The 144,179-nt window shown below is 42.7% G+C and overlaps 1 pseudogene; it reads right to left on the bottom strand.

Annotated features, from left to right (window-relative positions):
- Positions 1 to 101,498: 101,498 nt before the first annotated feature.
- LOC116974721 lies at positions 101,499 to 126,951 on the bottom strand (annotated as a pseudogene).
- Between the last annotated feature and the right edge of the window lie 17,228 nt (positions 126,952 to 144,179).

The following is a 144,179-nucleotide window of genomic DNA, read 5'->3' as shown; positions in this document are numbered from 1 at the left end:
AACTGATAAAGTGCAAATAACAGATAATGGGTTATTAATAATCAGAGTTTTGTCCGAGCTAGGTTTAATAGCCTGATGGCTGTGGGGAAGTAGCCATTCCTGAGCCTGCTTGTTGCAGTCTTCAGGTTCCTGTACCTTCTACCTGAAGGTAGCAGGGAGATGAGTGTGTGGCCAGGATGGTGTTGATCTTTGATGATACTGCCAGCCTTTTTAAGGCAGCGACTGCGATAAATCCCCTCGATGGAAGGAAAGTCAGAACCGATGATGGACTGGGCAGTGTTTACTACTTTTTGTAATCTTTTCCTCTCCAGGACGCTCAAATTGCCAAACCAAGCCACGATGCAACCGGTCAGCATGCTCTCTACTGTGCACCTGTAGAAGTTAGAGAGAGTCTTCCTTGACAAACCGACTCTCCGTAATCTTCTCAGGAAGTAGATGCGCTGATGAGCTTTCTTGATAATTGCATTCGTGTTCTCGGACCAGGAAAGATCTTCAGAGATGTGCACGCCCAGGGATTTGAAGCTCTTGACCCTTTCAACCATCGACCCGTTGATATAAATGGGGCTGTGGGTCCCCCTCCTACTCCTTCCAAAGTCCACAATCAGTTCCTTGGTTTTGCTGGTGTTGAGGGCCAGGTTATTGCGCTGGCACCATATAGACAGTTGCTCGATCTCTCTTCTATACTCTGACCACTGATCTGTTCTGTATTTATTTATGCCTACTCTATTCTGTTGTGCTGAAGCAAAGCAAGAATTTCATTGTCCGGCGGAATCAGCTAACTTAATATCGTACTTATATAATATCATTTTAAACATAGAAATACCCACAACAGACGGAATTAGAAGAGACTGGGAACAAGAATTAGCTATAAAAATTTCAAAAGAGAGCTGGGATAAACATTTACTACAGGTGCATAAATGCTCGATCAATGTACGACATACGCTTATCCAATTCAAAACATTACATAGACTATACTATTCAAAAACTAAATTAAATAAAATCTTTCCTAATGTTTCACCAATCTGTGATAAATGTCTGTGTCAAGAAGCTACCATAGCGCACTCTTTTGTTTTTTGTACAAAAATCCAAAAATTCTGGCATGGAATATTTGATATTTTTTCAAAATTAATTAAAATAAAACTGGTACCAAAACCAGAATGGATCATTTTTGGGATATCGGAAGGTATCCCTGAATTAAACGTGTATCAGAAGAATTTACTCAATTACGGGCTAATAATGGGAAAAAAGCTCATACTTAAATTCTGGAAAAATGCGCCCACACCAACAATAAAAATGTGGATATTAAATATGTTTGAAACATTACATCTGGAAGAGATGAGATTCCTCTTAGCAGATAAAGCAAACCAATTCCAAAAGACGTGGTCGACGTTTATGGACCTTATACAAGCATGAGGTGCAATAGTAATTTAAAAAATAAATAAATAAATAAATGGTATCAGGACCTGGCATTGGGAGATAAAACAACAAAAACAGACTTGGTTGGTAGTCTTTCTGCGGAGTTTAATGTTATAATAGAGCGATTGTCCTTACTTTCTTTTTCTTTCTTTTCTAGGGTCTACTTTCTTACTTTACTTCCTTCTCTAACTTCTTTTCTAAGGGGCTTTCTTTTCCCAACACTCTCCTGCACTTCACAACTCTTGCGCACCTTCTTTACTTTCCTTACTTCTATCTTTTTCTTAAAGCTTTAAAAAAAAAAAAAAATGAAGCGGTACAAAAAATGTATTAAGATATATGTGTTGTGTGTTATTGTAATTTACCGTAAAAAAAAAAAAAAAAAAAAAAGAATTTCATTGTCCTATCTGGGATACATGATAATAAACTCTCATGAATCTTAAATCTTGAATCTTGAATTCATCCTGCCCGCAGGCATTTTTTTTTTTTGCCATAATTATCTGGCCCACAGACTTCCATCATCTCCGATTCCTCCCGGGCCCGAGGTCCCAGTCGTGGTGACGCAAGGACGCAAAGAGGCCCACACTTGCGGCCGCAATGGTGGCATCACCAAGCGCCGAGTGCAGCTGAGCGGCATGCACTGAGCAGCGCCGAGCGAAGAGCGAGCGCCGCTGAGTGTGGCCGAGCGCCGAGCTCTGGCTCTACCGCATCCTGAGCAAAGCCACCGGCACGACCACGCACCTTCTGTCGGGATTGAGTTTGTCAATAGGCTGGTGACGAGTGAGTATGAGTATTCGAGCCACCGCCTTCAGGACAGAGCCAAGTCAATGGTCTGTAGGTACACCATGTTCATGAGCGGCCATAACTTGGAACCAGTGCTCCGGGTGGCATCCTCAAAGGGGCGACATCTATGTGAACACGTAATTTGATGCCTGCCATTCGGGGCGGGATGGGGGCAGGATCCATGTGTACACGTGATAGATGTGGCCCACTATCCGCTCACAGACATGCATCCTGGCCCCTATGCAGAACAAGGTTGCTGACGCCTGCTGTAATGGGACAACTAGAACTGTACACAATGCTCCAAATGCATGCTAAACAAACTCCTATAAAGCTGCATCATGGCTTTCTGACTTTTATACTCAACTAGACCAAGTGCAGACGCGTTAGGTCTGCTCCTCCAATGCAAGATTCCACCACTCACCCATTCCCCCCAATGCTAGCCGGTCCAACAACGCAATATTGGACCACTCACGCATAGCCCCCAACTGCGCAGGCGCGGCACATTTCTCCTCATCCCCCAGCACTCCCTCCTCCTCCTCGTCACCCTCCCTCTTTAATCCCTAGAGAGGGAGAGGTGGTAGAGAGGGAGGGGTGGTAGAGAGGGAGGGGGGATAGAGAAGGAGGGGGTTAGAGGGAGGGGTGTTAGAGAGGGATGGGGAGGGGGTTAGAGAGGGATGGGGAGGGGGTAGAAAGGGACAGGAAGGGGAGGGGAGGGTAGATGGAGTGGTAGGGGGGTAGAGAGGGAGAGGGGCAGAGAGGGAGGGGGTTGAGAGAAAGAGAGGGAGGGGGCTAGAGGGAGAGGGAGGGGTAGAGTGGGGGGAGGGAGGATAGAGAGGGAGAGGGTGAAGGAGTGAGAGGGAGGGAGTAGAGAGGGAAGGGCTAGAGAGAGTGGGAGTGAGGGTAGATAGGGAGGGGGCATCTCCCTGCTCCACCCCTCAACATCTCCCTCCTCCTCCCCCCCCCCCCATCTCCCTCTACCACCCCACTCCCCACCCCATCTCCCTTCTCCTCATTTCCCTCATCCTCCTCCCCTCACTCCCATTCTCTGCTCCAGGACCTACCTAGGTCGTAGAGCATCACCAGGGCCTGGAACTCGGCCTGGTTCTCGTGCTCGGGCCGGCCTTTGCTGTAGACTCCATCCGTCAGCTCGTCCGCCACCTGGGCTCCAGTGGGCTCATCCCTGACCCCGGACCCAGGCATCCTTATTGAATCCTTGGTTCCAGCAACGGCTTCTTTATTCTGCCCCGGTCACGGCCCCATCCCAAGCACTGGGCTCGGACATCACTCCAGCTCCAGCACAGGCTCGGCTCCAGCCCAGGCCTAGTCCCCGGGCTTGACCCGCGGCACCATCCTCCCCACCAGGTAATCGGGCGTCGGGCATCAGGCGCCGGCAGCCGCCGCCACTCCTCGTTCACCACGAATGCTGGAGTGCCCCTCCCTCCCGGAGTGTCCCGTCCTGCCTTGCGAGTGCATTGTGCTGTGAGCGCTGGAGTGCCCCTCCCTCCCGGAGTGTCCCGTCCTGCCTTGCGAGCGCATTGTGACATCACTCGGTTTTTTTTTCCTGAAATGGGTGCATTTTTGGGGCTGTGTTTAAAATTTAAAGGATTAATAACTTCGGAAATATAGGTGGGAATGTGACTGGAAGATGTTTATCGCCATGATGGGGAAAATGTGAGTAGGATATGTGAAAATGGGAAGCCTGTGGCCTAGCGTTTGGAAGAAGATAGAAAAAGCAGATTGACACATCGTGGGCACACACACACAAACAACACCAAGACTTTTAGTTATATAGAGATGCCCAAACCTATGAAAGCAAGCATACCATATGCCATCTACTTGTGTTGCCACTTTCAGTGAGTAATGGACTTGGACCACACAATCCAATTGTACATCAATGCTGTTAGGGGTCATGCTATTAATTGTATATTGTCCTCTTGCATTTGACATCCCAAAGTGTAACACCTCACACTTGCTCAGATTAAACTGCATCTGCCAATTCTCTGCCCATTTCTGTAACTGATCTTTATCCCGCTGTGTACTTTGACAGCCTTCCACACGGTCCGCGATCCCAGCAATCTTGATGTTATCTGCAAACCTACTAAACAAGCCATCTACATTTATGTCCAAGTCTTTATACATATATCACAAACAGTGGCTGTTTCAGCACATATCCCTGTGGAACTCCACTAGTCACAGACCTCCAGTGTGAATATTGTCCATCCACCACGACCCTCTCTCATCTATCAGTAAGCCATATGACCAAGTCACAATTAATTCTGTGCAACTTCATCTTCTGGATCAGCCTTATCATGGGAGATTTTATTAAATCCCTTACCAAAATCCATGTAGACAACATCCACTGCCCTACCCTCATCGATTACATTTGTCACCTTCTAAAAAAATCCGATCAAATTAGTAAATCACGATCTATCATGTCAAAGCCATGTGCATTGTCCCTAATAACCCCATTATCTTCCAAACGGGAGTAAATTTGTCTGTCCTTGTGTTAGATATAGCTCTTAGGGCTATCAAAATCAAGGGATTATAGGGAGGAAACAGGAATGGGATACTGATTTTGGATGATCAGCCATGATCATATTGAATGGTGGTGCTGGTTTAAAGGACTGAATGGCCTACTCCTGCAACTATTTTCTATGTTTCTATGTCTCTAAATCCTATTCCAAAGAATCCGCTCTAATAGTTTCCCCACCACTGACGTGAGTCTCCGCGCGTGTTATTCCCTGGAATTTCTCTATCCCTTCTTGAATAAAGAAACAACATTAGCCACTCTGCAGTCCACCACAACCTCGCCTGTGGCTAGAGAAGATGCAAAGTTATTTGTTAAGGTTTCTGCAATCTCCCCTCTTGCTTCAGATTCCAGAATATGTGGTTTTAGTTGTTTTCAATGAGGATTTGTTATCATTGCAATTCTTCTTCAAAATTAAAGTGCTCTGATATAATTTTATACACCTGAGAAATTTTACCAAGACACCCATGCAATTTACAAGATGAGAAGACTCAATTAACATTCTCATCTTTAAACATAAACAAAAATAATTGAGAGCAGGGTAGTAGGTTGAAATAATTTCAAGCATTTCAGTTAAATGTGCTGAGATTGATTTTATTTTGGTTGTTCTTAACATCCTTGCCCATGTAAGCACTGCAGAACAGTCTTCCATCCAATCACAAAATATTAACATAATTGAAGTTGTGGTACTGAAACATATGTACCATTATGTCCCATTGATATATCCACTGCATATTCATCTAAATTATTCCAGTACAGCAAGGATACAGACCAGCGGTCTTATAGTATGTGCAAAAAACAGAATGAATCTAATCCTTAATGGATTAGATTCATTCTGTTTTTTGCACATACTATAAGACCGCTTAGGATAATCATCTATAAGTTGGTCTGTATCCTTGCTGTACTATTATTATTATTATTATTATTATTATTATTATTATTATTATTATTATTATTATTATTATTATTATTATTATTATTATAATAATTATAAAAATAATCCATCCAATATTATAATATTATTATTATTATTATTATTATTATTATTATTATTATTATTATTATTATTATTATTATTATTATCATTATTATTATTATTATTATTATTATTATTATACATTATACTTATGGGCGCCTTTCAAATGACTCTCAAGGACGCCTTACAACATTTAGTAAGCAAATTACAAAACATATAAGCTGAATGAAACAAAACAAAAAAAATAGTAAGGACATCAACAATACACAATTCAAATTCCTACCACACACCAACTTGTTGATGTTTACCATTGTCCAGAAATGTAACAGGATGAGTCACATTATCACCCTGATTCCATGAGCAGAGCCAAGATATTTTATGATAAGTGACTCAGCTAATGAGCTTTCTAAACTGGCCAGCATTCTACTGTATATAGAAAAAATCAAACATGATTTTGGTTATATGTTCAATACAGTACTAAACCTTGTGGGATGTTGTAAACTTTCCATTCGGCACCACTAATCATAGACTTGGAATTATCTCCTCCATCATAGAATCATACAGCCCAGAAACAGGTTCTTCGGTCCAACTTGTCCAAGCTGACCAAGATGTTCCATCTAAGCTAGACCCATTTACCCACGTTTGGCCCATATCCCTCTAATATTTTGCTATCCGTGTACCTGTGCAGATGTCCTTTTAAGTACCGGCCAAGCTACCCCCTCTGGCAACTTGTTTGATATACTTAGCACTTCTAGTGCAGTCATCATCATTCGAATATTTCCACATACCTAGGCAATTGCAGGATACTTTGACATCATCCGTCCTCCTTCTTAAGAACATTTTCCTATCGTTGAATATAATAGAAACTATGTTAATTTTTAAGTCACATACATTGCTGTCTGAACATGTATCATCATTATTTCACTTGCACTGAATCTAATGTAGAAATCACTCCCATTAAATGAACACTGTCATGAAGATCACAATACTTGAAGGATAAGGCCTACAATCTCTATCAGACAATTAAGAATAGTCAATAAATATGGCTCTGCCAGCACTCTCCCATTTTAAGTATAAACATATTTAAAAAAACATGTTTTGTTGACATCCTTCCTATAATTAGGCGACCAAAATTGTACACCATACTCCAGAATTGGCCTCACCAATGCCTTGTACAATTTTAACATTACATCCCAACTTCTATGCTCAATGCTCTGATTTATAAAGGCCAGCACACCAAAAGCTTTCTTTACCACCCTATCTACATGAGATTCCACCTTCAGGGAACTATGCACAGTTATTTCTAGATCCCTCTGTTCAACTGCATTCCTCAATTCGCTACCATTTACCATGTACGTCCTATTTTGATTTGTCCTGCCAAGATGTAGCACCTCACACTTATCAGCATTAAACTCCATCTGCCATCTTTCAGCCCACTCTTCCAAATGGCCTAAATCTCTCTGTAGACTTTGAAAATCTACTTCATTACCCACAACACCACCTATCTTAGTATCATCTGCATACTTACTAATCCAATTTACCACACCATCATCCAGATCCTTGATGTACATGACAAACATCAGTGGACCCAACACAGATACCAGAGGCACCCCACTAGTCACCGGCCTCCAACCTGACAAACAGCCATACACCATTACTCTCTGGCATCTCCCATTCAGCCACTGTTGAATCCATCTTGCTACTCCACCATTAATACCCAACAATTGAACCTTCTTAACCAACCTTCCATGAGGAACCTTGTCAAAGACCTTATTGAGGTCCATATAGACAACATCCACTGCTTTACCCTCATCAATTTCCCGAGTAACCTCTTCAAAAAATACAAGAAGCTTAGTCAAACATGACCTTCCAGGCACAAAGCCATGTTGACTGTTCCTAATCAGACCCTGTTCATCCAGAGGCTTATATATATTATCTCTAAGTATCCGTTCCATTAATTTGCCCACCACTGACGTCAAACTAACAGGTCTATAATTGCTAGGTTTACTCTTAGAACCCTTTTAAAACAATGGAACAACATGTGCAGTATGCCAATCCTCCGGCACTTTTCCCGTTTCTAATGACATTTGAAATATTTCTGTCATAGCCCCTGCTATTTCTTCACTAACTTCCCTCAATGTCCTAGTGAATATCCTGTCAGGGCCTGGAGACTTATCCACTATTATATTTTTCAAAAGTGTCAGTACTTCCTCTTCTTCGAATCTCATAGTTCCCATAGCTACTCTACTTATTTCCCTTACCTCACATAATTCAATATCCTTTTCCTTGGTGAATACCGAAGAAAATAAATTGTTCAATATCTCCCCCATCTCTTTTGGCTCTGCAGATAGCTGTCCACTCTGACTCTCTAATGGACCAATTTTATCCCTCGTTATCCTTTTGCTATTAATATAGCTGTAGAAGCCCTTTGGATTCACTTTCACCTTACTTGACAAAGCAACCTCATATCTTCTTTTAGCTTTTCTAATTTCTTTCTTAAGATTCTTTTTACATTCTTTATACTCCTCAAGCACCTCATTTACTCCATGCTGCCTATAATTATTGTAGATCTCTCTCTTTTTACGAACCAAGTGTCCAATTTCCCTTGAAAACCATGGTTGATTCCAATTTTTACTATTTCCTTTCAACCGAACAGGGACATAAAGATTCTGTACTCTTAAAATGTCACCTTTAAATGTCCTCCATTTCTCTTCTACATCCTTCCCATAAAACAAAATGTCCCAATTCACTCCTTTTAAATCCTTTCGCATCTCCTCAAAGTTAGCCTTTCTCCAATCAAAAATCTCAACGCTAGGTCCAGTTCTGACCTTCTCCATAATTATATTGAAACTAATGGTATGGTGATCACTGGTCCCGCAGTGCTCCCCAACGCATACCTCCGCCACCTGACCTGTCTCATTTCCTAACAGGAGGTCCAGCAATGCCTCTTCTCTAGTAGGTACGTCTATGTATTGTTGCAAAAAACTATCCTGCACACATTTTACAAACTCCAAACCATCCAGCCCTTTTATAGAATGTGTTTCCCTGTCTATGTGTGGAAAATTGAAATCTCCCACAATCACTACCTTGTGCTTACTGCTAATATCTGCGATCTCCTTACATATTTTCTCTTCCAATTTTCGCTCCCCATTAGGTGTTCTATAATACACCCCTATAAGTGTTGCTACACCTTTCCCATTTCTCAGTTCCACCCAAATAGCCTCCCTAGACGAACCCTCTAATCTATCCTGCCAAAGTCCCACTCGGGTTCAAGTGCAACCCGTCCTTTCTGTACAGGTCACACCTTCCCCAAAAGAGGTCCCGATGATCCAGAAACTTGAATCCCTGCCCTCTGCACCAATCCTTCAGCCACGCATTTATCCTCCACCTCATTCCATTCCTACTCTCACTGTCTCATGGCATAGGCAGTAATCCTGAGATTGTTACTTTTTTGGTCCTTCTCCTTAACTCTCCTCCCAACTCCCAAAATTCTCCCTTCATGGGAGGGCTGGTCCCCCAACGCAATATTCCACCTCTCTACCAATTCCAGCATTGATGGCCGGGGGGGGGGGGGGGGTGCTTTCTGGAGCACTGGTATGAGTGTTGTGGGCTGAAGGGACTGGTTTCCAGAGGGCTAGTATGGCCACATGGATTCTTGGCCTGGCAGCTCAGTCACTCCGGCCTGGTGGGCTGGTTGCTTAGTCACTAGGGCCTGGTGGGCTGGCAGCTCAGTCACTCGGGTCTGGTGGGCTGGCAGATCAGTCACTTGGGCCTGGTGTGCTGGCAGCTCAGTCGCTCGGGTCTGGTGGGCTGGCAGATCAGTCACTTGGGCCTGGTGTGCTGGCAGATCAGTCACTCGGGGCTGGCGGGCTCCGGCCACCCTGGAAGAGACGTTACCTTCATCGTGATGATTGACAGGCAAGAGGACCAATCAGCTGATCTCAAGAGTTTGTAAACACTCATAACTTTTTTATTTTTCATCGATCGGAAAAATCCTCCGGGATGCCTTAATGGAGGAGGACTGTGAGTAACATGGCCATAAATTATAGCGATACATGGTAGCGTTTTTTCAATATATCAATATAAAGTGCAGAGAGGAAGTGGTCAAGATGAGACTTTTAGTTATATAGATAGAGAACTAAAACTCTAATTATGTTATCTGCAGGTTTGCATTGTTTTTCTATTTGCACAAAAAACGGTACACTGCAATTTTTGCCCCACCTTTCTCGCCATTGTGATGTGTGAAACAAGTTTTGTTCAGATCAATGGTATATTTTAAAAGTTATTAAGGTTAAAAACCTTAAACAGCACGCATATGCGTTGGGGGAGAGTTCCCATGCGCGTCTTTACTGGCGCTGCAAAGGGCACCCAACGGGTCCTCAGCCGCGCCTGCGCAATTAGGGCGGAGTTAGGGGATGGGAGGGGACAGGAGTTATGGAGGGAGGGCTGGAGTGACTGAGGTAAGGGAGAGGTGAGGGAGGGATTGGGGAGGAGGAGAGTGGAAATATCCTGGGGAGGTGAGGAGGGAGCATGGGGGGATTGAGTGAGAGGGAGGGGTAGGGAGGGAGAGTTGGGAGGTATGGAATAGAGGGAGAGGAGAGCAGTGGGAGAGGTGAGGAGGGATAGTGGGGGGTGGATAGGGGGAGGTAGGGGGTAGGAGGGGAGAGGAGTGAGGGAGGATGTGACTGAGGGTAGGGGAAAGGAGAGGGAGGGAGAGGTGAGGGAGGGATTGTGTGAGGGGAGGAGGAGAGGGGAACGAATAGGGAGGGTGCTGGGGGATGAGGGGAAATGAGCCGTGCCTGTGCAGTTGGGGGCTATGGGTGAGTGGTGGAATATTGCGTTGGAGGAATGGGTTGCATTGGGGGAACGGGTGAGTGGTGGAATATTGCGTTAGGGGTGCAGACCAAACGGGTCTGTACGTAGTCTAGTATACATACAAAAAGACATTAGCTCCCAGAAATGTGGATGTTTGATTATTTGAAGATTTGTATTATCTCCATTCATTTTACTGTTGACTACTGTTATATAAACATAAAGTCAATTCTACCTTTAGCTTTGTACCTAGCTCTTCTCCAACAAATTAAATGATCCTACTTCTATAATAAATCACAGAACCTTCTTAGAGCACTGTATTAGTTTCCAGTCCTCTGATTTCAACACGGTTTCAGGCACTTCCACATCTAATTCTAATTCTCACCAGCACATCCAGCTCACCTAAATTACTCTTTAAATTTATTTAAACGCTGTTCTGTTTATCCCATTTTTCCAGTTATTCTTAACCCACAACTTGCTCCGCTTTCTCTCTCTCTCTCTGCCACCAAAATGGGTGGGGAAAAATATCTGATGCAGAAGTGCAAAGAAACCATTTGAAGTAGAATTGAATCAAAATATAAAAAGACCAGGTTCATGAAAATGTTGTTGTAATTTGAATTATAGTATTATTTGTATTTAGTATTCAATTTGATTTTATTGAGGGAATAATGAATATATTTTGTTTAATTTTTGAAACGTAAGGAATGAATGAATCTGTATAAAGCAACAAATAAGCCTTAAACCCCTGTCCCACGGTACGAGTTCATTCCAAGAGCTTTCCCAAGTTTGTCCTGATTCGAACTCAGAGATTTACGGTAATGGCCACTCGTTGGTACTCGGGACTCTCGTGGACATTTTTCAACATGTTGAAAAATCTTCACGAGTCTTCCCCTGCTTACCTGCTGTTAGTGAGTCTTCCTGAGTACCTGCCGTTAGCTTTATGAGCCGCTAAGAGACGTCCCCGAGTTCCGACATACCCGCTACGTTCATTCTCCGAGCTTACTCCATTTGATTTTTTTTAAACTCAGGAGAGCTCTTGGAATGAACTCGTACCGTGGGACTGGGCTATTAATAATACTAGTGCTGTTGGCTACGTATAAGTAGTGTAACTAGCTGGGTTGACGATCCTGATTTTTACATTCATACTGAATTGGACTAAACACACTGGATATACATGTCTTTCTCAATAAAACCATTTTACGATTTTTGATAATCTCCGAATTAATTTAATTAATGAAAATAAGTTTCACATCTTTAATGCAGTAAAATCTCACATTCATAGGTTTGCAAAAATGGCAAACGATAATTGAATGGACAGGTAGAAATGTGTAATTTATTAATTAGTGGGACTTGCGCTTCACAGAGCACTTATTTCCTTTCTTTAATTGCTGTTGACATGGGATGCTTTTTATAACCACTTTTTCTTAATTAGCCTCTTGGAACAGGGGATGACATTTCCCCACCAGATTTGTTGGTTCTGAGATGTCCTATGAATTTAGTCAGTTGTGGTGGATGGGGCATGTAGGAGATATTTTGTAAGGTGGTCTGCTCCATCCAAGGCTCTCACAAAGCTCCTCTGTCTTTCTGGCCTCAAAGTTCTCAAGCCATCCTAGATGTTCTTTCTTCATTTTGCGTTATCGTGGGTTAGAGATTCCCAGGAGTTGCAGGAATGTTACATTTCTTCAAGGAGGCTTTAAGGACATTCTTGAACTATTCACTCTATCCAATTGGTAATCTCTTTTCTTGATTGAATTTAGAATTCTGAAGTTTTGTGAGCCTGGTACCGGACATACCAACACACTGGACTCCCTGATTAAGCGTGACTAAAGTTCCAAACCTGAGACATTGGCCTGGATGAGGCCACTTGATGTTTCACTTTAGTTTAGAATTACAGCAAGGAAACAAGCCCTTCATCCCACTGATTCCACGCTGATCATCGATTACCGATACACTACTTGTATGTTATCTTACTTCCGCATCCTACACACGACGGGTATTTTACAGAAGCCAAATAACCTGTTAACCTACATGTCTTTGGAACGTGGGAGGAAACCGCAGCATCCAGAGAAAACCCATGCGATCACAGAGAGAATGTACAAACTCCGCAAAGACAGCAGCCCTAGTCAGGATCGTACCCGGGTCTCTGGTGCTCTGAGGCAGCAGCCCTGCCACTGCTTGGCCTTCCGGTGAATTAGGAGGATTTTGTGGAGACAGCAATGGTGTTTGTTCATGTAGCTATAATGTCTTAGATCACTATAACCTTGCTCTCCATTGTTGTGCCTAAGAGCCAGTCCTGGTGCCACAGGCTTTGCTGCAGCTACTGCTTTCATCCTTCCCAACAGTGTCCAAAAAGGCATAGTTGCTTTCGAGGCAAATGACCACGGGAAATTCCTGCACTCATTTTCTACTCATTTTACCTTTCCTGATAATCACCCAGCTATGTTTTGCCTTCACCTTGCGTGTGACCACCTCATCAAAACTCCCATCTATGATGCTCAGTATCCTGGACGATTCTGAGTATGTCCGGCTCCAACTCCAGTTCGTTCATGCAGTCAGTAAGGATCTGCAGCTGCCCACACTTACCTCAGTTGCAGTCATCAAGGACATTGGAAGATTTCCTAATCTCCCAAATAATAAAACAATATCTTAAAGTTTCTTAAGTTCATGCAAAGAACAGCCACCCAAGGATGATTAGACCTGATCATCACTTAAATTGTCTCCCATTGTTCATCCGGCAGTTGGTGGTTGGAGTTGTAAAGGGAACTATCTTTATGTGAACAGCCCAACAAGAACAAAAAACAAAAAAAAACAGGGGCTGACTAGACATTTATTTGAGACCTAACTAACACTATCGATATATTTTGCCTGAAGTCTGCATAAAAGAGTCTTATTGGACACCTGCTCCGTTTCAACAAGGGAAATGGAGTGATCTCCCCAGGTGTTGTATTTGTCTGAATTAGAAATGAAAGCAGCAAACAAAATTTGGCATGACTATACCAGCTACCACATGCAAATTGGAAAGGAAAGAGAGGGGGAATGGGTAGAACACTAAGCAAGATCTCCCATTCATCCAAAACAGCTGGCTTATATTTTCCTACCCTAATTCCTATACATTAGCACATTATGATTACTGTCAAACAAATTTGGGTGCTTAAGGAAAGAAGACTCATACCACGCAGTGCAGCCAGGACTGTTTTACCTATGGCAATCAAGTTCACAGACAGCCCTTAACTTCTGTGTTACATAAGCCTTCCTTTCTGTCACTGGTGATTTCAGATTTGATCAGTCAGGAAATGTCTGTGTGCTCAGCTGAGGTTTCCAGATCTTTACTGACTTACTTCATGTTTCTCATGTCAGTATCTTCTGTGTCTTCACTCACGGAAGGACACACAGAAAAAAAATGCCAATGAGTTCATTCTCTTTGCCAGAAGTGATCGGAGGGAGAGTAGTCTGATTTGGCAGGATAGTTAGATTCCCTGTGCCTGTAAATGCTTTGCTATCCAGGGACCAACCTCAGCAACATGTCAATGTTAGTAACATTTCCAGTTTGTGTCTCCCACATTGAATCTCATGGGTTTTATTTCTCTGACCTATATATCTTATACAACCTTCTCAAATAGCTTACTAATATCCATGCAGACTACATGAAATGAGCTAACCCTGTAATTTCACTATGTTGCCAAAAAAAATCCAATCAAAATATCCAGAATTGACAATAATATAGCCTGCTAATTGTTGAAGCATTGGGGTGCAATTGATTGGGAATCCACTTTGGGTCACCTCCCACAAGTATTCATGGTCTCCTTCTTATCTATAGATACAAGATATTTTTTGTTCACTGTGCTTCTGAATCAAGACTCCGAGCAAGCTTTGAAAGAATGATGATAACAATTACAGCCCTGCTTCTTCAGCTCACTGCAAACGAACCCATTCCAGATCTTCAGGGAAAGTCCATAGACTGAAGCTACTGGTCTCTGTGTCGTGCCTCCAGGCATATTAAAATCATGACAATGAGTAATTAACCCAACATCAGGAGATACTTCCAAACAGTGAGTGCCTCAAATATTATTACAAGCAAATTATGTCATCAAACAAATGAAAACATCTGTCATACTTTATTGTTTTTGAAATAAAGAAAACATAATATGTAGGAAGGATCTGCAGATGCTGGTTTATATCAAAGATAGACACAAAATGCTGGAGTAACTCAGCAGGTCAGGCAGCATCGCTGGAGAAAAGGAATAAGTGACATTTCAGGTCGGAACCCTCCTTCAATAATAAGGAAACCATAACAGGCTTGTTAGTTTTTATGTAAATAAATAAACTCCAGCCTTTACGTCTTCATGTATTGACTAAAACATTACAATCCTTTAAACCTAGTTAAAACAAAACATGGTCCTCAGATGTATGAATGAAGGCAAGAATAGAAAAATAGGTTCGATGAATGCATGGCTACAGAGCTGGTGCAGGGGACAGGGGTTCAGATTGTTGGATCATTGAGATCCTTTCTGAGACAGAGGTGAACTATACAAGACAGATGGGTTGCACCTGAACTGGAGGGGGACCAATATCCTAGGAACGAGATTTGCTTTATGCTTCTTGGAAGGGTTTAAACTAGATTGGAAGGGGTGAGAGTTGCAGAGCAGAAAGGAGATACATGAGTTGGGGACAAATACTGTAGTTAAAGAGCAAGATGAACAGACATGGCAGCCAGGTGCATGACAAAGAGAGGGGGAAATTGTTGGTTTAAGCTGTATTTATTTCAGTTATCAGAGTCTTACCAGGTCAGACAAAACATCTCAGGGTGTGGATTGACAGAGGACTGCAATATTATAGCTATGACATACACATGGATGAGAGAGGGACAGTCAGCTCAATGTTCCAGAGTAAAAATGCTGCAAGCATTGTAGAGCTGCAGTTAAAAGAGGGGTGGGGTTGACGTTTTGATCAAGGAGGATATAACTACAATGGTTGGGGATGATATTCTTGGTGGATCATCCAGGCTATACGGGTAGAACTTAGTAACATGAAGAGAATGAATTATTTGGTGGGATTGTACTATAACCTTAACAATATTCAGTTGGAATTAGAGGAAAAGATATGCGGGTAAATTGCAGATAGCGTAAAAATAATAGTGGGAGATTTAAACTCCCAAATATCATCTGTGTCTCTCATAGTGTAAAGAGTTTAGACAGGATGTAATTTGTTAAATGTATCCAAGAATGCTACCTTAATCAATATATAGAGGGCACAACACTGCTTTACGAACGAGGTAAGACTTAAGGGCCTGTCCCACAGGCATGCGACCCCATGCGGCAAGCGCGACCTAAAGGGCCGGCCCCACCAGCATGCGCCTGCATGCGGCAAGCGCGACCTAACCAGAAGCGGGGGCCGTGCGGAGGTCGAGTGGGTGACATGAAGTGCGAGAAAAATCTGCGGGAAGTTCACGCGTGTAGTATGGCGTTGAGGCGGCTGTGAGCTGGCGGGCCGTTGCCGCGCGGAAATTTTGAGCACGGTCAGTTTTTCGGAGCCCCGCACGATGTCGGGACCAGGTCCGCACAAGTCCATACGGCTCCGGCGATCAAAGTGGGACCGGCCCCGCAAGGCCGTACGGCTCAAGCGACCACGTTAGGTTGCTCTTGCCGCATGCAGGCGCATGCTGGTGGCACCGGCCCTTTAGGTCGTGCTTGCCGCATGGAGTCGCATGCCCATGGGACAGGCCCTTTATGACCAAACTGTCAGTGGGGCAGCACTTGAGGACCAATGAACATAATTATATTAATTTTAAAGTCGTTATGGTGAATGACAGATCCAGCCCACAGGCAAGGATCCTAATTTGGGGAAAGGCCTATAATTTGTACGGTGCAGCAGAAATAATTCACTTAAATCTGTAGCACCAGCATAATGTTGTACCTGTTGTCTGGAATTTAAATTTAAAAAATTTTTAGCAAGCAAATTATGGAAGCTTGTAGCCTGGTTTCATGTTTGTGCCTTCAATTATTTTGCATTGTTGCTGTAAAATTGAGAAGTTAACAAGATTTAAAGAATGATAATATGTTGTTATTCAAAACAAATATGAAGTGGAAATATTTTTGGTCCAACAATATATTCTTCAACCTTGAATGTTCTTAATGACATGGCACCCATGGCTCTTTGAGTTACGGAATCGCTGAGAAAATAAATTTAACATCTCTCTTTTCAATTAGAAACACTTCATCCCAAGCCCATGCCAGGATTGTCAATTTCCCCCACCAGAACAAACATCTTCAAAATTGCCCTACAAACTTTCAAAGCCAATCTCATATTTTTAACTATGCAGATTATTGACCCAAATTAGATCTCTCTCTCTCTCATATTTGTAACACCACAGAATATTGACCCAATATGTTAAATTTTCCTTATGAAATAGCCTATCATATCTGAAATCGTACATGTCAAATAGGTGAGAGCAATGCTATTAAGACGTTATTTGTTTCTAGTTATTGAACTGAAAAGATGCAGACACATTAATAATGCAAGTATAGAAAAGTGGGTTTTGAAATACTATGTTTAAATTGAAAAGTAAAGTTGTGTCAGCAAATACACCAAACAGATCAGTGATTCACTCGTGTGGCATTATTTGGATAGGTTTATTTATACACTTATTTAGGGCAGAGCAGAGGTAATACACTACAACGAAACAATGTGTTTACATAAATCTATCAAAAACCCTTTTATATAATACCCAAGACTCTTACAAACAGGAAGCATTACCAATATCCCAAAGAAAGAAATTATATTCTAGTTTAGCTTCAGGCTTTTAGGCCTTCTGAAATATTTAAGGTCCATTGATTTTCTGTAAATCAGCTATAACCACTCAGCAGCCAATAAACCTCTAGTGCTTCTGATGAACAATAAGCTATTTTGTTCCACAGTATTAGTTTACATGGGCTCTGCTTTTGGAATGGAAAAGCAAATTAAAATAAAAAACTCTTCCAACTCTGCTGCATGAAAAATCAATTATGACTTTTTCATACATCATTCACAATATAAAACAAATGTACAATAAATTGTTTTGCCTAAATCATGCTCAATACATCTCACCATCCACATATGCTTCCCTGCTTTCCTCATGGCCCAACTTACCTTTATAGTCCCATGCATTGATACATGCTGAAAGTTTGACTGCCATTGGGCCCATTAGTACACTTGTGTCCTATCCCTGTTCCCAGCAATGAGCTCAGTAGTAGAGGGGGCAGTCAGATCTGACAGTATACAACCTTCAACTTCTAAACCCATTCTGTGTTCTAGTTTCAAAAATTAAAATCCGGAGCGAGCTGATCCGCAAACATCAGTTGGCCAGCAATTCTCTACATGATTCATCCCACATTTCCAGAAATATTGTAAATTAGACTGAAAATGCTGTGCATAATTAATCACATATTATCTCAAATGAAATCATTACCATAGGAAAAGACTCTGAATGCATTCACTTCCCATTCTAGTATTCATTAATTAATCTTTGAAAAATTGTATGACACAAGAGCTGAAGATGTAAGTTAAGAGTACAGTAATAGAACAAGTCGGGGAGCAAAAGGTCAACCTGGAAAAGATGTAAAATAAGGAAATAAAATAATTATCGGAAATTAACTGGAAAAAATCTTGTGATTGTTGGAAATCTGACAAATTTGGAAATCCTGATTATTGGTTTATTATTGTCACCTCTATGTAGGAGTGAAAAGTGTTGTTTTGCTGCTATCCAGACAATCATGCTATACACAAGTACCTCAAGTGGTGCATGAGAGAAAATGAACAAGTTGAAGAACATAGCATTACAGCTACATGAAAAATGCAGGTTAAAATAAAACATGTGAGGGCCATAAACATTGGAAGATGTGGGATTCATCCTCTGCATATGAGAGGTATGTTCCAGAGTTTGATAACAGCCGGATTAAGCTGTTCTTCAATCCGGTGATTTGTGCTTTCAAGCTTTATCTTTTACCTAACAGGAGAGGGTAAAAGAGAGCATGACCAAAGTGTGAGTGGTCTGTTGGTTGCTTTCCCTAGGCAGCATGTAGTACAGATGGAATTGATGGTAGGGAATTTGGTTTACGTGGGATTAGGCTGCATTCAGAAATCATTGCAACTTCTTGCAATTAACTAATATTATTGAATATCTTTGAGTCTGGAAGGCTTTAAAATCCTCAGCCTGCAGATGAGGTGTTGTTCCTTGAGCTTCTGCTAAGTTTCATTGCATCGTGTGGGAGGTTTTGAACAGAACAAGGGGTCACAGTTTAAGGATAAGGGGGAAATCTTTTAGGACTGAGATGAGGAAAACATTTTTCACACAGATGGTGTGAATCTCTGGAATTTCACACAATGGTGAATCTCTGGAATTCTCTGCCACAGAAGGTAGTTGAGGCCAGTTCATTGGCTATATTTAAGAGGGAGTTAGGTGTGGCCCTTGTGGCTAAAGGGATCAGGGGGTATGGAGAAAAGGCAGGTACAGGATACTGAGTTGGATGATCAGCCATGATTATATTGAATGGCGGTGCAGGCTCGAAGTGCCGAATGGCCTACCCTTGCACCTATTTTCTATGTTTCTATGGGTAAAAGTATAGGTGAAACAGAGAATTAAAGTGCAGGTAATTGGATACAGTTAAGGTAAGTGTTGTTAACAGAATAGTCACCTTACTATCATTTAATGTCTTCAATGCAAAGGAGGCCACGCTGAAGTAAATTGACAGAAGTTCAAGCAGATCTCTGCTTTAACTGAAAAGATGGTTTGGATCCTAGATGCTGGGAAGGGAGCAGTTAGTAGGTATGTGCTGAATCTGCTGCAGTTGCCCAGGAAGATGATGTGGAAAGGAAAGAGCTGAAACAATATTGTATGGATCAATCTCTTCAGAATAGAGAAAAGACATGGTAGCGCATGTTGGCTTGGTTGTGGTGTCGTGTTGGAGATGTTTGAAATTGCAGAAAATAATCCATTACACCTCGAGCCTGGTGTGATGGAGTAGATACTGGAACATTTTGTCCACATCCTTCAGGAACTTACACATTTAATTTGTCTTTGTTGTTCTTCTAATCTACAACATATACAAACCTAGAATATCAAAAGTTTCTCATAAGATAACCTGCCCATTACTGTAAAAGTGTGATGAACATCTTTACACTGCTTTCCATGCATTAACATCCTTCCTTAACCACGTATTAGACGTGAGGGGAAAAGTTTGGATAAAATATGCGAAAATTTAATTGGTGATGAAATATGCAGCAAAGTTGCTGAAATGGTGTTGTTCAGTGTGTGAAAAGAATCGGCACCAATAGAGAGGTTACAGTACATGACAAAATAGATGACAGAGGGTAGCTGAGTAAAAAAAGAAATAGAGAATATTCCATATATCAAAGAAAGACAATCATAGCTTACACATGTCTGAGTTTCTAGAGCTATACCTTTGATTTGGAAGAAGTGAGTAAAGTCAAAGAAGAAATTGTTCAATTTGTAGATATGTGCAGACAAGTGAAATATTGAGCTAGATGCAGTTTTGTGTTGGAAAATGACGTAAGGCTGTCTCGAAGAGAACGCAAGTCATTCTGCAAGGGGAGGGTGAACAACCAGAGGTTGTGATCCATATCGTTACCAATGACATCGGTAGGGAGAAACAAAATCATCCAAACAGAATTTAGGGATCTGATAATAGGTTAATAAAACAGGGCCTCCAGGGTTGTGATCTCGGATTTCTTGTGATCTCCATATCCGTCGGCAATATGGATGGAGCTCATAAATGAGAAAGGCAACAGTAAACAAAAATACATCTAACCACTCTCTTTTTATGAATAGTTCACATTAGTTCCTCAATGACTTCCAACGTTGGTCAAATATGAATTATCTTTCAGAAAGTCATGCTAAATTTGGTTGCGATTTGGTTGCCGCTGCTCTCTCTTCACACTGTGTTTTTGATTTTCTGTTTTTGGATTGAATTCTGTTTCTAATTTGTGTCATTGTGATGTCTTTAATTACTTGTTTTACTCCGATTATATGTTTTTATTCCGATTACTATGTAAGGTGTCCTTGAGATTTTGTATGAAAGGCGCCCATTAAATATAAAATTTATTATTATTATTATAAATTAGTCTTTGTCATTGTCCAAATTTCTGGATACTCTTTCTACATGAAGCAGCAAATTACTAATAACCCTTTCAATATAATATTCTATCCCCTTTGCACATGTTATGTGATACCTATAAAACCAAGTAGAGCTTGAGATGATGCTTTGTGGAATAATTTGGTTGAGTCAACAAAGTGGCTCAGGATTCATGTTGCCAGTCACTTTAATTCCACTACAGAATTCCAAACAAGCAAAACACTAGATTGTGGAAAATCTACAATGTGGCAAATTCCAGAATTCCAGATTCAAAACAAAGTTCAACAATTTCAGACAAATGGTTTTTCCTGCATTATACTTTAGGTTCCTTCCATTTACGTTTATTTTCCAATGATTATTCTGCTTCACACTTTGCACCTCCAACTGATGAGTTTATTTTCTTGTCGCATTTCGACCAATTTTCCTTCTCATTAACAATGAGTCTTTTCAACCCCATCACAGCTTAATATTCTTTTCTCTTCATTTTAACATCTTCTCCTGGCAAACATTTTTGATGGAAGTTTGTAGAGTTGAAACTCTAATGGGCCTGTCCCACTTAGGCAACTTTTTAGGCAAGTGCAGGAGACTCTGCGCTCGCCACATGTTCGTTGGTGGTCTCTGGTGAGTCTCCTTCATGTATTCATGACACATTCTGAAAAATCGCCTAAGTGGAACAGGCCCAGAACTCTTTCTCTACAGATCCTACCTGACTGTTGAGATTTTTGAACATTTTCTGTTTTTATTTAAAGTTTATAATGTATGTGGTATTATTTTAGTTTAACTAATATTCAGAAGTTCACGGTTTTCAGTTTTTTTTGTAGAATTATCTGCTTTATTGCCCCTCGTGGAAAGAAAAGATTTCCCTTGCACCATGCACAAGGTGATAATGCTCATTTGACATCACCAGAGCTCCAGGATGATAGTTTTAACTCTGATCCATTAGTGTAGTCCACTATATGGCTTTGACTCTTTTTTGAGGGAAACTATAGCCACTGAATTCATTTTTCTTTTATTCCTAAACCTCTTAAAACTGAATTCAGTTCTCAATCCATCAAAATGTTACTTTTCAACGGACTGCTGGCGACTGTCAAGTTGCCAGCAGTCGCCTGAAAAACCAGCAACTGGAACGGCAACTGTCAGAGTGGAACACACACAAACACATCGATTCCTTCACCAGCCCATTATGCAGATGGGAGGCAGGGCAAGGAGGGGGAGCGCTGTCTAAAATAATTCAAATGGTGTAAAGCCAAGGTGAAACAGACACACACCGCGATGAACAGGAATGTTGACGCTGTAAAAAGATGGCTAAAGCACAGTGTATGGTATGTCCTTTAAAAAAGGGGGGTGAAGGGGTGAGAAGGCATGGAGACAACTTTTAAGAAGCCAGGGATACACGGCTGTGAAGCTCGGCGGACATTTCACATTACCGGTCGGTTATCCTATGTTCTGAAAACTACTGCTTACCTTTTTTTCCCAATGAGCCAATGAAATTCACCGGTCAACACCGGCTACAACCTACGAGAACCTCCGAGAACCTTCAACCTCCTGGAAACCCATTCGGACCTCCTAGCAACCCACCTATGGCACGAGAATTCTCACTACTCTCCATGGCGGCTTCATTCTAGTTGCCGCTAATGTTGAAAAATTCACGGCAGCCATAATGAGGACGCGACTAGTTCCCAGAATGTGGGAACTGCTCATGACCATGAAAGCAACTCCCCGGCAACCACCGGCGAACATATGGTGACCATGTGGCGACTGCAGTCGCCTAAAAAGTCACCTAAGTGGGACAGGCCCATCAACATCAGTTTTATTAGTCTGTGATCAGAATCATTAGTCAATGACCAATAATAACACTTCTTGTAATTTGCTTTTTCTATATACTTCAGAAACATGTATGCATTTTATTCCCCCTATGCCTACAGCATTTTGTTGTCCCGATTTGATATACTATAGCATGGTGGAATGACAAAACAATGCAATCTGCTTGCATACACAAACGCAGCTGCATGGGGATTAATTCAAATGTGTTTGTGAGATAGATGATTTTTTAAATCATTATCAAGGAAGAATTAATTGAGAGGATGCAGAAAAAAAATGTTGAAGGAAAGCTTATGTTTGAAAAGGAGAGTAAAACACAAAGATGTTTTTTCATGGTCTATCGTCGGTAAAGGCCAGTTACAATGCTCAGGTTTCAGCATTGAAGTCAATAATTTCAGATAGCTAACCTGCCCATTTTGTCTCGGAACTTACATGTTGTGATGAAAGTCCAGAACAAGGGGTCACAGTTTAAGGATAAGGGGGAAATCTTTTAGGACCGAGATGAGAAAAACATTTTTCACACAGAGGTGAATCTCTGGAATTCTCTGCCACAGAAGGTAGTTGAGGCCAGTTCATTGGCTATATTTAAGAGGGAGTTAGATGTGGCCCTTGTGGCTAAAGGTATCAGAGGGTATGGAGAGAAGGCAGGTACAGGATACTAAGTTGGATGATCAGCCATCATCATATTGAATGGCGGTGCAGGCTCGAAGGGCCGAATGGCCTGCTCCTGCACCTATTTTCTATGTTTCTATGTTTATGTGTCCATACTAGCCCTCTGGAAACCAGTCCCTTTGGCCCACAACACCCATACTAGCACAACAGAAAGCCCCCCACCCACACTGGCCAGCAATATTGGAATTGGTGGAGAGGTGGAATATTGCGTTGGGTGACCAGCCCTCCCGTCTGATGCTGGGACCCAATGGGTCCCACTTAGTCTAGTGTATGTATAAAAGGCTTTCCTTCCAGCTATCCTTTGAGATTAATAAACGCAATTCATCTTCCCATGCTCGCCTAAGCATTTCAGAAGATGGGATGTGTGCAATTAAAAGGGTAGTGTAAATGTTGGATATTAACTTACTTGTTTCCGCCTGTCTATTCATGCATTCGTCTAATATATCTGGGCCCATAAAATGACAGTCTTGTGTATGTGTTTTCACATAGTCTCGGATTTGAAGATATCCAAAAAAATTACTTTCAAATGATATTTCTCCTGTAATTCTTGAAACAAGAGGAAAATCCCCTTCTCGTAGAGATCTCCCAGCTTTTTAATTCCTGAGTTTTTCCATTGTGCAAACGCCTTATCGAAAGTAGATGATTTAAACGAGGGATTGTTAGCGATTGGTAAAAGGAGAGATAAATTTCCCAGTTTGAGGCTTGATTTCAACTGTGTCCAAATTCGTAGGGTGCTATGTATTATCGGATTTTGCTTTATTCAGATGTGTAGGAGAGAGAAGAATCGCGCCTATATTAAAAGGCGAACAATCTTCCCCCTCCATTTTTAACCAGTTTACCTGTTGACATGTATCATCCATCTGGTAGATTAAGTTTTTAATATTAGTCGCCCAGTAATAAAAAAGGAAATTGGGGAGTGCTAATCCTCCATTTCCTTTAGATTTACATAAATGTCGTTTATGTATTCTGTGGGTTTTATAATCCCAAATGTAATTTGTGATAGCAGAGTCTAGTTTTTTTTTTTTTACTTTTAGGGAGATAAATCGGTATTGATTGAAATAGGTATAGGAGTTGTGGAAGGAAAATCATCTTTATGGCATTTACTCTACCTACAAGGGAAATAGGGAGTGTTTTCCAAAATTGAATGAGGGCATTTAATTTCGTAATTAATGGTGTCCAGGGTAGGAGCACGGTCGTGCAAATCTGTGAGGCAGTAAACACATCGCATTGTCACCTCAGCTTTACTCAAATCTCCACAGCTGGCATATATGGTGTAAATTTGCAATTTACGTTGGGTTGTAACTTGCAATAGAAGATAAGCATGCAGACATTCCTTTATTTTGATATATTCCTTAATCGCTACATTTTTAATTAATTCAAACCTGATGAATAAATTTATTTGAAGAAGGACACCGTGAATTGTTTTTTGAAATTTCTAATCATGAGACACATTTTGAAGCAGATCCGATACGTGTGCGGACATAGCGTTGAAGGACGAGAAGCGGAAGCAAAGAAGTGGAAGTCAAATAACCGAACAGAAATGAACCCGAAATGCCAAATAACCAAAAGTGTACAGAGCCGAAACTCGAACTAACCGAAAGGGTAGGACGCCTAAAAGCAAACTGTCTGAAAGGGTGAGATGCCTAAAAGCCAACTAACCGAAAGGGTGGGATGACTAAAAGCAAACTCACTGAAAGGCCACTCTGCTGACACGCCAACTCACCGAAAGGCTGCGTCTCCTACAAGCCAACTCACCGAAAGCCAGCTCTGCCGAAAAGTCAAATAACGGACATGATGTCGCCGGGGGGCGGGACTTGTCAGTGATTGGTCCAGACCCCGCGTCCATCACATCACTGGTCGATGGAGATGGGGGGGGGGGGGTCATTTTCCCACACAAGCCATAGGTGACTGGACACTCTGAACCTGAGCACCAAGTTGTAAGTGGCAGAAGGAGCGCATCCCTTAGGACCGCCCCCCTCTCTCCCATGGCCATGGATGCCCTTGGCCCCATCTCCCCCGTGTGGCTGCACTGTGATGGGCTGTGTGTCGGAAGAGCCGGGTGGAGCAGAGGTGTGGGATAGGCTTGCCCCTCCGTCCACCCAGAGTCACTGACCGTGATGCACCGCCATCGGACCCCAACCACCACACCAGGGTTATTCGCCCCCCGCCCCGACCCCGAGACTGTGACACCCACACTGGGTGATACACCCCCCACCCTGGGGGCACAAATTCCCTGGCGGGCCAATGAAAGGTGTGTATGACAACGAACACATTTATCTCCTCCCACTGTCCTACCCCCCACATCAACAAGAAGCGCATTTTATTTATTACCATCTGGTTGCCTGCGTAACTCACACAACAAGCTCCCACGCAAAAAACACCAGATAATATGTAAATTGTTTTAAATGAAGATGGACACAAAAAGCTGGAGTAACTCAGTGGGACAGGCAGCATCTCTGGAGAGAAGGAATGGGTGACGTCTCGACCCGAAACGCCACCCATTCCGTCTCTCCAGATATGGTGCCTGTCCCACTGAATCACTCTAGTATTTTGCATCTATCTTTGATGTGACAGTTGCCTCATTTCATCGGCGTCATGTATTGTGCGCATGGAAGAGACGCTAGACTATGCATCTATTCATCCAAGTGTGCTCTTAATGAAATCTCACATCTTTGCAAGGGAGGGATGGAATGGATGTAACCACCGGCTAAAGCAAAGGCATAGTTAGGACGGGCAAATAATCCCACCACTTAATTAACCAGGTTCCAGAATGTAAGAACTATTTTTACATGTAACATTTTTGTTTTTAAATCAGTAACTCTTTTTTGAGTTTTAAAGCGGTGCATCGCAGTCAGTGACTCTGGGTGGGTGGAGGGACCAGCCTGTCCCACACCTCTGCTCCACCCGGCGCTGCCAACACACAGCCCAGCACACTGCGGCCGCATGGGGGAGATGAGGCGGAGGGCGGCTGTGGCCGTGGGAGAGTGGGTGATGCGCTCCTTCGGCCAGTGCCCAGTCACCTATGAATTGTGTGGGGAAATGACCCCCACCCTCCCGTCTCCATTGGCCAGTGATGTGATGGATGGGTCTGGACCAATCGCTGACAAGTCCCCCTCCCCCCCAGCGACTTCATGTCTGTTATTTGACTTTTCGGCAGAGCGGCCATTCGGTGAATTGGCTTGTAAGTTGGTGTTTCGGCAGAGAGGCCTTTTGGCGAGTTTGCTTTAAGGAGTCCCACCCTTTCGGTTAGTTGGCTTTTAGGCGTCCCGCCCTTTCAGTTAGTTTGCTTCTAGGCGTCCCACCCTTTCGGTTAGTTGGCGTTTCGGCTTCGTACGCTTTCGGTTAGTTGGCGTTTCGGCTTTGTTTCCATTCGGTTATTTGGCTTCCACTTCTTTGCTTCGGCTTCTCGTCCTTCGATGCCATATCCGGGTACCGTTCCGATAACCTTTATAAGCAGTGACGTGCTAAGAAGGCCTTTGGGGCAGTTCAACCACGAGGCTACAGCACCTATTGCCTGATGCCTATTCGTACTTGATTACAGTGACTAGTTAAGTAAGTATGGGTAAGTGCAGATGTGAGAATAGTACCAGGAAGGAGGTGGCTGAGAGACATGCAGTGTGGGATTAAATGTTCATTTAGTTAAAATGTAATGGTCTGAATGGCTAATTTCGTTTCTGCAACAAAAAAAAACACATAGTCCAATAAATCAACTTCAACATCTTTATTTCTGAAATAAATGAATGTATTTTGATATTTAAAATTGCATTTCCATATCATACAGCATGTCATTTGTGCAGGTAAATGTTGCATTTTCCATAAATATTAACATTCACAAATATAATTAAATTATAAGCATTAATTTCTTCCATGATGATATTTGTGACTATGGTTTATAAATAACAATGCTCTTGCTGTTCTCTTGATGAATTATATTACACCGTGTTAATAATGACGATGTTAGAGTGCTAATATGAAACTTCTTTATCCATCATGTCAATAACAAAATGTTTTAGCCAATTCATTAAAAACTAGCTCACAGGACCTTTCCAACCCATTAAATTCATAGCTTAAAGCAAAATAATCTATTATTGAGCATATTACTTCAAAGTTTGACAAAACAAATTGCCTGGATTTATTAAAAGAAAAGGTTTTGTTTTGTGTCCCTTGAAGATTAAAGTGGTTGATTTTATTCCTAGTCTACTACAGAGGCCTTGCAGTGCAGTGCTTTCAAGGCATGTACACGCATTCCATTGTAAGCAAAAATTTTATGTTGGTACATGTAATGACGTCCACTAGCAATCAGATGGGTTTTTTTACTGCAGATAAATCATGATGTTCCATCCATCTTACCTTATTATTAGCTGTCTGATACTCAATTATGGTTAGTGCGTGAAGAAACTCATAACTAAGTTGACTACTGGCTGCAGAAGGATGATGCTAAGATGAGCAATGAAGAGAATATGGAGCACAAAACAAGTGGGATGTTTATGTAAATGTTTAGTAAATGTTTGTCCATTTTGATTTGGAGAGTCATGTCTTCAGTTTGCTCCATGTTGGTATATCATACAAGGTCTTTTATTCTCATGATAATAAAGGCACCATCTTGAAGTTAATGCTTCTGAGCGTTATAATATTTAATGTGAAAATATAGATTTGCAGTGTTTGTTTTCTTGTTTAAAATATTTGAGGTGGCACAGCAACAGAATTTTGAAGCAGGGCTACTATGAGTGCATAATCCACAGCTACAGGTTGCCTGTGGATGAAGATTGTAATCCTACTGTGCTGTTAATAATATTAATATGAAAAGTTCAGAATTTTTCAGGATGCACAGATACTGGATAATAACTGTCTGCAGCAGCACAATAACCAAATGTCAGTTTATCTGATGGAACATATAACCATATAACAATTACAGCACGGAAACAGGCCATCTCGACCCTTCTAGTCCATGCCGAACACTTACTCTCACCTAGTTCCATCTACCTGCACTCAGACCATAACCCTCCATTCCTTTCCCGTCCATATACCTATCCAATTGATTTTTAAATGATAAAAACAAACCTGCTTCCACCACTTCCACCGGAAGCTCATTCCACGCAGCTACCACCCTCTGAGTAAAGAAGTTCCCCCTCATGTTACCCCTAAACTTCTGTCCCTTAATTCTCAAATCATGTCCTCTTGTTTAAATCTTCCCTACTCTCAATGGAAAAAGCTAATCCACGTCAACTCTGTCTATCCCTCTCATCATTTTAAAGACCTCTATCAAGTCCCCCCTTAACCTTCCGCGCTCCAAAGAATAAAGACCTAACTTGTTCAACCTTTCTCTGTAACTTAGGTGCTGAAACCCAGGCAACATTCTAGTAAATCTCCTCTGTACTCTCTCTATTTTGTTGACATCTTTCCTATAATTTGGCGACCAAAATTGTACACCATACTCCAGAATTGGCCTCACCAATGCCTTGTACAATTTTAACATTACATCCCAACTTCTATACTCAATGCTCTGATTTATAAAGGCCAGCACACCAAAAGCTTTCTTTACCACCCTATCTACATGAGATTCCACCTTCAGGGAGCTATGCACAGTTATTCCTAGATCCCTCTGTTCAACTGCATTCCTCAATTCGCTACCATTTACCATGTACGTCCTATTTTGATTTGTCCTGCCAAGATGTAGCACCTCACACTTATCAGCATTAAACTCCATCTGCCATCTTTCAGCCCACTCTTCCAAATGGCCTAAATCTCTCTGTAGACTTTGAAAATCTACTTCATTATCCACAACACCACCTATCTTAGTATACATGGTGTTGTAGATAATGAAGTAGATTTGCAAAGTCTGTTCAATTTGTTACTTTCTTCCAGAATCTGTAAGGAACTAAATGAATGATTCAAATATCAAAACCAAAATAAACTCTGCAATATAGTTATTCTAGGGAAACAATTACTAAAAAACCTGGAGATATATCAAAATACATTGGAAACCAGCATATTGAGACTTGCACAGAATAATTTAATCAGATGTTAGGATGCTATGAACAACTGTTGAAAATTGGATTAAGAATATTAAATTATGCTTGTAAATTTATTAAAAAGAAACAAATGATGGCACACATTGGATATGCAAAAGAAATGGGAGATTAACATTTGCAACATCAAGCCTTACGGTAACAGTTTTTGAGAGCAAAGTCTGCTAATGTCAAATTAAATATTACATAGGATAATGATTTATGGGAAATAGAACATAGTACAACACAGGAACAAGCCATTCAGCACACAATGCTTGTGCCAAACATTGTGTCGTTAAATTAATCTGCTGCATATGATCCATATCCCTTCATTCCTTTCAAATCCATGTGCATTTCTAAAAGCTTCTTAAATGCCACTATCATGTCTGACTTTATCACCCATAGCAGTACGTTCCAGGTACCCACCACTCTCTGTAAAAATATTGCCCTGCATATCTCCTATGAAGTTTGTCCTTCTCACCTTAAAGCCATGCGCTCTAATCCTTGATATTTTCACTCTCAGTGAAAAGGTTCTGACAGTAAGTGGATCTGACTGAAAAAAAAGGAATAGGTGATGTTTTGGGTCAAGACCCTTCTTTGGATTACCTTTGTGTCTATCTTTGGTTTAAAGCAGCATCTGAAGTTCCTTCCTAGACTTGCTTCCACACCAATTTTCTGGATTTTTTGGTGTCTAGTGAGGCCAACCCCAACATTCATGAATATTGGCTAATGTGCAGGTTATAGAGAAGAAGCTGGATGAATTTAAAGCCAGGTTTATCCATCTTTGGAAAAAATGAGAGACTGCTGTGTGCTCTGTTTTACCCCTGATGTACCTGACTGTGCCATTCAACCCGAGGGCTACTTACCGAGGGATGGACCGCATGACATCTTTGGGAAAGGTTTGAAGTCGAGGTATCTACTTCCTAATCAACAACTCATGGAGCACAGACATGGTGGACCTGGCGAGATTATATTCTCTGGAACTGGAATATATAACAGTGAAGTGCCATCCTTACTACCTGCCACAGAAATTCACCTCATCTATCCTGACAACAGTCTACACCCCCCCCCCCCCCCCCCCATGCTGATGTCATCTTGCTCTGAATGAACTGTACCTCATTACGAATAACTTTGAGACAAAATAACCCGAAGCCCTGGTCATTGTGTCCGGGAACGTCATTCAAGCCAACCTCAAGAGTGTACAACTAAAGTACTATCAGCATGTCTATTGTCCCACCAGTGGCCAGAAACACTCTCGACCATGGCTAAACATCCATAAAAATCTGCTCCATTCCCTGACCACATTTCAGAAAATCTGATCATCTAGCTGTGCTTCTACCTGCCAACAAACAGAAGCTGAAGCAAGAAGTTCCGGTACAAAAAGTTGTTGATTGCATGCTCTGTGGAAATGGATGAATCCCACGCAACTGCTTTGAGTCTGTGATCCATATTCAGGGAATCTGCAGCCAACCTGAATAAGTACACCACTGATGTGGCAATAATGGCGTAGAGGAATGCATGCCAAAAAAGACAATCCAAGTGTTCCCCAACCGGAAACCATGGATGAACCATGGAGGTCCATTTGCAGATGACTACCAAGACCGCAGCGTTCAAGTCAAATGATCCCGAGTGGTACAAGAAATCTTTATACAATCTTCGCAAACACATCAGGAATACCAAGAGGCAATACCGGGACAAACCCGAGTCCCACCATTACCATTTGCACACCCGTCAACTGTGGCAAAGCTTGAATAATATAATGGATTATAATGCAAAGCCAGGCAGCATCACTGCCGATAGTGAGTCCATCCCTGATGAACTTAATGCATTCTATGATCACTTTGAGCAGAAGGAATATTGAGTAATGTGATCCATCCCAACAGTCAAGTGTGCCTGTTCCCACAGTCACTGCTGCAGAAGGAAGACCATCCTTCTTGAGGGTAAACACATGGAAAGTAATTGGCCAGATAGAATTCCTGGCCACGTCATTAGGATCTGCGTGGACCAACTGGCGGTATTATTCATGGACATCTTTAACCTTTCCTTACTCCATTCTGAGATACACATTTGCTTTAAGAAGACCACTATCATCTTGGTGCCAAATAAAAGAAAATCATGCCTGAATGATAACCATTCAGTGGCCTTGACAACCACCATCATCAAGTTATTCGAGAGGCTAATTATGGCACACATTGACACCAGCCCACCAAGCAGCCTGGATCCACAATAGTTCGCCAACCGCCATAGCAGGTCCATGGTTGTTGCCATCTTCCTGGCCCTATACTCATCCCTGGATCACCTAGATAAAAGGACACCTACATCAGACTCTTATTCATCGACTATAGCTTTCCCCGCAAGGATGCATTCTCAGCCCCCTACTATACCCCTTAAACACTCATGACTATGCGAACAAATACCATTCCAACTCAATCTACATGTTTGCATGTGATACCACCGTAGTGGGCCAGATATTGAATACTGATGACTCGGAGTAGAAAAAGGAGATTAAGAACCAAGTAACTTGGTTCCAAGACAAGAATTTCTCACTCAATCTATAATCTCTACCAACTCTAGTTTACAAAGACAAAGGAGATTGTGATTGACTTCAGGAAGCAACACAGTGCACACACGCCATTGATGGTGCCAAAGTAGAGATGGTCTAAAGCTCCAAGTTCTTTGGAATAAATATCACCAGCAACTTAACCATATAACCATATAACAATTACAGCACGGAAACAGGCCATCTCAACCCTTCTAGTCCGTGCCGAACACGTATTCTCCCCTAGTCCCATATACCTGCGCTCAGACCATAACCCTCCATTCCTTTCCCGTCCATATAACTATCCAATTTATTTTTAAATGATAAAAACGAACCTGCCTCCACCACCTTCACTGGAAGCTCATTCCACACAGCCACCACTCTCTGAGTAAAGAAGTTCCCCCTCATGTTACCCCTAAACTTCTGTCCCTTAATTCTCAAGTCATGTCCCCTTGTTTGAAACTTCCCTACTCTCAGTGGGAAAAGCTTATCCACGTCAACTCTGTCTATCCCTCTCATCATTTTAAAGAACTCTATCAAGTCCCCCCTTAACCTTCTGCGCTCCAAAGAATAAAGCCCTAACTTGTTCAACCTTTCTCTGTAACTTAGTTGCTGAAACCCAGGCAACATTCTAATAAATCTCCTCTGTACTCTCTCTATTTTGTTGACATCCTTCCTATAATTAGGCGACCAAAATTGTACCCCATACTCCAGAATTGGCCTCACCAATGCCTTGTACAATTTTAACATTACATCCCAACTTCTATACTCAATGCTCTGATTTATAAAGGCCAGCACACCAAAAGCTTTCTTTACCACCCTATCTACATGAGATTCCACTTTCAGGGAACTGTGCACAGTTATTCCCAGATCCCTCTGTTCACCTGCATTCTTCAATTCCCTACCATTTACCATGTACGTCCTATTTTGATTTGTCCTGCCAAGATGTAGCACCTCACACTTATCAGCATTAAACTCCATCTGCCATCTTTCAGTCCACTCTTCCAACTGGCATAAATCTCTCTGTAGACTTTGAAAATCTACTTCATTATCCACAACCCCACCTATCTTAGTATCATCTGCATACTTACTAATCCAATTTACCACACCATCATCCAGATCATTGATGTACATGACAAACAACAGTGGACCCAACACAGATCCCTGTGGCACCCCACTAGTCACTGGCCTCCAACCTGACAAACAACCATCCACCATTACTCTCTGGCATCTCCCATTCAGCCACTGTTGAATCCATCTTGCTACTCCACCATTAATACCCAACCATTGAACCTTCTTAACCAACCTTCCATGAGGAACCGTGTCAAAGGCCTTACTGAAGTTCATATATACAACATCCACTGCTTTACCCTCATCAATTTCCCGAGTAACCTCTTCAAAAAATTCAAGAAGATTAGTCAAACATGACCTTCCAGGCACAAATCCATGTTGACTGTTCCTAATCAGTCCCTGTTTATCCAGATGCTTATATATATTATCTCTAAGTATCCTTTCCGTTACATTGCCCACCACTGACATCAAACTAACAGGTCTATAATTGCTAGGTTTACTCTTAGACCCCTTTTTAAACAATGGAACAACATGCGCAGTACGCCAATCCTCCGGCACTATTCCCGCTTCTAATGACATTTGAAATATTTCTGTCATAGCCCCTGCTATTTCTACACTAACTTCCCTCAATGTCCTAGGGAATATCCTGTCCAGACCTGGAGACTTATCCACTTTTATATTTCTCAAAAGTGTCAGTACTTCCTCTTCTTTGAATCTCATAGTTTCCATAGCTACTCTACTTGTTTCCCTTACCTCACATAATTCAATATCCTTCTCCTTGGTGAATACCGAAGAAAATAAATTGTTCAATATCTCCCCCATCTCTTTTGGCTCTGCAGATAGCTGTCCACTCTGACTCTCTAATGGACCAATTTTAACCCTCGTTATCCTTTTGCTATTAATATAGCTGTAGAAACTCTTTGGGTTTACTTTCACCTTACTTGCCAAAGCAACCTCATATCTTCTTTTAGCTTTCCTAATTTCTTTCTTAAGATTCTTTTTACATTCTTTATACTCCTCAAGCACTTCATTTACTCCATGCTGCCTATAATTATTGTAGATCTCCCTGTTTTTCCGAACCAAGTGTCCAATTTCCCTTGAAAACCATGGCTCTTTCCGATTTTTACTATTTCCTTTCAACCGAACAGGGACATAAAGATTCTGTACTCTTAAAATGTCACCTTTAAATGTACTCCATTTCTCTTCCACATCTTTCCCATAAAACAAAAAGTCCCAATTTACTCCTTTTAAATCCTTTCGCATCTCCTCAAAGTTAGCCTTTCTCCAATCAAAAATCTCAATCCTAGGTCCAGTTCTGACCCTCTCCATAATTATATTGAAACTAATGGTATTGTGATCACTGGTCCCGAACTGTTCCCAACGCATACCTCTGCCACCTGACCCGTCTCATTTCCTAACAGGAGGTCCAGCACCGCCCCTTCTCTAGTAGGTACTTCTATGTATTGCTGCAAAAAACTATCCTGCACACATTTTACAAACTCCAACCCATCCAGCCCATTTACAGAATGTGTTTCCCAGTCTATGTGTGGAAAATTGAAATCTCCCACAATCACTACCTTGTGCTTACTACTAATATCTGCAATCTCCCTACATATTTGCTCTTCCAATTCTCGCTCCCCATTTGGCGGTCTATAATACACCCCTATAAGTGTTGCTACCCCTTTCCCATTTCTCAGTTCCACCCAAATAGCCTCCCTAGACGAGCCCTCTAATCTATCCTGCCAAAGCACTGCTGTAATATCTTCCCTGATAAGCAATGCAACACCTCCACCTCTTGCCCCTCCAATTCTATCACACCTGAAGCAACGAAATCCTGGAATATTTAGTTTCCAATCACAGCCCTCCTGCAACCATGTTTCACTGATCGCCACAACATCATACTTCCAGGTGTCAATCGAGGCTCTAAGTTCATCCACCTTTCTTACAATGCTCCTAGCATTAAAATATACACATTTAAGAAACCCACCCTCTCTTATTCTCTGTTTATTGTCTTTTTCTTCTCTGTCCCCTACATTTTGGGTCAGAGTGCTACCATTCTCTGCGTCCTGCCTCACACACTGACTGCTAGCTTTCCCAATTTGAGTCCCTCCCCCCAACCATACTAGTTTAAAGTCTCCCCAGTAGCCTTTGCAAATCTCCCCGCCAGGATATTGGTCCCCCTCGAGTTCAAGTGCAACCCGTCCTTTCTGTACAGGTCGCACCTTCCCCAAAAGAGGTCCCAATGATCCAGAAACTTGAATCCATACCCACTGCACCAGTCCCTCATCCACTCATTTATTCTCCACCTCGCTCCATTCCTACTCTCACTGTCGCGTGGCACAGGCAGTAATCCTGAGATTGTTACCTTTGCAGTCCTTCTCCTTAACTCTCTACCTAACTCCCTAAATTCTTCTTTCAGGACCTCTTCTCTTTTTTTACCTATGTCGTTGGTATCTATATGTGCCGCAACTTCAGGCTCCTCTCCCTCCCATTTCAAGATTTCTTGGACCCGTTCAGACACATCCCTGACCCTGGCACCAGGGAGGCAAACTTGGCCTGGACCAGCCACATTGAAGCAGAACTGTAGGATGCAGAGGAAGCATGTATGGGGAGCCATCTATGACAGAAAGGGCGAAACCACATTTACTAAAAAAGGACCTCTGATGTCCTTGAATGGAAAGCAGATGCAGCTGATCTAGAAACATAGATGGGTACTGAACATTGAATTCACCAATTTTTGGCAACCTCACAAAACAACCTCCCCTCTCTTTCTTCCCCAACCCCTACCACCAACCCCTCTCCTACACTACCCGTTCCTTCCACTGTGCCCCATCCCACCTGGACTCCCACCTATTTTTCCGCTCCTCTCTACCCCATCGGCACATGATAGACTTCGCCCGAAGCCGTCCCCCACCCCGGCTGCAGAATGCAACGAGAGACACAACAAGAAAGAATGGACTGAATAAATCTGATCTATAACGTTTAAATTGTTGTTATATTATAACATTTTAAGCTTTAATAAATCATTTTTCCACTTGCAGTGCCCATCAGCCATGCCTGCGCAGTAATACCTGCGTGTTCTACATCACATTGGGAACACAATGGGCGGGAATGGCTGCGCCGCCGTAGAGCCGCTAAGAGTAGATGGGGGGGGGTGTTGAGGGGGGGGTTGAGGGGGGATGGAGTGAGTGCATAGGGGTGGGAAGGGAAAGGGGCAGAGTTGGGGGGTGAAGGGAGGAGGGGGGGTGAAGGGGCGTCAGAATGGGAACCCGTCAGCTGCGCCTGCGCAGTTGAGGTCTATGTGTGAGTGGTGGAATATTGTGTTGGGGGACCCAACGGGTCCCACTTATTCTTGTATATATAACTAAAACTCTCATCTTGTTATCTTCCAGTATGTGTTTTTTTTTTTACATTTGCACATGATTTTTCGCCATCTTACTCAACATTCTCCTGTGCTGCAAGCGCAACAAGTTTTACTCTGATCGATGGTATATTTTAAATATTATTAAGGTTTAATAACCTTAAAAACCGTGCATGCGCTGATTGGTCTCCTCTCCTGTCAGGGACGGCGATGCCCCTTTCCTGCACCATCGCCGCACTGATTGTCCGCGTCCTCTGTCAGTCAGGGGTGGCGCCCGCCTTTGCCGGCATTGCTTGGCACGGCTTTCGGTCGGCGCGGCTTCCGGTCGGCACGACCTCTGGTCGGCGCAGCTCCGGTCAAGGTAACCTCCGGTCAGAGAAGCAGCAACCTCGAGATCCTGGGGAGATGAAGAGAGAGAGTGGGGGGATTGAGGGAGAACAGGGAGAGGGGGGAAAGTGGAGGAGGTGATGAGGGAGACGGGGGGATTGAGGGGGAGGGGGGGAGGGGGGGAGGGGAAAATGGGGTAGGTGAGGAGGGAGAGTGGAGGAGGAGGGGGGGTGAGGAGAGGAACTATGGAGGGAGGGAGGGAGGGAGTGACTGAGGGTAGGGGAAAGAAGAGGTGAGGGTGGGATTGGGGAGGGTAGGAGGAGGGGAAAGAAGAGGGTGAGGAGGGAATGTGGGGGAGGACGGGAAATAGAGGGAGAGGAGTGGGGGAGGTAGGGAGTGGGGAATTGAGGGTGAGGAGGGCAGTGGGGGAGATAGGGGATGGTGCGGAGTGTGGGAGGTGGGGGATAGGAGGGGAGTAGGGAGGGGAGAGGAGTTATGGAGGGAGAGAGGGAGTGACTGAAGGTAGGGGAAAGGAGAGGGAGGGAGAGGTGAGAGATGGATTGGCAGAAGGGAGGAGGAGAGGGGAAAGAAGAGGGAGGGTGAAGAGGGAGGCGTGGGAGTGCTGGGGGTGATGGGAAATGAGCCGCGCCTGCACAGTTGGGAGCAATGGGTGAGTGGTGGAATATTGCGTTGGGGGAGCAGATTGCATTGGGGGACCAGGCCTCCCATGTGACAGGGACTCAACGGGTCCCACTTAGTCTATTATATAATATTTAATACACAAATCATTGTCCTTAGTGCAAGCAGACACATTCCATAAAATTTCATAGTTGCTGAGGTTAGTGTTGTGCTGTGTTCAAGTACTGATGATTCGTAGGAAGAAGCTATTGTTGAACCTGGTAGCAACAGTTTTCAGACTCCTGTACCTTCATCTTGATGGTAGGAATAAAATAAGAGCATGGTCAGGGTGGTTTGGCTCTTTGATGATTCTAGCTGCCTTTTTGAGGCAGCACTTTCTAAAAAACCCTGATGGTCGAGAAGGTAGTATCTGTGATGGACTGAGTAGTGTCTACCACTCTGTGAGCTCCTTATTTCCTGGGCATTCGAGTTGCCAATCCAGAATGTGATGCAGCAGGTCAATATGATCTCTACTGTACCGGTGGACGTTCAATAATGTATTTGTCAATATACTGAATGCATTATACACAATGCATTATCTCACTTTTCTCCCACAAGTTCCTATGCACTAGGAGCAATTTACAGTGGCCAGATAACCTACAAACCCATTTCTTTTGGGTGTGTGAGAAAACCGGCAAAGGAAATCCTCACCGTCACCCGGGTCCCCAGCTGCAATTATCTTTCTTCGTGTTTGCAATTTAGTGCTAGGTCCAGAACAGGTCTTCAATAAGCACTTTTTTTTTCTATTTACCATTTTCTTTGAGCTTATATCAGTCAGCTGCCATTACACAGTACAAGTGTTAGCTTTATGAGCCCTTCCCAGTTAGACGATTTTTCAGCGGAGTTGCCGGCAGTTCTCTGAAAAACCAGCAACTGGAACAGCGACTGTCAGAGTGGAACACATATAAACACTTCGCTCCCTTCACCAGCCCGTTATGCAGGCGGGGACAGGGCAAACGGGTGGAGTATTGTCTAAAACATTCACACGGTGCAAAGCCAAGGTGAAACAGACACACGCCGCAATGAACAGGAAGGTTGATGCTGTAAAAAGATGGCTAAAGCACAGTGTACGGTAAGTCCTTTAAAAGGGGGGGGGGAAGAGGGGGGGAAGAGCGGGGAGAGGGGGGAGAAGAAGTAGAGACAACATTTAAGAAGCCAGATATACACGGCTGTGAAGCTTGGTGGACATTTAAGGGGCTGTCCCATTGCGGCAACCTAATCTGCAAGTTTAGAAGAGTTTGCCCTCGACTCAAACTCGCAGCATGGTCGTCACATGGAGGTGAGGTCACTGGAACTCTCCTTCATGCTCGAGGGAAGTTCCCACATACTCGCGGCTTCAGCTAGGTCGCTGAAATTTTTTTAGCATGTTGAAAAATTTTCCACGAGTAAAAATTGGTCTGCATGGTTCTTTTTAACTCGTAGTGCATCGGAGTGGGGTTGCTATGTAGTTACAGCCAGTCGAGAGCAGCCGTAGGCGATCTCGTTCGTTGACCGGGCATTTTAATTGGCTCATTGGAGTTTTCAGGACCAAGGAAAACTGACCGGTAGGTTAAATGCCCGCTAAACTTTATTAAACGTTGTCTGACCTCTTACGTGTCTTCTCTCCCCCCCCTTCTCCCCGCCCCCCCCCCCCCCCCGCCTCCGAGCGCGATAAAGGACTTACCGAACACTGTGCAGCCGTCATTTACCTTCCTCTTCATCGCGGGTGTGAATTTCAAACAGCATTCTCCCACTTTCCCTGGCCCCCGCCTTTGCAGTGTGTGTGTGTGTGTGTGTGTGTGTGTGTGTGTGTGTGTGTGTGTGTGTGTGTGTGTGTGGGTGTGTGGGTGTGTGGGTGTGTGGGTGTGTGGGTGTGTGGGTGTGTGGGTGTGTTCAGTCGTTCCAGCTCGTGGTTTCATCGCTGATGGTCCATTCAGCTCGAGGTATTTCAGGCAAGTGCCCTCGAGCTTGAAAGTCGAAGACACTCTTCTGAACTCACAGATTAGGTCGCCGCAGTGGGACAGCCCCTTTAACATTACCGGTCGGTTATCTTTGGTTCTGAAAACTACTGCTTACCTTTTTTTTTCAAAATGAGCCACTGAAATTCACCGGTCAGCACCAGCTACAACCTACGAGAACCTTCGACATCCTGGCAACCCATTAGGACCTCCTGGCGACCCACTTACAGCTCGAGAATTCTCGTGACTCTCCATGGCGGCTTCATTCTAGTCGCCACTAATTTTTCAACATGTTGAAAAAGTCATGGCGACCATAATGAGGCCGCGACTAGTTCCCAGAATGCGGGAACTCCCCACGACCATGAGAGCGACTGCTCTGCATTCACCCACGAACATGTGGCGACCATGTGGTGACTGCATAGTGTCCTGCAGTCGCCTAAAAAGTCGCCTAAGTGGGACAGGCCCATAAGCCTCTCTTTATATATTTGTGTCATTTGGATTTGAATTCCTACTTCTTTGTTGGTAAGAATTTTTTGAATGAAGTCTGGTTTTACCTGCTATATAAAACTCTTCAAGCAGCAACCATTCTCTTTTAATGAATGCTATGAATTCTTATAAGCTAACAGCAGCTGACTTGCCTGCGCTTAACATCCCCACTTGAATACCAATCTCATAAATGCCTTTCATTTTTTTAAATCCACTTACTCATCCAGCCAAAACACTAACATGTTTTTCCACTAAGGATCTAAACTTGCACTTATTAACACAACTGAGTCTGGACACTGATGTTCTTTCACTGCTTTATTGTTTGAACTGCTCCAGCATTTCTTTGTCCTGATCCTCAAAGGCTGCATTCTTCATTTATTTTCTGTTAGCCACATCACTCAAAGAGGAGTTAATAGCACTAATAGATCAGTGGTGTATTTTCTTTTGAAAATTAGGAACCATCTGTTCACTAAACATATTCCTCAGAGAGTTGTTTTACACTGGTACCTTTCCCAGCTGCCCAAACACAACACATTTCTTTACAATCATCAAAGCCACACATTTCCATTTACAAGAAATGCAGACATATTTTCAAAATGATATGACTTAATAGAAAGCAGCACTGCTGTATAAATACTGTAAGCATTGTTTCAAGTGATCATTTGTACTGTACTTTAATTGTAGTTAATGTATTCCTATCATATCTTACCCTATTCAATGCATTGTCCCAGGAGTTTTGATGCTTAGATTTAAAAAAAATCTCAAAACAGGTTTATTTAAAAATTTGAAAGCAGTTTTTTTTTTAAAGGAATTTGCAGGCTTTTGCAAGCATACTGTCAAAGTTTGAAAGCTCTCCCAGTCCGCCCACCAATCAGTTAAACAGCAGAGAAGAATTAGAGATATAATTCAAATATAGAAGATATGCACAGCATAGTTTTGCATATTGGAGTGGAAATTGCTGGAAAATGCCAGCAATGGTGCTCAGAATATGCATCACAGCTGCCACACAATTGCACGTCCTAAATCTGTTAATTTTGTAAAATTGCTTTAATCCTTAGTGTTTACACTGGGAATCTGCCAGCTGAACTCGTCACAGGTTATGAAATAGACAGAAATAGCTGCTAGGGAGATGTATAAATTTAAAGTAATTTACATTGTAATTCACCTCACCCACCAACCCCGTGCTCACCCAATTAACCCCTTACATACTCCGCAGGGGCACCCATGACCAAACTATGACCCCTATCTCTCGTCACCAGGACATGCGACTCCCGCCCCCCCCCAAAGAGCTGAGGTTTATGTACAGTGCGTGGCTCATCACCCAGTGCAGCCACATTATCCCCCCCAGAACCGGAGGCACAAAAACGGAGGGACAGCTGAACGAGGCGGCCGGACCTTGTACGTATATCCCCATGCAAAGGTTTATTTTCTGGTAAAGGCAAACTAGGATTGACCCGAGATGGCGAATGCCCTCGACGGTTAGGCTTGGCCACCTGGACTGGCTCGCTCAGGTCCAAATGGGCCGGCTTTAAACGAGCCACCAAAACGGTCTTCCTCCGACCCCCCATGTCCAATTCAAAAGTCGTGGGCCCATGGTGTAGCACCCGAAAATGACCTTCGTAAGGGCGCTGCAAGCGCAACCTGTGTGCATCGCGGAAGACATTCAGACAGTCCGCAAGAGCCGGCGGCATGTGAGATGGAGCGACACCATGCCGAGAATTTGGGACAGGAGAAGGGGCGCCGACCCTCTCCTGCAGTCAGACCAACATGGATGACGGCGACTCCTGGGGGCCACCAGCGGTTGGGATAAACTCCCCGGGCACGGTCAGTGGAATGCCGTAAACCAACTCAGCTGATGAAGCCTGCAAGTCCTCCATGGCGGCGATGCGAATCCACAGCGGGACCCACTGCAACTCGTCCATCCAACCGGGACCAGTGAGGCGAGCCTTCAAAGTGTCCTTAAGCCAGCGGTGAAAACGTTCCACCAACCCATTCGACTGGGGGTGATAGGCCGTCGAGTGGTGGTGCTGAACCCCCAACAGGCAAGCCATTGCTGAACACAGTTCCAACATGAATTGGGCACCCCGGTCGGACGAGATGTCCAGCGGTACCCCGAAATGGGCAACCCAATAGGCCACCAGGGCACGCACGCAGGACAGGGTCGAGGTGTTGACAAGCGGGATGGCCTCTGGCCACCGGGTGAAACAGTCCACCAGCGTAAGCAAGTGTGAAATACCATGGGATGGAGACAGCGGCCCCACGATATCTACGTGGATGTGATCGAAATGTCGGCGAGGCACCACAAAGACTTGAACTGGCGCCCAGACGTGCCGCTGAACCTTCGATGTTTGACAGGGAATGCACGTCCGGGCCCAATGACCATGCCATATGAATCTTGCAGCCACCAACGCCATTGTTGCCCGGATGGATGGGTTGGCCAAATCATGAATGGCGTCAAAAACCCGACAACGCCAGGCCGCCGGAATAATAGGTCCCCGGGTGCCCCGTGGAGACGTGACACAGGACGGTGATGCCAACGGAACCCAAAGGTATGTCATCGAGCACCAGCCCTGTGATGGCAGTTCGGTACACCCTCGTCTCCTCATCCGCTAGCTGCGCCGCCGCCAAAGTGGAATCATCGATTCCCGGGGACACATCGAGAATGGCCATAACAGCCGGGTGGGACAAGGCATCCGCGACCAGGTTATTTTTCCCGGCGATGTGGCGGATGTCCGTCATGAACTCGGAGATAGCGGTGAGGTGGCGCTCCTGCTGACCGGACCAAAGGTCGGCCACCTTGGCAAAGGCAAAAGTGAGGGGCTTATAGAAACATAGAAACATAGAAGTTAGGTGCAGGAGTAGGCCATTCGGCCCTTCGAGCCTGCACCGCCATTCAATATGATCATGGCTGATCATCCAACTCAGTATCCCGTACCTGCCTTCTCTCCATACCCTCTGATCCCCTTAGCCACAAGGGCCACATCTAACTCCCTCTTAAATATAGCCAATGAACTGGCCTCGACTACCCTCTGTGGCAGAGAGTTCCAGAGATTCACCACTCTCTGTGTGAAAAAAGTTCTTCTCATCTCGGTTTTAAAGGATTTCCCCCTTATCCTTAAGCTGTGACCCCTTGTCCTGGACTTCCCCAACATCGGGAGCAATCTTCCTGCATCTAGCCTGTCCAACCCCTTAAGAATTTTGTAAGTTTCTATAATTATGGTCAATAAACGCAACAAAGTCCTGGAACTCCAGGAAATAACGGAAATGCCTCACCGCCAGGTACAAAGCGAGCAGTTCCCGGTAGAACGTGCTGTATTTATGCTCCGCTGGGTTGAGTTGCCGGCTGAAAAAGGCAAGAGGCCCCCAGTGACCATCTACAAACTGTTCCAATACATCACCAACCGCAGAGTCTGAGGCATCCACACTTAGTGCTGTGGGGGCATTGACCTGTGCATGTACCAGCATCGTCACCCAAGCCAATGCCACTTTCGCCCCCTCGAAGGCCGCCACGGCGACATCGGTCCACTGCACGTCCCGCATCTTACCTGACAACAGGTTAAATAGAGGCTGCAGTATTCTCGCCACCGCCGGCACAAATCGGTGGCAGAATTGTATCATCCCAAAGAATTCCTGCAGGGCCCGCACTGTGGAAGGCCGTGAAAACCGGCGAATGGCATCCACGCTGTCTGGTAGAGGCAGTGCACCATGTTGCGTCACACGATGGCCCAAGAAGTCAATGGCCCAAAGGCCGAACTGGCACTTATCCTGGTTAAATACCAACCCGAACTCACTCAGGCGGTGGCACAACAACCGGAGATGGGCACAATGTTCCTTCCACGAATGATTCGCCACCAGGATGTCCTCCAGATAAATGAAGACAAAATCAAGCCCCCCCCCCCCCAGTGTCCATCAGGCATTGGAATGCCTGTGTGACGTTCTTAAGGCCGAAGGACATACGCACAAATTCAAAAAGCCCAAAGTGGGTGATGAGAGCCATTTTGGGCACATGCTTCGGTCGCACAGGGATCTGATTGTACCCCCCTTCGACGAGGTCGATTTTGGAGAAGAATTTAGCTCCAGCCAGATGGGCAGAGAAGTCTTGAATGTGTTGGACGGGACAATTGTGGCGTCATTCAGGCGGCGGTAGTCGCCACAAGACCTCCAGCCGCCGGAGACCTTGGGCACCATGTGCAAAAGGGAGGCCCATGGCCTGTTTGATCCCCGGACAATTCCCATTGCTTCCGTCTTTTGAAACTCCGCCTCTAAAAGCCGGAGTTTGTCGGGGGCCAGTCTGCGGGCGCGGGCGTGAAGCGGTGGTCCCGAAGTCAGAATGTGATGCTGGACCCCATGCTTCGGGTTGATCAAGTCGAACTGAAGGGTTAGGATAGCCGGGTACTTTGGCAAAATTTGTGCATATATATTGTCCACCGCCGCCACCGGGTTACGAACTGGCACAGGAGATGCGGCAGGGCGCAAGGAGATTGCCTCGTGCGTCGAAGCGTGGGCAAGGTGCTGTCCCCTCACGTTCACTATGGCCCAGATATAATCTGCACCCAGCAATGGCTGGGACACGTCTGCCACTGTAATTAGCCAAATAACATGGCAGGCACCAAATATCCCAGATATGGTGCGGACCATATACGTCTGTATGGGGCTGCCATTCGCAGCAGTCAACAAGGGGCCCCGCTTACTGGCACACGTGTCCATCCTGGACGGGGGCAACACACTGACCTCGGCCTCCGTATCACCCAAAAGTCTTTGGTCCGAATGCCGGTCCCAGGCTTAAAGGCGATGAACTGTGCCGATCACTGCGATGATTACCAGTGGTCGGCATCAGCGTTTCTCGGAAACGCACAGGGCGGGCGGCATTGGCGGGCCACCGAGCCCCAATGCTGGTGGTTAAAGCACCAATCCCCTTTAATTACGTCCCCTTTAAGGGCAGGCTCCAGATGCTCCGCGAGCCCCTGGTGGGCGTGGTTCTAGGCCGCTGCGCCTTCCTGGGCCGATCCAGCATGCCCACTTCCTGCCATCTGGCCAGTCATGAACGAGAGCATCTAGCTCATTAGAGCCGATGGTTACTGGTCTCCAAGCTCACCCATGTTGTAAATGCAGGCCGCTCTGACTGAGGCCGAAGGTACGGAGCAACAGCGCCTTCATGCCGCCATATTTATTGGCCGCGGTGGATCCTACAGGAAGGGGATTATTTGCCCGGCTGTTTCCTGGTCAAGCACGCCGACCATGTAATGTTAGCGGTTCTCGTTTTTGGTTACCCCGCGAATTGTGATTCGGCCTGCTGGAACCATAGCTGCAACTGGGCGGTCCACAAGGTCGGCAGCTTCAGGGCGACGGCGCTGAGTTGTGCCAGGTCGTTGTCGGCGGCGGCTAGTTGGGCGCATATTTTCTTCTAGCATATCTGTTCTGGATGTCAGGGTCACCAAATGTAGCGGACGCGGAGTTGTTCATTAAAGAACGAGGCAGACATGAAGTTTGTCCGAAACTACTGTCCTGTATTGCTACACTAATTCTCCTCACACACCAACCCTGTGCGCGCGCGATTAAACCCTTAAATACTCCCCAGGGGCACCCGTGACCATACCGTGACCCCTACCTCTCGTCACCAGGACGTGACCCCCCCAACAGCTGAAGGTTATATATAGTGCTTGGCCCACCATCCGGTGCCGTCACAGGGTTTTGTTTAAACTGTTTTTTAACTTAAATCGAAAATCATAAGTCTTAGTAGATGTAGTTTATTTTTTGAATTTCAGACACATTCAGTGAATTTGACCATATTGATTGTTCTGGGTAAGTTTGTTCAATTCCCTCCACTGCTCCATGTCTCATTTAAAAATGCACAGTCATCCATTCCAAGCATTGCACTGTAAGAAAGGAAAAAAATAAATGTGGTGGGGATTAACACCCAAAATAAATTTAGCCTTAGCAAGTGATTTGAGTGTCACTGAGTTGGCAGCACAATTCATTGTTAATTCCATTAACATTTTAATTCAACTTCTTCTTCCTCTATGATGAAACGTATTGTCAATTAAATTCGACTAGCAAGCATGGTTAACCCAATTACAAATCAATCTGTTTCTTCAACATGTTAATTACATGCAGTAAATGGAAAAATATACATCTGAATTTTCAAACAATGAGATTGGATGAGAAACAGCAGGGAGATAATAATTCATCCATTTCATTATTTTGCCATTCATCCCTATTGCTAATCTCCCTCCTTATTCCATTCCCTTCCTTTTGTTATCTCCATAATTTCTTCCCTTTTTTCCATTTTTCTTTTCCTTTACCTGGTTCTTCAAACCTCTTTCACCTCTCCTTTACTCAATCTCCTTCCCTTTTATGCCTTCTCCCTCACTCCTCCCCTTCAATGCCTTCTTCCCCTCTCCTTCTCTCTCCCCATATGCCTCCCCCATCCCTCTTTCTCCAATCCTGAAACTCATTCTCCTCAACACTTCTCTCTACCTATCTCCCTCTTTCTCACTTCCCCTGTGAATCTTGTTTTCTCCCTTCTTATTTTCTCCACTCTTCCTCCTTCATACCTTCCTTCACACATTTCTCATGTCTTTCATTTTAATTGAGGCATGGAACAGATGCAGATCCCATATGCTGATAATTTACATTGCTCAAAACTGACATATTAACCTTAATCATGCTCAGTAATCAGCACCTGGAAAGAGAAGTATTTTAATGTCGATCAGACTTATTTCCCCGCCAAATAATGTTGTATCTACCAATAAACGTTCTCATTGCTTTGCAGTGAGTATAAACATGCATTTGGATGTTGGGCCACATGATTTGCATGGTGGAATGAGGGGGTGCATGAAAGGTTTGAGGAACACAAAATCTTGAGGTTGTTTGACTGGAAGGGATGTTGAAACATGGATAAGACAACAGGATGAGGAGTACAAATAATTAGATATAAGGCAAAACATCTATTAAAATAAATGCATTTTCCTTTTGAAACATAAAACAATATTGATATTCTATAAAAGTTTGACAGTGCAATTAAAAACCTGACTAACATTCAATTGTATGTTTTTCTCTTTGCTCAATTAATCATGATTAATTTTAATTACTCAACAACCACAATTGAAACTTACACAATGTAAATCTGAAAAACCTAAAGGCTATAATAAATAGAATGGAACAGTTTGCTCCTTATTCTGCTGCACAGATTTATTCCATTCTTTGGACGAGCTGTTGCTAACATGAGCAGCCCCTTGAATGGACTCAGGTCATGCCAAAGTAATTTTTTCCCCCCGTATATGTGCTCACTCATGCAATGTACAAAATGCTTCAGACAATTTGCCCAATGGAAGATTCAACAAACAGCTGGTGATAATGTCTAAATTGAATAAGGAGTAAAGTATCATTGATTAAGGACTAAAGATTGATCAGAATGCCATCAATTAATTCTCCCGATATTTCTTTGAAGTGACACCTTGGAATTTTTAAATTCATCTGAAAGGAAAAATGAGCTCTCACTTTAATTTTTCATCTGAAAGTTGGCAGATCGAATGGTGCAATGTTACTTCAATATGTAGTTAATATTCATTGCCATCGACCTCAGGGTTTTTCAGGAGAGGGATATATCCAAGACAATCTACACATTCTGAATTAATATTGAGATTACTCGCAACTGTGCCACAACTGGCCATTTAAAAACTCCAAATACCATATATTGGTGTCATATTTTCTTCCAGCAAACAATAGAATACTACAACAAAATAATTTAAATTGTTTAATATGCAGAAATAAATGTGTATAGTTCTTTGTGGTATAAAATGCAAAGAAACCAATCAAACCACTTTACGCCTATTCACTTACAATATGTCTCTATTACCCAAAACATAACAATTATAACCCATATGCTGGATTTTCAGTATTTTAGACATTCATGAAATAATGGTGGCTGAGATCACTTAAGAACAAATTAGCAGTTTCTGGAATGCAAACTGCACATGAACAATGATACTGGTTCATCGCGTACAATGATAACTGCTGACATATGTAGATTAAGTCTAAGCAAACTATAAGGACACCCTTATGTACTTGGTTCTGTACTCTTCAGCAGCAAAACAAAATCTTCATGACTTGCATCTTTGATCTTTGAAAGGGTTGCTTTCCTACTATGCCAAATATCAATGTGCAAACGCGACCTGCTCTAATTCGTTGATGATGTTCTCAGGTGTCACTTAAGGGTAATACACAGGCGCAGCGATAGATTTGCTGCCTTACACACCAATGATCCGGGTTCGATCCTGACTACTGGTACTGTCTGGATGGAGTTTGTACTTTCACCCTGTGACCGTGTAGTTTTTCTCCAGTGCTCCGGTTTCCTCCCACATTCCAAAGGCGTGCAGGTTTACCGCCTAATTGACTTCTGTGAATTATCCCTTGTGTGCAGGATAGAACTAGTGAATGGTGATCATTGGTCGGTGTGGACTTGCTTGGCCGAAGGGCCTGCTTCCACACTGTATCTCTAAACTAAACTAAATAGCGAATACCGATTTAAATGTGAACCTTTGACATCATTGACGGAATACATATTTTCACATTATCTCCTTGCCGTCTGTTACTATATTGCAAGTTATTCCTTGCAATTGGCCGTGGAATTTTCTTTCAGAATCATGCCTTTAATCTCAATTACTTTCGTGTGAATGCAAGTTTCCACTGCGACTAATTGGTCTAAATTGCAGGCATAAAAATGAATACATATTGGTCTCCAAAATCTAGCACACTTGTAGTTATCCATTGATATGCATATTGGATTGGATTGGGCTTACAGACCCATTCCGCACGCATTCAGTACAGCCCCTCAGTGGAACTCTTTACAGGTGATGCCACCACAGGTACGACCTTTGCAGGTGATGACTCAAACAGCACAGGCTTCGCAGGGGATTTCTCAACAGGTGGGTTTACCATCGGCACCAGCCCCACTGGCGGCTCCCTCACTGGTGTAGAAACCAATTCATGGTCTGCTGTTATTTGTCCATTGTTTAAGTAAGCATTCCCATCTTCTGTCCACAACACGGCGTCCGGGTCATTTGTAAAATCGTATAGAACACGCTGCGATGGCACCGGCTCGTTCACCGCTAGAATATGTCTCTGAATCCGTCTGTAAAGACCCCCTTCTGACTGAATCAAATAGCATCTTGGCTCTGGGCATACCTCCTTACTGTGCCCAAACAATCATACCCTTTCCGGGTCTGCAGCCGGGTCTGTCCCTCAGTCCATGGCTGGAGTGGACGACTAAATTGGTCGAAACACGCCTCCTGAGACAAGTATTTTATGTTGCAACTGTGCCTGAACCATCAGAGGCTTGTTGGCGTGAGGCTGAAGCAGTTGCCTTGAGACGGGAAGAGTGGTTCGGGTCTGTCTGGACATTAATTGTTGGGCCGGTGAGCCAAGTGTAGAGTAGCGTGGAATATTGCAGAGATTGAGAAGATCTAGGAATATTTCAGATCCGGCCCTGCTGGACCTCTCCATTACCTGTTTAGAGCTGTGTAGCACCCGTTCAGCCAGTCCGTTCGACTGGAGATATTCCGGACTACTGTTAATGTGCTTGAAATCCCATCGTTTTACAAAGTCTTTAAAACGCTGGCTCGTGAACTGCCCCCATTGTCGGACATGAGGGTGTGAGGCCCCCCGTGGACTAAGAAATGTCTCGCAAGCTTTTGGATAACTGCAGCAGCAGAGGCTGTGCGAAGCAAATCAATCTTGTACCACCCGGGGTAGGAGTCTACCAGGACCAAGCATTGATTAACGTGCCAATCAAAAATGCCAGTAGCCACTGTGGAACAAGGCAGGTCGGGAAGAGTGTGCAACAAAAGCAGTTCCTTCTGCTGATGCGGCATCATACTGTTGCACACCGCGCAGGATTGTGCCCTCTGACGTATGCACTCCGACATGGCAGGCCAGAAGAACATGCTCTTTGACCGACGCACGGTTGCCTCGGAAACGGGGTATCCTCTGTGTATGGCGTCAAAGTACTCCTGCTGGAGCGATGCTGGAATCACTGCTTTGTGGCCCTTCTTGATGATTCCATTCTCAATTACAAGCTTATCTCTGACAGGAAAGTAGGGCTGAACGGCAAATGGAAGCTTGTGCTGCATGTCAGGCCACCCGTGATTGATGATCGACGTGAGTGTTTGCAGAGTGGTGTCCTCTGCCATGTTTGAAGATGACGTAGGCCGCAGGCCAGCGGTCAGAGCTCTTCTCCAGGGATTCTCGGTGAGGGATCCCACTCCGGATGGTAAGTAAATAAGTCCCCAGCGTGCCCGTGGCTAGAAGCACCGCAGACCACGGCTTCAAGCTGTTGTAGGCCACGGGTCGGCGTTTGGAGATCTTCTCCAGGGAACCCTGGCGAGGGTAAGTCCCCATCACGCCCGCGGTTAGAAGCACTGCAGTCCGCGGCTTCTAGATGATGTAGGCCGCGGGACGGCGGCCGAAGCTCTTCTCCTCCGGGGTCCCCCACAAGGGATCCCAGGCTCCGGATGCCGTGCTAGCTGGAGTCTCCGCAGATCGCGGCTTCAGGCTGCCGCGGGCCAGTGATCGGAGCACTCCCTTCTGGTGAACCCCGGCGAGGGCTCGGCCGCTCCTCGATGAAATGTTCACGCTGCGCCCGCTGCTGAAGCTCCGGGCCCGCCTCCGGGAAAGGCCGCACCAATCCTTGTTGTTAGGCCGCGAGGGAGGCGACATGGAAAAAGTCGCCTCTCTGTGGAGGAGGCGACCAAAAGCGGTTCCCCCCTTAACCCCCCTCACTATCCCCCACACAAGACACACTGAGAGACATTAAAACAAACATTTGGACATACTAAAAAAACAAAAAAAGTAGAATTGACTAACACGCTGCTGGCAGGGCAGCCGTTTCACAGCGCCCCACCGACCTTGTCAAAAGTATCCTTGATACACACCGGATCATGTATGAAGTACTGACAACACTGAGTCGTTTAACTTCATAATAAGTATTTTAATAATATCACATAGAGACTGCGTTACATATGCTGGTATGCTGCAGCAATGCAAGAATTTTATTGTCCTATCTGGGACACATGACAATAAACTCTCTTGAATCTTGAATCTTGAATCTAATCCTACCAGGAAGACATGAATGGGGTAGCAAGATTGTTTGGCGGAGACAGAAGACAAAATACTTTTTCATACAACATGTGGTGGGTGTATGGAACAAGATGCCAGTGGAGGTAATTGAGGCAGGGACTATCCCAATATTTAAGAAACAGTTAGACCGGTACATGGATAGGACATATTTGATGGGATATGGGCCAAACTTGGGCTGGTGGGACTAGCATAGCTGGGACATTGTTGGCCAGTGTGGGCAAATTGGGCCAAAAGACCTGTTTCCATGCTGTATCGCTCTTTGACTCTGTGACAGCCTGTGCCCCCCAAATCGAGAAATGGACCAATGCTTAAACATCCTAGCATGCTTAACATGGATTGTGCAAGTTGTAAGGACAGCATGACATTAAGAAAGGGATTGCCTCTTCTGTATTTTGAAATAGAAATTGTGTTTGACCACCTGACATCTAGTTCAGAATGGTGACATTAAGATTTTAAAGCTGATACATGTCTTTATCCATTTTTGTCAGTTGTACGGTGGTTCACACAACTCCCTCGATTAGGCAGGAACATACCCAGATATTTGATGCAATGCTCTCCGAAAGAGTTGTAAGCCTCACCATTTCCTTTTCTACCTGGAATTTTCTAGATTGGCTTCAGACCATCTCAGGTGATCAGTGACTTATGAACTGCATTTCCTTTTTTTGAAATTCAATTCTTATTCATTCAACATTAGCTGATATTCCCTGCGTCTGTTCATCAGGGTTCTCAACTTTTGCTGATGATCTAGTTCTGCCTTTTCCACAGACGGATATACTATTCGCTATGGTCTTATGCATCCTGAGGTTTTCAATGCTACATACAATCTTCACTGAAATTCTTCTTGTAATGCATTGATTCCAAAAGCATTCTTCTACAACAGTATCTACCAAATTGTATATTGAAACAGATTAAGTAAGAATTGTACATGCCAGAACCCTTTTTTTTTTTAAATCCCAGTACACTTGTGTAGATAAATTCCAATCTGCCCACTGATTTATGAACAAATAAGAGGCTGGACATCCAGAGGAAAGTATGTCTATTAGGGTTATTATCTCTGCTTTAGTCAGTTTCTCCAACTTTGTAATACATTTTCTTCAAAAGCCACTGGTTTCTGTATTGGTAGCTACCTTCTCCCATCCCTCTCATTTCTCTTTTCCTTGAAAAAAATATTTGTCATCATGATATGTCTGGCATATGTGATTGGACCAATAGAATGTTTAAAATCATAGTTCAAGGTTCAAGATTCAAGGTTTGTTTATTGTCACATGTACCAATTAAGGTACAGTGAAATTCAGATTGCCATGCAGTCATACCACTTGAAGACACCCAAATTAATTTTTAACATCAACATCAACCACAGCGATGCCCCCACATTCCTCACTGTAATGGAAGGTAAAGAAAGTTCATTCTTCTTCCCTTCTTTGTCCTCCCGCGGACAGGCTACTCAAACCTTCCGTTGTTGAGGCGACCTTGACTCCTCAACATGGCAGTCGAGCCCTCCGCTTCAGGGTGATCAGGCTCCCACATCGGGGGGATCTCAGCTCCACGTGCCGGGCGATCGGACTCCCGGGTCGGGGCTGGTTGAACCTCCTGCGGCTTGGAGCTTCCTAACATCAGTCTCTACCCGAGACTGCGAGCTCCTCGATGTTGAAATCCGCAGGCCGCGGTTGGAGCGTTGATCCCAGGCAAGGGATCGCAGGCTCCGATAGTAAGTCCACGGCCCCGCGGTGGGGCTCAAAGTCAGTCTCAGGTAAGGCCACCAGCTCCATGATGTTAGGCCGCAGAGATAAGACCCAGAAAAGAAAATTACGTCCCCGGCAAGGTAAGAGATTGACAAAAAGTTTCCCCCGACCCTCCCCCCACCCCCCACCCCCCACATAAAACAAACCAGAGCACACTGAAACATACTCTTTAACATGTAAAATAACAAAACACAAGAAAGGAGGCAGCCATTCCGGTTGTCAAGTTATAGATATAGACACCACAGTAACAGACCTTTCAGACCGTAATGTTCATGCCAACCATCAGTACCAATCTATATGTATATAGACTGGCAATTCACATGGTTGTCCATACATTTTAAATGTGATGAGTGTACCACCTGCTCCACCCATACATTCTAAATTCTCATTTCCCAGTAAAAAAAAAACAGTTCTTCCTCAGATCTCTTCTACACTTCTTACTCCTTAACCTAAGTCTATGGCCTCTAGTTATAGATATTTGTTTTATGAGAAAACTTTCCATGTAACTTCCTTCTCCTGTCATGGCCTGCCATACTATTCTACCTCCAAATCTTTCTCATTTTCTACACAAAAATGTATTCATATTATTCCTGATTTTCACCACCTTTAGAGAGCATCTCCCAGCAAGCTTCAATGTAGTTTTGCATTCAATTAACAGCACAATTTCTTAATCATAATCGCACCATTTTTTAGGTCATAAGGTCAAAAGGGATAGGAGTAGAATTAAGCCATTCGGCCCATCAAGTCAAATCTGCCATTCAATCATGGCTGATCTATCTCTCCCTCCTGACCCCATGCTCCTGCCTTCTCCCCATAACCTCTGACACAGGTATTAATCAAGAATGTAGATCTGCCTATCTCTGCCTTAAAAATATCCACTGACTTGGCCTCCACAGCCTTCTTTGGCAAAGAATTCCACAGATTCACCACCCTCTGACTAAAGAAATGTGTCCTTATCTCCTTCCTAAAAGAATATCCTTTAATTCTGATCCTATGACCTCTAGTCCTAGACCCTCTCGCTAGTGGAAACATCCTCTCCAAATCCACTCTATCCAAGCCTTTCACTTTTTTGTATGTTTTAATACTTTTGGATGATAGCTTGATCTGGGAGGATATTACACATTGCTTGTGAGTTAAAATGTAGCTGGTAGACCTTGCGCCATTATCTTGCTGTAAAAACATCTAATTGGTGCTCCTTGCACAGAATTTGACACCATGAATTATGACCAACTCATGCTCTGAATCTGATCCTATCTCGCTCCTGCACTGCTTATCTCATACATTGCATTTACCTATTATAAACGGGATGTCATATGGAGTCTGGGGTTTACTTTCAGAACAAACTCCCTTTCATACATATTAGCCAACTTGGGAGACATATGTCCTGGGGCAGATGCTCCCAGATACAAAGCATGCATCACTATTTATACTACCCCTTATATCTACCTCTCATCTCAGTGAGTACATAAAATAAAGGAATTGTTGTTTACCAGGCTGTATTCTAGTTTGCTGTGTGCTATAATTGCTGTGTGTAGTTCCATTTTACCAAATATGTATAATGCTAAATTACCCCTCACTCCCACCTCCATCCGAGACTGTGAAGTGGTTGCTAGGCAGTTTCCAGGTATGGGGCCACTTAAGGTCGCTTATTTGCAACGGTCACTGAGACTGTTATAATCTAGTTTCAATGAGGTTTCAGTGAGATCTCACTCAGGCTTGAGGATCATTTTATATCCTGGGGTTATCTGCCTAAACCCACTGTCCACTTTAACCCATTGTCTGCCCTGTCCTTTTACACCTGTTATGGCCTTTTCATTGATTTTTTCAAATTACATCATATGCACTTTTTTGCACACAGTGTTCATGTTGCAAACCACAATCCATGCAACAACTAAGCCACAATGGCCATTCTTTCCTAATCCTGTCTTTGTCTTACATCCTTGTACAAATTAATTAAATCATGGACTGATTTTGACATGTCCACCATTTGTTCTTATATTCAAAACCGATAGCGTTCAGAATATATTAAAAACAAAATTACAACCATACACCAATCTGAAGTCCATGGAAGTGTCCCGACCGAAACGTCCCCTATCCATTTTCTCCAGAGATGCTGCCTGGCACGCTGAGTTACTGCAGCATTATGTATCTATTATTAGTATAAACCAGTAACTGCAGTTCCTTGTTATTACAACCTTATACAGTATATATACTGCTGCAAGTCAGAATTTCATTGTTCTGGGACATATGACAATAAAACATTCTTGACTCTCTTGACTTTCTAGAGAGTTCCATGTCTGAAATGTGAACAAAAGTAGCAGTCTACTAAAGGGCCTGTCCCACTTAGACTATTTTTTAGGCGACTGCAGGCGACTAGGCTGTCACCACATGGTCACCGGGATGTCGCCTATATGGTCGTGAGTAGTCTCCTCAGTAACCCAAAGAGTCATAGTGTCTATCTGGTCGCCGCTGGATTTCCAACATTGAAAATTTTTCGGAGACAGTCGGCGACAGTAGGTTTGACGCCAATGAGCGTAGCTTGACTTCTCCTGACATAGGTGCTGTCGTTGTTGTCGCCACGTTAACGTAGGTTGTAGCCAGGTTAACGTAAATTGTTGCCAGGTGATGTAGGTTGTTGCCGGTGCTGATTTTGTTTTTTTTGTTGTTAAAATAATGATTCTATTTCAAAAATTTTGTCGAAGAAGGGTCCAGTCGCTGGCAGTGGCCTAAAAATAGTCTGTGGGACAGGCCCTTAACAGTGGGAGTGCAGGAAACTACCAAAGACTATATTATTGCAAACACAAATAGGATAAATGGGGACATGCCTCAGAAATGCAACTAATTTTATGGAAAAGCATTGAAAAAATACATAAAAGGTGCAAATGAAATTAACATGAATTTTATCTTTAAAGGAATTCCTGCACAATTTATATACCATCGTTCCCGGAAAGTCACTGAGATGGTCAGATGGGTATTGTTTAATGGAGTATCCCAGGGAGACATTGCATGGAGTAATTGAGAAAGAGCTGAGGCATCTGTTCTGGTGGGCAACAGAACTGCAGCAGTGGAGATCTCTTATAGGAATAATGCTCGCCGTTTGAGTTATGAAGCCAATTTAAGGAATATGCTGGAAGTGGCAAAAATGTCCTTGTTTTATATTATACAGCAACAAGATGGGGATCATATCAGAAACCTCAATGTTCATGGTTATCTTTGAACAAGTTAAAATGCAGCCTCAGCATTAATTAACCCATTAGAATGTAATTTGCAGGAGGAACATACAAAACAAATGTACAGATTCAGGATGTATTTGACTTGCTTAGGTCAATTGAATATCTAGTTAATCCTTGTAGAAGATATATTCTTCTTGCTAATAGATTCATTTCGCCTGCTAGAAAATATAATCAATTGGAAGACATATTTATACTTGAATTCACTTGTCTCTACCTCAATATATTTTAGGTTGTCAAGTTCAGATCCTCTATTCGAGATTTGAACATTAAAAACCTGGATGATATTTCAATGTAGTGCTCGGAACATACTCTTTTGTCAGATTTTTTGCTTTTTGGATGAGATGTTTAACTAAATCCAGTCTTGATTTTCTGTAGATGCTGCCAAAGAAATATTATGGGGTTTATCCCCCATTACTTTCAGCTTTAATTTCATGATTGCGGTATCCTGCTGTGCTTTTCCTTTTTTGATAATCAAATCCATGTTTTGTCTCGTGAGAATGTTTAAAAATCCCACAACATTATTTTGCAGAGCAAAATTGTTCATCAAATTCATGATAGCTCAGCTTTTCATCGGAGCTGGATCTGCACCGATTGGTTGCTACTTTACTTGTGTTAATAATTCAAATGCCTTTTATTGGTTGTAAAGAGCTTTAAAATAGCTCTAGATTTGGAAAGACTATCATTTGACTCAGTTATTCAAGTTTTATGATGTTTGCTTAATGATATTAACTGGAATAAAATACAGTATCTGTTGGGAAGCTCATTTTAATGTGCAGGAATACATGTAATATATCATGCATATTCATGCATATGATAATGAGTTGTTCAATATAAGCAGGGAATGTTAGGTAATAAAGCACTCTCTCATGATCCAGGCAGCCTGCATGTAAGTTGTTATTCATTCTGCCATCCGGAATATAACAAAATAGGCAACAAGGATGGAATAGAGTTTGTGAACTCATCCTTTAAATACAGTGCAGGACTGTTTTGCAACATGCAGTATTGATTAATATTTTAAACAGTAAATACGGAGTTGAGCGCAGTTGTTTGCGAGCTGGACACGATAGGCCACAGATCCTTCTATGCAGGGGACTGTAGTTAAAACAGCAGCTGGACAAATCGCCGAGTGTTTGTCAGGCTATCTCTATGCTGTGTCTACGTGGCAAGATGCCGTCCTTGGGATTGTATAACATGTTAGACTGAGTTTTTTTTGACGAATTCCTCAAGCTGTATAGCCTTTGTGCAACTAAGTTTTAGGTGAATTGTTACACCAGAACAAATAAAGCTGTTTGCTAATGCATGAAAGCAATTCTGCGAATGGAGATCAGTCCTGAAGTGTACAGCACACTCGTGAATCTCCTTGCGCCCGTAAAGGTAAAAGAGGTGCCATTCAATGACATTATGAAGAAGTCGGAGGAGCATTCAACGCAAAGGCTCTGGAAATTGCAGAAAGCTATAAATTTGGCACTGGAAACCAGAAGCAGAATGAAACAATCAATGAGTACATTGTTGCTTTGAAAAAGTTAACTTTGCATTGTAACTTTGGAACCTTTCTCGGATACGCAACAGATTTGTTTGTGGTCTAGTGGATGAACAAATTCAGTCCAAACTCATGAACACTCCAGATCTTACATTCAGGAAAGCATGCACGATTGCTACCACAATGGAGATGGCATCAAAGAATGCTCACGAGTTTCATCCACCACGAATTGCAGTGGCCATTTACAGTAACAAGGCAGTGCCTATGGCCAAACCAAGAGGCGCTAAACCAAAAAGTATGGCGGGGAGCCGAGTTCAGCCAGTTGTTATCGTTGCAACGGTAATAACTCATCCCAACTTTGTCAGTTCAAAATGGCCAAGTGCTATAACTGCCAGAAGAAAGGCCATATCGCCTCAGAATGTCGGGCCAACCGTAAAACAGGAAACCAACAATCTGCAGGAAACAAGCGACAACACCAGAGAGGAGTTCATAACTTGGAGATGAACACAGATGGAAATGAACTTGGGTTGTACACCATTTATGCAACCAATATCGATAAGCCTACAACCAGCCAAGGCAAGGACTTTTGAACTAAACTATTGATAAATTAACAGTTAATCGATGCGTGTATTGACACAGCAGCAGATTGTTCGATCATGAGCAGAGACGTGTACGAAACTTAGTTCCCACTGATACCATTGTTTGAGAGTAAGGTCAAGCTGAGAACCTACTCGGGCGAAGTTTTGGAGACATATGGACAAATGAACTGTAAAGATCAGCAAAATGGTCAGTCAGTAACACTGCCCATCATAGTGGCCAGCTACAGAAATAAACCAACCCTCCTGAGAAATGATTGGCTGAGCAGAACAGAGGAAGACTGGAAGAACATTTTCAGCATCAATTTGTCCAAATCACGTCTTGAAAACATCATAAGCAAACATGCAAACATTTTGCTGACAGATACACGGGAGTAACAGAGTACTCTGCACACATTCGACTTAAGCAAAATGTGAAACCTGTGTATTGTCAACCAAGACCTATACTATATGCACTAAAGCAACAAGTGGAGGAAGAACTCAACAGGTTAGAATGGAATGGAGTACTCATGAAGACAGACCAGAGTAACTGGGCAACGCCAATTGTGGCCATACCCAAGGCCGACAAAACTGTTCGACTATGTGGTGACAACAAAGTCACAATCAACCAAGCCATTGATGACGAACAATATCCGTTACCAACCTCGCAAGATAGTCTTCACTAAACTGGATTTGTCTCACGCTTACGCCCAACTCAATGTTGAGAAGGAAAGTCAGCAGTAATTGACTATCAACGCACATAAGGGCTTGTATTCATATACAATGCTGCCCTATGGTGTGAAATCCTCCCTGAAATGTTTTCAGTCTGTCATGGACAAAATGTTACAAGGCATTCAGCACTGTGTGTGCAACCAGGATGACCTACTGATATTCACAGAGGGCATGGTAGAACATCTGGAAATCCTCGAACAAGTTCTCAAACGATTGAACCGCCACAATATCAAACTGCGTCAAAGTAAATGTGCATTTGCGCAGTCAGAGGTGGTCTACCTTATACTCAAAGTAGACGCCAACGGATTTGCCCTGTGAAGGCGAAAGTGGAAGCGATAGTGAATGCTCCAAAACCCAACAATGTTTCAGAGCTACGATCATTCCTTGGGATGGTGCAGTTCTATGCACGATTCCTTCCAGATTTAGCAACTGTGCTAAAGCCACTACATCATCCGCTACAAAAAGATGTGAAATAGACGTGGGGAAAGGAACAGCAACGTGCATATGACATCTGCAAGGAAAACTTGACAAGTGACAAACTCCTTGTTCACTACGACATGACACGCGAGATGAAACTTGCTTGTGATGCTTCAAGTTATGGTGTAGGTGCAGTGATCTCCCACGTAATGAATGACGGACAGGAAAAGCTTATTGCTTTTGCATTCCGCACCCTATCCCGAGTGAGCTTAATTATGCACAGATAGAAAAGGAAGCACTCAGCATCGTGTTCGGAATCAAGAAATTCCATCAGTTTCTTCTCGGCTGACCATTCACCCTAGTGACTGATCACAGGCCACTACCAGTGATACTTGGTCCCAAGTCAGCTATACCTTCCATGGCGGCATCAAGGATGCAGCGCTGGGCAACTTTACTGTCCCAGTATGACTACAAGGTTGAGTTCAGAAGCTCCAAGTGCAACACAGTTGCAGATGCATTGTCCCGGTTGCCCCATGAGAACTCTGATGTGGGAAGTGAGAACTCAATCTACACACTGCAAGTTATAGATGAAGACATTCTGGTGACTGCAACAAAAATTGCAGCAGAAGCAGAGAAAGACACTGTGCTGAAGTGGGTCTATGAACGGATATTGAACGGTTGGACTGAAATCGATAGTGGATTGAACTCAGTTCTGAACTCAGGGCTGAAGCCTATCTATAATCGACTCCATGAATTATCATGTGAGCAGGGATGCATTAAGTGGGGTTACAGAATGGTTGTACCAGACTCTTTGAGAAACAAAATTATGAATGAACTTCATGCTGAACATCCTGGCATAGTAAGCATGAAGTCAATTGCCAGAAGTTGTGTGTATTGGTTTGGTATTGACAGTGACATCAAGTCACTGGTGAGCAAATGTAGTGTCTGCCAAAATTGCCGGAGTAAACCACCAAAAACACCACTGCAACCCTGGTCATGGCCAAATAGACCTTTTCAGAGAGTTCATGTAGATTTTTGTGAAAAGGGTAATGATCATTTTCTGGTGCTCGTAGATAGTCATTCCAAATGGATTGAAGTTAAGCATATGGGGTCAAGCACTATTACTGAATGTACCATAGATGAGTTGAGATCAATTTTTACATGCCATGGTTTACCGGAAAAACTTGTTTCTGATAATGGGCCTCAGTTTCGTTCAGAACGGTTCAAAGAGTTCATGCAGCGGAATGGTGTAAAACACATACTTGTTTCCCCCATACCATCCAGCCACCAACGGGGCGGCGGAAAGGTCTGTTAAAGATGCTCTCAATAAACAGGTTTTGCAGGGTAGTTCAAAGCTCAGTATGAAACATCGTTTGGCTAGTTTCTTGCTGAAGTACAGAACCGCACAACACACAACAACAGGTTACTCACCTGCTGAACTGTTGATGAAGAGAAGGCTAAGAATATGCCTAAGTCTAGTTCAACCTAATTTGGCCTTGAGAGTTGAACAAAAACAGTTAAGCCAAAAACGCCATTTTGACTCCCACAAAAAGGAGAGGAACTTCAAGCCAGATGAGCAGGTTCGTGTTCTCAGTCCTCCCAATGAGTCCAGTCGAGATAAATGGGATGTTGGGAAAATACTGGAAGTGTGTGGAACAAAAAGATACTTAGTTGGTTCGAGATAGGATCAAAAGATGTCATGTTGATCAAATGATTCCAGCCAAAGATGAACCAAAAACTGAGCATGAAGTCTTAATCCCTGAGTTTTTATCTGAGTTGGAAGAGACCACTGTGATTGAAACACACAGTTCAGTTAGTGCAGACAAAGAAACCAATTCCTCTGGTCAAAGTCAGGGTACTAAAACAGAGCCAAACAAGTCAACAGTTGAGTCAACACCTAAACCTGTTACACCTGTTACTGTTAGATGATCAGGCAGGGTCCGTAAACCAGTAGTCAGATTAGGTTTGTAAGTTAAGTAACTCACTGTATAAGTAAAAGGTAAATGTGTAGATATGTAAAATAAATATATTATGTTTATCATTTAAGATTTCATGACAACTGGTGTAAATCAAGTATCACAACAACAAAATTGTAACTGAGTCCTTAGATTTAATACTTTAAAAAAGGAGAGCATTATAATGTATTCATGCATATTCATGTATATGATAATGAGTTGGTGTTCAATATAGGCAGGGAATGTTGGGTAATAAATCTCTCTCTCATGATCCAGGCAACCTGTGTGTAAGTTGTTATTCATTCTGCCGTTCGGAATACAACAAAAACAAATTACAAACCCCTAGAAAGGAAACAATTGTGTGGGTGGAAGAATCACTCCTGTGGAGCAGGTGCCTTTTCACCCATCCATGGTTCCTTTCAACCAAACTCTTTGATGGAAGCACATGTATTCAAAGTACCTTTTTATTTTATAACTCAATAACTAATTCAACCATTAGGTGAAATGGATTGGTTCCAGAATATGCAGACTATTCCATCCCTGTCACACCATATTGCAATTATAAGCTTTCCTCATGTCACTCCTTGCAATGAAATATTTGTTAAACCACTTAGGTCCACTTCACCTCTTGTACATCCTCTTCTCGGTATAAAAATACTGGACGCCAACATTGGCTCCGAAGGTGATGATTAATTATAGTGCTTGTGTATTGTCTTTCTGCAGACTGGTTGGCACGCAACAAAAGCTTTGCGCTGCACCTTGGTACATGTGACGATAAACTAAACTAATTCTTCAGTGCTAAAAGGAACAGATATATATCTTCCGGTACATCAAAAATACCTATTTTCCAGCAGTATATTTCTGCATTCGAAATCTAGCACAAACTGTTAACTTCTGTTGGCATTCATACAGCTAAGAATTGCCCATGGCTTGCTGAGGAGTGACAGGCTGTGGGTGAGCTGAGGTGAGCGGTGCAGCTACTCAATACTCAGCTATGAAGCATTAGTGTGAAGAAGGGTCTTGACCAGAGATATCACCCATCCATGTTCTCCAGGAATGCTGCCTGACCTGCTGAGTTACTCTAGCACTTGGCGTTCTTTTGTATATTAACCAGCGTCTGCAGGTCTTTGATTCTGTACTCAGATGGGTCCCAGGTTTGCTCCCTGGCCAGCACAGTGATTGTTCATTGCCAAGGAATAGCTGCTCCTTCTATAGGCATTCTCAGACCAATGAGAGGCACTGTAGGATCCAAGTACCTGTCAACACATGAAGCAGGTCCTGTCAGTCCAGAGCAATGGCCTCATTCACTGTAGCAGCCTGGCTGCAACACTAGCCTCAACGAGCCCTCACAGGCAGCCTCTTGGCACTGATCCATGGAAGATTCAGCGGAAACAGCAGTGTTCACTCCAGATTCCTAGCACAGCAGCACCATCAGCTATACAACTTTCAGCATTGACCCCCCACCAATGCTCGGTTTCCTGAGGAGTCATCCTGAGCGCTAAATGACGTATTAGTGTAATGTTAGAATTCCTTCCAAGAAAATCCATTGTAAAATATTGATACATTAATGACATTTCAAAACATATGTAGTGTACAATTATATTTTTGTTTTGCTAATACTGATTGATGTGCGATACTGCAATTTTAACAGCAGGATATTGGTCCAGCTGTGTTTATTGGATGATAATGTAAATTTATGCATTCCCAAACTATCCTAGTGGCAGCATGCTGTAAAGGTTGCAAATTTGTTGGCTCCCTTAACTTTTTACTTTTACTTATCACTCTTTCAATGTTACTTGTTATTACTTGACTTCAAGGCACGGTCTAACTTTTCATAAAGTGTCGATAACACTTTTATACGCCATAATCGTGTAAAGGATGGAGACAAGAGGGAAAGGAGGCTCTCCAAGGAAGGAACGTGGGAAAGCCACAGCCACAGCTTCTGACTCTAATATCTTAGAAGCAATATCGAAAATGAACGATGAACTGAAAAATGACATGAAAACAAGATTTTGCAGTTTGGAAGAAATGGTGAAAGGAGTTTCGAACAAATTGAAGGAAGTTCAAGACAAGCTGATTGTGTTACAAGATGAATCTTGTGAACAGAAGGAACAAATTGATAACTTGTGAACCCTGGGCCAGGAGAGAGAATTGAAGATTGAAAAACTTGAATGGAGAATGAATGAAAATACTCGAGCACTCCAGCAATACAAGATTTAAAATATGGATCTGGAAAACAGAAGCCGTCGACTGAATTTGCGAATTATTGGTTTGCCAGAAGGTAAAGAAGGAGATAATGTTATAAAATATGCTTCTAAAATGATAAAGGAGACTTTCAACATTGAGCACTATGAAAATCTTCCATTTTTGGATAACGCACACAGGATTGGGAAGAAATCTGGTAATAAACCGAGACATTTGATTGTTCGGTTTCACTTCTTGCAAATGAAGGAGAATATTCTCCAGGCAGCAAAAAAGTTGGGCGTGGTTGAATATGAAGGATGCAAGTTTCGGTTTGTTCCTGTTTATAGTTACGAGCTTTTGGAAATAAGAAGGTCTTTCCATAATGTAATGTCTGATTTGTTTAAGAAAAAGTTGCGCACAGCCTTACTTTATCCAGCTAGACTGCGTATACAACCTTTTTAATGGTAACATTCGATGTTTTAACAATCCTCAAGACGCTTCCAGCTTTCAGGAGGCATATGAGGGTGAAGTTGACCGGGAGCAATTGATAGCTGATTAAGTTATAATTGGAGGTTTACTGTTCCTATTTTGACAACATATCGTTTGGTAATCATTAAGAATTTAACTGGACGAGTTGTTTTTCTTTTATATATATTAATTTTTAAGAATTTCTCTGTTAGCTTTTCTATTTTTAAAATTTAAGAAATTTATTTCCTCCCCTGTCTTTAGACAAATTAAGTGAACGCAGTTCTTGTTTTTCATATTTTGACCTTGGATAAATAATACGAAGTACCTCTTGCTATTGTTTTTCACTGCCAACATGTATTTTTTTATTTTTTTTAAACCATAACATTGATCGTGTTTTGGCTATTGAGTGGCAAATATGTTTTTTTTACACTGGGTGCTGTTGTTAGGAGAGATGGGGGTAGGGAAGGGATTAGGTAGCATACTGACTGTCTATTGGTCAGTTTCGGGCTTTACATGTGTGGGGGGGGGGGGGGAATCTTTTGTTTCTTGCTTAGTGTTTTTCATTTGTGCAGAATCTGTACTACAAAAATGTCTGAAATGTCGTCACTTCTGGCTCAGCCCTAGATTTTTTCTTGTTCCAGTATCATCAACTATTATGCTTTAAGAAATTAATCCTTTATATCCCACATGATTTTTACAAACAATATGGATGAAGTTATCAACTTCCTTTCATGGATTTTTATTCTAGGATTGACTACTTTATAATAGATTCTCGGCTAGCTTCATCGGTCACTGCATGTGAGTATGATGCAATTGCTATTTCTGATCATGCACCATTGAAACTATCAATCAAACTACCTGATTCCAAGTTTAGTGCTGTTTAGATCAGATAAAATTGGCCCAAAATTTATTTCTTGGATCAAGCTGATATATCGTATACCTCAGGCTTCTGTGCTTACCAATAATCAGAGATCCCCTTTTTTTAGGCTCTTTCGGGGTACTAGACAGGGCTGTCCTTTAAGTCCTTTACTGTTTGATATTGCTTTGGAACCTTTGGCCACCGCTATTATGAAATCCCCTAATATTTTTGGTATTGTCCGCAGGAATAAGACACATAAGCTATCTCTTTATGCCGATGACCTGTTATTATTCATTTCTAACCCTGAGAAATCTATTCCGGCAATTGTAGCATTACTTAATCAATTTAGTTATTTTCTCTGGTTTCTAAACTAAAGCTTAGTAAGAGTGAGCTTTTTCCATTAAACAATCTAATTTTGAATTATGGACAGTTTCCACTTAGATTGACTACCGAAAGTTTTACTTATTTAGGTATTAAGATTACCAAGAAACACAAGGATATATTTAAAGCTAATTTTACGCCTTTAATTGACCATATCAAACAACAGTTTACTAAGTGGTCACCAATGTCCTTATCTTTAATCGGCCGAATCAATGCTATTAAAATGTTTATCTTACCTAAATTTTTGTATTTATTTCAGATGATACCAATTTTTATTGCCAAATCTTTCTTTGATATTATTGATTCCAAATTTCCTCATATATGTGGCAGAATAAAAATTCCAGACTAAGTAAAAAATACTTACAGAAATTTAAAAAAGACGGTGGTTTGGCATTGCCGAACCTTAGATTCTACTATTGGGTAGTTAATGTTCATTATTTAACGTTTTGGACAAAAGATTTAGAAGATACCCAATGCCCAGGATGGATAAATCTTGAACGTGATTCTATACAAGGGCTATCATTGGCTTCTATATTAGGGGCCTCGTTACCTTTTACAATTACCAGATTGAATAAATATACGACTAACCTAATAATAAGACATACATTTCGAATATGGTTTCAATTTCATAAGTTTTTTGGACTGAATGATTTTATCTTATCGAGTCCTATCATGTCTAATTTTCTCTTCCAACCTTCTAGTACTGATCAAGCCTTTCTGTCATGGAAGAGGAAGGGATTAGTAGCTTTTCGTGATTTGTTTTTGGATGGTTGTTTTATGTCTTTCGAACAACTCTCCAATAAATATAATTTACCTAATTCACACTTTTTTAGATATTTACAAACTCTACCCTTTGTTCCGTTAGCACATCAAACCGAAATTTTGGGGGGAAAATTACATTTGAACCCTTATCAGAAAGGATTAATAACGACTATTTATGTTGATTTTGAAATTACAAATAGATATTTGATAAAATTAAGAATGACTGGGAACGAGAACTCCAAATTTCTCGATCTGTAGAGAAATGGGAGAGGATTCTTCAATTAGTTAATACTTCGTCAATGTGTGCAAGGCATGCTCTGATACAATTCAAGGTGGTTCACAGAGTTCATATTTCAAAAGATAAGTTAGCTCGTTTTTATGGTCATATGAATCCTACCTGTGACAGATGTAACTCTGAAGTGGCCTCACTGACCAATATGTTTTGGTCCTGCGCACTTTTGGAAAAATATTGGAAAGAAATCTTTGATACTATTTCTGTAGTTTTAGGTATTGATTTACAACCTCATCCTATTACTGCAATTTTTGGGCTACCAATGTTAGATTCGGCTGATTGCTTTTACCACATTAATCGCCAGAAGATCTATTTTATTTAAATGGAAAGACTCTAACCCTCCGACCACACTCCATTGGTACTCTGAAATGATATATCATGTTTAAATTTAAAAAAATCAGGAGTGACATTGTTGAACCCTTGGTTAAATTTGATAAGATTTGGAGAAGATTTATTCAACATTTTCACACAACATAAATTGTTCCCTCTCCAACCATGATAAAAATTATTTTACCTGTATATGGTGGAATGGACTTGACGACAAAGAGGGACTTAAATTGTTGAGATTCTCAGCTCAGATTCTGTTTTGCTTTTTTTGTTCTAATTTAGGCGGGTTTTGTTTCTTCCTTTTTTCTTTTTTTTTCTTTTTTTTCTTTTTATCTTAAATTTTTTAAAATATATATATAAGTTTTCTTTTAAACATTTAACTATATTTACATAGAGACCGGGAGGTCTATATTCAATGTGCATTTTGATACTGGACTCAAATTTAGATTATACCAGTTATTAATGTAATCCTGATCCCTATGTATCAGAGAGATTAAGAAAGCTGAAAGAGATAGCATAGTCAAAGAGAATTTGAAGGCAAGGTGAAAGTTAGTGGTAAATTTCATAAAATCAATGAGTTCTGTATAGGTGCAAGAGGCAATTACAATGCCAATGGGGGTTTGGTGCCAGTGTACGTTTGGACCATAACCCAACAAAAAGCCTCCTTTACATAACATCCTTCAGTGCTTCTACTCTGGGGCAGTAGAAAGCATCTTGTCCGGCAACATCTCAATCTGGTTTGGGAACAGCTCTGCCCAGGAAGGCTTTGCCGAACACACTATGGGAACACCACTCACCCCCCTGCAGGACCTATACACCAGGAGGTGCAGATCCAGAGCCAGCAACATAATGAGGAACCCCTACCACGCCAGCAACGGACTGTTCCAGCTGTTACGGTCAGGCAAGCGCCTCCGCTGTCACGCTGTAAAAACAGAGGGGATGAGTGAGTTTCTTCCCACAGGCCATCAGGACTGTAGACTCTTATCTCACCAGGGACTAATTTACTAATTTACTGTTGTGTTGTGTCTTTTTTTTAAATTCTAAAATGTAAATACTGGTTCTGTTCTATTCTATTCTATTGTTTTGGCACAATCCACAGGCATTGCCACTTTCATTTCACTGCACATCTTGTATGTTTATGTGACAAATAAACTTGACTTGACTTGATTAGCTGGAGCCCATGCGAGTGTCCATGACTACATCTTTAACTTGAAGAAGGTGGTGGGAATCTAAAGAGAAGTTGTTGAGGCTGAGGATACTTACCGTCAGCTGAAGGAAGATGTTTGTAGAAGAAAACTAAATGGGTACTCTGTTCAAGTAAGATCCGGAATGGAGGTGTAAATGGACTGGACATCCATGGTAAAGATGAAGTAATGGGGGCCTATAAATTGAAAGTGATACAAGAGTTGAAGGGCATGTGAGGTGTCTCAGGTGTAAAACACCCTGGATTTGTTTGAGCCAAACATTAATGGTAGCAAAAATATTTGAAATATACATTTCTCTCCCCCAATTTGTTCATTCTTTTCTTAACTAATTTAACCTGCCTTTGATTGTAAATCAACACTATCTATTAAACTCCTTTCACAAGCCAAAACTTCAAGCCTACGCATCATTCTTTGTAATATTAATGGATGCATTTGTAAAGGATATAAAGATATATCATTACGTGCATTAATATTTCCCTGTTGGCTATTTTAGCAGTGTATTAACCTTTTCAGTTGTAACAGATTAATGTATCTTTAAAGTACTGACACAGTAGTCAAATAATGCAGTCATATTTCCTCCATTATTATTATAAACAGTGACTTTAATGCCGAATAAAGTGGGTCTCGCAGTTCTAAGCAAAAAATGTAAATTCCACAGTTGAAGTTCATATGATTCAATGACTATTTCTCATATTCCATGTTTTCTTTTGTTCTTATTCCAATCTGCACATTTGCATGGGAGCTTGCAATCACAATACAGGTTCCACATTATAAATGAAAGGTAGAAAGGTAAATAAGAAGAAATGCAACTTCAGTTTAGTACTGTATTTTTTTTTTATGAGGCACTCCATTTCTGAAACATGTTGACCTTAAAGTCTGAATGGAATTAATAAAAATGTTGGAAGAATAAAATGGGATTTCTACATGAATAGTTTAAATGTGTTAGAGAGGTCTCAGTAGGCAAAATAACATGCTTCCATACTGTATGACTCTATAACACCATCAAATGGAATATTACGCATTCAGGAGCTACTATTTAACACTGTTATCATCTGAGAATGAATTCCTTGGAAGGGTTGATTCCCCATGGAACTGGTAAAATGACTTTATCTCCACAGTTTTTCATAAATAGTTATGAAAAGTCATCTAAAAGGGGTATTAAATGATCGTATTGTGTTCTGTTATCATTAAAATAATTGTCCTTCATGCATTTGAATTAACTAAATAATTTCTAAGCAATGAATTTTGTAAAAAATAGAAATAGTTGAAATTCACCTGAAATAAATGGGAAAGAGAAGTATGCAGACCCATAGAAAACACAAAAGGGAATCGTTTAACTGTATTCAGGCTGATTAAGCAATGCTGATATTGAGTTAACAACTTCATTGTAATAATTCAGAACTTTTGACATTTACCAAATTTATTTATTCACTGGTTCAAGAATGAAATCATTCGTGTGAGCAACAGATTGCTTTAAATTCCTTGCATAGTTAGCATTATTTTCTGCTCAAGTGCATTTTAATGTAATTCATCTCCCCCTGTAATGGCAAATGGAGTGAAAATTTAGATAGCTGGATAATCTTCCCCATTATATGAATATAAAGGTATTTTAATATTCTCACCTTAAATTCAATACCTATTTGAAACATTGCCAATAGAATCCCTGTGGCCACTGTTCTTTCAGTTTAATAGACATATCACCCCACTTCATTGAGAATTACAATTCCCCATGAATAAAACGATGAATATTCCAATTATATACAGTAAGCAAAAGAGAAGACTGATCTGCACTTACATTACATGAATAACTATCAAAAGACATACAAAATGCTGTGCTCAGCTTCAGTGAGGGGAATATGAACATAATTTATCTATCATCTGATTACAATCAGGTACCACTCATTTTGCATATGCCAATAACAACTAGGAGCTAAATTAAGAATGCCGACTTCAATTCAGTCAATATTGTGGATATCATTAACGCTTTATCTGTAATTATTGGGGTGACTAAAAAGACATTGAGGATGAGTACCACGAACTTATATTAAAACTGCTGCATTTGCAAATCAAGAACAAAATACATTATTTCAGGCCTCTTTACCAAAAACAAGATTGTAAAGAACAGTACCATGCACTGTACCATGCACAAATTTAGTGCACAATTCCTTCAGTTGTTTAACAGCCAATTAGCTTTAATTTCTTATACTAATTATATTAGTTCTTCAAAGTAGTTGTGAAGAACAATGGGACTAGTCCACGTTAAAGTTTTAAATTGGGGCAAGGCCCCAATACTTAGTTTGACTTCTTTTATTTTGTTTTTCATGGGGGTTTCTCACATCCACAGTCCTTACAATCCAGCAACATTGAATCTTGTGCTTACTAAGCAGTATGAACCACCACAGACCAACAGCTAAGGAACAGAAAGCTTCAGGAATAAGATAATTCTGCTTTGGCCACTTGCTTTTCTTTGTGCTGCACTAAATTAGTGTAATACTAGACTAAGTTGGATCCGTTGGGTGCCATGTTCACACGGGAGGGCTGGTCCCCCGAAGCAATATTCCACCACTACACCAATTTCAATATTAGTGGCCAGTGGGGGGGGGGGCTTTCTGGAGCACTGGTATGGGTGTTGTTGGCTGCAGGGACTACTGGTCTCCAGAGGGCTAGTATGGACATTGTAGGCCAAATGGATTCTTGGGGTGGCAACTCAGTCCATCAAGCCTGATGTGCTGGCAGCTCACTCATGGCTGGTGCGCAGGCAGTTCACTCACGGCTATTCCTTGAAATTCCATTTCAAGCAGAGTGCAAGGCCACCAAATTCAAATCCATTTTCCTACCATTTCAAGAAGGATGCAAGGCCACCAAATTCAAGTGCAGTTTCTTACCTCTTCGAGCAGGGTGCAAGGCCAGCAAATTCAAGTGCAGTTTCATACCACTTCAAGCAGGGTGCAAGGCCACCAAATTCAAGTGCAGTCTCATACCATTTCAAGGAGGATGCAAGGCCACTAAATTCAAATGCAGTTTCATACCATTTCATGCAGGGTGCAATGACACCACATTCAAATGCAGTTTCATACCATTTCATGCAGGGTGCAAGGTCACTATATTCAAATGCAGTTTCATACCATTTCAAGCAGGGTGAAACTACCATAAAACCACACAAAACACCACACTCGCAGTTCAGTAGACATTCAGTGTGTTCAGTTGATTCACAGCTCAGACAGAGTCGTGACATCTCCCTCCCCATCATGCAGAGACTGAGCCACACCCACACTTCTGAGTTTTATAATCCCTCCCCATCCCACGGGAAAAGGTTTGGCCTTCATGGCGTGATTGACAGGAGAGAGATTCCCAACATTTTTTAAACACTAATAACACTTTTCATTGATGGGAAGAATCCTCTGCACCTGATGTGCAGAGGGGGACCGAGTATGATGGCCAAAAATCACAGCCGTAAGTGGTAGCGTTTTATCTAAAATCAATATAGTGCAAACAGGAAGTTGTCAAGTTTAGTCAAACAACCATTTGTAATGCCTTTTTACTTCAACCCAAACCCCCAAACAACGCTTTGCAGTACATTTTTACTTCAACCCAAACCCCCCAAACAACGCTTTGCAGTGCCTTTTTCTTCAACCCAAACCCCCCAAACAACCCTTTGCAGTGCCTTTTTACTTCAACCCAAACCCCCCAAAACAACTCTTTGCAGTGCCATTTTACTTCAACCCAAACCCCCCAAAACAACCCTTTGCAGTGCCTTTTTACTTCAACCCAAACCTCCCAAACAACCATTTGCAGTGCCTTTTTACTTCAACCCAGACCCTACAAACAACCCTTTGCAGTGCCTTTTTACTTCAACCTAAACACCCCAAACAACCCTTTGCATTGCCTTTTTACTTCAACCCAAACCCCCCAAACATCCCTTTGCATTGCCTTTTTACTTCAACCCAAACATCCCAAACAACCATTTGCATTGCCTTTTTACTTCAACCCAAAACCCCCAAACAACCATTTGCAGTGCCTTTTTACTTCAACCCACACACATAGAAACATAGAAAATAGGTGCAGGAGTAGGCCATTCGGCCCTTCGAGTCTGCACCACCATTCAATATGATCATGGCTGATCATCCAACTCAGTATCCTGTACCTGCCTTCTCTCCATACCCCCTGATCCCTTTAGCCACAAGGGCCACATCTAACTCCCTCTTAAATATAGCCAATGAACTGGCCTCAACTACCTTCTGTGGCAGAGAGTTCCAGAGATTTGCCACTCTCTGTGTGAAAAGTGTTTTTTCATCTCGGTCCTAAAGGATTTCCCCTTTATCCTTAAACTGTGACCCCTTGTCCTGAACTTCCCCCAACATCGGGAACAATTTTCCTGCATCTAGCCTGTCCAACCCCTTAAGAATGTTGTAAGTTTCTATAAGATACCCCCTCAATCTCCAAATTCTAGCGAGTACAAGCCGAGTCTATCCAGTCTTTCTTCATATGAAAGTCCTGACATCCCAGGAATCAGTCTGGTGAACCTTCTCTGTACTCCCTCTATGGCAAGAATGTCTTTCCTCAGATTAGGAGACCAAAACTGTACACATTATTCTTGGGGTGGGCTGTCACTCAAGCCTGTTATGCTGGCAGCTCACTCACTCACGGCTGGTGGACTCGCTGTTGACTCACGGCTATTCCTTGAAATTCAATTTCAAACAGGGTGCAAGGGCACCAAATTCAAGTGCAGTTTAATACCATTTCAAGCAGGGTGCAAGGCCACTAAAGACAGCGAGTCGTGACCTCTCCCTCCCCCATCTTGCAGAGACTGAGCCACGCCCACACTTCCGGGTTTTATAGTCTCTCCTCCCCTCCCACCAGAAGGGGCGTGGCCTTCATGGTGTGATTGACAGGAGAGAGAATCTCAACATTTTTAAAACACTAATAACTCTTTTATTTTTCATAGATGAGAAAAATATACTCGGCACCTGATTTGCGGAGGGGGAATGAGTAATATGGACAAAAATCACAGCTGTACGTGGTAGCGTTTTTTCTAAATCAATATAAAGCACAAACAGGAAGTGGTCAAGATTAGACTTTTAATTATATAGAAGGCAAGGCAGCTTTAATTAGGCAAGGCAAGGCAAGGCAGCTCTAATTATGCAAGGCAGCTCTAATTACATAGAAACATAGAAAATAGGTGCAGGAGTAGGCCATTCAGCCCTTCGAGCCTGCACCGCCATTCAATATGATCATGGCTGATCATCCAACTCAGTATCCTGTACCTGCCTTCTCTCCATACCCCCTGATCCATTTAGCCACAAGGGCCACATCTAACTACCTCTTAAATATAGCCAATGAACTGCCCTCAACTACCTTCTGTGGCAGAGAATTCCACAGCCTCAGAGGCATTCCTCATAGCCAGCCTCATAGACATTCCTCATAGGCAGCTCTAATTAGGCAAGGCAGCTCGCTTTAGTACTTTCAAAACCAAACGCAAGGCAGCTCGCTTTAGTACTTTCAAAACCAAACGCAAGGCAGCTCGCTTTTGCACTTTCAAAACCAAAGGCAAGGCAGCTCGCTTTAGCACTTTCAAAACCAAAGGCAAGGCAGTTCACTTTAGCACTTTCCAAACCAAAGGCAAGGCAGCTTGCTTTAGCACTTTCATAGAAGCATAGAAACATAGACAATAGTTGCAGGAGGAGGCCATTCGGCCCTTCGAGCCAGCACCGCCATTCATGATGATCATGGCTGATCGTCCCCAATCAATAACCCGTGCCTGCCTTCTCCCCATATCCCTTGATTCAACTAGCCCCTAGAGCTCTATCTAACTCTCTCTTAAATCCATCCAGTGATTTGGCCTCCACTGCCCTCTGTGGCAAGGAATTCCACAAATTCACAACTCTCTGGGTGAAAACGTGTTTTCTCACAGTCTTAAATGGCCTCTCCTTTATTCTAAGACTGGGGCCCCTGGTTCTGGACTCACCCAACATTGGGAACATTTTTCCTGCATCTAGCTTGTCCAGTCCTTTTATAAGTTTCTATAAGATCCCCCTCATCCTTCTAAACTCCAGTGAATACAAGCCTAGACTTTTCAATCTTTCCTCATTTGACAGTTCCGCCATCCCAGGGGTAAATCTTGTGAACCTACGCTGCACTGCCTCAATCACAAGGATGTCCTTCCTCAAATTAGGAGACCAAAATTGTATGCAATACTCCAGATGTGATCTTACCAGAGCCCTATACAACTGCAGAAGAACCTCTCTACTCCTATACTGAAATCCACTTGTTATGAAGGCCAACATTCCATTAGCTCTCTTCACTGCCTGCTGTACCTGCACACCAGCTTTCAATGACTGGAGAACAAGGACACCCAGGTCTCACTGTACCTGCCCCTTACCTAACCTAACCCCATTGAGATAATAATCTGCCCCCTTGTTTTTGCCACTAAAGTGGATAACCACACATTTATGTATATTATACTGTATCTTCCATGTATCTGCCCACTCACTCAACCTGTCCAGGTTACCCTGCAATCTCCTAACATCCTCTTCACAGTTCACACTGCCACCCAGCTTTGTGTCATCTGCAAACTTGCTAGTGTTACTCCTAATTCCCTCTTCCAAATCATTAATATATATGGTAAACAGTTGTGGCCCCAACACCGAGCCTTGCGGCACTCCACTCGCCACTGCCTGCCATTCTGAAAAGACCCATTCACTCCTACTCTTTGCTCCCTGTCTGCCAAGCAATTTTCTATCCATGTCAACAACCTACCCCAAATACCATGTGCCCTAATTTTAGTCACCAGTCTCCTGTGCGGGTCCTTATCAAAGGCTTTCTGAAAGTCTAGATACACTACATCCACTGGCTCCCCTTCATCCATTTTACTTGTCACATCCTCAGAAAATTCCAGAAGATTAGTCAAGCATGTTTTCCCTTTCATAAATCCATGCTGACTTGGACTAATCTTTTTTCAGCTATCCAAATGCCCCATTATTACCTCTTTAATAATTGACTCCAGCATCTATCCCACCATCGAAGTCAGGCTAACTGGTCTGTAATTCCCCGTTTTCTCTCTTGCTGCTTTCTTGAAAAGTGGGATAACATTAGCTATCCTCCAATCCACAGGAACTGATTCTGAATCATTGGAAAATGATCACCAATGCATCTACTATTTCTAGAGCCACCTCCCTGAGGACCCTGGAATGCAGTCCATCAGGCCCCAGGGATTTATCATCCTTCAGTCCCATTAGCCTACCCAATACTATCTCCGGCCTAATGAAAATTTATTTCAGTTCCTTGAACCCTTTAGATCCTCTGTCCTCCAGTACTTCTGGGAGATTATTTGTGTCTTCCTTAGTGAAGACAGATCCGAAGTACCTGTTCAACTCTTCTGCCATTTCCTTTTTGCCCATAATAATTTCACCCGTGTCTGCCTTCAATGGACCCATATTTGACATTGCTATTCTTTTTCCCTTAACATATCCAAATAAGCTTTAACTGTCCTTCTTTATATTCCTGGCCAGCCATTCCATTGTTGTCCTATGAAAGTTTCCCAATCCACTGGCTTCCGGCTACTCTTTGCTGTGTGTAGTGGCCATTTGGCCTATTTTGCATGTCATTGTGGATGGCATGTTCCTTTAAATTTTAGCCAGCCCGTTATAATGTGGGTGGGATTTTATGACGTGTCTTGGGGCGTGTTTATGCAGCTTAACTGCTTGCGTGTTAGTTTAGTTGGGAATTCGTTTTGGACAGGAGAGGGAGAAGGTTTATCCTTCGACCATGTCAAGCATGTCAAGCATGTCAAGCATGTCAAGCCTCATGTGAAGAAGAAGACACGAAGAGTTTTCTAGTATCTGAAGCAATGCGCTGGAGTTCGAAGAAGATTGCTGGAACAAGTCGGAAAACCTTGGATGTATCTTACTGTTTTATATCTACAATAAAGAAAATATTCATTAAAAGACTGTGTGCTGAAGCTTTATAAAGTAGAAGCTCTGTAAGTCTCTGAGGCAGCTTGCATGTGTACCGAAGATATTCCCCTTATCCCCTCTCAACCAATTAGTGGCTAGGGTGTTAATTTCCTGAAAGATCTGAAAAATCTGCCGCTACATTAAGTCGAAGGATACCTCCGGCAGGGGGTAATTGCCAGTCCCTGAGATAGGGACAGAAGATCGAAGTGCGAAGGCTAAGACCTCGAAAAGGCGCAGCCAAAGAAGATTGGTTCCAATCGTGGAACTGAAGAAGATCTCGGCCAGGAGGAGCCTTGAGGTCTATCAACAGCATCGGAACGCATCGGAAGACGTATCACTGGATTGTGAGTACGAATTGATTATTACCTTTTGAATTAAAATTACGGTTTTAATTGAAAGAATTCTGTAATAGAGCTCAACAAGCTGTTTTCTCCAGCGTGTCTGGGAAAGGCAGACCGACCTTGGATTGTTTTGAATCAAAGAGATAAAGGAGCATTCCATTGGAATTAGCATCATTTATTTTGCACCTGGAATTAGAGAGAGGTTCTCTACATTATCAGTATGTTTTAGTTTTGGAAGAAATTGTTGATAATAACAAAGTCACTCAGAAGCAGAGACTTTTTTTCGACTAATTTACAGACTTGGCAATCTGCCAAGACCTCTTTTAAATCATGAAGGAAGATGAGGGCAGAGCTATGCCAGAAGAGCCACATGGTGGTGAAGAAAGACCAGCCAGACAACTTAAACTCACTGAGAAAGGTCGAAGTTATGTTCTCAAGGAGGCTGAATTGGATAGGAATAAGTTGGGGAAGAAGATTAGAAAGCTGTTTGAAAGTGTGAAGACACTCATGGAATCAGAAGAGAACCAGGACAAGGTGGAAGAGAAATTATGCCTGATAAGTAGCCTTAACCATGAGCTGAAAGAGAAGCAGGACACACTGCTGGAGGCAGAGCGTTCTCCAGAGGAGCGTGAAAGACATTTTAAGTGGGATTGTGAAAATACGGAGTATTATGATGAATCCAAAGAAGTTGTAGAAGGATGGTTAGAGCAAGTTAGCAAAAGTAAAGGTAGCAGAAAAGAAGATACTAAGCCAGAAGAAGAAGGTGATGAAATAGAACCGGAAGATAGTATCTCAAATGTATCTTCACAAAGATCAGGCCGTAAATCTGGTAGCTCAGCCAGTTCGGTTTCGAGGGCTTCTGCTCGTTTGGGAGCAAAGGCTGAGTTAGCAGCGCTCTCAATAGAAGCGGATGCTATGAAGAAAAAACATGAGATGGCCCGACAGCAAGAAGAGATGATGCAACAGATGGCCCGACAGCAAGATGAGACAAAGCGACAGCAAGAAGAAATGGCGCGATGTCAGGAACAACTGGAATTAGATACAAAGTTGAAGGTGGCTAAAGCCAGAAGGGACATACTGGAAAGTGAAGGGTCTAGATGCAGCTCTAGATCATCAAAGGCGATAAGCTCTAGACAGAGAGCCAGACCTGCTCAGAGTGAACCTTCAGCTCAGCAAATGGGTGCTGGACCGAAACTAGCTACTATAAGAACATCCGTACAAACTTGAGAAGGACCAGTGGACCAAGGAGAAGGGAATCAGGTTGGTCTATTGGCACTGCTACATAAGCAATCTGAATTCAACGAGATTATAGCTCGACGAAATAAATCTCTCATTTTGCCACCAGTTGAAATTCCTACGTATGCTGGAGATCCTTTAGAATATGAAACTTTCGTGAGAGCACTGGAAGAGGTATTAGAGAAGAAAGTTATGGATGAAAAAGAGCGCTTAAGGTTTCTGGTGAAGTACACACAAGGAAAGGTGAAGAGGCTTGTGGAAAGTTGTCAGATGGAGCCAGACAACCAGGGCTATAAAAAGGCGAGAAGATTATTGAAGGAACGTTTTGGTGATGAACAGAGGATTGCGAATGCATACATTGAAAAGGCCCATGATTGTAAAGAAATCAAGCCAGAAGATGTGGAAAAATTGAGTGAATATGCAATATTTCTGAGAAGATGTTGCAGCTCGATGAAAAATCTTGGCTATATGGAGGAAATTAATCTTTCAAGTAATATGAGAATCATCATTAGCAAGTTGCCCAGAAGAATGAGAGAAAAGTGGAGAGAAAGGGCAGGTAAAATACGTGATAAGAGCAAACAAGTAGCCAGGCTACCAGACCTGGTGGAATATTTAGAAAGAGAAGAACGGTACATGTCAGATTCATGCAGCTGGATTATTGAAGAAGCCAAGCCACTTGCAATTTATAAGGGTTCTACCTATGTCAAAACTAAACAAAAGACAGGGCCTAAGAAAAGCAATTTGGCTACCAATATAATACCTGAGAAGGTGTTAGGTGGTGCAAAAGAGGATGCACCGACCAGAAAGAATGAATTCTGTCCATTTTGTGATGAAGTAGGTCACACCATAAGATGGTGTCGTAAATTTAAGGAAAAGAAATATGAAAAAAAGATGGACTTTTTAAAAAGGAATGGAATCTGCTATGGATGTTTAAAGAAAGGGCACATGGTAAAAGACTGTAGGTGTCCAATAATTTGTGACAAATGTAAGCAGAATCATCCTGATGTGCTTCATACTGTAAAGAAAGAGCCAGATCATACTGAGCAGAAAAAGGAGTCAGCGGATGTAAATGCTATCACCTCGCCTCAAGTAACTGCACATATTGGGGCCAGAGAGAAAGCATGCATTTTCTCTATTTTACCAGTACAAGTGAGAAATAGGGAAACTAATGTAGTGTTGCAAACATATGCATTTCTGGATCATGGAAGTTCAGCTACTTTTTGCACAGAGAATTTGATGAGAAGGTTGGACATTACTGGAGAGAAAGTTAAAATTCAAATGCGTACCATGAATAAAGAAAAGGATTACCAGAGTTATTATATAACAAATATGGAGATATCCAGTTTGGATGAAGATAATTTTATTCCAATTTCAGAGGTTTTCACACATGAAACAATGCCTGTTGGTCGTCAAAATGTACGCAGATGTGAAGACTTACAGCAATGGCCTTACCTGAAAGAAGTCAAAATAACAAAGATAAATTCTGATATTGACTTACTTATTGGAACGAATGCCCTGAGAGCATTAGAACCTGTACAGATAATTAGGAGCCAAGGGGATGGACCATATGCTATGAAGACCCTACTAGGATGGGTTATTTATGGCTCCTTGGGTAAGAATAAGGAAAGCACCAGCAAAATGAATTGCCGTGCTGTTGCTGTTAACCAAATATCTACAGGTAAATTGGAAAAGCTGTTAATGAAGCAATATAATCATGATTTCAATGAAAGTACCAGCCAAGAACATGAAGAAATGTCTAGAGAAGAATTGAAATTCTTAGATATTATGAACCATTCAGTTAAGATGAAAAATGGACATTATTGTTTGGATTTACCTTTCAAGAAGGAAAGTGTCAATTTACCAAATAATCGCTATATGGCTGAACAGCGTATTCATGGTTTGAAACGTAAATTTGTTAAGAACACGAAATTTCAAGAGGAATATACATCCTTCTTACAGAATATGATTAATAACGATTATGCTGAAAGGATACCAATGAATCAACTATATCGAGATGATGGAGAGATCTGGTATATTCCGCACCATGGGGTGTATCACTCGAAGAAAGGGACATTGAGGGTGGTCTTTGACTGCGCGGCAGTCTTTAAAGGGACATCACTTAACAGTGAATTACTGCAAGGTCCAGACCTTACTAACTCGCTCCTTGGAGTTCTCATCAAATTTAGGCAAGAACCGATAGCTTTGATGGCTGATATCAGAGCAATGTTTTATCAAGTGAAAGTAACTGGTAAACATATTGATTATCTGCGATTCTTATGGTGGCCTGAAGGGGATGTGCAGCAAGACCTTGTTGATTACCGAATGAAAGTACATCTTTTCGGAGCAGTGTCATCTCCAAGTTGTGCGAATTTCGCTTTGAGGAAAACCGCAGAGGATAATAAAGATTATTTCCCAGAGGAGGTAATTTCCACTTTGAAAAATAATTTTTATGTGGACGATTGCCTAAAATCCGTATCTACCGAGTTAGAGGCAATTCAAATAGTGAAGCACCTAACCTTTCTCTGCAATAAGGGAGGATTTGTACTTACCAAGTGGGTCAGCAACAGTCGTGCTGTTTTGGAAAGCATTCCACCAGATGACAGAGCCGAAGAAACCAAGGTGATGGATTTAGACAAAGACAACTTGCCAATGGAAAGGGCACTGGGACTGCACTGGTGTGTGGAAACGGATGTGTTTAAGTTTAAATTGTCAATTCAGTAACGACCATGCACAAGAAGGGGTATCTTATCTGTGATTGGTTCAGTATATGATCCTTTGGGATTTCTGGCACCATTTACACTGCCAGCCAAGTTAATTTTACAGAATCTGTGTCGAGAAAAACTTGGTTGGGATGAGAGTATAACTCAAACATCCTCGCACAGTTGGACAGAATGGTTGAAAGACCTCCAAAAAATGTCAACGTTTAAGGTAGATCGGTGTATAAAGCCTAAAACCATTGGTAATATCGGGAATGCGCAACTGCATCACTTTTCGGATGCCAGCGAAAGTGGTTATGGGACTGTTTCATACTTAAGACTACAAGATGTAAACAAAAGAGTGCATGTTGCATTCGTAATGGGAAAAGCCAGAGTAGCACCATTGAAGCAAAAGACGATTCCCAGAATGGAACTTACAGCAGCAGTCTTAGCTGTGAAAATTGACATAATGCTGAAAAAGGAACTGCAATTTCAACTGGAAGAATCTACCTTCTGGACCGATAGTACTACGGTTTTGAAATACATTAACAATGAAAGCAAACGTTTTATGACATTTGTTGCAAATAGAGTTTCCTTTGTACTAGGAGCTACTAATGTTTCTCAATGGAGATATGTTAATACAAAGGAAAATCCTGCGGATGAAGCCTCTAGGGGACAAACAGCAAATTGCTTTCTTAATAACAAGAGATGGATCAATGGGCCAAAGTTTCTTAGTAAGCCAAGTAGAGAATGGCCAAAGCTTGAACTCGGATTTGAAATCTCTACAACAGATCCGGAAATTAAACAAAACATTTCGGTGAATGTGATTGAAAAAAACTCATATGACACCGTGAATAGTTTAATTACCCACTTTTCATCATGGAATAAATTGAGAACATCGGTAGCCTGGTTTCTTAAAATAAAAACAAGATTGTTGATAAAAATTCGGGAAAAGAAACAAATAACAGAAAGTATCTTGGAGAAGAATCCTGCGGAAAGGGAAAAGGAAATCAAATTCCAGACGCAAGTTTTTGAAGCTTCACCTAGCCAACAGTGCCTATGTCTTGATGATCTCCTCAAAGCAGAAAATGCGATCATTTCTTTCTGTCAAAGGCAGAAATACAAAGAAGAGATATTAACATTACAAGCTGGTGGAGAAGGGGTAAAAAGAAGTAGTCAATTGTATAAGCTCGACCCAATTTGGGAAGGAGATCTTCTGCGGATGGGTGGACGCCTAAACAGATTGGCAATGCCTGAAGAAAGGAAACGTCCTATCATTCTCGCTAAGGACTTTTACATAACAACATTATTATTACGGCATATTCATGAACAAATTGGGCATGGAGGAAGAAATTACATGCTATCCCAACTTCGTAAAAAATATTGGGTTACCAAGGCTAATTCAGCAGCAAGAAAGATAATAAAAAATTGCATCATATGCACGCGAGAGCGTGGGAAACTTGGTATACAGTAGATGGCAGACTTGCCTTTGGAGAGGATCACTCCAGACAAACTTCCATTCACAGATGTGGGGGTGGATTATTTTGGTCCTATGGAAGTTAAGAGAGGACGTAGCCTTGTGAAAAGATATGGTGTGATCTTCACTTGTATGGCGAGTAGAGCGGTACATCTTGAAGTTGCATCTACACTCGACACGGACTCATGTATTCAGGCATTAAGGAGATTTATTTGTCGACGGGGTCAAGTTACTTCGTTAAGATCGGATAATGGTTCGAATTTCGTTGGAGCGGATAGGGAACTAAAAAAAGCACTCAAAGACTTAAATCAGGATAAAATCCAATATACTATGCTTCAACAAGGCATAAAATGGAACTTTAATCCTCCAATGGGTTCCCATCATGGCGGTATTTGGGAACGATTAATTCGTATGGTACGAAATGTGCTGCGCTCCGTTCTGAGACAACAAGTTTTGGATGATGAAGGGTTACAGACACTGTTTTGTGAAATTGAGGCGATTTTAAACGATCGACCTATTACGAAAGGTTCTGACGATCCTAATGACCTGGAAGTACTCACACCAAATCATATTCTTCTGCTGAAAACCATTCCAACACTTCCACCTGGGCTTTTTGTAAAAGAAGATTTGTATATGAGACGTAGATGGAAGCAAGTACAATATATGGCAAATCTTTTTTGGAGGAGATGGATACAAGAGTATTTGCCTTTAATCCAAGAACGACAACGATGGCTAAGGATTAAAAGGAACTTTGTTCCAGGCGACATTGTGTTGGTGGCTGACTCTACAGCATCTAGAGGTTCTTGGTTAATGGGTAGAATACTGGAAATCATGCCTGATGTTCAGGGTTTGGTACGTATAGTGCGACTGAAAACAAACAACAATGTTTTAATAAGACCAATAACTAAGTTGTGCTTGCTTCTAGAAGGCGAAAGCGAAGAAGGAAGAGTCGAGAAAGAATTGTGATTGCAGATATAGTGCATGCTATTTTTCCTCATTAGTATGGTGGTTAGTATCCACGCCTGGCATGCGGGCGATCGCAGTTTGACTTCCTGACGAGGGAGCCACAGGGTTTTATTCCCTGATATTTTGATTTTGATTTTGATGTATGTTAAGCCTTAATGGCCACTTTTTTGATGTTATTTGGTAATTGCCTCATTATGTATTCGGAACAATTAGGGGCCGGTATGCAGTGGCCATTTGGCCTATTTTGCATGTCATTGTGGATGGCATGTTCCTTTAAATTTTAGCCAGCCCGTTATAATGTGGGTGGGATTTTATGACGTGTCTTGGGGCGTGTTTATGCAGCTTAACTGCTTGCGTGTTAGTTTAGTTGGGAATTCGTTTTGGACAGGAGAGGGAGAAGGTTTATCCTTCGACCATGTCAAGCATGTCAAGCATGTCAAGCATGTCAAGCCTCATGTGAAGAAGAAGACACGAAGAGTTTTCTAGTATCTGAAGCAATGCGCTGGATTTCGAAGAAGATTGCTGGAACAAGTCGGAAAACCTTGGATGTATCTTACTGTTTTATATCTACAGTAAAGAAAATATTCATTAAAAGACTGTGTGCTGAAGCTTTATAAAGTAGAAGCTCTGTAAGTCTCTGAGGCAGCTTGCATGCGTACCGAAGATATTCCCCTTATCCCCTCTCAACCAATTAGTGGCTAGGGAGTTAATTTCCTGAAAGATCTGAAAAATCTGCCGCTACACTGTGTTATACAACTTTTCTTTTAGTTTTATTCTATCCCTAACTTCTCTTGTCAACCACGGTTGCCTCCTACCCCCCTTAGAATCTGTCTTCCTTTTTGGAATGAAATTCAATTCAATTCAACTTTATTGTCATTGCACAGATACAAGTACAGGTACAACAAAATGCAGTTTAGCGTCTGGTCATAGTCATAGTGCAAGATAGTAGAAGTAGAAAATAAAAATACAGAACAAGCATACAATAGAGTAAAAGAGTACTGGTTAACCATGTGTGGAATGTGGATGGATTAGAAAAAAAATGGTACATAGGCAAATACTGTATACAAATGGGAGAGACTAAAGATATCTAGCGACGGGACTCCGAGTTCAGCAGTGTAATAGTGTTATTGTAAAAGCTGTTCCTCATCCTGCTTGTGCGAGACCTGAGGCTCCTGTACCGCCTCCCTGATGGGAGGAGGGCAAACAGTCCATGGTTAGGGTGGGAGGGGTCCTTGATGATTTTCCCGGTCTGTCTCAGACACCATTTTCGGTGGAGGGCATCCATGGCAGGGAGCGGGGCATGGTCCGAAATAATCCTGTGTCTTCTGGATTATGCCCAGAAATTCCTGCCATTGCTTTTCCACTATCATTCCTGCTAGTATCCCTTTGTCTACCTTGTCCAGCTCCTCTCTCATGCCTTCATAATCCCCTTTGTTCAACTGCATCACTGCCACTTCCGATTCAACCTTCTCCTTCTCAAATTGAAGATTAAAACTAATCATATTATGATCACTACCTCCAAGCGGTTCCTTTACCTTGAGTTATCTCATTGGTTCATTGGACAACACTAAATCCAGAATTTCCTTTTCTCTGGCCGGCTCCATTACAAGCTGCTCTAAGAATCCATCTCGGAGGCACTCTACAAACTCTCTTTCTTGGTGTCCTGAACCAACCTGATTTTCCCAGTCTACCTGAATATTGATATCCCCCATCACCACAGTGGCATGACCTTTGTTACATAACCAAAGACAAGGCAGCTTGCTTTAGCACTTTCAAAACCCAAGGCAAGGCAGCTTGCTTTAGCACTTTCAAAACCAAAGGCAAGGCAGCTTGCTTTAGCACTTTCAAAACCAAAGGCAATGCAGCTTGCTTTAGCACTTTCAAAACCAAAGGCATCACAACTTGCTTTAATGCTTTCAAAACCTAAGGCAACACGGCTTGCTTTAGCACTTTCAAAACCAAAGGCAACGCAGCATACTTTAGCACTTTCAAAACTAAAGGCAACACAGCTTGCTTCATCACTTTCAAAACCAAAGGCAACACAGCTTGCTTTAGCACTTTCAAAATCAAAGGCAACACAGGTTGCTTTAGCACTTTCAAAACCAAAGGCAACACAGCTTGCCTTAGCACCTTCAAAACCAAATCCAACACAGCTTGTTTTAGCACTTTCAAAACCAAAGACAACACAGCTTGCTTCAGCACTTTCAAAACCAAAGGCAACACAGCTTTAGCACTTTCAAACCAAAACACACTTTTGCATTTTCAAACTACATTTTCAAACCACATTAAGGGCACTGACAGGTCAGTAAAATCACTCATAGTTTAGTAGACATGTGTTCAGTGTTATTCACAGCTCAAACTGAGCGAACTCTCGCTCCCCCATCTTGCAGAGAACGGAGGCACCTCCACACTTCCGGGTTTTATAGTCCCTCCGGAAGGAGTGTGGCCTTCAGGAGAGAGCATCTCAACATTTTTAAAACACTATTAACTCTTTTATTTTTCATCAATGGGAAAAATCCTCGTCCAGCGCAGCGGAGGCGGACTCTGAGTAAGGTGGCCAAAAATCACACCCGTAAGTGACAGCGTTTTCTCTAAAATCAATATACAGAACAACAGGAAGTGGTCAAGATGAGACTTTTAGTAATATAGATGGAAACAGTGCTTCGGCTCAACTCATCCACATTGACCAAGATGCCCCATCTTTGCTGGTCCATTTTGGCCCATATGGGCCAGTTTGGCCAATATCTCTCCAAACATTTTCCATCCAGGTACCCATCCAAAGGTTTTTTAAATATTATTATTGTATCTGTCTCAACTACTTCCTCTGGCAATTCATATCATACCATACTGTGTGAAAATCTCCATACAATGTGCGAATGGCCCTTTAAATATCTGCTGCACAGAATGTTATGAAAAAATGTTTCTGTTGTCATTGATCAGTAACTGGTCTGATCTGACACAAATATTTTTCAGCTGTGCTCTGAGTACTGGACATGAATTTACAGCACTCCGTGCTCATCTTAGACCGAAAATTGTTCATCTATGAAAGCATCCCTCAGCAGGAAATGCATGTTCACATTTGAAGAGTCGCATGCTTTAGATAAAAGAAACACAATAGAAAATAATTTCCAGGCAAAACAGTTGGATGATTTTGCCATTTATGCCACAGAGATGGCACAGCAAAATATCTTGTCTCAAATTTATCAGTGGATTTGCCAATGTTGGCCATCTTGCTGGATGCTACATCAAAAAATATATAAAGGAAAACATCTGGTGTAATGATTTTCATGAGCGTAAGAGGAGTATTGAAAGATTTTCAAGATTCCCCAAATTCTTTCCACCAACTGTTCACTCATTTAAATGTGTGTTTCCAATTTAGCTCCAAAGAGATTTCCCCTGAGCCCTCCATCCACAATCAACTGGCAGATTATCAATCTCATTCCAGGTCTAATCATGAAAGTGGTTTGTCCTACCTCTATGTCATTGGGCAGTTGGCACAATCCATCCCTCCCCACTGCATTCCAACGATGCTCATTCCAAATGAAAATCAATCCCCAGAAGTGGTGCTTGTCTGGTGCACACTTCTAACAGTTAACCCAAGACACGGGCGGCTCGGTGGCGCAGTAGTAGAGTTGCCGCCTTACAGCGCTTTCAGTGCCAGAGACCTGGGTTCGATCTCGATTTCAGGTGCTGTCTGTACGGAGTTTGTATGTTCTCCCTGTGACCGCGTAGTTTTTCTCCAAGTTGTTCGGTTTTCTCCCACACTCCAAAAACATACAGGTTTGTAGGCTAATTGGCTTTGTATAAATGTAAATTGTCCCGTGTGTGCGTAGGATAGGATTCAGTGACGCAGATGCAGATTCCAATCCGATACAATAAGATACAATAAGCATTAATTTCTATGCTTGCATTTTTCCATTCACAGGTATATTTCCCTCCAAATATTAAATGTAACAAATATAAGATTAATATAATCCAACACGTTAATGCTGCAGTCTGATTGATGTTTCCAGTACATTTTGTGGTTCCTTCCAATTTGGTTAGAGTTGGTAAGCTCACCACCATGTTCTAACGGCTATGTGCTGTTAGTTATCAGCTGACTTGCCAGCTTTCTTTCGTGCTTCAGCTTAGTTTCTTTGCTGCCACAATGTGCTATGCCATATCATGCCATGCCACACCACACCGCATCATGCCCATCCCTTGGTCTTGCATACACAGAAATCCATCTCAAACTGCATCACCTTGGTCTGTCTTGTACTTTCTTTTCAGCCTTATATTCGATTTTATACAATTGCAATGGATCACAATGAAATTGCATTATAGATGAAGGGCTCTGCATGTGCTGTATTTCTGCACTGAACCAATATCACTTCCATTTCCTCCCTATGTTGATTGCAGCCCATTCATCCTGTCTATCCTGTCATCCTGTTATAAGTCTATCAGTTAATTACTTTATGGTCATTATGGATGCATCATAATGTTAGAAGATTGACAATTATCAGACAAAAGATTTCCAATTGGAATCACCCTAACCATTTTTGAATGGGGGGTCATCCAAAATATAACCTGAGTATTAACAGTTCTAAAAGCTTATGTGAATATATCTAGACTTACTGGAGAGCACAGTGCTGGAGTAATGGGCCTGTCCCACGAGCATGCGACTCCATGCGGCAAGCGTGACCTAAAAGGGCCTGTCCCACGAGGATGCGACTGCATGCGGCAAACGCGACCAAACCAGAAGCGGGTGCCGCGTGGTGGTCGAGTGAGTGACATGAAGTTCGAGCGAAGTCTGGGGGAAGTTCACGCGTGACGTACGGCGTCGAGGAGGCTGCGAGCCGGCAGGTCGTTGCCGCGCGGAATTTTTGAACACGGTTAGTTTTTCATAGCCCCGCGCGATGTCGGGACACGCTCCGCACAACTCCATACGGCTCCGGCGATCGAAGTGGGACCGGCCCCGCAAGGCCGTACTGCTCAAGCGACCACGTTAGGTCACGCTTGCCGCATGGAGTCGCATGCTCGTGGGACAGGCCCTTAACTCAGCAGGTCAGGCAGCATTTCTGAAGAATATGGATAGGTGACGTTTTGGGTCAAGTCCCTTCTTCAGACTGTGTTCACGATCCATAACTTTGTGTGTTTTTGTGAAGTCTGAAGAAGGATTTTAAAATGACACATCACCTATTCATGGTCTCCAGAGATGTGCATGACCGGCTGAGTTACTCCAGCACTTTGTATCCTTTTGTGCATTAACCACCATCTGCAGTTCCTCATTTCTACACAAGCTCATTGGATCTTTGATTGATGCATTTCCATGCAATTTCAGAGACATGATCAGTATGCACTGTGTGTCCACAAACTTGCCCTGTTCTATCCAACTTACCTGCTGCCTATATAGTGATGCCTTCAACATTTTAGGACTCCATATAACTGATTCTACAAGCTGTCTGACAATAATTAATTAGTTCTTCCAAAGTGCTAACAAATTAAAATAATGTAAATATCCAGATCATTTAATTCTAATTTTCATGTCAGCAAAATAGGCATTTAAGTTTCCTCTTATATTATGAAAAATCCATGGGCCAAAATCTTGAATAACCAAATGTTCACAATCTTCTGGCATTGCCCTCTTCGAGTTTGTTCATAAATTTAAAACAATTCAATAATAGGTTCTTGTTTACTTTCCTCTCTTCTTGGGAAATGTCTGCTTGTGCTTGTCGTCAACACTCTAGCATGAGATACAATTCATGAGTAATGAATCTCTTTGATTGACTGCAGAATATAGTTCCCTTCACAGAACACTATCCCTCCCCCTAACAATACTACTGTCTCTTTCTCCTCCATGGCAGATGTGATGTAAATTGCTGCTGTTGGCCTGATATGGGGAGTGTGACTTTGTCTGAAGCCCTTTTAGTATGGGGCAAAGCAAAATGTCAAAATGTTGCTGAATTGAGTGTGGCCTCATGGGAACCATGGAGATCTCATTCTAAAACATATTTCTGCTTGAAAGCCACCCTAAAACTTTTTCAAATAGCTGTTGGGTCAATTTCACGATTTATTGGTTCACTGAATACAATGTAGTTTTGGCATACCAAAAGAAGGATTAAATTCAATTTCTAGGCTCTCAATTCTTGTTATCATTGCAGCTATTAGAAATGGATGTGACTACTTTATAGAATGTGTCACAAAGCTAAGGATATGTAGCTGAATATCTGGAGAGATATTTTTCTTTGTCTAGAGTTAACTTCAACTGGGAAATTTAAACTTGTTTACAATATAGGTGTTCCTGGCTGTATACTAAAAATAGGTTCTTAAAGCTGATCTTTAGGATTTAGTTTTTAAATCAAATATTAATCTAGAAAAGCATTTTAATCCCATACCTCATTTGAGTCATTAATCACCAGTGTTGAATACTCTCAAAAGCCTTTTGCAAGTTAAGCTAAATATCAGCTGCACTTCTGAGCTTCATTATGTTTTTGACTTCTAGAAAAAAAAGTAGTTCAGCTAAATGTGAGCTGTTGCTTAGAAGCTCTTAATGTCACCTTTATTATTAAAAGCTATGCATCAGATGGTTGGTTGGCTATGATGTAACCTTTAATTATGATTTATTTCCTAGCTTGAAGTAACCATGAATATGAATCACAATGCACCCACAATCCTCATGATTGTGTACAGCTTGCTTGCACTTTAGCTTTATGAATTGATAGAACTAATGACTGTTCCAAATATGCGGCATAAGATTTTGACAGGATGGGTAGTTTGTAAAGTAATGTGGACCTCTGCTCCATTAGCAAGAACTCACATCAGTGTGCTCCCAATGTGGGTATCCCAATACTAACTCAAATGCACCTTCACTTTGAGGTGGGTTAAAAGCAGACACCATTGACAACTTTCAAAGTAGCCAACATTATTTTATTGTGAGTTGTAATCATCACAGATTGCCCAATGATTTCTGGTGCTCTTCCATAAACTTCACAAAAAATAGGATGTCATCGTCAACCTCTCCATGAGTTTTATGGAATTGCTAAATTTGTGCTAATACCTAAATTATATTAGGGTGTCATTTATAAGGGTTACAAATAGGAGCTGGGGTAAACCAAATCAAATATTTAGCCTTGTGATTTAGCATTTGATGAGATCAAGGCAGATAAATAATTGGCCTAAACATTATCTTCCTCTCTGATCCTTAAAGCACTCTATTCCCCACTAATTCAAACATTTATACGCTTGATGCTGCCCCCAAAAGTCTCTGTGGGAGATAATTTCAAAGATTTACCATCTCTCAGAGAAAAAATACCTCTTCATTCTCACTTAGGCGCTTAGCTCCTTCTCCTAGTTCTAGACTCTCTAACCAGGGGAAACATAAAAGGTTAAGCTTCCACACTATTTCATGACATCTCATTAACATTTTTAGAACACAGACACAGTACAATTTTTCCTCAAAAATCTAGATTATTTTGTGAATTAAATTATGGTTAAGAATTATATGTAACTGTTGGAAAAATATCATTACTAATAACGTGGAATTGACTCAATAAACTCAGGGCAAAGAGAATCAGCTTTTGGAAGGACAGTTGAGGGTTATGGAGATAATATAGAAAAGTGGCGCTGAGGCTAAGATCTGATCAGCTATAATCTTACTGAATGCAAACAAAGTCTCCAGGAACAGTGTCTACTTTTGTTCCAGTTGCTTATAATCTTGAAATAAGGCAACACTTTCATCCTTCAATCAAGTGTGCTTTTAAGGCAAGAATACTCTCCCATTAGATGACAGAGTGTGTGCAGTGCTCCAGGTGAAACCTCTCAGAAACAATTGTTATTAAATTCTCTTACTCATATATTTTATGTTCTTTGTTCCCGATGTTGGGGGAGTCCAAGACCAGCGGCCACAGTTTAAGAATAAGGGTTAAAACTGAAATGAGGAAACACTTTTTCACACAGAGAGTTGTGAGTCTGTGGAATTCTCTGCCTCAGTGGGCAGTGGAGGCTAATTCTCTGGATACTTTCAAGAGAGAGCTAGATAGGGCTCTTGAAGATAGCGGAGTCAGGGGACATGGGAAGAAGGCAAGAACGGGGTACTGATTGTGGATGATCAGCCATGATCACATTGAATGGTGGTGCTGGCTTGAAGGGCCGAATGGTCTACTCCTGCACATATTGTCTATTGTCTATTGTATATTGTCCAGCAAACATCAAAAATATTTGTTCTGCATGCTTGCAAGATTTTGGTGCATCTCACTGTATAACCCCAAACTTTTGTTTATTTTTTGACATAATTCACATAATTAACCCATCATGGGGATTGACCGATCAACGAAGGGATCTACAGCAGTCACTGCCTCAATAATTGTCTGTGGGGGCACTGCGAGTCGGCTGCCCTGCCAGCAGCGTGTTCGTTATTTCGACTTTTTTTGTTTTTTTTGGTGTGTCTAATGTTAGTTTAGGTGTCTCTTGGCGTGTCTTGTGTGGGGGGTGGGGGGGGAATGGGAGAACTGCTTTCGGTCGCCTCTTCCACGGAGAGGCGACATTTTCCATGTCGCCTTCCTCGCGGCCTAACAGCTTGGATTGGAGCGGCCTTTCCCGCAGTTGGGACGGGAGCATCAGCAGCAGCCGCAGCATGCACTTTTCCATCGCGGAGCGGGCGAACCCTTGCATGGGGGCACCAGAGAGGAGTGATCCGATCACAGGCCTGGTGACTTTGGCATCATAGGGCTGTGGTCTGCGGAGCTTCTAGCTGTGGCCGGGGTGTGGACTTACCCATGGAGTCTGGGATCCCTTGCTGAGGATCGCCAGAGAAGAGCTCCAACCGCCGGCCTGTGGCCTATAACATCCTGAAGCCGCGGTCTCCGGTAGGAAAGTGCCAATTCGGGACCTCCAAGCTGCGGAGTGTGTTTGACCGTCCTGACATCGGGGGTTCGCTCATCCCGACGAGAGGGCCTGTACATCAGACTGTCCGTAGCGGTGACTACGGAGGATTTATGGCCCCGACCACGGGTGAACAAAGGAGGTGGACTGGCTGAACTTTATTGCCTTCCACCACAGTGAAGAATGCTGTGGTGGATGTTTGTGTTAAGGCTTATTGTGTATTGAGTGTTCTTTTTAAGTGTGTTGCTGCTGGCAAATCCATTTCACTGCACTTTCGGTTGCATGTGACAAATAAAATTGACTTTGACTTTGACTTTGAATAAGGCAGCCAGCATCATCAGAGACCCACACCACACTGGCTACTCTCTAATTTCACTCCTGCCATCAGAAAGAAGGTATGGGAGCCTGGAAACTGTAATATCCAGATTCAGGACCACTTTGTTCGCGACAATCATTCGGCTATTAAACATTACAAATAAACTCCAAGCTACATAGACTTTGGGGATGTTGGTTTTGTTTCACTAATAGGCAACATTTTTTTTGTTCTTTATTGTAATGTTTACAGTGTACTATGTCTGTTTTGGGGCACTTGGCAATAAAACATGGATACATGGAAATAGGTGCAGGAGGAGGCCATTCGGCCCTTTGAGCCGGCACCACCATTCAATGTGATCATGGCTGATCATCCACACTCAGTATCCCATTCCTGCCTTCTCCCCATATCCCTTGATTCCGCTAGCTCCAAGAGCTCTATCTAACTCTCTCTTGAATGCATCCAGTGAATCGGCCTCCACTGCCTTCTGAGGCAGAGAATTTCACATATTCACAACTCTCTGGGTGAAAAAGTTTTTCCACATCTCAGTTCTAAATGGCCTATCCCTTATTCTTAAACTGTGGCCTCTGGTTCTGGACTCCCCCAACATCTGGAACATGTTTTGTGCATCCAGTGTATGCAATCCCTTAATCATTTTATATGTTTCTGTAAGATACCCTCTCATCCATCTCAATTCCAGTGAATACAAGCCCAGTCGTTCCATTCTTTCATCATATGACAGTCCGGCCATCCCAGGAATTAACCTTGTGAAACTACGCTGCACTCCCACTGCACAAGAATGTACTTCCTCAAATTAGGTTACCAAAACTGCTCACAATACTCCAGGTATGGTCTCAACACGGCCCTGTGCAACTACAGAAGGACCTCTTTGCTCCTATACTCAAATCCCCTCGTGAAGGCTTTCTTCACTGCCTGCTGTACATGCATGCTTACGTTCAGTGACTATGTACAATGACACCTAGGTCTCATTGCACTTCCTCTTTTCCTAATCTGACAAAATTCAGCTAATAATCTGCATTCTTGTTCTTGCCAGCAAAGTGGATATCCTCACATTTACCCACATTATACTGCACATGCCATGCATCTGCCCACTCACCCAACCTATCTAAATCACCTTGCATCCTCATAGCATCCTCTTCACAGTTCACATTGCATTTCCTACCTCTTCTTCCTGACGTCGTTTGTGCCGACATGCACAACCACTTCTGGCTGCTACCCTTCAATCTTGAGGATGCCCAGCAATCAGTCAGAGATGTCTTGGTCCCTGGCACCAGGGAGGCAACACACCATCCTCGAGTCTCGCCTGGTGCCACAAAATCTCCTGTCCGTACCTCTCACTATTGAGTCACCTATCACTATGGCGTTATCTGATGTAGGTCTCTCCGGTTGAGCCACAGTGCCAGGATTTGATTGAAAGACCTGTCCTCCGCTCGGACTGGAAGTGTCGTCGATCCTGACAGTGTCCAAGAGGGTGTACCTGTTTTCAACAGGTACAGCCACCGGTGTCTCTTGCAGTCCACACTTACTTCCCTTCCTCATCGTCGCCCACCTTCGATCTTTTTGTATCCTTGGTGTAACAATGTAATTGTAGGTCCTGTCCAGGAATCTCTCATTTTCCCGGATGGTTCTGAGATCATTCAGCAGCTGCTCCAGTTCCTTTACGAGCTGCATCTGGACACAATTTTCACAAGCGTAGTTATCAGAGGCACCAGCAGTGTCCCTGACTTCCCACATCCTGCAAGAGTCACACTGCAGCAACTTGCCTGCCATTATTTCAGTAGACAAATCCCAATTGGTTGTGCCTCTCACCTTCTCCACCTTTGAGCGTAGTCTCCTCGCCCCAGCCTCCTTGCTGAAGACTCTCGAGCCAAAGACTCGCACTTTACTCACCAAGGCACTACTCTTGAGCCAAAGACTCGTATTTTACTCACCAATGCACTTCACCTCAGTATGGTCGCTCTGCTACAGCTGCACTTATTTTTATCTGCTACCTAATCAACTACTTAGGGCTAATTTGTAAATTACTCGAACCTGAGCCTCTGGCGCTCTTTTAACATCTTCATTCTCTCTGACTCACCTTATTTCAGCCAATATGCACTCTCACTGATTCTGGCTGCTACATCTCTATGACTTTCACGGTAAACACTCGAACCTGGCCTTTGGCACTCGTTATAAATCTTTGTTCCCCCTGACTCACCTTCTTTCAGCCAATGCTCTCGCTGCTTCTGACTGCTGCTTCTCTCCGACCTTTGCAGTAAACACTCGAACCTGGCCTTTGGCACTCTTTTTAAATCTTCGTTCCCTCTGACTCACCTTCTTTCGGCCAATACTTGCTGCTTCTCGCTGCTGCTTTTCTCCGACCTTCACGGTAAAAAACTGAACAGCACTCTTGACTCTTAACCCTCTTACCTGGACATTGTAATTCATTCACTTTTCATGCAGTAAAGGTGTTGCCTGTGGTGTTAATGGCCAGTTCAATTTCTAGGAAATATAATTTAAAAATGATTAAAAATACATGAAAAATAGCACCATGCAGTTCAGGCAGTTATTTTGCAACCATTGTGTTATCGTGGAATCGGAAGGAGCTCTCTTGTTCATTTTGGATTCTCCAATATGTAAACATTTCTTCTGTATTTGACATCTCCAGTCTTTTCATTAAAGTAATGATTATATAAGATACAGGCTATTAGTTGGTACCCTGTAAATCACAATAGAGGTTCTACGGGTAGCATGGAATTACATGGAAGATATTTAAGCAGACTGAAACTCTCCTTGCCCTCTTTCAGGCCTCCTGAAAATTGCTTTAGGAAGTATGTACAGGACATTCCAGACTGATGGCCCCTCAATTTTTCAGATCAGAAATCAGCACTTAGGAGTTAAAACAATTCCACCCAGTTTTAATGTTAATTCATGGGCTGCTAGCTTTCTGGGGTTGTGTCAGTTCTTTCAAATTTGCTGTTCAGCTTTTGGTATTCATTTAGTTTTGCACATATATGGGAGGTTACTGGGAGGAATTCTGAGAAACTGGATCTCCTTGCATTGAGAAAGGTAAGGACGGATTAGGGATAATAGGCATGGCTTTGTGCATGAGAGATCATGTCTCACAAATTTGATTTTTTGAAAGATTGATGAGGGCAGGATGGTAAACACTGTTTACATGGACAATGGGAAGCAAGGCTTTTGACAAGGTCCCGCAAGGTAGACTCAGCCAGAGCGTGAGATCACATGGGATCCAGGGTTAGCTAGCCAGTTAGGAGACAGAGTAGTAGTGCAAGATTGTGCTTTAGATTAGAATCTTGTGGTCAGTGATGTGTTGCAGTGATTGGTGATGGATTCCCTGTTGTTTGCCATATATGTTAACGATTTGGTTGTGAATAAATGATTAGTGAGTGGGTTTACAGATGGCACCAAATCTTGTGGCATAATTGATAGTGGAGCGAATCATCATTGAAGATTACAAGGGGATCTAAATCAACTGAGAAAGTGGGCCAAGGAATGACAGGTGGAATTTAATGTAGACAGATGAGACGTGGTGTATTTTGGTAGGTTACACTAGGGCAGGACTTATACAGTAAATGGCAGGTATCTGGGATTTGGTGTAGAGATCTTGAGATGCAACTACATAGTTTCCTAAAACTGCTGACAGAGATAGACAATGTAATGAAGATGAATGGCATGGTCGCATTCATTGCACAGGATAATCACAAGAGGTGGGACATCACATTACAGGTATATAGGATTTTGATGCTATTGCTGAAGAAGGGTTTCAACCCAAAATGGCACACATTCCTTCTATCCAGAGATGCTGCTTGTCCCACTGAGTTGCTCCAGAATGTTGTGTCTATTTTAAGAATATTGGATGTAGCTCTGATCACCACATTGTAGAAAGTATCTGATTTTAGCTAGAAAGGGTCTAGGAAAGATTCATAAGGATATTGTCAGGCCTGGAAAGCTTGAGCTATAATGATAGATTGGGATTATTTTCCCTGGAATGAAGGAGGATGTGGGGTGACCTTGTAGAGATTCGTAAAGTTACGACTTGCATAGTTAACCTTGAAAGTCATAGTCTTTTTTCCCAGCGTAGGGAAGTAAAACGAGAGGTCATTGTTCTAAGATGAGAGTGCAAAGATTTAAAGGGATCATGAGTAGGTTTTTCACAGAGTTGGTGAAGGTATTGAATGAACTAGTAGAGGAGGTGGTGGAGTGGGTACAATTATGATGTTTAAAATATATTTGTATAAATTTAGATAGGAATGGTTTTGAGGAATATGGGCCAAATGCAGGCAAATGGGAGCTGATCAGGAAGGCAATATGCTTGGCATGGATGAGTATGTCCAAAATGCCTGTTTCCACTGTATAACTTCATAACCCCATAGTAAATATTGTAACTCATATACATTTCTTGCAGTTTAATATCAAACATTAAATATCAAAAGTTTATATTTTGACTACATTGGTCTGGGATCATGTTTGTTCCTAATTATCAAAAATATTAGTCATTTGCTCTTTAAATTACAAGATTTAAACTTTCAATTGACTGATGAAAATTTAGTTCAGTTCTGTTTTTGTCTGGACCAGAAATCAGTTTTCACAATGAATATTTAAATATGAATTTCCATGCATATGCTGGTCACAACTCATTCTATTGAGTGGCATACTATGTCAATGTCAATTTAATGAACAGTGTTATACTGCAATTTGCCCCCTATGCATTATAAATCTCAGCACTTGGAAGCATTTAGGGAAGACATATTATCGTGAGCAGTGCACAAATATAAAAATACACTAATCTGCAAATCAATTTTCAATCATTCACTGCAGAACTGCCTGGTGTAAGAGTTATATTAAAAAAAGGCTGTTACCATTGAAAGTAGGCTAGACTCTTTCAATTCTTTGCACTCAGAAACAGAAGCTCCTGCTTGACCTGCTGTTGCAGCTTAAATAAGTGGTATGAATCAAATATGTTTATAAAGTACTTATTACAACAGCACATTGGAGAAACTTCTTGCCTTCTTAGATATCATGTTTCCCCATTAAATGTCAAGTGAAGCACTTAGAAACCACAAGGCAGTTAAATATTTCCCTTTAACGATTATTCATTTTCCCATGCTGTGTTTTACATCTAAAACTCCCTTTGGTGTAATCAGTCTGGAATGTTTCCAGTTTTAGTTCTGCATGCAGCAAATATGGAACAAAAAATTGCAAAATAATTTCCCTATAATTATATTGAAAACAATTGTTATGTTAATTTCCAATGGCAATTAACCTGCAGGACAGATTAGAATCCACACAATGATTTGAATTCTAAATAAATTGTACAAGAAAATTCAAAAAAGTTGTACATATATGCAATCCTGGTTAAAAATGCAAATGACTGCTCTTAACCTTTTTGGCAGACATAATTCTCATGGTAAAACTGAATAACAGGTACAGAAAATTTAAAAATAGCAGTCTGATTTCTTCATCAAAATATAATTGATAGCTGTCTGTCAGTACCTATGAATATAAAAAGGTAGTTAAAACGTTATGAGTCTACAGAAAAAAAAAAAATATATATAACTGGATGCAAGCAGTGTCTACCACAAATGAATTACAACCAAGCTATTATGCAATGATAAAATAAGGATAAACATCAATGGGACCTCAATTGTGTTTTGATTCCATTCATTTTCAACATAAATTAGCTAACTATTTCATTTAATGAATTTGATTGGCCAAGTTCAAGTATTAATGTGCAAAAATTATATAGCTAATGAAGGAAGTTGTAACCGATGAAAAGTGGGACCAGTTAAATGTTTAAGATGGTGCCTATTTTCTACTTGTATCTACTCAATCAGCTAATTGTCACAATAAATCTTCCAGTATATTTTCATTGAAATTAAACCGATACTAATTAATGCATAGTTCCATTGCTGGATTGATATTCAAAATCATTGAGAGTTAAAGAGAATGTACTGTATATGTGAACAATATTTAAAGTTAAATGTAGCAGTATATAGAGGGGGATTGCAAACTGGTGTAGGTAATAAATTGATTGTAAAATAAATTATTTAGTGAATATTGAAAGAATCAAATACACAGGACAAGATGTTAAGAAGTCCCTTGTGCCAATAGGTGGGGAGCATTTCACCACATTCGTTGGTTGTTGAGAGTGGTAGACGCTCAACATCGGTGGGGGGCGGGGGGGGGGGATACGTATATCTTGACCTGGGTAGCCTTCAGGACAGTTGGGCACAGGACACATCATCAGTAGTGTACCCTTGCATCACTGGGTGTTTCGGCCTTTTAACACTATACACCCTCCACAAGGGCGGCCCGCTGCAGGATGATCAGCCCTCAGCGCGTGTCCCGTGTCAAACCGTCCCAAAGATTCACCCTGAAGTACTTGGGACCCAGCATGGGTCTTTCCGCTTGAGCCAAATCCACCGGCTGCTTCTTCCAGCCGCCTCTGAGAGTGATCTTATGGTCTTCCGCAGAGCCTAACCGTGGATTCCAAGCTCCTTCAGCAGTCTGATGGTAGATGACGCAACAAATCCTCTGCATCCCACTTCAACTGGATAGACTTTGGTGTTCCAGCCACGCTGCGTTGCCTCTGCTGCAAGCTCTGCGTAGCGCAGCTTCTTACGCTCATAGGCCTCCTCAACAGAGTTCTCCCATGGAACTGTGAGCTCTATGATGTAAGCAGTCTTCTGTGAAGGGGACCAGAACACCAAGTCTGGCCTGAGGTTGGTGGAAGCAATTTCAGGTGGAAAAATTAGTTGTCGGCCGATGTCCGCCAGCATCCTCCAGTCGCGGGTCCTGCATAGGTTTCCTTCTTCTGATCTGGTGGAAGGATGTTTAGATGTTTTCTGTCCTTCTCGGACAAAGGTTGTTGCCCTTAGGGGGGGGGTTGCTTGCTCTCGGAGGCAAGGAGTTGGTCGCACACCGCCTGTTCTCAAGGGCTGATGCCAGGCTTTTTAGTTCCTGATTATGCCGCCACGTGTATCTCCCTTGCCTGAGGCTGGTCTTGCAGCCTACCATGATGTGTTTGAGGGTCGCTGGAGTTGGGCAGAGGGCACAGGTTGGATCCTCGCCGTACCACTGATGGAGGTGCTTTGGTGATGGAAGCACGTCATAAGTCGCTCTGATGATGAAGCTGATCTTGCTTGCTTCCATTTCCCATAGTTCTTTCCAGCTGATCTTCCTCCGCTCCACACCTTCCCACTGCATCCATTGCCCCTGTTTGGCAAGAGAGACCGCCTTTGCACTTCTTGCGGTCTCCTCCTGTCGCCGCACCTCCTCGACCACCAATGTCCTCCCCTCTGATGTTGTGGCCTTTCGCCAAGTTGGTTTACTTGTCGTAAGGCCAAAGCCTCCTCTTCCCTGCTGGACTTGCACCATGATGTATTTGTGTCTCAGGGCTGATGAAGCTTGCTGTACTGCATCAGATGGTGTCCACTTCCGGCCAGTTACTAGGGGCGGTGCAACAGCACTGATGGTCTTGTCTCTAGAGTCCCTCAGTGTCATCGGGAGTCTTACTTTAGAACACTTGTATTCCTCTGTTAGACTAGTGAGAAGTAGTTCCAGGACCCCTTTGCCATATAGGCCGATGTTAGTTAGACATCGTGGGACCCCGAGCCATTTCTTCGCGTATAAAGTTATGGTTCGCTCCATCTTCTCCACAGTTGTTATTGGGGCTTCATAAACGGTCAGTGGCCACATTGTCCGAGGAAGGAGTCCAAACTGTAGGCACCAGAGATTCAGTTTCCCAGGCAGTAGGGTCTGATTGATGTTCTCCAGGCCGTTGACAATTTCTTGCCTTAGTTGTTGCACCTGCTCTTTGTCCTTGAGACTTGCGTTGTACCATCTGCCCAGGCTTTTAACTGGCTGTTCAGACACTGTTGGTATTGGGTCATCACCAATACAGAACCTTGTGTCTCTAAGCACCCCCTTGACTATGGAGATGCTTCGAGATTTACTTGGTTTGATTTTCATTCGGGCCCACTTGATGTTCTCCTGCAGCTTTCCAAGTAGCCGCTTGGTGCATGCTGCAGTAGTGGTTAGTGTGGTCATGTCGTCCATGTATGCCCTGATGGGTGGCAGACGGAGCCCAGCCCTGGTTCGTTCACCGCCCACCACCCATTTCGAGGCCCTGATGATGACTTCCATGGCCATTGTAAAGGCCAAGGGTGAGACTGTGCAGCCTGCCATAATGCCTACTTCCAAGCGCTGCCATGTTGTACTGAAGTCAGCTGTTGTGAAGCACAGCTGCAGGTCTTGGAAATAGCTCTTGACCAGTGTGGTGATGAGCTCTGGTATATGGAAAAAGGCAAAAGATTCCCAAAGGAGTTCATGGGGAACTGAACCAAATGCATTGGCCAGATCGAGGAAGATCACATGTAGGTCTCTCTTCTCCTTCTTAGCTGCTTGGATCTGGCGCCAGATCATGCTTGTATGCCCCAAGCAGCCCGAAAATCCTGGAATTCCTGCTTTCTGTACAGATGTATCAATGTACTTGTTTGTTACCAGATAGGTGGACAGCCTTTGTGATACAATGCTGAAAAAGATTGTTCCCTCGACGTTGAGGAGACATATTGGCCGGAATTGGCTGATGTCTGACGCATCCTTTTCTCTAGGTATTAGCACGCCGCCGGCCCTTCGCCACGCCTTAGGTATTGTTTGCTTCTTCCACACCACCCTCATGAGCTTCCATAGAAAGCGTAACACATCCGGTGCGTTCTTGTAGAGCTTGTATGGTACTCCGTTTGGCCCCGGAGCTGATGCTGCTCTTGCTCGCCGGACAGTGTTCTATGCCTCTTTCCATCTTGGAGGGCTGGTGTCCAGGTTGAATTCAGGTGGTTGAATAGGCGGGATGTCATGTGGGATGACTAACTGCTCATGCCTTTTCGTGTCTTGGTGGGCCTTTTCCAGGTGTTCCTCCAATTCCCGTTTTGATGTTTTCAAAGTTCCACTTTTTTCTTTTGCGAAGAGGTCTTTGATGAACTTGAAAGGGTTTTTGTAGAACCGTGTTCTTGTGTGTTCTTTCTTCTTGCGAAGTTTCCTCAAGTTCTCTGCTTTACACAAGGTTGCCAATCGGCTCTTGATGTACTCTTGGAGTAGCATGAGACCTTCTCTCTCTGCGTCAGTTGCTTTTTTCCATTGCTTTTTCAACTGTCTCCTCTCTCTGATTAGCCTCTCGATCTCCTGCTGCCTCCTGGACTTGATTGGTGTTGGTAATTTCTTTCCACCTCTCCCTTTACTCACCCCAAACCGTTCTTCTCCGTAGCTGTAGATTGTGTTGCCCATCCTTTCAAGCTTTTCCACTGCTGTGCCCGCTTGTTGCTCCAAGATATGTATAAGGTCACTGTTGACCGTCTCCCACTCTTTCTTTTCAACAGCTTTGGGCCATTTCACTCCAGGTTTGTGCCCTTTGATCTTTCACTCCAATGGAGGTCTTTGTCGTAGTTGCGTGGGCTCCTCCACCGGCATTTCTGTACTTGTATCACCCTCTTCAGTGACATGGGTGCTGATGCTCTGCGAACTTTGGTTTGAGTCCCGTCGCTGTGCTTCACTCGACTGATTTGACTGGTTGCTTCGTAAGAAGTACTGGTCTATGCGAGGCCCATGTCTCTGCTCTCTCAAGCACTTTTTCTTCCCTTGGTGGATCTTCAAGCCCTTCACTGATGTAATTTTCTCCCAAACACAAATGCACACCTGAAATTTGTGTCCCGCAGCTGTTGTGGATGTCTCATGTGCCATGCTCTCCTTGTCCGTAGTCGTTTCCGTTCCTGGGTCTGTAACCGTGTTATCAATCGGTGAGCCATCTTGCGCCCCCGCTCTCGCAGGCTCTAGGGGTATTCTCTTTAATTTACTTTTAGTAGCATTTAGCGGGTGTCTCCAACTAACTGAAACAGCGTTGGGGACTGCTATCATTGGTAGCTAGCCCATGACGGCCCCAGTGGGGTCTGTTCCCTCCTGTCAGCTGTCTCTCCAAGCTGTCACGTGGACTTTCCCATGTTGTCAGCTGTCCTTTCACAGCAGTCACTGGACGAGTCCAGATTATCAGAATCAAATACACAGGACAAGATGTTAAGAAGTCCCTTGTGCCAATAGGTGGGGAGCATTTCACGACATTCGTTGGTTGTTCAGAGTGGTAGACGCTCAACATCGGTGGGGGGCGGGGGGGGGGGGGATACGTATATCTTGGCCTGGGTAACCTTCAGGACAGTTGGGCACAGGACACATCATCAGTAGTGTACCCTTGCATCACTGGGTGTTTCGGCCTTTTAATACTATACACCCTCCACAAGGGCGGCCCGCTGCAGGATGATCAGCCCTCAGCGCGTGTCCCATGTCAAACCGTGCCAAAGTTTCACCCTGAAGTACTTGGGGCCCAGCATGGGTCTTTCCGCTTGAGCCAAATCCACCGGCTGCTTCTTTCAGCCGCCTCTGAGAGTGATCTTATTGTCTTTCGCAGAGCCTGACCTTGGATTCCAAGCTCCTTCAGCAGTCTGATGGTAGATGAAGCAACAAATCCCCTGCATCCCACTTCAACTGGATAGACTTTGGTGTTCCAGCCACGCTGCGTTGCCTCTGCTGCAAGCTCTGCGTAGCGCAGCTTCTTACGCTCATAGGCCTCCTCAACAGAGTTCTCCCATGGAACTGTGAACTCTATGATGTAAGCAGCCTTCTGTGAAGTGGACCAGAACACCAAGTCTGGCCTGAGGTTGGTGGAAGCAATTTCAGGTGGAACAATTAGTTGTCGGCCGATGTCCGCCAGCATCCTCCAGTCGCGGGCCCTGCATAGGTTTCCTTCTTCTGATCTGGTGGAAGGATGTTTAGATGTTTTCTGTCCTTCTCTGACAAAGGTTGTTGCCCTTAGGGGGGGGGTGGGGGGGGGGGGGGGTTGCTTGCTCTCGGAGGCAAGGAGTTGGTCGCACACCGCCTGTTCTCAAGGGCTGATGCCAGGCTTTTTAGTTCCTGATTATGCCGCCACGTGTATCTCCCTTGCCTGAGGCTGGTCTTGCAGCCTACCATGATGTGTTTGAGGGTCGCTGGAGTTGGGCAGAGGGCACAGGTTGGATCCTCGCCGTACCACTGATGGAGGTGCTTTGGTGATGGAAGCACGTCATAAGTCGCTCTGATGATGAAGCTGATCTTGCTTGCTTCCATTTCCCATAGTTCTTTCCAGCTGATCTTCCTCCGCTCCACACCTTCCCACTGCATCCATTGCCCCTGTTTGGCAAGAGAGACCGCCTTTGCACTTCTTGCGGTCTCCTCCTGTCGCCGCACCTCCTCGACCACCAATGTCCTCCCCTCTGATGTTGTGGCCTTTCGCCAAGTTGGTTTACTTGTCGTAAGGCCAAAGCCTCCTCTTCCCTGCTGGACTTGCACCACGATGTCTTTGTGTCTCAGGGCTGATGAAGCTTGCTGTACTGCATCAGATGGTGTCCACTTCCGGCCAGTTACTAGGGGCGGCGCAACAGCACTGATGGTCTTGTCTCTAGAGTTATTATTATATAGTATATTATTTTGTGAGCCATCATCACTTTCACCGTAAGACAAGTTCAAATTCAAGAAATGTAGAATCACAAATGGAGGTAAGAGTATCCTCTCAGAGGTATCGGTTCTGGAATGATCCTCCACTTATTTCACTTTTTCAAGGCTTGCTGACAGTTTGAGCCACATGTAAAAGCAAGCCTTCACTACAATCGTGAAGTATATCAGAGTTACTTAAAAGTGGTCCTCATGACGGTCTCACAATAATCTTAATGCCGCCATCCTGCTGCCAGAAATGTCATAAAAGCAATCACAGTTCAGTGATGTTTCACCATGGGCCTTTTCTTAGCCCATCATTTTATTAATGTGCCATCATACAATCAGTAGATGGAGCTGAAAAAAATAAATCAAAATATTTGTTGGTCAGAGGGTGCTTCAGAGGGTTGTGGAGCCCAAGCCAATGGATATTTTGAAGGTGGAGGTTGACAGCTTCTTGATTAGTAAGGGTGTCAGGAGTTATGGGGAGAAGGCAGGAGAATGGGGTTGAGAGGGAAAGATAGATCAGCCATGACTGAATGGCAGAGTAAACTTGATTGGCTAAATGACCTAATTCTGCTCCTAAACAGGAATTTACGAACTTATTTAGGATATTGTATCTCTTAATTTAGATGAAATCTTACATAGAGAGAATGCAATCACGTAGAATGCTACAAAGACTTTTTGTCTTTACAAATTCAACCTTTCTGATGAGTTATTTGGTCTTTGCGACGGATGTAGTTCATTTTGCTTTGAGCATTGTCAACTGATGATAACATTTGTTTTTGAAGCATGTTCCCTTTTGCTCTTTCAGTTCCAGTAACAGATGAGAAACTGTCTGGTTTCAGCAAATCTTCAATTAGATCATTTGATAATTCTATGGGTGTTGGTTTGATAAGTCTATCATATGTCTAATATCTAGACAAACCACATATTATACAGATCATTATCATTGGTGTTCTGATAACCACTTTCATTGTGTGACATCATGTACAGATAAAGATTCATCCACTTCAAAATGGTGGTCATTCTATTATCACGAAGTTCCTTCTACATTGTAATATATAATGACGTTAAATTCTGGCTTCAGCAAATCTAAATCCATTCTGATATATTGGCACATCAGCATGAGCCTTTCTCATGGTTGAATGGGATATAGTTCATGATTGAAATAAAAAACACCCAACTTTTATCTAAAATTCACCTATTTTATTTCTTTTCAATGCATCTTTCACACTCAGAGCTGCTTTTTCTGAGCTGCCTTTTCTAACAATAGTGCTTGAGATTTGGTGATACGCAACTATGAATATATATTTGACGTCTGAGGCATTTCACAAATTCAACAATCATTTAGTTGCTTCCATTAGCCAGCTGGCAAAACTCTGGAAGACTGAGTATAGCAAAGATCGTTCTCAGCTTTGAACCAGTTGTACAAAGTAATATCCACATTGAATGTGTGTAGGCAATGATCATGGTAATTTTTCTCATAAATGGTAAAATACATATGTTTCCTTAATCAAGGTTTGTTCAGCCAGGGCCAGGAGTTGAGGTGAACTACTGGTGGATTTTTGCAATACTTTTGAAAATAGTAAACACATTAATAAAATTATGGGTGATTAAGAAAAAGCCCATGGTGAAACATCACTGAACTGTGATTCCTTTTGTGACATTTCTGGCAGCTGGAAGGCGGCATTAGGATTGTTGTGAGATCAAGTCATGTATTGTTTTTCTGCTTTCTGGATAGAATGCAAAAAATGTTTTTCGCTGTACCTTAGTATGTGACAATAAATTAAATTAAACTGAATTCTGCTCTACAGGAATTTATGGATTATTGGTTCAAAATAAATGATGGTTAAAACTTATTTGTCAAGTTGGGAGTATCTTTGCTTCGGAAAGAGATCTTAGTCATCGAGTCATACAGCATGGAAACAGACCCAACTTGCTTATGCCGACAAAGATGCCCCATCTACACTAGCCACGCCTACCTGCATTTGGCCCATATCCTTCTAAACCATTGCTATGAATGTTCCTGTCCAAATGTATTTTAAATGTTGTGATAGCACCTGCCTCAACTACCTCCACAGGTAGCTTGTTCCACATACCCACCACACTGTGTGAAAAAGATGCCCATGAGGTTCCCATTAAATCTTTCCCCACTCACCTTAAACCTAAGTCTTCTGGTACTTGATTCCCCTACCCTGGGTAAAATATTCTGTCCATTTACCCAATGTATTTTTCTTATACACCATAAGACCACCCCTCATTCTCCTGTACTCCAACGAATAAAGTCCGAGTCTGCTCAACCTCTTCCTATAGATCAGGCCCTTACATCCTCGTAAATCTTGTCTGCACCCTTTCCAGTTTAATGGAAAAACAATTCCTGATGTAAAAATAATTATATTATCTATACTCACAATGTGACAAATATGCCAACATCACAAGGTGAGGTGTTGCAGAACAGTGATGAATATAAGGGGCAAGAAGCTGTGAAGTCCACTGTAACTGCTATGCCTCTGAGAACATTGTCTCCTGTTTCATGCACATTTTATTGAGATTCAGCAATCAATTTAGAGATCCATTCAGTTTATTTTAAGTTGGCAGTAAGCACCCTTTGTAGTTATGCCTAAAGTAAGCTTTCAGCTCCATCAAACTGGTTATACTGAGATTCCAACACTACTCTAATCTTGTCTTCAACGATGAAATTCTTCAGCAAATATTGTAAATTAAGGATAAGCAAAGGCACGCTTTTCATTCCTCAGTTATACTCTTGCTTCTCCGAACTACTGAAGTACGCATTCTAAGTACTCCTTGTGCTCCTAAACTCTCTTTCCGAACAATTTGGTAGACTTTGGATAAAACTTTCATTGTCCACTGGAATATGCCTGGAGCTGATGTTAACTCAACTGGAAGTGATATGTACTGGAACAATCAAAGAGAAGTACTTGTCATTGAGCTTTTGTTGAGGTTAATCAAACGGTAAGTATGATGTTCAAGAATTGCTATGGACTATCCTCCTCCTGGCTCAGTAAATAAATAATCAGTCAGAGATAAAGGATTTCTGTCTATATTTCCTTCTGTGTTGATTGTTATCATGTAGCCTCCACAGCTACTAATGGTGCTATCTGTCTTCATGACAGGAATGATTGGAGCAGTCCAATCAAACATCTCAACCTGATCTGTGATATCTGGTTCTTCTGATCACTTCAGTTCTTCCCCAAACCTTTTCTTTAGGCTCCAAAGTGCAGGTCATCTGGCAATTCCTTGCACATTAATCTTGGCTTTCACATCTTGAATCACAAAGCATCTGTTATTTGTCAAGCACAGCTGAAAAAAATGGTTTTGTCATGCACTTGATATCTCTCCAATCTTGATGTACCTTGATTTCCATTTCCTGCTTATCAAATTTGATCTTTGACCCAGAACATTCAGAGGAGAGTGTTTTTTTGTTTGATTATTATATTACCTACTGTGTTTGCAAACCTGTTGCGATGCTGCTGCAGCAAATAAGAATTTAATTTTTCTGTTTCAGGACATATGACAATAAACCACCCTTGACTCTTGAAATAATGTCCAAGATGCCACAAACTATGCCATGCTGCAACAACCCTCCTTATTGATATCCTACATGCAGTGCTCAGTTACCTGTGTTGAAACCTGTAACATTTTCATCTCAATGCTGGTTTCCATTGGTAAACATAAACCCCTAAACAGTAGGACATGTTGTTGTGCATCCACGCAGTTCCACCTGTATATAAATTATTCAAATGCTTTGGATAGGGACAACAATATTTTAATGAACTTTTATGCTTTGGTACCTTCTGCTAAGATCAAAATAGAATGTTCTATCCTTTTACCAAATTCAATCTATGACCTATTCAAGCTATTGATAGTATGTAAGGTATGAATTGTGGTCATTTTGGCTTGTACATGCAACTTCAGAGATATGCTTTGGAAACAATACTCGATATCTAAGCAGATAACTGTATATAGATAAGTCTAAGATGTTTCGCAAACTTGACATATATAAATAGCGTTGTTGCAAATTCCTACCATCAGTGGCGCTCCAGATGTGCGCATTGCCTGTGCGTGCTATTCGAGAAGCTGTAGGGGGTTGATTAAAATGCAGGTTTTTATTGGTTGTCGGAGAGGGCTTTGCTCATACAAAAAACACATGAAGAAATGTTGTTGTGTGCTCCCGTTCGCGTATTTAAAAAAAATAAGTTTTGAGTCTATTGAATTGCTGGATTAAAGTCAGACCCGAGTTCTAACGCCTTCAACGGCTTCAAAATCACAATTGCAAGAGCAGGACAAAACAAAAGGTAGATTGTTTATTTAACATCTTATCTAGTTTTTGGTGTAATTTCATTTTAATCTGCTGATGCAAAATATGTTATATAGCCCCCGTTACCAGCCATGTCTTTGTGGCCAAAGATCATAGAGGAGCAAGATAGACCACTCCTCCGAAATCCAATGGACTGACGTGCAGTACGTGACGGAACGTCACGGCCGCCATTTCTTTGAGCGACACGCGACTTCCGGTATGCCACCCGCTGTGATCCAAAGCAAAGATTATAGAGCTCCTCTATAATCTTTGATCCAAAGCAAAGATCCTCGAGTATCTTGTAGCGGGAACAGCCCCCTCCTTTGCGTAGTTTCCCTTGCATTGTATTGTGCAGTTTCCCTTTAACACACACTGCACAAAATTAAATTTAACGTATATATATTTTATATATTTATATGAATGTGTGTCTGTGTGTGAGAGGCAAGTTAGAGATAATAAAGTTTATTCTCAAGGATCAGAAGCAACTTTGATTTAAATCATCACTATTAATTCATTTGTCTTGTAAGATGATGTGCATAAACCATAAAGGCAATTATATATATAATTATATAGTAATAATAAATATATGCATATATATATATTTATACACATACATATATATACACATACTTATATACACATACATACATACACACATACATATGGATAAATTTATATGCATACATACACATATATAAACATATATATACATACATATATACACACATATACATATACATGCATATATACACATACATGCATATATACACATACATATATATTTATACATATGATCATTTTCCAACGATCAATAGATTTACGATCAGTTCCTGTGGATTGGAGGGTAGCTAATGCTATCCCACTTTTCAAGAAAGGAGCGTGAGAGAAAACGGGGAATTACAGTTAGCCCGACTTTGGTGGTGTGAAAGATGCTGGAGTCAATTATTAAAGATGTAATAATGGGGCATTTGGATAGCAGTAAAAGAATTAGTCCAAGTCAACATGGATTTATGAAAGGGAAATCATGTTTGACTAATCTTCTGGATTTTTTTGCCGCAAGGCGGTGTTGGGGCCGCAACTGTATACCATATATATTAATGATTTTGAAAGGGTATTAGGAGCAAAACTAATGCATACATACCTACATATTTAAATTCATCTGGTAAGTTGGTCAAATAACATGGGCACCTTCTTGCTTTTTTTGAGACATGGATTTTTTAAATGTGAATGTCTCATAGCAACACATTTGTGGGTCAGCAGTATTTTGTACCAACCCCCACAATTTCAAATAATTGTAAATTGCACTTCTTAAACAAGGAAAACAATTTTTATTTACATCATTTTGTGTGGCTGTCAAGGTGGCTGTGTTGACTGTAATTATGAGACTGCCGGGCAGTATCACTGTGAATGGCGGTGGCTGTGTGTTTTAATGCAAGTGTGAAAAGGAGAGTAAATTTAAAGAGACAATGTGAGAACCATCAGGGTTTCATCCAAGAACCAATTTAAAGGCAAGGTTCCATCCATTGCAGTATTTTAATTGAAAATCTTACTCTTAATATTCTTCCTAATTAGGCTTTTTGTGTTCCCTCTTGAGCCTTGTGTCTCCCAGAGCCTCTGGGGAGGTTCTGGAGATACAATAATCCAATCTTGAGGCAAATAACCATCTTTAAAACTGGCATTGCCTGCCTTTAATTCTACATTCTCCGAGGATGCTGGATGCCACGACAATCTCTTGCAACAAGTACAGAAAGGCAGGCAACTGCAAAAAGATCAGAGAGGAAAGAGTATGGAAGGGAAAGGCTTTTCAGAATCATAATCAGATTTTATTTGCCATGTTTTGCAACATACGAGGAATTTCATTGGCCAGGTCAGTCATACAATTAAAAGCAACAGCACTCAAAAACACATTTTAATACGGACATTCACCACAGTGACTCCTACACATTCCTCACTGTGATGGAAGGCGAAATAAAGTTCAAGTCCCTTCCTTTTGTTCTTCCTCGGTCGGGGGCCTCAAGCCCCCCGTTCAAACTCCGTTCAATGGTGAACGCCTCTTGGTCTCCAGGCCTATAGTGCTGCACAAATCACTGCACCACATGCATCTATTTATTCCCTTTTCACATGGTTCATGCAGCTGGATATTAACTTGCCGACATGGAAAGAGATGCAGTCAGCATTCAATAGTTCAGACTTCTGGGTGAATTAAGGGGCTGCTTGATGGGCTGAGGGTAATCGAGATTGGCTGATTGTCATTCTTTTGGAAGAACTGATGGGAGTTCTTATGGAAAAGCTGATGAATTGACTACGGGATGAGCTGGTGGGCTCGAGGATTGCTGGATGAGTGTTCTAGAAACATAGAAAATAGGTGCAGGAGGAGGCCATTTGGCCCTTCGAGCCAGCACCGCCATTCATTGTGATCATGGCTGATCAGCCCCAATCGATAACCCATGCCTGCCTTCTCCCCATATCCCTTGATTCCACTAGCCCCTAGAGATCTATCTAACTCTCTCTTAAATCCACCCAGTGATTTGGCCTCCACTGCTCTCTGTGGTAGGGAATTCCACAAATTCACAACTCTCTGGGTGAAAAAGTTTTTCTCTCACCTCAGTCTTAAATGGCCTCCCCTTTGTTCTAAGACTGTGGCTCCTGGTTCTGGACTCGCCCAACATTGGGAACATTTTTCCTGTATCTAGCTTGTTCAGTCCTTTTATTCATTTATATGTTTCTATAAGATCCCCTTGCATCTAACAAGAGTGTTTTATTGTCATGTAGAACAATTTCCTGCATCTAGCTTGTCCCAGATAGAACAATTAAATTCTTACTTTCAGCAGCACAACAGAATCTGTAAACATAGTACACTGTAGACAATATGATAAGATACCCCCTCATCCTTCTAAACTCCAGTGAATACAAGCCTAGTCTTTTAAATCTTTCCTCATATGACAGTTCTGTTAGGTTATTTGATGGTTAGGACAGGTTTAGAGGGGTATGGGCCAAATGCAGGCATGTGGGACTAGTGTAGATGGGACATGTTGGCCAGCGTGGGCAAGTTGAGCTGAAGGGCCTGCTTCTAAGCTGTGAGACTCTATGACTAGGTGATCTGTTGAGGCTGGTGGTATGCCATGAGGAACAATGGGCATGGACCTTTGTAAACCACCACCTGGTTGAGTCTCCTTGAGTCACCATCGGCATTGATAACATCAGTCAGGGGTTGATGATCTGCAAAAAACAAGTTGGTCTCATTCTTGTTCTCTCATGCGATACAGGCAGCAGATCTGAACTGCCTGTGTTTGCCCTCTTGGCTGTCTTGTCAAATTACGCTGGAGATTAGAGTCACCCCTGAAACAAACAGTGCCTTGTGATCCACAGGGGAAAAAATAAAATCTAAATGCAGAACAATGGATGGTTTAAATCAAAGAAAATGATACAAAGAGGCCATTAGAGCAATACCGATCTAGGAAATTGACAGCAGATTTTACAATGCATTTAAACCTCTCCCATTTTAATGAGATGCATTCCTGGAATATGTAGGAAGTTTATTGTAACCTAGTGCCCTAGTGGATTAAGGGTGGCATGGTGGTGCTGCGGTAAAGTTGCTGCCTTACAGTGGGTGCTGTCTGTATAGAGTTCGTAGGTTCTCTCCATGACTGAATGGGTGTTCTCCGAGATCTTCGGTTTCCTCCCACACTCCAAAGACATACAGGTTTGTAGGCTTGGTATAAGTGTAAATTGTCCCTAGTGTGTGTAGGATGGTGTTAGTGTGCGGGGATCGCTGGTCAATGCGGACGCGGTGGGCCAAAGGGCCTGTTTCCGCGCTGTATCTCTGTAAGAAATAGAAGCAAGGATAAGCCATCTAAGTTCAAACCACCATCAGTAAGATTATTGTTGATCCTGCAACTCAACACCTTATTCCCACATTCTCTCCATTATCCTTCAGCCTTATTGTATTTGAAAAAAAATATCTCTCCTTTCAAGGACTCGACTTCCACCATCTCACGCGATAAAGAATTCCAAGATTCCTAGCCCTTGAGTGAAGAGCTCCTTGTCTCATTACTAAATATCATGACCCATATTCTGAGACTTTGGCCCTCATTCTAGATCACCAGACCAGCCGCAATCTCCACCCACGAGCCCAATCTAAACAGAGATAGACACAAAATGCTGGAGTAACTCAGTGGGTCAGGCTGCATCTCTGGAGAAAAGGAATAGGTGACGTTGCAGGTCGGAAGCCTTCTTCAGACTGCGTTCTGACACTTCTGCTTCTTCTTCTTGCGTATGGCGTGCACAGCCTAAAGTTGTAGGACAACTTGTTCTATTTGATCTTATTTGACTGTGCACACCAGGTTGATTGGATTTGTCGAAACAGGGCGGACCACGTGAAGATTGCAATCTCCCACCCCGCGTTCTGACACCAAAGAGCAAAATGTCCAACGTAGATACAATAATAAATATATCGCCATTTGCATTAGTTTTGTGCAGTTAACAAATCACAATTTCACACAATGTACATAAGACAGCAGTTATTTGACAAATACTCTGCAGTTCGGTGCAGGAGATCTTGTCGACAAATATTCTGGACCCACTGTTGACATCTGAAATTACAGGAGATATCATTTAGGTTTAACTAATAAGAAAAAAGATGATCATAACTACATGCCTGAACAATGGATGATATGTCACTTAAATGCAATTGTTTTCAGTTGTGGGGAGAGACCTGTATGTTGAAGATGCTTTTTGCCTCTAATATGTCAATTTACCTTAAATGTAGAAGAGCTTATTAAAATCTTCTTACAAAGACCATTAAGTATTTTCTTTCTATCCTCTTTTGGACCCAAGGCATAGCAGAGCTGCCAACTCTCACGAAGAGGTAAGGGAGGGAGAGAGGGAAGGGAGGGAGAGAGGGAGAAGAGAGGGAGAGAGAAGAGAGGGAGAGAGAGAGAGATCGAGAGAAGAGAGGGGAGAGAGAGATCGAGAGAAGAGAGGGAGAAGGGGAGAGGGAGATGGGGGGAGAGGAAGAAAGGGGTGAGGGAGAAGGGGAAAAGGGGGGAGAGGGAGAAGGGGAAAAGGGTGGAGAGGGAGAAGGGGGACAGGGAGAAGGGGGAGAGGGAGTGGGACGATAACACATTATAACGCGCAGCCGTCCCATTCCGACCAAAGATTATAGAGCAGATCTCCTCTCCTATCTTTGATTGCGGCCGCCGCCGCCGAACCCTCCGGCCCACCATTGCACCCAATGTGTCCCGCGGGCCATATTTTGGAGACCAATCCCTTACAAGAACAAAGCCAAAAACGTACAGAAGTGTTAAAATTGTCTTTATTATTATGGTAAGTAAAGATCTATTAAAAATAAGTCTAATAACTTTGTAATGTACCGACAAACCTAATTTCCCAATGGCCGTTGATGGGAGAACAGAAAATAACATTTTCACGAGAGAATATCGACAAAAAATAATAATAATATTTTCTTACCTTTCTTTTTTATCGGGGAACCTAAAGAATGACAGGTCTGGTCGTTTAGATTTACGATTAGAACAATTTATTGCGGAGCAGTGAGATGATGATTTAGATGAGGACGCCATGACAGTGTGGGGGAAGCCCAGTAAAACGCTCAATAAAATGGCGTCGACAGTCACACACGTCATACTACGCGTTTTTCGAGGAGTGGTCTATCTTGCTCCTCTATGATCTTTGTTTGTGGCTGTGAGGCTGTGACTGAGAGCAATATCAGCCACAATTCGATTCAAAATCCACAAACATCCACTCTCAAGAAAATCATATTATTATTTTTTGCACAACATGTCATAAGACCATCTAAATCATCTATATTTTGTGTTATTGTCTATCCATGATCAATATTTTCATATTAATTAACTGACTAAAAACTTTCACAGTACATAGTCTTCAGTTAGATGTTTAGTATGAAAATATTGATCATGGATGGACAACACAAAATATAGATAATTTAGATGTGCTTATGACATGATTGTGCAAAAAATAATTATGTTGATCATCGAGTGGATGTTTGTGGATTTTGAACAAATGTCTGTGTAAAATGGCTCTTGCCTGCTGTTGTGTTATAAACCAACAGAGTAAAATTTATGGGAATTAAACATTCAATTCCTTCCATTTGGCATAGATATTCATGACAAAGTGAGATTCAAAAATCATGTTATATTGTGAATGCTTGTGTGAATGGGATCAGTTTGTTATTTGGATACTTTGGTTATTTAAAAAATATATATTTAGCCTTTTCTTAAGAATGGGATAGATGTTTAGATTTAGTAATTGAATTTAGATGAATTTAATTGATTTGATGACTGATGAATATGATAATTTTGTTGGGTATTTACTATTTGTTTTAACGTTTAACTTGTGTTAGGCATTTTGTTGAACAAAATTATTTCAACTTTTTTTTCTAAAACTGCAAATAATAAATTGTTTCTGTTAAAGCTGTTCAGTGGTTTGAAATTGGGGCGAGTGCAGAGGAACAGATGGAAGAAAAAACAGAAGGAATTGAGAGCAGAAATCATCAAGCGACAGATAGACAAGGAACATGCTCGGGACACGAAAGAGAGGAAAAAACTAAGAAAAAAATTGAAAGAGACTGATTTAGACAGCATTCGCAGAGATTATCCAAAATGTGATGATCTACAGGACATTCTTAATGGGAAAGTAGTGGGCAGAAAAGCATGTCATGCGTGGTTTGAAGAGCAAAACATTGTAGTTTACAATGCCAAAATTGAAAAGTTGAGGAAAAACAAGGTACGGAGTTGCTTATTGGTTGCAATCTGAGGAGTATGATGATGCTACTGATTATAATATGCCAATGTACCAGCAAGCAGCTGATCTTCTCCATGAAGACTTTGTCTTTTGCTAGAAATTGTAATTTCTTTACCTGTCTGTTGTGGACTTGCAGCATATAATACAATAATATTAAGGTTCTGATCTTGAGAATATCACATTTATGAATTTTCAAGACAGTCTGGGTGTTTATTACTATTTCCGTCACAACGGTCAATTTTGTAATTAGCTATAATTATATGTTTTAATTTCAGGTCATCCAAGTAAGATGTATCATATTTGTTTCTGAATGCTTCTATCTATAATTAGAGAGTACATATCTATATATTAGAGAGTACAGAGGAGATTTACTAGAATGTTGCCTGGGTTTCAGCAACTAAGTTACAGAGAAAGGTTGAACAAGTTAGGGCTTTATTCCTTGGAGCGCAGAAGGTTAAGGGGGGACTTGATAGAGGTTTTTAAAATGATGAGAGGGATAGACAGAGTTGACGTGGAAAAGCTTTTCCCACTGAGAGTAGGGAAGATTCAAACAAGGGGACATGACTTGAGAATTAAGGGACTGAAGTTTAGGGGTAACATGAGGGGGAACTTCTTTACTCAGAGAGTGGTAGCTGTGTGGAATGAGCTTCCAGTTAAGGTGGTGGAGGCAGGTTCGTTTTTATCATTTAAAAATAAATTGGATAGTTATATGGATGGGAAAGGAATGGAGGGTTATGGTCTGAGCGCAGGTATATGGGACTAGGGGAGATTATGTGTTCGGCACGGCCTAGAGGGGTCGAGATGGCCTGTTTCCGTGCTGTAATTGTTATATGGTTATATGGTTATAATAACTGAAAATGTCATTCAGTTCTCTTCTTTTTTAAGAAAGTTATGGGCTTTTATGTCAATTGATTGTCCTTGATCACAGCTTTTGTGTTAAGTCAATGGAAAAGCAATAGGGAACACAAAGCTAATTTCCAAGTATGAAAATGACCATAACTTTTTTAATACTGAACATATGAAAGTGAATTAGGTATCAAATTAAAGCTCTTTTTATGCTTTATCCAATGGGATAAATTACAGGCTTGATTTTTAAAATCTCAAAATGTTATAACATCCCTAATATAAAGGGTTCATACTCATAAAGTCATATAGGCCCCTTGGTCCGACTCGTCCATGTCAACTATGATATCTCTCTAAGCTGGTCTTAATTGCCAGTATTTGACCTATATCATTCTAAATGTCCCTATGAGATCACAAGAGGTTCGAGACTGACTAGCTAGCCACTTAGCATGTCAGATTTGGTCAGTCATATTTGTTCTGTCGATCAATACTTGGGGTATTTGGGCATTTAAAGAGCCACTCCTCACAAGTTTATGGTAAAATAAGAATGTTTTGGATGTTTAGTGCCTGAAAGCTTTTAGAATATTGATGCACCAAATTAAGTAATCAAATGAATTTTTGGTCTTTTCACAAGATATGCTCCGATTGTAGATGAGTAGTTTCATCTCAGTTCGCAATAACCAACCTGATCTCCCGGTAGCTCAGCACTTCAACTCCCCCTCCCATTCCGTATCTGACCTTTCTGTCTTGGGCCTCCTCCATGGTCAGTGTGAGGACCACGAAAATTGGAGGAGCAGCACGTCATATTTCGCTTGGGCAGTTTGTACCCCAGCGGTATGAACATTGACTTCCATAATTTCAGGTAGTCCTTACTGTCTCCTCCCCTTCTCAGCTCTCCCTTTAGCCCTCTGGCTCCTCCTCTTCCTTTCTTCTCCCCCCCCCCCCCCCACCCTCACATCAGTCTGAAGAAGGGTTTCGGCCTGAAACGTTGCCTATTTTCTTCGCTCCATAGATGCTGCCTCACCCGCTGAGTTTCTCCAGCATTTTTGCCTACCTCGGATTGTACATGTACAGTTTCATGGCATCGTTTGTTAACACATATAATATTGAGGTTGTACATTGTAACCAATGAAATTGTATTTTATCACTATTTTTAAAATCTTTGTATCTACAAGGCATAAAATCATTTTTTTTTTTAAATTTGGGGTGATTCTTCCACTAGATATCCCCTGCATGGTTTTTGTTTAGTACAGAGATACAGCATGGAGATACAGCCCTTCAGCCCACCAAGATCACACCAATCATCAATCACCCATTCACACTAGTTCAATGTAATCCCACTTTCTCATTCTCTCCCTGCATACTAGGGGGCATTTAATCTACAATCTACAACCCTGTACACCTTTGTGAAGTCAGAGGAAACTGGAGCACCCTGAGGAAACACATGTAGCCACAGGGAAAATGTGCAATCTCCATACAGACAGCACCCAATGTCAGGATCAAACCCGGTCTCTGGCGCTGTGCAGCAGCAGCTGTATCAGCTGCGTCACCATGGCGCTCTTTGTGTCACCGTGTCGCCCTTGTGCCACCATGCCGCACTTGTCTTCTTGTGGTGAATAGAGAACTATTACATTCACAGCTTTAGGTTTTGTGACCACAATTTACTCTGTGATAAGAGATTAAAATCATTGCCTCCACATTGATCATTTAATAGGTCGGCATGGGGATGTTGGGCCGAAGTGGCTTTTTTTCTATCCTGTATGACTCTGACCCTAGGACTCTAATATTTGTGAATACTACTCAAGAGAACAACAAAGAAGACTAAACATAATGACGTAATCTGAAATGAGAACAATATTGTTCAAGAAGAGTTAAGTGATATTTCTAATATGAATCAAGCTGCGGTAACATTAATTCCAATGATTTATATTACTAAATCAATATCTGGTGAATTTATGACTTTAGTACAAGTAAACTACAGCACCAGTGCAGAAATCAGAGACTGTAAAAACTGTAATATTTGTAGTTTATGTTTAACTAGACTAAGTGGGACCCGTTGGGTCCCATGTTCACACGGGAGAGCTGGTCCCCCAATGCAATATTCCACCTCTCCACCAATTCCCATATTGGTGGCCAGTGGGGTGGGATGGGCTTTCTGGAGCGCTAGTATGGTTGTTGTGGGCCGAAGGGACTGGTGTCTAGAGGGCTAGTATAGACATTGTGGGCCGAATGGATTATTGCGCTGGCAGCTCAGTCACTCAGGCCTGGTGGGGTGGCAGCTCAGTCATTCAGGCCTGGTGGGTTGGCAGCTCAGTCACTCAGGCCTGGTGGGATGGCAGATCAGTCACTCAGGCCTGGTGGACTGGCAGCTCAGTCACTCAGGCCTGGTGGGCTGGCAGCTCAGTCACTCAGATAGATTGGGTGAATCAAATTGGCAGGGGTGCTGAGGAAGAGGATTTCTTGGAATGTATGCGGGATAGTTATCTAAATCAACATGTAGAGGAACCAACGAGAGAGCAGGCTATTTTAGACTGGGTATTGAGTAATGAGGAAGGGTTAGTTAGCAGTCTTGTTGTACGTGCCCCCTTGGGCAAGAGTGACCATAATATGGTTGAGTTCTTCATTAGGATGGAGAGTGACATTGTTAATTCAGAAACAATGGTTCTGAACTTAAAGAAAGGTAACTTTGAGGGTATGAGACGTGAATTGGCCAAGATTGACTGGCAATTAATTCTAAAAGGGTTGACGGTGGATATGCAATGGAAGACATTTAAAGACTGCATGGATGAACTACAAAAATTGTTCATCCCAGTTTGGCAAAAGAATAAATCAGGGAAGGTAGTACATCCGTGGATAACAAGGGAAATCAGGGATAGTATCAAAGCGAAGGATGATGCGTACAAATTAGCCAGAAAAAGCAGCATACCAGAGGACTGGGAGAAATTCAGAGACCAGCAGAGGAGGACAAAGGGCTTAATTAGGAAAGGAAAAATAGATTATGAAAGAAAACTGTCAGGGAACATAAAAACTGACTGCAAAAGCTTTTATAGATATGTGAAAAGAAAGAGATTAGTTAAAACAAATGTAGGTCCCTTGCAGTCAGAAACAGGTGAGTTGATCATGGGGAACAAGGATATGGCGGACCAATTGAATAACTACTTTGGTTCCGTCTTCACTAAGGAAGACATAAATAATCTGCTGGAAATAGCAGGGGACCGTGGGTCAAAGGAGTTGGAGGAATTGAGTGAAATCCAGGTTAGCCGGGAAGTGGTGTTGGGTAAATTGAATGGATTAAAGGCCGATAAATCCCCAGGGCCAGATAGGCTGCATCCCAGAGTGCTTAAGGAAGTAGCTCCAGAAATAGTGGATGCATTAGTAATAATCTTTCAAAACTCTTTAGATTCTGGAGTAGATCCTGAGGATTGGCTGGTAGCAAACGTAACCCCACTTTTTAAGAAGGGAGGGAGAGAGAAAATGGGGAATTACAGACCAGTTAGTTTAACATCGGTAGTGGGGAAACTGCTAGAGTCAGTTATTAAAGATGGGATAGCAGCACATTTGGAAAGTGGTGAAATCATTGGACAAAGTCAGCATGGATTTACAAAAGGTAAATCATGTCTGACGAATCTTATAGAATTTTTCGAGGATGTAACTAGTAGCGTGGCTAGGGGCGAACCAGTGGATGTGGTGTATCTGGACTTCCAGAAGGCTTTCGACAAGGTCCCACATAAGAGATTAGTATACAAACATAAAGCACACGGCATTGGGGGTTCAGTATTGATGTGGATAGAGAACTGGCTGGCAAACAGGAAGCAAAGAGTAGGAGTAAACGGATCCTTTTCACAATGGCAGGCAGTGACTAGTGGGGTACCGCAAGGCTCAGTGCTGGGACCCCAGCTATTTACAATATATATTAATGATCTGGATGAGGGAATTGAAGGCAATATCTCCAAGTTTGCGGATGACACTAAGCTGGGGGGCAGTGTTAGCTGTGAGGAGGATGCTAGGAGACTGCAAGGTGACTTGGATAGGCTGAGTGAGTGGGCAAATGTTTGGCACATGCAGTATAATGTGGATAAATGTGAGGTTATCCATTTTGGTGGCAAAAACAGGCAAGCAGACTATTATCTAAATGGTGGCCGACTAGGAAAAGGGGAGATGCAGCGAGACCTGGGTGTCTTGGTACACCAGTCATTGAAAGTAGGCATGCAGGTGCAGCAGGCAGTGAAGAAAGCGAATGGTATGTTAGCTTTCATAGCAAAAGGATTTGAGTATAGGAGCAGGGAGGTTCTACTGCAGTTGTACAGGGTCTTGGTGAGACCACACCTGGAGTATTGCGTACAGTTTTGGTCTCCAAATCTGAGGAAGGACATTATTGCCATAGAGGGAGTGCAGAGAAGGTTCACCAGACTGATTCCTGGGATGTCAGGACTGTCTTATGAAGAAAGACAGGATAGACTTGGTTTATACTCTCTAGAATTTAGGAGATTGAGAGGGGATCTTATAGAAACTTATAAAATTCTTAAGGGGTTGGACAGGCTAGATGCAGGAAGATTGCTCCCGATGTTGGGGAAGTCCAGGACAAGGGGTCACAGCTTAAGGATAAGGGGGAAATCCTTTAAAACCGAGATGAGAAGAACTTTTTTCACACAGAGAGTGGTGAATCTCTGGAACTCTCTGCCACAGAGGGTAGTCGAGGCCAGTTCATTGGCTATATTTAAGAGGGAGTTAGATGTGGCCCTTGTGGCTAAGGGGATCAGAGGGTATGGAGAGAAGGCAGGTACGGGATACTGAGTTGGATGATCAGCCATGATCATATTGAATGGCGGTGCAGGCTTGAAGGGCCGAATGGCCTACTCCTGCACCTAATTTCTATGTTTCTATGTTTCTATGACTGGTGGGCAGGCAGCTCAGTCACTCAGGATTGGTGGGCTGGCAGCTCAGTCACTCAGGGCTGGTGGGCTGGCAGATCAGTCACTCAGAGCTGGTGGGCTGGCAGTTCACTCACGGCTATTCCTTGAAATTCCAAGCAAATTGCAGGCCACCAAATTCAATTTCACAGCATTTCAGGCAGAGTGCAGGCCACCAAACTCAATTTCACAGCATTGCAGGCAGTGCAGGCCACCAAACTCAATTTCACAGCATTTCAGGCAGAATGCAGGCCACCAAACTCAATTTCACAGCATTTCAGGCAGAGTGCAGGCCACCAAACTCAATTTCACAGCATTTCAGGCACTGCAGGCCACCAAACTCAATTTCACAGCATTTCAGGCAGAATGCAGGCCACCAAACTCAATTTCACATCATTTCAGGTAGGGTGCAGGCCACCAAACTCAATTTCACAGTATTTCATGCAGAGTACAGGCCACCAAACTCAATTTCACAGTATTTCATGCAGAGTACAGGCCACCAAATTCAATTTCATAGCATTTCAAGCAGAGTGTAGGCCACCAAATTACCAAACAACATTGCATTTTCATTAAGGGCTAACAAATCATTTATTGCAAGTACATTGCAGACTCACAATTCAGTTGATTCACAGCTTAGAATCACAGTTGTGGACTCTCGCTCGCGATCTTTCAGAGTGACTGACTCACATCCAGGCATCCGGAGTTTTATAGTCCTAAAGGGGCGTTTTTTAAAATCCCAAGATTTTTTAAACACTCATAACTTTTTTAATTTTCATCGATCAGAAAAATCCTCGGGGCTGCCTCAGCGGAGGAGGACTGTGAGTAAGATGTCCAAAAATCATAGCGATATATTGTAGTGTTTTTTCTAAAATCAATATACAGCTCAGACAGGAAGTGGTCAAGATGAGACTTTTAGTTACATAGATATTTTTGGTTTTTAAAGAAAAGGAAAATCTGGTTGGGTATTGCTTTAAAGCTGTTGACTCTTTAAGGATTGTGTCATGTGATTAACTGTTCTGAGGATTACAAATATATTTTGTCAAAAATTAGAGATTCAGCTGTGAATAACCATCTAATAAATACATGGACTTTGTATGAGCTTCTCACATTTCATGAGTATTAAACAGTACATGATTAAGAATGGGAAAAAATGGCATATCTATGTGAAAAAAGACGGAATTGATTTGATAAAAAATAATTGATTATTGATGTAACTTAAATTGAGTCATTAAATGTATTATTTGGCCTTATCACAAGATATGCTCCCTTCCATAGTTCCATGTGATTATTTGTTCATACACTTAATATTGAGGTAAACTGTACATTGTAACCATTGAAATTGTATTTGATCACAATTTTTTAAATATTTGTATCTACAAGGCATAAGCACTCAATGTACTTTGAATTTGGAGAGAATACCACCATGCTGCAAGGTAAATGAAGCAGTTCTACAGGCACATGAATGGTGAGATCCAACACAAAAAAAATTCAAAGGAATAGATGGTTAGTAGAAATGTTGCAGGATTTTATGCATGGGCCCATTCCACTAAGAGCCAAGAACAGAGACAGAGAGCAATCAACAACCGCTGGAAGGAACACATGAAAGAACATGTCAACTATGATTCTATTCCATTTTACAACAGGCCATATGGTCCAGCCTCATGATCAGCCTTGAACAATTTATAAAAGTCATATGCTACCTAAAAAAGAGATGCAGAAGCTGATGGTATGCCTACTGATGTTCTAAAATTTGACAGAAGAACATCAGTGACAAATTTGCAACCTCATCACTCACATTTAAAAAGAGGAAGACATTCAAAGTGGCCTCAGAAACTGTAACTGTGGCCATCTTGAGGAAAGAAGACAAATTGAAGACAGTGGAAGCCAAATGGAAATACTGTTCACTGCCACAAGGACATCTATCACCAGAGTCCTCCAAAACTACCTCACTCGTATCTGAAGTAGCTTCCCAAGTAGCAGCATAGATTATGCAGGTCCACTCTGGTATAAGATGAGAACCGGGTCCAAAATGTGAAGTCAGAAGAAAGGATATAGATGGAATGTGAAAGGGTTGTTGTTGATTAGTTACAGAGCATTGGATAATTCAATGTTCATACCGTTGGTTTGTAAGCTACCCTAGTGGAATATGAAGTGCTGTTCCTCTAGTTTGCATGTGGACTCAATTTTTTGATTATTAATTGATTATATTATTTATTGATCTGCTCCGAGTATATATAACTATTTAACACTCATGACTCATGCTCTTAATTCTTTGTGGTTTTGCCATAAAGTCATCCAAATCTCAATGAACACCAACGCTTGATTTTATATCGAAGTCACATGAGTGACTACGTGAAGAGCCCGCCAGCCCGCATGCACGTCAATACATCGAGGCATGGCGCGAGCATTAGAGCAGTTCGAAACTGCTCTGACAGGTAACTCCGAAAATAGGGGTAGCAGGCCCGGAGAAGCTGGCACAGCTTGTGCAGCTGCTGCCGTGGAGGCTCGGTAAGGAGCTGGCGGGATAAAAATGGTGACTGCCGGCGCGGCCGGGTCATCGATCGCCGCGGAGGTTCAGCAAGGGCTGGCAGTTTAAAAATAGTTGTGAATAAAAAATATATGTATAATAATCTGTAGGCTCTCAATACCAGTATTCCTGATTGAGTGGCTGGTCAAAGAGTGTGTTGCGCACACTGGCGACTGAGACAGGTGGTTTCAGTCAGAGGACTGTGGAGCAATTCCTGGTTCAAGGTTGCATTATGCTATTTTCCACTCTGAGGAAGAAGGCTGAGGATTCGTGGTGACTCTGACAGTCAAGAGTTGACAGGGAACTCATATTCCCACATCAAGTGGATGTTATGTTTCAGCTCTAGTCACAAGGATCTGATTATATGTTATGAGCGAAATAAATAAATAAATAAACAAACAGATAAATAAATAAATAATGCAACTTCCGCAAAAGTGGAGCATGCCAAATCAGGTTATGATTTGGCTAGTCTGATCATGTGTTTGGTTACCCAGTTCAAGATGGATAATTGTCTTTCAGCAATTTAGCTGATTTAGAGGATTAGGGCCTCAATCGATCTTGAAGATGCATACTTTGCCATGTCTATACACAAGAGGCACTGATATATCTGGTGTTTTGGTAACAAAGCCAGTGGTGGAAAGTTTAGGCTCTACCGAGGGGTTGTCTTCAGGCCTAGGCTATTTACAAAGATTCTAAAGCTAATGCTTCCCTACTCAGATCAAAAGGGCATTGGGTCATGGCGTTTATAGATGACATGCAAAATTTGTAGCTGATAAGACTCAGGGGTTTTATCAGTAGATGCCTCTAACGATATTAAGGATGAGGCAACATGAAATTTAATAGTGCCAATTTGCCTACTCATTCAGGGTGTCCATGGTAAAGGTGGCTGAAAGCCACCGAGGGGTTGTCTTCAGGCCTATTTACTCAAAGTCACGCGAGATGGCTAGTTCAGCCTCGGGCAGCGAGCTCTGCATGATTGTATGGGATGTTTGTGAACAAGACATGTGAGCTACTTTTAAACAGAAGTAAAAGAAGTTTGAGTTTCTTCAGTTTGGGCTTAGAGAAGCGATTATGTTATAGCAAAATAGACACCTTGTGCTGCTTTGTCATTCTCTATAGTACCATGTGGGACAATAAATGATTGGTTATTCTCCCGCTGTTGACTAACGTTATGCAAGGTGTCTTTTATATGACCGCTCTAAAAGCCTAGGCTCATAGTAATGTGGAATGTATATCAGTAAATTATTATACAGATATTCATCTACTGTATTCCTAATGGGAGCAGTATCTTTTGTTGATTATGCTTTTAGCAACTGATTTCAGCACAAAGAACAGTCTTTAATCTCTGGCTCGGTCTCTGGGTCATAACTGACATGAGGGTAGCTTGTTATGGGAATGTTCTCATAAAGCAAAATGGGCATGGTTGCGTACAATTTCGAGTTGACAGCATACCCACCAGATCGGAGATTGGGGGTGTTATTATGTATACAGGTACACTGAGCTTTCTATTACCTATGAGATGAAGGATAGTTTCTTCATTGTTATTTATAGTTTTCTCAAGAGATTGCTGGTGGCTTATTAGCAGCCAATAGAATGGATATTCCCATTTGATCATCTTCTTGCAACAGCAGGAGGCTTACATAGTGCGCTTTCAGAAGTTATAAAATTTGGTTGAATATGCCTGGATGATTGCAGATATAATTCTGAACAGTGTTGCATGAGTTATTGTCTAACTCATAGCCAATTGGGACTGTGGTTCGATTAAGGGCAATGGCCATGTATGCAAGTTAGCATCATGTTGTTAATAACCCATGTTTTTTCTACCATTTCTGGTTTATCTGTTTAACTGTTTCACACACAGATTGGGTTACTGCATGAAACGACAGAGCTTTGAAGGCTTCTTGTAGTCACTCACGTGACTTCAATATAAAATAGAAAGATTAAACGAAAACTTACCGTTTGAAGTTTGATCTTTATTTTATGAGGTTGAAGTGAGGGATTACGTGTCCTCCACTCCCAACCCTGAATCTCATAAAGATCATTCGGTACCTTAACGGTTATTAATCTTTCTATAGTTTAAGTTTGTGCAAGTGGTCTGTGGTTCATACAGTTGCTCTGAAGATTGACGCGCATGCGGGCTGGCGGGCTCTTCACGTAATCCCTCATTTCAACTTCTCTAAAAATAAAGATCAAACTTCAAACGGTAAGTTTTTGTTTAATCTTTCTATTACTTCACACTACTTAAATAATATTGTGCTTATTCTATTCTTCCTTCATAAATATACAACCCCACATTCCCCTCATTATACTATATCTGCCATCTGTTTACTCTATTGGGTTAATCTATTGATGTTCCTCAACACATCATCAGTGATGTAACCTGGGGTCATTGGGTGTTTCGGGTCTTTCAACATCAGATACCCTCGCCCAGGCGACCCAGCCATGGTTGATCAGACGGATTCCTGGCTGCTGTGGTTCTTGGCAGCTGCACTCCGGCCTTCACGAAGGTGATCATCTGGGTGGTGGGGCGTGCTCATCTGCAGCTGCTGATTCCCATGCTGATGGCTTCTACAATGGGTTTAAGAACCTGGTCGTGATGCCAGGTGCACCGGCCCTGCCCAAGAGCCTTTGGGCAGCAGCTCAGGATGTATTCCAATGTCCCCTTGCCGGAGAATTGCGGGCAATCTGGAGATTCCGCTTTGCCGCAGATGAAGAGGTTTGATGGGCTGGGCAGGACATCATACACTGCCTGGACCAGGAACTTGATGCGCTGTGGTTCAGCCTCCCAGAGCTCAATCCATGTGACTTTTTGGTCCATGGTGGCTCCCACCTTGTCCAGGCTCCCTGCTGCCTCAATCCAACTGCTCTGGTACACCTCTCCTCCTCCACCCCTGCCCTCACTTCCTCCTGGACCAGCCTGTATCAATCCTTCCTCGTGGCCTTGTCAAACTGGGGAGTTGGGAAGCTTCCCAGGCCAGCTCTTTCCGAGTCACTGCTCCCACCAGGACTCTGTGGCGTATCCAATATTCCATTTGCAGCACAGCTTTGCCGGCTCTCCACTTCCTCCCAGTTTTCACCTCCACCCCTGCTTGAGCCACCTTGGGGTCGCTGGAGTCCCTGTACAGCATCACCTCTCTGGCCCGAGTCACCTTAAACTCCTCCTCCAGGGACTTCAGGGGCAGCTGGAGCTTGTTGTTATTTCCATAAAGGGCCATGCTGCTAAGGCTCCTGGGCAGTCCCAGCCACCTCCTGAGGAAGCTGCTGACTTTCCTCTCCAATCTCTCTACGATGGATATTGGGACTTCGTAGACAAGCAATGGCCAGAGTATCCTTGGCAAGATACCATGCTGGTAAATCCATGCCTTGAACTTGCCGGGAAGCCCCGACCGGTCCACTGCTCTCAACCAACTCTCCAGCTCCTGACAGGTTGCCTGGACAGATGCTGTATCCTTCAGGCTGCTTGCTGTTAAACACCTTGCCAAGACTTCACTGGCCTTTCGGAAACAGTTGGCATTGGTGTCCCTTCGATGCTGAAGCGGAACCTGTCCATGACTTTGCCCTTCTTCAGCACCAGTGACCTTGATTTTCCTGGCTTAATCCCCATCCTTGCCCATCCAATCAGTTTCTCCAACCCCTGCAGGGTCCATCTGCCTCCTGGCACTGACTCAGTGGTGACAGTCAGGTCATTCATGAAGGCTCTGATTGGTGGTTGGCGCATTCCTGACTTTGTCCGAGGGCCCCGGCACTCTGGCTCAGCAGACTTGACGATCATGTTCATCGCCAAGGCAAAAAGGATCACAGAGATGGTACAGCCTGTGATGATCCCAATCTCCAGTCTACGCTACTCTGATGTTACTGACCCTGATGAGACTCTCACGCTGAACTGCTTGTAATAGTCCAGGATGAGATCTGCCCCTTGGCCCGGCACATGATGCTTGGCCATAACTCTCTGGATCAGCTTGTGCGGGATGGAGCCATAGGCGTTGGCCAGGTCAAGCCTGAGCATTGTCAGGTTTCCCTTGTTCTCCCTGGCTTCTCTGAAGAGCTGGGTCACCACTCCCGTGTGCTTGAGACACCCCGGCACTCCAGACAAGCCTCTCTTTTGCACTGAGCTGTTGATGTAGCCATTGCTGGAGAGGAAGTTGGTCAGCCACCTTGCCACTATGCTGAAGAAGATCTTGCCTTCAACGCTTAGCAAGGAGATGATCCTGAACTGATCGATCTTCTTGGAATCTTCTTCCTTTGGGATCCAGATTCCTTCAGCGAATCGCCACTGCTGCGCCACTTTCCCTCTCCTCCAGATGACTTTCAGGATCTTCCACAGCTGGTTCAGTAACAAGGGGCAGTTCTTGTTGACCCTGTAGGGGATTCTGCTCAGGCCAGGGGCTGAACTAGATCTTGCTCTCTTCACAACGTCCTGGAACTCTTTCAGGAGTGGCTCTCTACTATCAAACTCCTTGATGGGTGGAGGAGGTTGTATCAGGATGTTGCACTGGCCCAGCTCCTGCTGCCTGACTGGGTCACTGTTGGTCATCTGGATGTACCGGTCGATCTCCTCCTTAGAGCAAGCCAAACTCCCACTGCGCTTCTGCCCTAGCAGTTGTTTGGTGAAGCCGAAGGGGTTGACTATGAAGGATGCTCGCTTCCTGGCTCTTTGCTTCCGGCGTCTTCGGTGCCACTCAGCTCTACGGAGGGTCATCAGCTTCTTCCTCAGGATGGTTCGCAGCTCAGCCAAGGGGGGACGTTGCTCTTCACCTGCCTCTTTATACTGCTTCTTGAGGGACTTCAGCTCCTGCCGGATCTTGTGGATCTTTGTTGCTCGTTGGTTCATGGTGAAAGGTGTTCTGGCTGGCTTCTTCTCCACTGCTCCAAACCTTTCCACAGCTAGGCTGATGATGATTGTCGACATCGTCCGCAGCCATTGGTCCACGTCTCCCTTCGCAGTTGCTTCTAGCAGCTTGTCGACGTCCACGTCGAACTGATGCCAGACTGCTGTCTTGCAGGCCTGAGGCCATTTGACTCGAACCTTCTCCAGAGAACTGTTCCGAGGGACTAGTTGCGCCACTTGGAGGCTTCGGGCTCTATGGGGTGATTCCTGGCCCGGCTCCTCTTGCGTCTCACCAGGTAAAATACCTGTGCGATGTGACACTCCCTGTCCCTCCAAACACTTCATCCAGGTCTGGTGAATCTTCAGGCCTCAGCTGTTCTTACAAACCTTACCACATCTGCATTTGATACTCATAGTCGGTTGTCCATTGCCATTAGTCGTTAACCTTTGATTTGTCAAATTGAGCTGCTCATCCTCCCCCCCTTTCTTGGGCACCCCTGGGGGTATTTTTCCATGTGATTTTCTGTAGCGTGATTTGGGTCTCCTCCTCTCAGAGGATGCGGTTTGGGCTGCCAAAACGCCCCGCCCTGGTTGCCGTCTTTCCGATCTGTCCACTGTCTCTCCAGTCGTCACCACCCTATTCTTGGTTGTCAGCCAGTCTAATCCTGGTCGCCACTGGTTTCGCCAGCACAGTGATTGTTAAAAATACATCTATTGATGATCCTGAACACATCAGCGGTGATGTAACCTGGGGTCATTGGGTGTTTCGGGTCTTTCAACATCAGACACCCTCGTCCAGGTGACCCAGCCGTGGTTGATCAGACCACGACTTGTGTTCAGGTGGCATTCGCTCCTCCCCATGGAGCTTCTCTCCTGATCCAGAGCCATCTCGAGGCCTGCTCCGCTGCCTCTGTGGTGTTCTTGATGGCTCTTCTCCACGCCACTCCATTGATGTCTAGTGCACTCAAGGCTTTGTAGAGCGATTGCCCTGCAAAACCTCTGCAGCCAACCTCGATGGGCATACACCTTGCCTTCCAGCCCTCTATGACCAGTTCTTCATACTTGGTCATCTTCCTCTCGTGCGCCTCCTCCAGACGGTCCTTACACGGCACTGTCAGTTCCAACAAGACAATGTGTTTGACCACCTCTGAGTCCAGGAGGATATCTGGCCTCAGGGTGGTCGTGGCAATGTGCTGTGGGAACTTCAGCTGTTTCACCAGGTCTACAGAAAGCTGCCAGTCCTGCGCAGTCGCCAGGATTCCTGACTGATTCCTGGCTGCTGTGGTTCTTGGCAGCTGCACTCCGGCCTTCACAAAGGTGATCATCTGGGTGGTGGGGCGTGCTCGTCTGCAGCTGCTGATTCCCATGCTGATGCCTTCTGCAATGGATTTCAGAACCTGGTCGTGATGCCAGGTGTACCCGCCCTGCCCAAGAGCCTTTGGGCAGCAGCTCAGGATGTGTTCCAATGTCCCCTTGCCTGAGCATTGCAGGCAATCTGGAGATTTGGCTTTGCCACAGATGAAGAGGTTCGATGGGCTGGGCAGGACATCATACACTGCCTGGACCAGGGACTTCATGCGCTGTGGTTCAGCCAGCCAGAGCTATGTCCATGTGACTTTTCAGTCCATGGCCTGCTCCCACCTTGTCCAGGCTCCCTGCTGCTTCAATCCAACTGCTCTGGTAGACCTCTCCTCCTCCACCACTGCCCTCACTTTCTCCTGCACCAGCCTGCGCCACTCCTTCGCCGTGGCCTTATCAAACTGGGGAGTTGGGAAGATTCCCAGGCCAGCTCTTCCCCGAGTCACTGCTCCCACCAGGACTCTATGGCGTATCCGATACTCCGCTTGCAGCACGGCTTTGCCGGCTCTGCACTTCCTCCCAGTTTTCACCTCTACCCCTGCCTGAGCAACCTTGGGGTCGCTGGAGTCCCTGTACAGCATCACCTCTCTGGCCCGAGTCACCTTAAACTCCACCTCCAGGGACTTCAGGGGCAGCTGGAGCTTGGTGTTATTTCCGTAAAGGGCGATGCTGCTAAGGCTCCTGGGCAGTCCCAGCCACCTCCAGAGGAAGCTGCTGACCTTCCTCTCCAATCGCTCTTCGATGGATATTGGGACTTTGTCGACAAGCAGTGGCCAGAGTATCCTTGGCAGGATACCATGCTGGTAAATCCATGCCTTGAACTTGCCAGGAAGCCCCGACCGGTCCACTGCTCGCAACCAATTCTTCAGCTCCTGACAGGTTGCCTGGACATGTGGTGTATCCTTCAGGCTGTTGTTAAACACCTTGCCAAGACTCTTCACTGGCCTTTTGGAGACAGTTGGGATTGGTGTCCCTTCGATGCTGAAGCAGAACCTGTCCATGACTTTGCCCTTCTTCAGCACCAGTGACCTTGATTTTCCTGGCTTTAACCTCATCTTTGCCCATCCAATCTAACTCTTTACAGACTTTTAACATCATCAGGAGTGACTGATGCTAATTATTTATGAATAATTATCAGTGATAATGGAAACTGGAATTCCAGAAGCCATTTTATATTTGCGCTGATGTTCTCTCTTAGAGATGTAAATCAAACAAACTGTAATAGGGTTGACATTATTCTGACACTTCTTTTTGTCTGGGTATATTTCATGATAATGGATATTAGCAAGAGCTTTCTCTTTTTTCTTTTTCTACGTTTTATTCACCATTACTTTTAATTTTCTGATATCTAATTCTGATGAAAGATTATTGATCTGAAATACCAACTATTTTGTCTACAGAGATGATATCTGATCTGATGAGCATTTGTAACATTTATTTTAATAAACCCTTTTTGTTTGATATCTAGGGTAAATGGATCAAAGTTTGGAAAAATTGTAATCTTTAAGTTATCTGGCCTGCAGGACATTGAAATTTTGGTATGAAATGCCTTGTGTTATAATGCAGGTGTTAACACATTTAACGAGAGAAATAAATAGAAATATGCTAAAAGATTTTATGCTCATCTGAAAAAGCAATCTGATTCAAACATTTAAACTTATACTGTAATTGAAAGTGCCACTCAAATCTGGAGTGATGGATGTAACAGGCTTTTATTCAGCATAAAAAGACACGCAGGGTGGACCTGGTGGTAGAATCTCCCAAACTGACAATGTATTGAGATGTTATGCCTTTTATGTAGAAAGATAATAACAGGTGATGAAATACATTTTCAAAAGTTACAATGGGTAAACAGGCACAGGGTCCCCATTTATCTACATATGTCATAATATCTTTGCATTGCACAAATGTTAATGCTGGTTATAATGCATGTATCTGCCTTCACCTATTATTTCTCAGTATTGATGTATGTCACAAATTCTTTTCACTACAGTCGTGGTTTGGGTTTTGATGCATTTCTGGTATTATAGCTCTGTTTACTATACATTTGCCACCTCATGATCATGTCACATTGTCTTTGTCACAATATGTAACAGATATCGTTATGCATGTATCTGTTGAAGGATTGAGTACTGCCTTGTCAGTTTCAGAAGCATATCTCTAAAAGGCCTCCCACTGTGATCCAGTAGCTTGTTCCCTTCACAGTGAGTGGTTTGGTAATGTAGCCTCCCTTGTGATTTCAAAAAAAGGTTTACTGCTTGTAACTTACATTGGGACGAGGTTTGAAAGCTGGCTCTTGATTGCTACACCATATACCCTCTGACTAAGACTTGATAACACCCTAACAACCTTTCCCACACTGAGAAGCCCAGGTTTACCATTTGGTTACTTTCAGGTTTTCTTCTGCTTTAAAATTGCTATTAATTATACTGCATTTAAGTGTTCGATTTTAATGTTAGCTTTCTTGTTAGTTTTTGTTTAAAGATAAATAGAATGGATGATCCTTCATTTTAAATTTCTGTATTCCCCAATTTACTCCTATTCATATTTTCCCAACAATTATACATAATTTTTCAAACAGATTTAAGTACGCAATTTATTTACAGCAAATTTACAAGAGAATAAAGTAAACAATTTGGGACTCACAGGGCCAGACAGCATCTATGGGCAGACAATGTTTCTGATCAGGACGCTTCTTCAGACTGATGGGGTAAGGGGGAGAAATCTGGAAACGAGAGGTAGGGGTGGGGCAAGTGATAGGTAGATAAAGGTAAGGTGGGGTCAATGACAGATGGATTGTGATATTATCAATAGCTAAAGGTGGAATGGAGACATAGAAACATAGAAAATAGGTGCAGGAGTAGGCCATTCGGCCCTTCGAGCCTGCACTGCCATTCAATATGATCATGGCTGATCATCCAACTCAGTATCCTGTACCTGCCTTCCCTCCATACCCCCTGATCCCTTTAGCCACAAGGGCCACATCTAACTCCCTCTTAAATATAGCCAATGAACTGGCCTCTGTGTAAAAAATGATTTTCTCATCTCGGTCCTAAAAGACTTCCCCCTTATCCTTAAACTGTGACCCCTTGTTCTGGACTTCCCCAACATCGGGAATAATCTTCCTGCATCTAGCCTGTCCAACCCCTTAAGAATTTTGTACGTTTCTATAAGATCCCCCTTCAATCTTCTAAATTCTAGCGAGTACAAGCCGAGTCTATCCAGTCTTTCTTCATATGAAAGTCCTGCCATCCTGGGAATCAGTCTGGTGAACCTTCTCTGTACTCCCTCTATAGCAAGAATGTATTTCGTCAGCTTAGACAAAAGGCTGTCATATAAGGAAAGAAGAGGAGGAATGAAATATACTATAGCTGGAGGGAGGTAAATGGGTGGAAGTGGACAGGGAGAGGGAAGAAGACCATTAAAAGTGAAATGTGGACCGTGGAGTAGGGAGGGATGAGAGATGAAGGAAGAAGGGAAAGGAACTGGGAGGGGTTGTAGAAAAAATGTATCAACACTGGGAGGCTGTGGAGAGGAGGAGATGAGAGAAAGGGGGTGGAGGTTCAGGGAATTGCAAAATTCAATGTTCATGCCATTGGGTTGTCGGTATGGAAATGGGAAGGGGAATGCTTGAGGAACTTAAAGTATTCTGTGACCAAAAACACACAAGATCATTTTCAGACAAAGGATCTATTAGTTTTATATCGAACTGTGTTCTTTCAGGGTAGGTCCAGTTAACTATTTAGCCCATGGCACCATACAGCAAGATGCCTTCAAAGAGTTACCCATTCAAAAGTTGAAGCTGTCACAAGAATGTAAGACAGCTTCAGATATTGTAAACACAAGGAACTATAGATGCGAGTTTATTTGACCAATTTTCCTCCTGGGATAAATAAAGTTCTATCATATTGTATCGTATTGTATCGTATGAACAAAAACACAACTTGCTGCTGTAACTCAGACAGCATTTCTGGAAGACATAGAATAGTGATGTTTCGGGTCAGGACCATTCTTCAGAATAAAACTAGTAGATTTACTTTTTCTTTGGAGCCCAGCAGTGCTAGGCAAATGCGATGGAGATTTGCAGAACGAATTCCTGGGAACATCAGATACTTTGATCTGATTTGTGGCAAAGAACAAATCAGTATTTTTCACTCTTTTATTTTAAACGTCAGTAGATCAGAATCATAAAATAACAGAACTGTGGAAACTTACTCCTATTGTACAGCATGTCACACTGAGTTATGAAAAGTTACAAGAAAAGTTACATGCAAGGCAAATTAGAATAAGTCAGATTGATTCAAATACATTTGAGAAAGTGTTTTGTTGATTGAAGTCATCGTAAGTCTGATGATCAGACGATGAGGCTTCAGCGTTCTGCAAGATGAAGTCATGAGAGTATTGATGGCAGAAAGTGAAAGGTGTACACCAATTACTGTAAAAGGGTAAATATTTTCAAGAAATACAGAAAATGCTACCAGAAGCAGTTGTGAGCACACAAAGCTGATGGGAAGGGTGTTACAATGTTATGCAAGAAAATGAATTACTGATTTGGAGTGTTCAGATGAGGGAGAAGGGATACGAATTGTAAGACCAAAAGAGATGGATTTAGCTTTCCATGATTGTGTAAAACAGGTTGAACTGGATCAGCTGCCTGTAATGCATTTTTCCTGATTATCATTTTCATTGCAATAATACTATTAACTGGAAAACAGGCATGAGGGCAGGTTGAACATTATGTGATTTATCATTAATGCAGCTTGCCAGACTTACATCCTGGTTAGGATGCAGAAACAAATAAGTCCCAATGTGTCTAATCCTTTAATGTGCTTTTTTCCAGAACATTTTCCTTGAGCCTTTAATGTTACAATATTATGCACAGTTAGAGCAAGGAAATGAGCCCTCTAAGAATGCTGTCCAGAGGCACTCATGGCTCTTTATTGAAATGGAAGCTGAGTCCTTTGAAGAAGGCTCCAGATCAAAGAGGTCCGTAATATTAGTCAGATAGAAAGTCAGCAGCTTATTTCCAGACATTCTTGCAAGTTTCAAAATGTATTGAAGGTCAAATGACATCAAGAATACAAGCCCTAATATTTTGAGAGACCCCTGTAAGTTAAGCAAACATATACATTTTTTATGTTGCATGAAAACTTTTGGTGTCATTAAGTTGACAAAAACATACAGATTAAAAACAAACTCATCTAAACTTAGATTCAGTGAAATGTTCAAAAATGTTCCCCCATTATAAAGTAATTCCTCTAAAGGAGATGCAATTTGAAATAACTCAGAACCGTACCTGACATTAAATGTCATTATAAAGAAAGTGAATGTCCTCACCATTTCAGAATGTTTCCTGTACATAATCAGAACATGTAGCTGAAATGTTTGGGAGAGGTTGAGAGCAAAGATCTTATAGCAGAGCAAGATAGGCTACTCCTGCTAAATGCAATGGGCTGACGTGTAGTACGCTACGGAGGGGATCCTGGGCATTTTTCCCCGCCCATTTTAGTAACCGGAGCCTACCTGACCCGACCCGACTCGCAGTGTAATCAATGTTGCGGGACAACAGTTTGTGTGTGTGATATAGGGTTAGATTCATAATTCTGTCAGTTCATACTTATTGTCAAGAATAAAATTTGACTCTGGTAATTGTCTTTTTTAATGTTTTTTAAATCATTTCTTTTTAAATGGCTCACAAGCAGTGTTTGAGTTGATTTTGTAGTAACCGGAACCGACCCGACTCGCAGGGTAATTGACATTGCGGGGGAAGTTTTTGTGCGTGATATAGGGTTAGATTCATAATTCTGTTAGTTCATAATTCTGTTAATTCTTGTTAAAGAATAAAATGTTTATAAACACACATACATGAATGTGATATAAATGTATATAATCATATAACACACACAATTATATTTCTTCTGATCCAATAATGAACTTTATTTCAGACCAGACAAGGGACATTAAATAAGAAACATTGTAAACCTCCCCGCAACTTCACACACACTAGGCCTTCCCCCCCAGCACTCCCTCGCCTGCCCCCTCACTACAATGTCTCCCCCCCTCCTATGCCCCTCTCCCCGCTGCCCCACTCTCCCTCTCCCCGCTGCCCCGGGCCGCACACTCCCTCTCCCCTGGCCCCACACCCCCTCTCCCCGCTGCCCCACACTCCCCCTCCCTCTCCCGCTGCCCCGAGCCGCGCACCCCCTCTCCCGCTGCCCCGGGCCCCACACCCCCTCTCCCGCTGCCCCGGGCCACACACTCCCTCTCCCCGGGCCCCACACCCCCTCTCCCGCTGCCCCGGGCCGCACACTCCCTCTCCCCGGGCCCCACACTCCCTCTCCCGCTGCCCCGGGCTGCGCACTCCCTCTTCCCTCTTCCCGGGCCCCACACCCCCTCTCCCGCTGCCCCGGGCCCCACACTCCCTCTCCCCGGGCCCCACACTCCCTCTCCCACTGCCCCGGGCCGCGCACTCCCTCTCCCCGGGCCCCACACTCCCTCTCCCGCTGCCCCGGGCCCCACACTCCCTCTCCCCGGGCCGCACACTCCCTCTTCCGCTGCCCCGGGCCGCGCACTCCCTCTCCCGGGCCCCACACTCCCTCTCCCGCTGCCCCGGGCCGCGCACTCCCTCTCCCCGCTGCGGAAACAAAGATCCAATCTTTGGCCGGAAGCAAGATGGCGGAACAAGATGGCGGAGCAAGATGGCGGGGGCTGGTTGCTAAAATGGGTCAGATAATCACCCATGAATCCGCCCATGAGCGTACTACACGTTTGCGTGAGAGTAACCCATCTTGCTCCGCTATAAGATCTTTGGTTGAGAGGGCCTGGACTCAAGAGTGTTTAATTATTCAGCCTACATACACCTTGGTTTGCCTCTAACTAATTTTGTCAGTGGCAATTTAGCAACAGGTTTACAGTCCACTCCTACTTGCTTCCCAGTGTGATCTATTTCAGAATTGATTTGTTCCTATGTTCCTAACATCAATGACAATGCTGATTTAACAAAATAAGTGTCTTCAAATCTAAGTAGTAATCAGGCCACCAGATATGCAAGCAACCCACATATGAACCATGCTTTATCTGTCTTAACATGTCCTTAAGTCGATAGGTGTCAAATATTGTTTCATAATGCTTCCGTGAAGCAATTTGAGATAGATTACACATAAAATGTGCAGGTCTTAGAAAATGTTTTATTTTGTGCAGTGTCAAGCAATAGAATTGTGTTCAATGCCTGACAGTACTTGAGCTGCAGAACTCATTGGCAAATTGCATTGTGATCCGACATGTGCATGACATGTAAATATATCATGACCTGTGCAGTGACATCAAACGGCAAGGAATTATGATTTTGTGATTACTTGGCAAAATTTTATTGCACTATGTAAATAGTAGGAAGATGTGATCTAAGGGTTGATTCCTGCTTGGCCTGGCATGCAGGGAGCACAAAACTCAACTTGACCTATTGTTGAGAAATCTGAGATGCCCTTCTTCTTCCAGTTAGGTTCACACTTAGTTATTTTCCTAATAATTAGTACCACCCACAAAATATATAGCCTGGCATCACAATCGATATGAATAAAATTCCAACATAACCACATCCAAATTGATCTCCCCCATTAACCACCGATTCCCGAATCATCCCCCTGACCGAGCTCAGACACAATTTTTATCAATGACCCTCTACCACCTTCTCTCCCCTTCACCATGATCCCTTTTATTCTTCCAGAGATGCTCTCGCTCCATCTACCCATGACTTCTCCCCTCTGTGATCTTCTCTCCTCTCCAATCAATGTGTTCTCAAGCTCACTTGCTCTGTAATGCCCCTGTCCCACTTAGGAAACCTGAACGAAAACCTCTAGAGACTTTGCGCCCCACCCAAGGTTTCCGTGTGGTTCCCGGAGGTTTTCGTCAGTCTCTCTACCTGCTTCCACTACCTGCAACCTCCGACAACCACCTGCAACCTCCGGGAACCGCACGGAAACCTTGGGTGGGGCGCAAAGTCTCCAGAGGTTTCCGTTCAGGTTTCCTAAGTGGGATAGGGGCATAAAACTCTTACTTTACACAATGGCAGAAGATCACAGACTAAAGTCTATTTCAATGTAGAAAATCCCACTGCATAGGAATCTGATTTAAAAAAAGAGGCATAGAACACCATTCAGTTCTACTTAGGAGATATTTTTTTTGTAAGGCACTGCTTTTAAACAGAACAGGCATATCATCTAACTTCACATCCAAACGGCATGATTCTTTTTGAAGCTCCCTTGTCCAGTGGAAATTGTTATAATTTTTCTTGTCTATTAGTTCCCCTTAATATCCTGAAAAATTTGGTCAAAGTTTTGGCCCACTGACTGCACACTGATAATAGACCAACATCTACTCTTGCTTCATTCTTACTCTTTACAAATCTGAATAAACTTTTGCTATCCACTTTAATATAATTGGCTAGCATACTTTTATATTTCTCCCTATTTTGCCTTTTTAGTTACCTTCTGTTGTTTTTTTTTAAAGTTCCCAATCCTCTAGATTCCCATTAATGTTTGCTATGTTATATGCCTTCTCTTTTAGTTTTATACTGTCTTTAATTTCCCTTGTCACCCAGGGTTGCCTCATTCACCCATTAGAATTGTTCAATCACTTTGGGATGAAAAAATCATGCATGTTCCGAATTAATCCAAGAAACGTCATTCCTGCTAGGGTTCCTTTCCAATCAACTTTAGCCATCTCTTACCACATGCCTCTGTAGTCACCTTTGCTCAACATTAATAACGACACATCCGATATCACCTCTCCCTCTCAAATTGCAGGTTGAATTTTATCATAATATGGTTTATTTACCTTTAGCTCCCTAATCAAATCCGGTTCATTACACAATACCAAATCCAGAATTGCCTTTTCCCTGGTAGGCTCAACTACAAGCTCCACTAGGAAACCATTTCATCGGCATTCTACAAATTCCTTCTCTTGGGGTCCAGTACAATAGTTTAATGCTGGGAACTCAGTAAAATTCAATCGGTACCCATGTTTTGAGTAATGCATCCTTATTTAAAAATATTGTCCAGGTAAAATGAACTTATATTGTTCTACCCCGGCATAATTTAGTAGTGTTGCAAAAATAAAATACACTTATTGTGTTCTACTGGGAGCACAACTACAAACCAGGATAGTGATACAATAGTATGAATTGACATAATTGCAATATGCATCAGTATTTCAAAGCATTAACCATTATTTTGAATGCATATGTTTTATGTTCCTTTTCAAATTAACATAAAGTTACCCTTTTTGACAGATACAAACTGACACCTGGATCAATATCTCTCTGATGAAAGTTGGTAATTTAAAATGAGAAATTTTCACCAGGTTGGTTTCCAGAGATCTGCACATTTCATTGTTAACCCTTCTCCCTCCTCATCCCTGACCAATAGGTGCTTTCTTTCATTCTCTGCAGGGAACTATTCATTCCCAGAGGTAAGAAGTGAACACATTTGTCAATCTTGTTCCATTCATGTTTCGGAACAATTATCCTTTCACCTCTGAGGAAAAGACCACAGTGAATACTCAGTTTAGCTCTCGTGCATATCTAAGGCCTGAGGACAGGCTCAACTTTGTATTTTTTCATCTTTCCACGCAGTTTGATTCAATTGCTTTAGGCAGTGCACTGTCTTATCTCGCCTGGTAACTTCCACAATCTCCTGCTGAAAGATTAAAATATATCTCACTATGTTAATTCTCTCAAACTCATTATTCAAGGCATCACTTGTGACCTTGAAACAGAATGATCTAAGTGCGTTGTGTACAGACATGTCTTCACTGAGATGGAACCAATAAATTAGATTCAACGTTTATATCCGCACAGCCCCATACTTCTCCATGGAAGGCTTGACAACAATGAACATAAGCAGGTTGTTTTAACTCTGCACCTGTACTGTTCTCATTTATTTTTTTGAGGAACCATCATAGAAAATAGGTGCAGGAGGAGGCCATTCGGCCATTCGAGCCAGCACTGCCATTCATTGTGATCATGGCTGATCGTCCACAATCAATAACCCCCGCCTGCCTTCTCCCCATAACCCTTGATTCCACTAGCCCCTAGAGTTCTATCTAACCCTCTCTTAAATCAATCCAGTGATTTGGCCTCCACTGCCCTCTGTGGCAGGGAATTCCACAAATTCACAACTCTCTGGGTGAAAACGTGTTTTCTCACCTCAGTCTTAAATGACCTCCCCTTTATTCTAAGACTGTGGCCCCTGGTTCTGGACTCGCCCAACATTGGGAACATTTTTCCTGCATCTAGCTTGTCCAGTCCTTTTATAATTTTATAATTTTATAATTTTACATGTTTCTATAAGTCACCCTTCTAAACTCCTTCTAAACTCCAGTGAATACAAACCTAGTATTTTCAATCTTTCCTCATATGACAGTCCCGCCATCCCAGGGATCAATCTCGTTAACCTACGCAGCACTGCCTCATCACAAGGATGTCCTTCCTCAAATTAGGAGACCAAAACTGTACACAATACTCCAGATGTAGTCTTACCAGAGCCCTATACAACTGCAGAAGAGCCTCTTTACTCCTATACTGAAATCCTCTTGTTATTAAGGCCAACATTCCATTAGCTTTCTTCACTGCCTGCTGTAACTGCACGCCAACTTTAAGTGACCGGTGTACAAAGACACCCAGGTCTCGCAGTACCTCCCCCTTACCTAACCATCACAGAACAAAGTCCACATCAAGTAGCTCCTTCTTCAGTTTATGCACAATGCATCCTGCACTAGCCCAAGTTCTTCATTTTCTTTTTGCACAATCAGCTGATCTTCTGAAAAATTATTGCTACAAAACCCCTTTTTGAGGTGATTGTTGAGAGTGTCCACATCTTATTAGCATCAAAGTGTCACGGCAGGATCTCCACTATAATTATCATGTAAAGCAAAATAACTATTTGTTCAAGAGCATTTAATCAACTCTATTCCATAACCTTCTTAGTCAACTGTCTCACTGGCTGACCAATCAGACAAAGAAGGAGTTCACAAAATTGCTGGGGAAACTCAGCGGGTGCAGCAGCATCTATGGAGCGAAGGAAATAGGCGACATTTCGGGCCGAAACCCTTCTTCAGACAGTCTGAAGAAGGGTTTCGGCCCGAAACGTCGCCTATTTCCTTCGCTCCATAGATGCTGCTGCACCCGCTGAGTTTCCCCAGCAATTTTGTGTACCTTCGATATTCCAGCATCTGCAGTTCCCTTTTGAACGAAGAAGGAGTTCATTCTGGTAATAGTAAAACACATTGATAGCTTGTGTTAGCACCTGATTTACAGCCTTGACATTTTCTGGATTATGCCTCAGGTGATTTTTGGTGATTGGTGATCCATTTCGAAAGCACTCAAATTTACTTTGGACGTGTATTCCTCTACCTTTGGGCAAGATGATATTTACCATCAGGTTTCTTTCGTCCATTAAAATAATATATGCATAGTTATGAATAATTTGCACAGCAGAAGTGTTTGTGTATATTGAAATAAACTACAGATCTTGTTATGGTGGGCCTATCTTTGTCCTATCTACTGTACTCTGGTATTTCCAAAATTAAGAGTAACATTCTCCTGGTCTACAAGGATGAAATCTATATTAAAGCTTCCTTGAATTGTTGGGATCCCCACCTCCAGAAAGCAGATCTCAACCAGCAAGAATAAGCTTGTGTAGGAATGAACTTCAAATGCTGGTTTACACCAATGGAATGCTGGAATAACTCAGCGGGTTAGGCAGCATCTCTGGAGAAAAGTAATAGGTGATGTTTCGGGTCAAGACCCTTCTTCAGACTAAGCTTGTACTGCTTTAAAGTTGATAGCTTGTTCTAGGAGGACACTACCTTACTCTAAAGTTAAGTTGAAACATCAATGGTTGCTCTTGCACCAGCATCAAATTGATGTAATTTTTTCAAATAATTGATTTCCTTTTGCACTAGGTATCTTGTGCTCAAGAGGTGCTCTAAACCTGTTCTTGCACAACCCATGTCAAACAATCCATTTACTTTGAACATTTTCTTACACTTCATTTCATAAACTTTGTTTTGTTCGTCATCAATAATTCTAGACTAGCTTTGGGCAACTTTACTAGTTTACCTGTCTATATTCACAGTTTTTAGAATTATCTCTGTCCCTGGAATTTGCTATTGCATTGCTGCTGAGGCTAAGTCACTGGATATATTTATGAAGAAAAATATATACATATCTGGATGCGAGCAGTAGAGTATGAGGAGAGAGTAGGAATAGGGTACAGAAATAACTGATCATGTTTGAAGGATCCACTAACCCACTCTTGTTTCTATTTTATACGTTTTCATTTTTTGGTCTGCAAAAGTGCAGTTATTGGCTAACATCTCCAATAAGAATCTGTGAAATACAGTATGTCCTATTCGTCATGGTGTGTAAAGACCTGTTGCTATCCGCTCTTTCATTTCCAATCAGGTTGCAATTTGCTGGTACACATGAAATGCATTCATCAGAGTTTACTTTGAGTGCAGCAGTTCAGTACAAATCTCTTTCCCTGTGACATTTTTGTTTTTGTCTGTTCTGATTTATTTTGCCTAGCCAGCTTGATATATTGTGCAAAGCTGTTTTTTAACTCTCTCCTTTCTGTGGACAGGTCAGCACAGTGGTGCACTGGTAGAGTTGCTGCCTTACAGTGCGAGAAACCCAGGTTTGATTCAGACTATGGGTGCTGCCCGGATAGAGTCTGTACATTCAAGAGTCAAGAATCAAGAGTTTTGTATTGTCATATGTCCCAAACAGAACAGTGAATTCTTAGTTGCAGCAGCACAACAGAATATGTAAACACAGTACAGTGTAAACAATATAATACCCCCAAAAAGTTCAGTATATACATTTATATATTTCTTCCATACAACCATCAGGCATTAAATACTACCACCTCGAGAAAAGCTCTGAAATACATAGATATTGATTTTGCCTTTTGCTCAGTTATTCTTTGTTTTTATGTATGTACTAGACCAAGTGCAGACCCGTTGGGTCAGTTTCCCCAACGGCGTTTGCGGGGGGGGGGGCAGGGGGGGGGCGGGGGGGCTGCGGCATCACACTCACATTAACCACCCCCCAAACACACAGGTGGGGGGAGGGGGGGGGGAGAAGAGGGGAGGGAAGGGGGAGGTTGAGGAGGAAATGGGACAGATGTGGAGGGAAAGGAGAGCGGGGTAGGGGGTGAGAGAGGGGGATGGGGAGAGAGATGTGGGGGAGGGGGGGATGGGGAGGGAGGGGAGGAGGGAGGGAGGGGAGAGGGGTGGGGGGAGAGAGGGGAAAGAGTGGGGAGGGAGAGTGGAGGGGGAAGGGGGAGAGGTGGAAGAGTGTGGAGGGAGGAGGAGAGGGGTAGGGGGAGTGATGGAAGAGGAACAGAGGGGTAGGAGGAAGGGGGTGGGTGGAGAGAGGGAAGGGGGTGGGGTAGAGAGGGAAGGGGGGTGGGAGAGAGAGGGATGGGTGGGAGAGGGAGAGGTGTGAGGAGAGGGAAACATAGAAACATAGAAATTAAGTGCAGGAGTAGGCCATTCGTCCCTTCGAGCCTGCACCACCATTGAATATGATCATGGCTGATCATCCTACTCAGTATCCTGTACCTGCCTTCTCTCCATACCCCCTGATCCCTTTAGCCACAAGGGCCACATCTAACTCCCTCTTAAATATAGCCAATGAACTGGCCTCAACTACCTTCTGTGGCAGAGAATTCCAGAGATTCACCACTCTCTGTGTGAACATTTTTTTCTCATCTCTGTCCTAAAGGATTTCCCCCCTTATCTTTAAACTGTGACCTCTAGTTCTGGACTTCCCCAACATCTGGAACAATCTTCCTGCATCTAGCCTGTCCAACCCCTTAAGAATTTTGTACGTTTCTATAAGATCCGCCCTCAATCTTCTAAATTCTAGCGAGTAAAAGCCGAGTCTATCCAGTCTTTCTTCATATGAAAGTCCTGACATCCCAGGAATCAGTCTGGTGAACCTTCTCTGTACTCCCTCTATGGCAACAATGTCTTTGAGCATTGGGCATTGTGACATCACACGATGGAACGTTCACCAGTGGCTGATGCTCCTGCAAACGCATATGTAAATGAATCCATTTCGATTGGACATCTGTGAGCATTGAGCATTGTGACATCACACAATGGAATGTTCACCATGGGCTCGGGTCTACTGCGCAGAATATCGGCGGCGCAGAACATCGGCTTTGGCGGCGGCGCAGCGCTGGAGCGCTATTGCGGAGCGGGCGATGCCTTTCCTGGGTCGCCGCGCTGGAACTCCAGTATGCTGGGACCGCCGATAAGAACATTGTGGAGCCACGGTTCTGTGGAGCGGCCAGCTGCGGCGCTGAACTTTACATCCCGGAGCCTGGGATCTCTTGCTGAGATCGCCAGTGTGCGGAGCTCCGTCCGGCGCGGTCTGTTGGCTTGGAAGCCGCGGTCTCCGGTAAGAAGGCGGCCGTTCATGGCACCCCAAGCCGCTGGGGGTTCTCCCGACGCCGGAGCACCATCACCCGACGAGAACATCGGGCGCCGTGGCGGCGACTGTGGAGGCCTCAATAGGCCCGACTTTGGGTGGACAAGAGGATGGGGACTGGACTTTGTGCCTTCCCCCACAGTGGGAATCACTGTGGGGGGATGTTTTTGTGTTGAACTTCTTTTTGAATGCTATGTTGTATTTTTATTAGTGTGCTGCAAGGACATCAGAATTTCCCCTGAATAAGGGGATTAATAAAGTTTAATCTAATCTAATCTAAATGAATCAATTTCGATTGGACATATGTGAACATTGGGCATTGTGACATCACACAATGGAACGTTCACCATGGGCTGGGGCTCCTGCAAAGGCATATGTAAATGAATCCATTCCGATTGGACATCTGTGAGCATTGAGCATTGTGAAGGTGTGGTAAATTGGATTAGTAAGTATGCAGATGATACCATGATAGGGGGTGTTGTGGATAATGAAGAGCATTTCCAAAGTCTACAGAGTGATTTAGGCCATTTGGAAGAATGGGCTGAAAGATGGCAGATGGAGTTTAATGCTGATAAATGTGAGGTGCTACACCTTGGCAGGACAAATCAAAATAGGACGTACATGGTAAATGGTAGGGAATTGAAGAATACAGTTGAACAGAGGGATCTGGGAATAACCGTGCATAGTTCCTTGAAGGTGGAATCTCATATAGATAGGGTGGTAAAGAAAGCTTTTGGTATGCTAGCCTTTATAAATCAGAGCATTGAGTATAGAAGCTGGGATGTAATGTTAAAATTGTACAAGGCATTGGTGAGACCAAATCTGGAGTATGGTGTACAATTTTGGTCGCCCAATTATAGGAAGGAAGTTAACAAAATAGAGAGAGTACAGAGGAGATTTACTAGAATGTAGCCTGGGTTTCAACAACTAAGTTACAGAGAAAGGTTGAATAAGTTAGGTCTTTATTCTCTGGAGCGCAGAAGGTTAAGGGGGGACTTGATAGAGGTCTTTAAAATGATGAGAGGGATAGACAGAGTTGATGTGGATCAGCTTTTCCCTTTGAGAATAGGGAAGATTCAAACAAGAGGACATGACTTCAGAGTTAAGGGACAGAAGTTTAGGGGTAACATGAGGGGGAACTTCTTTACTCAGAGAGTAGTAGCGGTGTGGAATGAGCTTACAGTGGAAGTGGTGGAGGCAGGTTCGTTGGTATCATTTAAAAATAAATTGGATAGGCATATGGATGAGAAGGGAATGGAGGGTTATGGTATGAGTGCAGGCAGGTGGGACTAAGGGAAAAAAGTTGTTCGGCACGGACTTGTAGGGCCGAGATGGCCTGTTTCCGTGCTGTAATTGTTATATGGTTATATGGTTATCACACGATGGAACGTTCACCAGGGGCTGGGGTTGGGGCTGCTTCTATGGGTGAGAAGCCAGTTTATTTTTGAAATATTGG

Source organism: Amblyraja radiata, chromosome 6 (assembly GCF_010909765.2).
Source record: "Amblyraja radiata isolate CabotCenter1 chromosome 6, sAmbRad1.1.pri, whole genome shotgun sequence".
Classification (NCBI taxonomy): domain Eukaryota; kingdom Metazoa; phylum Chordata; class Chondrichthyes; order Rajiformes; family Rajidae; genus Amblyraja; species Amblyraja radiata.
This window is presented reverse-complemented; position numbering and strand designations above follow the sequence as displayed.